Source organism: Ziziphus jujuba, chromosome 6 (genome assembly GCF_031755915.1).
Source record: "Ziziphus jujuba cultivar Dongzao chromosome 6, ASM3175591v1".
Lineage (NCBI taxonomy): Eukaryota > Viridiplantae > Streptophyta > Magnoliopsida > Rosales > Rhamnaceae > Ziziphus > Ziziphus jujuba.
This window is the reverse complement of record NC_083384.1, coordinates 3,256,489-3,400,667: the sequence shown is the minus strand read 5'-3', so window position 1 is coordinate 3,400,667 and position 144,179 is coordinate 3,256,489. Positions and strand designations below refer to the sequence as shown.

At 33.3% G+C, this 144,179-nt stretch overlaps 9 pseudogenes; 4 read left to right on the top strand and 5 right to left on the bottom strand.

Moving 5' to 3' along the window:
• Positions 1-19,454: 19,454 nt before the first annotated feature.
• On the bottom strand, positions 19,455-20,711 carry LOC125419349 (ATP synthase subunit beta, chloroplastic-like; annotated as a pseudogene).
• A 984-nt stretch (positions 20,712-21,695) lies between these two features.
• On the top strand, positions 21,696-22,826 carry LOC125419348 (ribulose bisphosphate carboxylase large chain-like; annotated as a pseudogene).
• A 162-nt stretch (positions 22,827-22,988) lies between these two features.
• LOC125419340 (acetyl-coenzyme A carboxylase carboxyl transferase subunit beta, chloroplastic-like) lies at positions 22,989-24,630 on the top strand (annotated as a pseudogene).
• A 25,083-nt stretch (positions 24,631-49,713) lies between these two features.
• On the bottom strand, positions 49,714-51,144 carry LOC132804083 (photosystem II CP43 reaction center protein-like; annotated as a pseudogene).
• A 13,570-nt stretch (positions 51,145-64,714) lies between these two features.
• On the bottom strand, positions 64,715-66,353 carry LOC132799306 (acetyl-coenzyme A carboxylase carboxyl transferase subunit beta, chloroplastic-like; annotated as a pseudogene).
• Positions 66,354-67,053: 700 nt separating this feature from the next.
• LOC125420210 (ribulose bisphosphate carboxylase large chain-like) lies at positions 67,054-67,684 on the bottom strand (annotated as a pseudogene).
• A 6,332-nt stretch (positions 67,685-74,016) lies between these two features.
• LOC132804244 (large ribosomal subunit protein uL2c-like) lies at positions 74,017-98,745 on the top strand (annotated as a pseudogene).
• Positions 98,746-104,381: 5,636 nt separating this feature from the next.
• Positions 104,382-104,781, bottom strand: LOC132804344 (ATP synthase epsilon chain, chloroplastic-like; annotated as a pseudogene).
• A 7,589-nt stretch (positions 104,782-112,370) lies between these two features.
• Positions 112,371-114,040, top strand: LOC132804343 (acetyl-coenzyme A carboxylase carboxyl transferase subunit beta, chloroplastic-like; annotated as a pseudogene).
• Positions 114,041-144,179: the final 30,139 nt, after the last annotated feature.

Sequence of the window (144,179 nt, the reverse complement as noted above, 5' to 3'; positions counted from 1 at the left end):
GATATTGATATAGTAATTAATGCTCAATTACTTGTGCTTCCACTTATTTATAGCTATATGTCACGTGCCTAACTCATGCTCAATATGCGACACTAGCACAAATTTTCTATACATATCTATATATATATGTAGATATGTAGTTTTGACAAACAACGAACAATTGAATTTTTTTTTTTTTGGTACGTACTAAAAAATATAATAACTAAGTTAGCAGATCCAAGGCATGGCCACTCACAATCTGTTCACATCTAGCCAAATTTTCAATAACATTAAACAACTTATAAAGTATAATGGGCAGCACCATGATTGGTTTGATGGCATTGGAAATGTTCCATACCCACCAAATGTTAGCATTGGAGAGCGACATTCATTTCTTCATCTCACCATGAATGAATCATTTGCACATTCACTAGGAGCTTTGTCTATGATGGCGTGAATGATAATGGAAGACCGATTCAATGGATTGTGGCATAGGACAATACAACCAATGTCCCAAAAAATCAAGTAACTAGATAATTGAGCTAGCTAGTGAATATATTTTATATTGAAGTTAATATTATACTGGTTTACTTCTCTATCTGTCTCTATATATATAATCATATATGCATGCATTTAGCATTTAGATTTTAGACACATGATCATATGAATATATTATGCTACTAGTTTTATCAAATTCAATATTAGTCATTTTAACCTAAAAGAAAAAAATAATACTAATAATTGTGAGAGATATATAATTGTATTTATACGTACTTATGATATTGAAATGTAGGTATACACTGAAGTTCGTGCACCAGCTAGCATTGAATGGAATGTGATAAAATAAAATCTGCCTCTCAATCGAAACACTAACAGCTATGATAGATACTTGGCCCATGTATCGATTACTGATGGCAATTTCCTTGAAATTTGTAATAAAAAAGAAGATAAGTCAAACACAGACATATCCATTGCATCCATTGCATCAACCTCATTCACTGCTACGATTGCTCAATCATCAAAGAAGCAACTTTAACTTTCTAAGTCAAGAGATTTCTCATATGGCAAGACTTGCAAGATTTCCATTGACAGAAAATGCCTTTAAGACATAAGTTGGCCTCTTTTAATGTTTTTGAATTTCGTTTAATATAGGAAGATGTTAATTAGCTTCCCTCTTGATCATAGCTTCCTTTTTTGCTTAAAACTGCACGTCTATAAATTCTCTTCATTTTATAAAGCTAACATACAAGAAATAATACACATGGTTGGTGACCTTCTTCATGGTATTAGAGCATTATTCGACACATAGCACTATTATGGAATCTCAAAATGAATTTTCTTCACAGCCAAATACTAGCACCAGAGCTTTCATTCCACAAGAACCCATCGTAACCGCTCAATCTTTTCACCAGTGCACTAAATTGATTTTAGTCAACTTGAATGCCTCAAACTTTCTCCTTTGGCATTCACAAATCATTCCATTAGTGAGAAGTCTTGGAATATATCATCATGTCATTAACGGTGAACCACCATATGAACTTTTACATGATGAAAAGGAATTCCTTACTATAAATCCAAACCATAATGCATGGATTAGTAATGATGGGTTGTTGACAACTGGGCTGCTTTGTATCATGTTTAATGAAATTCCAAGTTTGAATGTAGGTATCGATAGTGCATTTTTACTATAAAAATCCTTAGAAGACCAGTTGTTGCCATCAACAAAAGAACAAGAACATGTTCTTAAGGACAGACTTGCTTCACTTAAGAAAGAAGGTCTCTCAATGGATGAATACTTGAGAAAATTCAAACAAGTGTATGACAATCTTGCTACCAATACTGCTCCAGTTTCAAACGTAGATAAGGTATTTTCATTTGCTCGAGGGCTTGTCGTAATTATAAGGATTTTAGAGTTGCCATACTGGCATAACCACCTTGCATGTTGTTCAATTAGTCCATTTTTGCGTTACAAAGTCATAGCCACATGTTGCAAATTGAAGATGAAGAACATGACGATAATCAAACTTATTTTGGACTACATGGGCGTGGAAGAAGTTGTAGAGCTCGTGGTGGTGGCTATTTCAATTCAAAAGGAAAAGGCTTTACACTAGTAGGGAATTCCAATGAAACCAAGAAAATAGAAATCAAAACCAATGCTGAAGGAAATTTTGGACAAAATAGTAAAGGTAAAATTATTTGTCAAATATCACTACAAAAATTCTGGGCAATGACTATAAAAATCCTAGTGACAAAAGAAAATTTATCACTTTATATAGGCAATTAGTGACAAAAATTTTATTTGTCATGTTTAGTGATCGGGTCATTTAATTAGTGATAAATTCTTACTTTGTCACCTACTTTTGTAACTAATTGCCCTTTAAAGTTTGGAGACAAAATTGTTTTGAATAAATTTGATGTTAGTAGTGACAAAATTTTATATTTGTAACTAATTTAAAATATTAGGTATCACAGATAACTTTAGATACTACTGTGACAAATAAAAACCAGTCAGTTTATATAGGCGATTAATGAAAAAAATTTTCTTTGTCACATTTAATGATTGGATCATTTAATTAGTGATAAATTCTTAAATTGTCATCTACATTTGTAACTAATTGCCCTTTGAAGGCAATATTTTTTTGAATTTATTTGATGTTAATGGTGACAAATGTTTTACATTTGTAACTAATTTTACTAAGATAATGCTGACAAAGATATTGGATGTCATAGATAACTTTAGATACTACTATGACAAATGAAAACTTGTTAGTTTATATAAGTGATTAGTCGGAAAAATTCCCGTTATTACATTTAATGATTGGGTCATTTAATTAGTAATAAATTCTTACTTTGTCACCTATATTTGTAACTAATTGCTCTTTGGAGGGAAACTTTTTTTTTTTAATTTAGTTTATGACAATGGTGACAAATATTTTTTGTAACTAATTTAAATATAAATATAAAATAAAGGATACCTCTCTCGATGAAGCTTTCTTCTTCTCCAACTAGAAGCCTCGATGCTTTACAAAACCCATGTAGGCCGGACTTCCATTGGAAAAATCGCTCCAATCTTGATGCCAATTGACCACACCACCATCTCAGCCACCAAGCCCAGTCTACCAGTGACTAAACCACGGTGAGAATACTCTAAATGACTACCTGATGCATTGGGGAAGAGCTGAACACAAGCCATCACTATTTTAGTTTGATAACTGGAAATCAGTGGTTCTAAAATCTTAGGGCTTACATTTTCTACCATTATTGGACTATTGAGCTCAAATTGAAGCTTAGATTAGCTCGAAATTAGCTCATTTACAAAGTATGAAGGAATCCACTTTGACAGCAAATTTAAAGCAAAGTCTATGGTCACCGATAGCCATTGTTGAGCAAATAAAGCTCATAGACTTGTTACTCCCTTCACAAGCTTCACTTTGGTATAGAGTTTGTCCATTATTGTTTGTTATTTAAGATTTTGCCTTTTTGGAACTATGATTTTTCTTAGAATTAGAATGGAAGTTTCATTCAAGGATACTGCCAACTATATATGATAGTATTCAATGCATGATATTGTATGCTTTTGTTATTGGTTTTCTCCAAGCTCAATTCATTTCTTTACCATCACTATATATACATATGTTGTTAGTTCTAGATGTAATTGACCAGATGCAATTGAGTATGTTTAGCTCAATGATTCTGAGGAACATGGTGAAGAAACATCATTAAGGAAGAAGGTCAATTATATATGCTCTATGTATTTCATTCATTTTTTTATTATTATTATTTAGGATCTTTGGATTGCTGCTCTGAAAGATGGAGATGTACATTAGTTAGATGGTATAGGCAACAATCATGTTTGTGTTCCCTCCCTTAGAAATAGAGAGTGTTTTTCATCATTTTTTCCCTTTTAGTGTAAGCTTATTGTATTTGGTACACCTTGCATAGTATATATATATATATTCAAGCGCATATATAGTAATATGAGCTGTAACTTTCACACTTTATCATTAATAGCTAAATATAATTATTCCTTTGGAAAAGGTAAAGGACCAATGGAATGGGGTCAGATTGACCCACATCGAAGAAGAGGTGGGAATGCTTGGCTGGTAAAAGATTGCCAACTTATACGGACTTAAGAAGTCTTAAGCTTGTTCTTTTCTCCTTGCTAATTAAATTAGATTTCTATTGAATGATTCTTTTTTTTTTTTTTTAATAATATAGGATCCTTGGAGAATATATTGATGAACTGCATTGGAAGATGGAAATTGTAAAGATTTAATGGGTATAGGCAACCATCTTGTATATATATATGTTTTCGTTTATGTTTTTCTTTTAATGTAATCTTATTGTATTTGGTACACATTATATTAGTATTAGTTGGTGTTTAATGAATTTTGTAGTATAAGATAAACATTCAATAAAGCATTATTCTTTTATGTTAACTGCATTTCAGAGGTGTTATTTTATATCTGTAAATGATAATTAATGATATTATAATTAATTAGTAAGATCTCATAAAAAACAGTTTTTTCAAATAAAATTCGTAATTGATATATTATTTTTAGTTACAAAACTGTTGTCACCAAATAAAAAAGGTAGTTTCAGTGAAAAATTGAATAACTTAACCATGGTTTATGTCATATCATAACAAGTCAGTGATAAAAAGTTGTTTACTTATCATTGGAAAGGCTCAATGACAAATCAAATGTGTCACTGACGTTTTAAGTTACAAATTAGATGTGCCACTGATGGTTTAATTGATAAATAATATTTTTTCACCTAACTATATGTATTGTTATTGATGGATAAGTTTTTCCAATTCTTACAACTGTATTGGTAATAAAATGTGTACATACAATGACAAAAAGAGGAAGGTTAAATGACAAAAACCGATGTGATGGTAAAGCTCCCATCTATGTCAAAGATATTTGTTGTCATAATTACATGCTCTTTTGATGATAAATTACATAGTTTACCATTAAATTGCTTTGTGACTGGTCTATCACAGCAAACACAAGACAATCTAGTTTTGCCACCTAAATGTGATAAGGTGACAAAAATGGCCCTTACGTGACAAATTAGTTGTGTAGTTGTTGCCCAAATTTTTTGTAGTGTATGTGATAAACTTAATCATAGTGACATAGATTGCTAGCGTAGGTTTGATAATTCATATATCAAGGATAACATCCCAAAAGCGCTAGCAACACTCAACGTTGCAAACAACTCCAATCCACTTCTATGTAGATTCAGTGCCACTGCACACATGACAAATGACAATGGTAAAATAAGTAATTCTTATCCTGATAAAGGTAGTGATAGTATATATTTCGGCAAAGGGAATAGCCTTGCAATATCTCACATTGGTAATGCTAAACTAAAAACTAAAAATGGATGTTTAGAACTTCAAAATGTTCTTGTAGTTCCATAATTGAAAAAGATCCTGGTATCAATAGTCAACTAATAACAGATAATGATTGTATTTTTGAATTCTCATCCAATGGTTTTATGATAAAGGACTGCAATCAAAGAATCATAGCAATAGGGTATAAGAAGGGAAAGTTGTACGTTCTGAATGAAGGAAAGCATCATGCTTTAAGTGTAACAAAGCCCTCGATAGATCTTTGGCACCAGCGCTTAGGACATCCCAGTTTAAGGGCTTTAAAGAGTTTACATTTCAATAACATTATTGATGTTTTCAGCTGGATAAATAAGCTTAGTGTTATTGCTAGTTGTTAATTAGGGAAAAGCTGCAAACTTCCTTTTTCTTTATCTAATAAAATTTTATTGTTTCTTTTAGAAAAGATCCATTGTGATATTTCGGAGCCCCAATATTTTCCACATAAAAATACCATTTCTATGTTGCTTTCATTGATGATTATTCTAGGTACATTTGGTTATTTCCTTTGCGTAAAGAATTAGAATGTTTTGAATAGAAGAGAACCAATTTGACAGGTGAATTAAAATTCTTCAAAGTGATGGAGGAGGTAAGTTTATATCTTCAGCTTTCAAGGAACACTTAGGTAAGCATGGAATTGTTCATCAAATGTCATGTCCAGGAATCTCAGAACAAAATGGGGTTGCTGAAAGGAAACATAGGCATGTGGTGGAAATGGGTTTAACTATGATGCTCCATGCCAATGTACCCATGAAATTATGGGTGGAAGCTTTCTTAACTACAAACTTTTCTCATTAACAGATTACACTCATTTATTTTAAAATTTGAAACCCCATATTTTCTTCTACTTAAAAGGCATTAAGATATCAAAGTTTGGAATTATGCAATAAATAAATTTTCAAAGGAAACTCTTCCTTGCATCTTCATTGGATATAGCTCCTAACATAAAGGATTCTGCAATTTTCATCCAACAACCGATCGGGTCTGCATCAACAGGCATGTTGTTTTTGATGAACAACGTTTTCCATATGTATCTACCAATATTAACTCACAAAAACATCTTGACACTACTAGAAATGCATTGATAAATGACACAATTAATGTGTTGCACAAAATAAAGACCGATGTATTATGTGGCGTCGCCTAATGTCCTGCTGCTAAATCCATAAGACAACATGTGATGCATTAATAGTGCCGCCTTAGCTTAAAAAAAGGCCGATAATGTAAAACAATGTGTTGCTAAATGTTCAAAGAAAATGCAATGCTACCAAAATGAGTCACCTATTTGCATTTTTAGCGATGCATTTAAAAGAGTGTCAAATTTAGTAGATGACTTTTAATGATACATTTAACAAATGCATTAGATTTTATATTCGCCTTTTAGCGATGCTTTTAAAAAATGCGTTAGATTTGATGTTCCACTTTTAGCGACGGATTTCTATAAAGTGTCAGCCTTTATCTTGAACATGTAGCGACATTGTACGAAAGAGTCGCTAAAAGATGTCGCTATAAAATCTTTTAGCGACTGTTTTTTAAAGCGTTGCTAAATATATTTTTTTAAGGTGTCGCTAAAAAAGCCAATGAAAGGAGACTCTTCGGAAAATGTCGCTAAAGATGGAAAAATAATGTCGCCCAATATGTTAGGTGACATTGTTTTTTTAATGCGTGGCCCTTTTTTTTTTTAATTTGCTTATTTTTAATTTTGTGAAAATTGATTAAAATAGTAAAAATATTAAAATAATTAAAGTACAAAAAAACTAAAATTAGCTTCATCCAAAATAATTAGAATACAAAAATTTAAAATAAATATTTCCATAACAAAATAATTATCAAATAAGTTAAATATTATCTCACTGACATATTTTTACATAATTTTGTAAACTATTGTATATGCAAAAGAAAGTTCAATATTAATTAAACTTCCATGAATGTATACTCATCCAAATGGAAGTTGACGTCCTCTTGTTGACGATATTACACCCTCATACTGCATATGAAAAATTAAAAAAGCTATTAACACTTATGCGAAATAAATAAATATTAATTATTATTAAATATGTAATTTAGTAAATGAAAATTCAAAGAATATTACTATTGTTCTTAAGATTTGACAAGACACATTTCTCCTGATTAAAAGTGGAAAACTCATATTGAAGTGGATCAGAAAATTAATTAAATGAATAATAATAAATGTCATAAATATTTCTGAAAACATAAGTAATAAATCTATGTACCAATTTAGTTAGAAGATATTTTTTATCCATATCCCCTCACAGTGATTACTAACATAGCCACTCTCACATTCATTCTCATTATCAAATTCATTGACACTTGGCAACTGTATGACAAATGGATTGTGAGCCATCGTAGTATCTCCAAAAATATTTTCTTCAACAAAAGTACGATGTTGTGTTGAAGTTAAAACAACAGACCATCTCGAATCAAGTTGATCTTCAACATAAAATGCTTGTTGAACTTAGCAAAACAATGTCAAGTAATATCATAAACAAAATATATACAAAACCAAGATTAAGAAAATCCAACGAACCTAACTTGCGGTTAAAATGCAAAAAAAAAAAAAAAAAAAAAAAAAAAAAACCAACTCACTACATGTCTTCGCCAACCACAAAGAAAAAGGAAACTCACCTAAACAATGGAGACGAAGAAAGTAGAAACCCAGCTAACCACGAAGGCGACACAGAGAAACAAGGCTTCCAATGGCAACATAGGAAAATGAAAAATGAAACCCGAAATATCCCGCTGTTAAAATTTCTCTTAGATTGCTTCCAAATCTAATATCTATTACGTAGTGTACTTGATGTAGTTTTAGAAAAGAAAATGGATTCAAAGGTGCATGTGAAATTTTTAAAATATGGCAAAAATTTTAAGAAAATAGCAAAAAGGCGATCCTTTTGAAGATTCTTTTTTTTTTTTTATTAAGAGAACAGACGACACATTTACATCTTAAAGTGTCACCCATTCCATTAATGTCTTTATTTATTTATTTTAATTACTTTTTTACTTTTCATTTAAAAATAAATACTGAAAATATTTCTTATATATGTGAAACAAAATTACCAAAGTGAGAGTTTAGTTATTTTGTTTTCCAAGTACAGTTTACTGTAAAATCTTGTAAATTTCATTTAAAAAAAAAAGGGAATAAGCAATGCATTTACAACAGACAGCATCGCAATTATAACAGACAGCATCGCCTGTTTTAAGTTTTTTTTTTTTTTTTAGTTCCTTAATTTGGTGGAACAGGGGACGCATAAAAAGCAAAAAGAGTCGCTAGATACTTTTTATTTTTCCTTTTTTAATAGTTATTAATTTACTTTTGAAGTACAATTTATTTGCTTTTAAAAGTTGCAAGTATAAAAATGTGTTTTTTTTTTAAATTAAGAGAACAGGCGACGCATTTACAATTAAAAGTGTTGCCTTTTCTCTCAATTTCATTCTTTTTCTTTGATTAATTTTTTTATTTTTCATTTATAAATAAACACTAAAAATATTTCTTTAAAATGTGAAGCAAAATATCAAAGATTGCTATTTATTTTTTTTTGTTTTTCAAGTACACGTTTATTCTTTATAAAATTTGCATGTCTTCTAAAATTTTTATTTTTTTAATTGAAAGAATAGGTGACGCATTTTCTTTAAGAAGGGTCACCCATTCTAGAATTGTAGGATGAAGCGACGCATTATGGTCGAAAAGCATTGACTGTTCCATTTTTTTTATTTTCTTTATAATCTTGAAATAGTTTTTTAATTATTCATCTGTAAACATATTCATGTAGCAATCCGATTAACATAAATTCCATTGATCTAAAAATAGAAAACATTTTTGTCAATGCTCTTCTCAATTATTAACATATATGTGTATAGATGAGACACAAAATATCTCAAGACCTAATTTGAGATAGGGTACCGAATATAGAATTCTAATTCAACAAGCATTTATTGATCAATTTATCTACATAAGTATGTTAAAGGACCTTTACTTTCATGTATTCTAATTCAACAAGCTTACTTGTTTTTAAAAATTGAAAGTCTATTAAATTGCTTTTTTAAGAAATAAAAAACAAAAAAATTGAAGGAACAGGCGGTGCAATCCCATCCAAAAGCATCGCCTATTCCATGCTTTAATTTTTTTTTTATCTTTAATTAGTTTTTTTGATTACTCAACTATAAATTCAAAAAAAGAGCATATTTTCACAATTAAAAAACATTACTAAAAACAACTTTCAAATTAAAATAAAGTTAAAAATTGGTTCGGTGAAAAGGCGCCTTGTTTGTTAAAAAAGGGGTTGCCTATTGCTATATTTGGCGACCATTTTCTAAAAAAGCATCACCCATTTTATATTAAACATCCTCCAAAATTTGCAAGTCTCTTAAAGTAAATTGTATTTTTGTAGTTTAAAAGAATGCATCGCCTAAAACTATATTTGTTATTTATTGTTGCATTATTACATCCAAGTCATTTGGTCTGGTGGTGTGGTAATTCCTTAACAGTGTAAGAGGTTTTGGGTTCAATACTTGGCATGGCGCTATCTGATTTTATTTGTTTTATGGGTTTGTACACAAGTAAATAAAAAAATTAAAAGAAAGAAAAGGGGATGATGCATCGCCTTTCCCACTATTTAGCAACTTTTTATTAAAATAATGCGTCGCCTAAAACTATATTAGCTATTTCTTATTGCATTATTACATCAAAGTCATTTGGTCTGGTGGTGTGGTGAATTCTTGAGAGTGTAAGAGGTTCTTGGTTCAACTCCTGCATGGCCTTATCCGATTCTATTTTTTTTTATGGGTTTGTACACATTTAAATAAAAAATTTGAAAAAATATAATAAAATGAAAAAGCTACGTATTTGTTCAAAAATGTGTCATCTATTTCTTTATTTGGCAACTCTTTTTTAAAACAATATGTCGCCTAAAACTATATTAGCAATTTCTTATTGTATTTTTACATCTTTGTCATTTGGTTTTGGTGTGGTGATTCCTTAAGAGTTTAAGAGGTTCTAGGTTCAACTCTTGGCATTGCCCTATCTGATTTTTTTTTTATGGGTTTGTAAACGTGTAAAAAAGAAAAGGTTGAAAAAAGAAAGAAAGAAAAGGCGATGCATTTGTTGAAAAATGCATCGCGCTTTCGTCTATTTGACGATTCTTTTTTTTAAAAATGCATCGCCTAAAACTACATTAGCTATTTCATGTTGCATTATTACATCTAAGTGATTTGGTCTCGTGGTGTGGTGATTCTTTAAGAGTGTAAGAGGTTCTGAGTTCAATTCTTGGCATGGCCATATTCGATATATATATATATATATATTTTTAATGGGTTTGTACATATCTCAATCAAAAAAAAAAAAAATTAAAAAAAGAAACAAATGCGTTGCCTTTTCCTCTATTTGGTGACTCTTTTTCAAAATAGTGAATCGGCTAAAACTATATTAGCTATTTCTTGTTGTATTACTACATCAAAGTCATTCGGTATGCATCGCCTTTTCCTCTAATTGGCAACTATTTTTTAAAACAATGCATCGCCTAAGCTATATTAGCTATTTCTTATCATATTATTACAGTTAAGCGATTTGGTCTGGTGGTGTGGTGATTCCCTGAGAGTGTAAGAGGTTTTGGGTTTAATTCTTGGAATGGCCCTACCTTATTTTACTTTCTTAATGGATTTGTACATGCGTAAATAAAAAAAATTGAAAAAAAGAAGAAAAGGCGATGCATTTGTGCAATAAATGCATCGCCTAAAACAATATTACCTATTTCCTATTGCATTATTACATCCAAGTCATTTGATCTGGTGGTGTGGTGATTCCTTGAGAGTGTAAGAGGTTCCTGGCTCAATTCTTTGATGGCCTTATCTGATTTTATTTTTTTTATGGGTTTGTACACTGTAAATAAAAAACTTGAAAAAAAAAAAGAAAAGGCGAGGCATTTCATAAAAAATGTGTCATCTATTTCTTTATTTGGCAACTCTTTTTTCAAAAAAATGCATTGCCTAAAACTATATTAGCTATTTCTTATTGTATTTTAACATCCTAGTGATTTGGCCTCATGGTGTGGTGATTCTTTGAGAGTGTAAGAGTTTATAGGTTCAATTCTTGGCATGGCCATATCTGATATATATATATATATATTTTTAATGTGTTTGTACACGTGTTAATAAAAAAACATTTTAAAAAAAGAAACAGATGTGTTGCCTTTTCCTTTATTTGGTAACTCTTTTTTAAAACAATGCATTGCCTAAAACTATATTAGCTATTTATTGTTGTATTATTACATCTAAGTCATTTGGTATGCGTCGCCTTTTCCTCTACTTGTCGACTCTTTTTTAAAAGAATGCATTGCCTTATACTATATTAGCTATTTCTTGTTATATTATTATATCTAAGTCATTTGGTTTGGTGGTGTGGTGATTCCTTGAGAGTGTGAGGTTTTGGGTTTCATTCTTGGCATGTACCTATCTGATTTTATTTTTTTAATGGATTTGTACATGTGTAAATAAAAAAAAACAGAAACGGCGATGCATTTGTTGAAAAATGCATCGCCCTTTCCTCTAAATAGTATTTCTTTTCAACTTCAAATAATCTGTGAAAACATTTAAGCAATATAACTGGGGTGGTTGTTCAATTATTTTGTTTTTCATGTACAGTTTATTTCTATTTAAACTTGCAAATCTCTTAAATTGTATTTTTATTTTTTATTTTTAAAAGGGAATAGGCGGCGCAATTACTTTGTTTAGCATCACCTATTCTTTGTTTTTTAAAGGAACAGGCGATGCAACAACTTCTTTTCGTGTCGCCTGTTCGTTTTTCTTATTTCATTAAATAATTTTTTTTTCCAAGTACATATTATTTTCTGTTTAAACTTGCAAATCTCTTAAATAGTATTTTCATTTTTTTTTCTTTAAAAAGGATATTTTTTCAACTTCAAAATATTTAAGCAATATAACCAGCTTATTAATTTTCTTAACATTTTAAGTAATATTTTAAATGTTTATTTGAAGATGAACAATCACAAAAAAAAAAAAAAAAGACACATAAAACAGGCGATGCATTTTTAAGGTAATGCGTCGTTTGTTTTCTTTTGTAAAAAGAAAATGAAAAAAGAAAAAGACTTGCAAATGTATAAGCAAATAAACTTGACTTGAAAAACAAAGATATTAAACAACCACCTTAGTATTTTTCCTTCACATTTTTAAGAAATATCTTTAGTGTTTATTTGTTGATGAACAATAAAGAACTAATTAAAAAGCCAAAAAAAAATTATGATTGGAGGTACAGGCGACGCGGTTATATGTGAATGTGTTGCCTATTACCTTAATTTTAAAAAATTATTTTTAATAGACATGCAAATTTTAATAGCGAATATGCTGTACTTGAAACAAAAAAAATAATTTCGAGGCAATGTTTACCATTTTTTGATTTGCAATGTCCACTTAACTTATTTTTGCAATAATAACTAATTTGTTTGTTAAATTAAGGAGTTTCAAATTTTTTTTTTTTCATATAAAATATTAAGTGACGCATTTTCTATTATAAACGTCACCTATTTTCGTCTGTTTTTTTAGTATTCATATAATTAAAGTTTGTGATTATGTAAACGTAGATAAGTGGTTGGTTAATTATTTTGCATAAGTTGTGATCTAATTACTATTTTGTGGGTGATTTAATTAGAACTTTGAGATAATTCTTTGAGTGAAAAAAGTCAAGAGTGTGTGAGTGTAAAAGAGGGTAAAAGCCAAAACTAGTGTGAACACACGGTGTCAAGACCTTGATTGAGTGAAACACGTGAGGGAGTGATTTTTGGTGAGAATTTATTTTATTTTGCATTATTTATACTAACATGGCATTCAAGTTTAAGAAGAGGAGATCCACCACTAAGAATTAATGAAGAAGAATCCATCGGATTCCATGGTAATTCCCGAGCTACAGGGAGTGGTGGCCAAACGGACATGAGGGCTGTTTTGTAGCAACTACAACAGATGAATGCTCAATTTGACCACATAAATCAAAGGATTGATAGAATAGAAATATTTCATGGTGGGCCAAATTTGAGGCAAGAGTTCCATGGGGGTCGAGGTTGAGGTTGAGGAGGCCGTGGACGACCTAGAGAGCAGTTTGAAGAGGAAAATTTTGGAGATGATTTCAAAGAAGGAATGGATGCAGCGCTTGCTGTCCAAAAGTGGCTAGGCCATGGTAGGCATAGGAGAGAGGAGGTAGATGATGATCTTGGCAACATCAAGTTAAACATACCACCTTTTCATGGGAAAAAGTGACCTGGAGGCATAGCTGGAATGGGAGGAGTGAATGGAGATGATATTTTATTGTCCCAACTATTCGAAGGCCAAGAAAGTTAAATTGGCAGCAATGGAGCTTGGACATTATGCACTCCAATGGTGGACTAATGAGCAAAACACCCGAAGGAAAGTAGGTGACGAATTGATTACTACATGGCGACAAATGAAAGGAGCCATGAGGAAGCAATTTGTTCCATCACACTATCATAGGCTACTACATCAAAGTCTTCAATATTTATCTCAAGGAAGTATGTTCGTGGAGGATTATTACAAGGAGATGGAGATGCTTATGATGAGGTTAAGCATGAATGAAGATAGAGAAGCAAGAATGGCAAGGTTTCTTGGTGGATTGAATCGTGAGATAGCCAATCAACTAGAATTGCAACAATATGTGGAATTGGATGAGATGTTGCATGTGGCTATTAAATTAGAGAATCAATTCAACAGGAGGGGTGTAGGCTCATGGTTTGGAGGTGTTTCAAATAGCAGAAGATCAAATCCAAGTGGCTGGAGAAACAATCCTGCCTTTGAAAATAAGCCAAAGTCGAAAGTTGGAGAAGAAAGTTCAAATCGGCTGAAGAGAGAGGCTAGAACTGACTCTATCCAAGCACTGAAGAATGAGGTAAAATCTGATCCTAAACCTTCAAGATCTAGAGAAATTATTTGTTTTAAGTACCAGGGACAAGGAAACATCACTAGCCAATTCCCGAATAGATGGTTTTAAAGGGTAATAGTGAGCTAGAATCAGAAAGTGAAGAAAGTGAGTGTGAGACCAAACAAGGAGAGGAAGAACTTGAAGATGAAGCCGAGAAACTCCACCCAATGCCGAATTAAAATTGGTTTATAGGAGAGTACTTGCTGTATACAAGGATGAGGATCATGTTCAAAGGGAAAACATTTTCCACACCCGATGTAAAATCCAAGGTAAAATTTGTAGTATGATAATTGATAGTGGAAGTTGTACAAATGTAATTAGTAACATTGTGGTTGATAAATTAGGCTTAGCAACAATTAAACATCTTCAAACCTTATAGGTTACAATGGCTTAATGATAGTGGTGAGATGAAAGTGAATAAAAAAGCCAAGGTAAAATTTAGCATAGATAAGTATGTGGACGTTGTTTTGTGTGATGTTGTGCCTATACATGCTGGACATATTCTATTTGGCAGATCATGGCAATTTGATAAAGATGCTATTCATTATGGTCGAGAGAATTGTATTGTTTTTAGATTTAAAGGTAAGAAGGTCAAGCTAGAGCCATTGACTCCCAAGGAAGTGCATAGAGACCAATTACAAATACAGAAAAGGAGGAAGGCCAAAAAACTCAAGGACAAAGCTAGTATGGCACCAACGGCTCAACAACCATCCAAGAAGGTAACTCCGAGTTTGCTGTTCAAGGTAAGCATTCTAAAACAAAAATTGAATGGAAAAACCATGAGAAAGTCAAAAGCGGAGATGTTTGGAGATGTTTTTGCTGATGAAATTCCAAATGGATTACCACCTATTAGAGGGATTGAACATCAAATTGACTTTGTCCTAGGGCTGCCATACTAAATAGACCTACATATAGAAGTAATCCCGAAGAAACAAAGGAGCTACAAAGGTAGGTAAGTGAGTTACTTGATAAAGGGTACATTCGTGAGAGTGTGAGTCCATATGCTGTTTCTGTTTTATTAGTGCCTAAAAAAGATGGTTCTTAGAGAATATGTGTTGATTGTAGGGCTATAAATAATATTAGCATCAAATAAGACATCCAATTCCTAGATTAGACGACATGCTTGATGAATTGCTTAGTGCTTGGAAGTTTACTAAAATTAATCTTAGGAGTGGATACCATCAAATTAGGATGAAAGAAGGCGATGAATGGAAGATCGTATTTAAGACTAAATATAGGCTATATGAATGGTTAGTCATGCCTTTTGGATTAACTAAGGTACCTAGTACTTTCATGAGGCTTATGAATCATATTATGTGTTCATTTATTGGTAAATTTGTGGTTATGTACTTTGATGATATTTTAGTGTATAGCCAAACCTTAGATGAGAATGTAGAATATCTTAGGCAAGTTTTAAATATTCTTAGGAAAGAAAAGCTGTTTGCTAATACGAAAAAGTGTGACTTTTGCAAAATGAGCTTGTTTTTCTAGGATTTGTAGTAAGTGCTGCAGGAATAAAAGTTGATCAATCTAAAGTTCAAGTAATAAAGGAGTGGCCGACACCAACATCTATCATGCAAGTGAGGAGCTTTCATGGTTTGGCAAGTTTCCATCGAAGATTTGCCAAGGACTTTAGCACCATCGTATCACCTTTGAATGAAGTTGTAAAGAAGAATGTTGGCTTTAAATGGGGGGAAATACAAGAAAAATCTTTTAATTTGTTGAAAGAAAAATTATGTAATGCACCCTTACTAGTTTTACCAAATTTTTCTAAAACTTTTGAAATTGAGTGTGATGCATCAGGTGTAGGTATTAAAGCTATTTTAATGTAAGAAGGAAGGCCCATAGCCTACTTTAGTGAGAAATTAAATGGAATGTATGCTTTGGTAAGGGCTTTGGAAACATGGCAGCATTATCTCATGCGAAAAGAATTTGTGATTCATAGGGATCATGAATCTTTGAAGCATATTAAACATCAAGGGAAGCTCAATCGAAGGCATTCCAAGTGGATTGAATTTATTGAGACCTTTCCATATGTGATCTGTTACAAGAAAGGTAAAGGAAATGTGGTTACCGATGCATTATCCCGAAGGTATGTTCTCTTTTCAACTTTAGATGATGATTGCTTGGTTTCGAACAATTAAAGGAACTTTATGAGCATGATAATGACTTTGGAGAAATATTTAGATCCTGTTTGAAACATGGATTTAATAAATTTTACATATTTAAAGGATATTTGCTTAGGGAAAACAAACTTTGTGTGCCTAATTAGAGCATTAGGGAGTTACAGGTCGGGAAGGTCATGGGGGTGGTTTAATGGGTCATTTTGGTGTTTTTAAAACTTTATCCTTACTTTAAGAACATTTTTATTGGCCTAACATGAAGATGGATGTTGAGAAAATATGTGAAAGATGCTTGAAATGCTGAAAGACCAAGTCCACATTGAAACCGCATGGGTTGTGCCATCCTTTGCCGATTCTTTCTTATCCTTGGGTAGATTTGTCTATGGATTTTATTCTTGGTTTGCCTAGGTCAATGACATGTAAGGATTCAATTTTTTTTGTTGTGGATAGATTTTTTAAGATGACACATTTTATTATATGTAATAAAACTGACGATGCATCTAATGCCGCTAATTTATTTTTCAAAGAAATTGTGAGATTGCATGAAATGCCTAGAACTATTGTTTCAAATAGGGATGCTAAGTTCTTAAGTTGTTTTTGGAAAACTTTGTAGGCTAATTTAGGTACTAAGCTTTTATTTTCAACTACTTGTCATCCACAAACCAATGGACAAACCGAAGTAGTGAATATAACTTTGTCTTCATTGTTAAGAGCATGAATTAGAAGAAATTTGAGAACTTAGGAGGAACGTTTGCCACATGTTGAATTTGCTTATAATAGATCTTTGCATTCTGTGACTAAATTTACTCCTTTTGAAATTGTTTATGGGTTTAATCCTTTGACTCCATTAGATTTAACACATTTACCTTTAAGTGAATGTGCTAACTTAGATGGAAAACAAAAAGCTGATTTTGTGAAGCAGATTCATTAAAAGACTAAGGCAAAAATTGAGAGGAGGACTAAGTAATATGCAAGGAATGCTAATCAAGGCTGAAAAAAAGTTGTCTTTGAACTTGGAGATTGGGTTTGGTTGCACCTAAGAAAGGAGAGGTTTCCCGAGCAAAGGAAGTCCAGGCTTATGCCGCTTGGAGATGGACCTTTTCAAGTTTCAGAGCGAATAAATGACAATGCTTACAAACTTGATTTGTCGGGTGAATATAATGTTAGTGCTACATTTGTCTCCTTTTCATGTAGGAGATGATTTTGATTTGAAGGCAAATCCTTTTCAAGAGGAGGAGAATGATGCGAATCTGCCTGTGCCCACATAACTGACAACCCGCTGGGGTGCTGACCCGATACGGATAAAGACTGGGCTGATCACTAGGGCTCAAGAGGTTTAGGAAAAAACTTGCTGCCTTTTTCCAAGGAGTAATTCATACTTAAGAGGGCTTATCCATACCCGAATATCCAAGACCTGTTTTGAGCATACAAGGGGTGGAAGCTGATACGGACTTGGGTAACAGTTTTGGTGCATTTATGGAGTCTGAGCAGCATGAAATAGTTCCATGCTTCATGGATTCAATACATATGTCTAAGAGGTCATGGAATCAAATCAAGGTAGCTTCAAAGGCATCCAAAAAGGGGTTGTGCGCACAACTTGACAATTTGGCCGGTTTTGCTGTATGACCTGTTGGCTTTACTGTATTTTGCTGAGTTGGCTTTTTATCTTTCCTCCAAGCAAGGGCAACATGTGGGACTTCATGATGAAAGATTGGTCAAAGTAAAGTTAGTTAAAAAGATAGTATTTTAGTTTCCTAATTTGATTTCTACTTTTTGTTTTAGGAAATTACCTTTACTTTTGGTTTTTATTTATTTATTTGCTGGACAAATAAGTTTAGAAAAGTTACTAGTTTATTATTCTCATTGTAAATTAATTAATTCATAATTCAAAATAAATGAATTAATTAATTAAAATTAGTATAGAAAAGGAGAGAGAAAATTCGGCCATGCTAGTTTCCTAATCCTATTGGCCGGTTTTCCCTTTTATTTTTAGGGTTTTATTTTGTTTTCTTTTAGTCTATAAAAGGGCTTTTTTTTTTAGGAAGAGCACACCATTAATAATATTTAGAATTTATTTCGTGAGATTAAATTTCTCTTTGTTGTTTTGAGCACCTAAAACATCATTAGTGAATGAATGTTTTAGTTTGACTTATCAATAGGATATCCAGCATCTATTGTGGCATCTTCATTATACCAGGGTTTCTAATCACAGGTTGGTTAGGGGTCAAGGTGACCATTAGAACTTGAACATAACTAAATCCGAGCTATTATAATACGGGGTTTAGGCCCAGGTCATCCTAGGTTCGTATCAAATTTCTTGTCAAGATGAATATTACATGATCCAACATCATATCTCTTTGATTTGTTTGATTGGTATTGCTTATAAACAATATTCCATTTATAATCTATCGATATGATAGGTCACACTTTTTTCTCTTTGTGATGATAGATGACCTACTTAACTCAGTGGTTAGAGTATTGCTTTCATACGGCGGGAGTCATTGGTTCAAATCCAATGGTAGGTAGAACTTGTTTGATACCAGCATGAATAGTCCTTAATGCATTTTATACACCTTATTTTGCTTATTCGGACCCACCACCTAGTTATGATATCACATTGATAGCCTCTCATAATGTCCTAGCTCGTCTGAGAGTGAGATTTGCTTCAATTGTTAGTTTCTTGCCTTCAGCTTTACTCAAGTTAGCTTATGCTATTTCAACTGTTTGTTGAGCTTATTGTGGATCAATGTCACTGCCCGTCTCCTCATCATTTACTATAACAGTGATCTCATTGTTGCCTATTCTAGCAAAACCACCCATCAAAGCCAGCACTAACCATTGGTCATTAAGCCGTATTCTCAAAATATCGATATCTACAGTTGTAGCAATAAGCGCGTGGTTTGGCAATACGCCGATTTGTCGACTATTAGTAGATAAAATATTTCTTTCACTTTCAAATCTCAAATAATTCGTTTCGGGGTCAGTACACAAAGATTTAAGGTCATTTTTTCAATTTGCTCTCCATTTCTAAGTTCATAGCCTTTGCAGTAGCTTCATCGATATCACTTTCCAAATAAAAAGCCTGTTCAGGGAGACCATCTAATTCGCCATAAAGGATTAATTTAAATCCTCTAATTGTTTCTACTAGACCAACATATTTCCTAGATGAATCGTTAAATACTTTTCCTACGAAAAAGGGTTGTGATAGGAAACGCTCAATTTTTTATGCTCTTGCTATGGTTAAGCGATCTTCTTCGAATAATTCATCCAACCCAAGGATAACTATAATGTCCTGAAGTTCTTCGTAATGTTGTAAAGTTTGTTTAACTCTTTGCATAGTTTCGTAATGTTCTTCACCAACGATCCGACGTTGGAGCATAGTTGACATTGAATCTAAAGGATCTACTACTAGATAGATACCTTTGCAGCCAATCCTTTTAATAGCATGGTAGTAGCATCTAAATGTGCAAATGTTGTGGCTGGAGCAGGATCGGTCAAATTGTCCATGGGTACATAAACTGCTTGAATGGAAGTTATAGACCCCTCTTTGGTAGAAGTAATTCTTTCTTGTAAAGAACCCATTTCGGTACTAAGAGTGGGTTGATATCCCACAGCAGAGGGCATTATACCCAGCAAGGCTAATACTTCAGATCTCGCTTGGACAAAATGAAAGATATTGTCAATAAATAGAAGTATGTCTTGTTCATTAACATCTCAAAAATATTCTACCTAATTAGGGCAGTTAAACCAACTCCCATACGAGCTTTCGGTAGTTCATTCATTTAATTGTAGACTAGAGCTACTTTTGATTCTGAAATATTTTTTTCATTAATTACTCCGGATTCTTTCATTTCCATGTAAAGATCATTGCCTTCACGAGTACGTTCACCTACTCCGCCAAATACGAATATGCCCCCATGACCTTTGGCAATGTTGATCAATTCCATAATGAGTACTATTTTGCCCACTTTTGCTCCCTCGAATAGTCCTATTTTTCCTCCATGGCGATAAGGGGCTAAAAGATCTACTACTTTAATTCTTGTCTCAAAATTTGATAATTTTGTATCTAACTCTATAAAGGCAGGCACAGATCTATGAATAGGAGATGTTGTGCGAGTATCTATAGGACTAAATTATCAACAGGCTCCCCAAGCAAGTTGAAAATTCACCCTAGCGTCGCTCCACCAACTAGAACACTTAGAGGAGCTCTTGTGTCAATCACTTCCATTATTCTCGTTAGATCGTCTATAGCACTCATAGCTACTGCTCTAACTCGAATATTTCCTAATAATTACTGTACTTCACAAGTCACATTAATTTTTTGACCAATAATATCTTAGCCTTTAACTACTAGAGCATTGTAAATATTAGGCATCTTGCCCGGTGGAAAAGCTACATCCAATACTGGACCAATGATTTGAGCAATACGCCCCAGGTTGTTTTTTTCAACTATGGGAACCCCAAGACCAGAAGTAGTAGCATTGATTCTCATAATAAAATAAAAAGATGTCGAAATTTTTTGCGAAAATTATTGAAATAAAAAATAAATGTTCACTTGACTTTGTTGGGGCCTTCCAACCGATTGCAATCCAATTGTTTACTTATTCAATTTCAATGAGTGATTTTTCAAGTTCAACCAAAATCCATTTTCAAAATATCAAGTATATGAATAAAAATCTTCAGAAAGTCTTTCATTTGCCTATCATTATAGACAATATGAACCATATTATCTATGGAATTCGAGCCCGGACTCTATTCTATTTATGATTCCTTTTTTCTATCTCATCGGCCCTTGTTTCATGTCCTATTTCCTATTTTAGCATATTAATTTATGCCTAGCCTATTATTTATTATATTATTTGTTATATTAATATTATATTTCTTTTTTATACCTATACCCTTTATTTATATTCATGAATGAATTCTGCATACTTTTACATCTAGGATTTACATATACAACATATATTACTGTCAAGAGTGAATTTCTTAGATATTTCGATTAAAAAAAGATAAAAGATTAGAAACTTAGAAAAACAAATAGTGGGTTGCGCCATACATATGAAAGAGTATACAATAATGATGTATTTGGCGAATTAAATACCACAGTTTAATAATGAACCGTTCTGATTAGTTGATAAATTTGTGAAAGATTCTTATTGAAAGTTTCATTAACTCCTAATTCATGTCGAATAGACCTTCGTATTGCGAGAATTCTTAATTCATGAGTTGTAAGGAATGACTTATGTCACCATAAACAGAGACTAAAGCAAGTGTTGGATTCAAAGTCGGTGTTAAAGATTATAAATTGACTTATTACACTTCTGACTATGAAACCAAAGATATTGATATCTTGGCAGCATTTCAAGTAACTCCTTAACCTGGAGTTCCACTTAAGGAAGCAGGGGCTGCAGTAGCTACTGAATCTTCTATTGGTACATGGTCAACTCTATCGACTGACGGGCTTACTAGTCTTGATCGCTACAAAGGTTCATGCTACGGCCTTGAGCCTGCTGTTGGAGATGAAAATCAATATATTGCTTATGTAGCTTACCCCTTAGACCTTTTTGAAGAAGGTTCTATTACTAACATGTTTACTTCCGTTGTGGATAATATTTTTGGGTTCAAGGCCCTACGCACTCTACATTTGGAGGATTTGCCAATCCCTCCTTCTTATACTAAAAATTTCCAATGACCGCCTCATGGCATCTAGGTTGAAAAAGATAAATTGAATAAGTATGGCTGCCCCCTATTGGGATGTACTATTAAACCTAAATTGGGGTTATCTGCTAAGAATTATGGCAGAGCAGTTTATGAATGTCTTCGCGGTGGACTTGATTTTACCAAAGATGATGAGAAATTGAATTCCCAACCATTTATGCATTGGAGAACCGTTTCTTATTTTGTGTTGAAGCCATTTATAAAGCACAGGCTGAAACTGGTGAAAGCAAAGTGCATTACTTGAATGCTACTGCAGGCACATGAAAAGAAATGATTAAAATGATTGTATTTGCCAGAGAATTGGGAGTTCCTATTATAATGCACAATTACTTAACAGGGGGATTCACTGCAAATACTAGCTTGGCTCATTATTGCCGAGATAATGGTCTACTTCTTCACATCCACCGTGCAATGCATGCAGTTATTGATAGATGGAAAAATCATGGTATGCACTTTCATGTACTAGCTAAAGCATTATGTTTATTTGGTGGAGATCATATATATTCATGCTGGTACTATAGTAGGTAAACTTGAAGGGGAAAGAGACATCACTTTAGGCTTTGTTGATTTACTAGGTGATGATTTTATTTAAAAAGATCAAAGCTACGGTATTTATTTCATGCAAGATTGGGTCCTTCTACTAGGTGTTATTTGATTATAAATTCTAATCGGAATATTCAAATGATTTTTATCAAATGACTATTCATCTATCATATTTTCATGTAAATAGGGGCAAGAAAGCTCTATGGAAAAATGTCAGTTTGATTTGATGTTGTTTAGGAAGGGGTTAGAGTACAGGTGTGGGTTAAGTAAATCAATGGATAGTTTTGGTGGTCCTATTGAAAATGAAGATACCAGTGTAAATAAAGATCCGATTATAAATCATATGAATAAAAAAATCCCTAATGGGATTGAGAGTAATAATTATAGGTACAGTAATGTTGATCATTTAGTTGGTGTTAGGAGGTACATTTGAAATTTGTTATCTAATCAAAATTTTTTTCTTTCGGGATAGTAATAGGGACCATTACTCCATATATTTTGATATTGAAAATTGAATTTTTGAGACTGACACCGATCGTTCTTTTCTAAGTGCACCCAAAAATTCTTTGCATAGTTATCAAAATTCTAATTATCCAAATAGTGTATCTAAGAGTGACAATCCTCATTATTATTGTTACATGTATGATACTAAATGTAGTTTGAATAATCACATTACTAGTTGCATTGACAGTTATCTTCATTCTCAAATCAGTACTGATTGTTATATTTTAAGTAGTGTTGTAAATTCCAATGATAGTTACATTCGTAGCGAAAGCAATAAGAGTAGTAAAAGCGAGAGTTCCAGTATACGAACTAGTACAAATGATAATGCAAAAACTCTAAGAAAAAGAGAGTTCGAGAGAGCTCTAACTGAAATAAGAAAAAGAGAAAGGGATTTAGAGAGAGCTCTAACTCAACTAAAAGAAAACAAATTAAAATTAAATAAAATTTTAAGAGAAAACAAATTAAAGAAAGCTCTAGCTGAAATAAGAGAAGGAAAAAATGATTTAGCATTTTCTCTAAATCAAATACAAATAAGAAATAGAAAAAGTGATTTAGAGATAACTAAAAAATACAAATATTTGTGGGTGCAATGCAAAAATTGTTATGGATTAAATTATAAGAAATTTTTTAAATTTCAAATGAATATTTATGAACATTGTGGACTTCATTTGAACATGACTAGTTTAGATAGAATCAAAATTCGGTTGATCCAAGTGGTTAGAAGCCTTTGGATGAAGGCATGGTTTCTAGGGATCCCAAAAAGTTTCATTTGCGGGAGGAACCTTATAAAGATCGTATTGATTTTAATCAAAGAACGACAGGATTAACTTATGCTGTTCAAATAGGCATAGGTTGACTAAATGGTATTCCTGTAGCAATTGAGGTTATGGATTTTCAGTTTATGAGGGGTAGTATGGGATCGGTAGTGGGTGAGAAAATCACACGTTTGATCGAACATGCTACCAATAATTTTTTACCTCTTATTCTATTGTGTGCTTCACAAGGAGCACGTATGCAAGAAGGAAGTTTGAGGTTGATGCAAATGGCTAAAATATCCACTGCATTATATTATTATCAATCAAATAATAAGTTATTCTATGTGTCATTCCTTTCATCTCCTACTACGGGTGGGGTGACAGCTAGTTTTGGTATGTTTGGAGATATCATTATTGACGAACCAAATGCCTACGTTGCCTTTGCGGGTAAAAGAGTAATTGAACAAACATTGAATAAGACAGTACCCGAGGGTGCACAAGCGGCTAACTATTTATTCCATAAAGGCTCCAATCGTACCACGTAATCCTTTCAAAGGCATTCTGAGTGAGTTATTTCAGCTCCATGCTTTGTTTCTTTTGAATCAAAAAGTGAAATCAAAAATAAAATTAAGGAGAGACATATATCCTTATCCTTAATTTAATATTTAATAAATTATTTAATTTAATAAATTCAAAAATTTATTACTTGTTTTAAATATATTACTTGTTTTGTGGTAACCAAGTAGTTATTTAGTTTATAGGAAGTAAAGTCAAAATTCCAAGATTGGATTTTTCTTTGGTAACATAAGATTAAATTGGAAAAATAATTATGTGGATACTTTTTTTTATTGATAGCCCTGATTACTGATCAAGTCAGGAAATCTCTATCAAACAAAATAAAAAGTGCAAATTATGTTTCTTTCGTCCATGAAATTGGGCAAGGGGGTCTTGCATCTTTCTATATCCCTCACGAATCCCCAATTTTACTAAGGATATCTTTTGTCGAATCATATTATAATGAATTTTTTTGCGAAGGGAAAAACAAAAATGAAGAGATATAAAAATAAATAATGAACATAATAAAAAAGTGAATTATCATACATATATTGCACGTAGAAAGATGAATAAGCCCATTTATTTACTTATTTTATTTACATATTTACACTTTTGATTTACATTAATTATGCTGTATACATACTTAGTATATTCTAGTTTATTATATACTTTACAGGCTTATAATATTTATTTATTTATTTAATATATATTAAATATTTTTTTAATATGTATTAAATATATTAAAAATATATATATTAGTCTATAGACTCTTATATTATAGACTTCTTGTTATATCCTTATTTTTTTTATCTTTTGGAGTCTGTCAAATTTACATAGGTCAATCCACTAACCACCCTTATTTTTTGAGGAGTTAAAAAATACTATGATGGCTCCATTGCTTTATTATTTCGTCTGTTATTTAGCAATCTCACAGTTTCTTTTTCTTTTTTTCCAATACAAATAAATAAGAATTTTTTTTAACTTTTTTTTTTTTTCGTATTCTTCATAACATAAATATTGTTATCTTCGGTGTGAAAACAAAAAAGTTTGTGACGCTGAAATAGATCTTCTGATAGATAAGATAAAATTGGAGATACCCTTTCTTTATCTCATACTACTCTTTCGATAGATAATGTAAGTATTTTGAAAATCTTTTGTTTTTATATTGAATTTGAAGTGCCATGCTATTATTACTTAATACTTATATTTCCTATCGCACGAAGGCATGGTCTTCATTTTTTTCTCTCAAATCCAACAAAAAGCTCATTCGCACAAAGCATGAGGGAATGCTAGACGTTTGGTAATTTCTCCCCCGACTAGAATAAAAGATGCCATTGAAGCGGCTAATCCCATGCATACTGTCTATATATCTGGTTGAACAAATTGCTTAGTACCATAAATAGATACTCTGGATATTAGCCATCCGCCAGGAGAGTTTATGAACAAATACAGATATTTGGTATCGTCCTCTATACTGAGATATACCATAAGACTAATAAGTTGATTCGAGATCTCATTATCAACCGGTTGGCCTAAAAAAAGTGATCTTTCTCGATAAAGTCGGTTGATTGGGATAAAATTGTATCCCTTATGAACCGTACAGGCACCTTTTGATGCATACGGTTCAACACAAATTGCGAAAAAAAAAAAAGAATCAATGTGTAGATTCCAACTTTCTTTCTTTTTTTATATTCATAGCAGGCTCTTTTTAATTTGTAACAAAGAGGGGCTTTTTCTTTCATCTTTCAAGAAAGATGAAGTTTGGCCTGTTTTAATTTATATATAAATTAAAAGCCTATAAATAAATAAAAAAAATTCACTAAACTTATCGGACTAACTTCTCATTGATGCATTGTTTCATCGGGATCCAATCCAAATCACGATGTAATTCTCTTGCTCCTAAAAGGTCTTCTTCAACTTTTTTTAGGTTTAGGCTCTACTCCAAGTAAAGATCTGCCCGATTTGGATTTGCACATATAGGACAAATACCCCAATACCACATCCTTTTGCTACGACTACCTTTTTTTTTTTTTTTTAATTCCATGTCTCCCGCCAAATAGTAAATATTCAATGCATTCTTCACCTTACTCGATTGATTAACAATTTGAGATTATTATATATCATCATTATATATTATAAGTGGAAAATCTTTATAAATAGAATATGATATAAGTGGTAATCATGGATATATTACCCTCTTTTTTTTTTAAACGGAGCCTGTATATTAATATTATATTTAATTTTTTTGGTCTAACCAAGCCAACCATAAATTATAAATTATTATAATTAAGAATATTAATCTGTATACCCCGTTAAAAAATAGATTGAATTGTACTTCATTGTATTTTACGCTCCAATTTTTTAATGATTCAATCAACCTTTCTAGGGCGAAAGAGAGGATATCTCGATCGTGTAAGAGAACGGAGAAATACCATATGACCAAATATATATGACAAGTCGCACTACGCGTCAATCCACGATGCATCTTCCTCTCCAAAGTTTCAAAAAGGATCTTTTGGAACACCAATGAAATAAAAATTAATTACTATAGTTCACTTGATGTGCAAGAGTAACAATGTATTATTGTCTTCATAATATTGTTCTTTATCCTATTTTGTCCATAGATCTAATAAGTTTATAAAAAAGGAAGACAAAAATAATAAAGGAAAATTCTTTCAAATAGGTCCTTTGAATTATGGAAAAAAAAATATAAATGCAATCACTCATATAAAAGGTATCAACCTCTTACCATTGCGTATTGGTACTTATTGAGTGTAGAATAGGTATGCTTCCTTTTGTTCCTACAAACAAAATTGTTCCATTATTACTAAAAGAATAGAACAAATATTAATCCTTTCCCTGAGATAATCCACTCAAAAGGGAAGGTCTACAGTATAGTTTTTTTCGAGTGTAATAAAGTTACATAGTGTCTATTTTTTGTTGATAGAGGGGTATATCCATGGGTTTGCCTTGGTATCATGTTCATACTTTCATATTGAATGATCTCAATCGTTTCCTTACTGTCCATATAATGCATACAGCTCTGGTTGCTGGTTAGGTCGGTTCGATGGCTCCATACAAATTAGCAGTTTTTGATACCTCTAACCAGTTCTGGATCCAATGTGATGACAAGGGATGTTTGTGATGTGATTCTGCCCGAGCCCGCTCAACCGATAACCCGCTAGGGTGCTAACCCAACACGGATGAAGACTAAGCCAATCACAAGAGCTCAAATTAAGAGATCTAGGGACAACCTGGGAGCATTTATACAGGGGATAATCAATCTCAATAGAGCTTGTCCATACTTGAAGATACAAAGCCTATTCTAAGCATCCAAGCGGTGGAAGCCAACACGGACCCGGGTAGCAGTTTTGGTGCAAATATGGACAACGGGCAGCATGAAATGGTTCTAACTCCTTATGGATTCAATACATATGTCTAAGAGGATATGGAATCAAGTCAAGGAAGCTTCAAAGGCATTCAAAAAGGGTTTGTACGGACAGCTTCAAATTTGGCCTATTTTTTACTGTATTTTGTGCTGGCTTTACTGTATTTTGCTGAGTTGGCTTTTTCTTCCTCTTCCAAGCATGGGCGACATGTGGGACTTCATATTCAGCTTATTTGGCATCCTAAAAAGCATATTGAAGCTGATTTGGAGTTCAATTTGGTCAAAAATTGAACAAAGTCAACTTAGTCAAAAAGCTAGTATTATAGTTTCCTAATTTGATTCTACTTTTTGTTTTAGGAAATTACCATTAATTTTTAGTTTTTATTTATTTATTTTCTGGAACAATAAGTTTAGGAAAGTTATTATTTTATTATTTTCATTGTAAATTAATTAATTCCTAATTCAAAATAAAGGAAGTAATTAATCCAAATTAGATTAGGAAAGGAGTGAGAATTTCGGCCACCATAGGAAACTACTTTGTATGGCCAGTTTTCCCTTTGTTTTTAGGGTTTTATTTCATGGCTTTGTAGCCTATTTAAAGGCTTATTTTTCAATAAAAATACAACTTTGATTTGATTGAGAAAATACTTGTGAGATTAATTATCTCTTTGTTCTTTGAGAACACCTAAAACACCATTAGAGAATTGGTTGTTTTAGCTTGACTTATCAATAGGTTTTCCATCCTCTATTGTGGCGTCTACATTATACCAAGGTTTCTAACCATAGGTTGGTTAGGGGTTGAGGTCAATTCCATTAGAACTTGAACTTAATTAATATCTGGGCTAATATAATACAGGTTTAGGAGTAGGTCATCCTAGGTTCGTATCATTTGCTATCAGAGCTAAATTTTGTTTAGGTTTGATCTATCTTTATTTTCTTTATTTGTTTTTGTGTTATTCTACAATTTTAGAATTAGGTTAAGGTTGCATCCATCCCATACACGTTCTGCATCTTAAAAAAAAAAAAAATTATTCCTAGTTGAATTGGGATTTCCTAGTTTTATCCTATTTTTGTTTCCTAGTTTGTGCGTTGTTTTTCATCATTGTTCTTGTTAATTTTGGTTTTTGTTGATTTTTATTTGCTGTTTTAGTCTTAAATATTTGCATTCATATATTCAAAAAGAAAGAAAAAAAAGAAGAAGGGCTTGCAGCAACATATATAAAAAAAAAAAAAATTCACACAGTTTGAATTTTTGATTGGGAGGTCACGGGTTTGGCGTTTGTTTTGGAGTTGGAATTGCAATTTTGGTAATTATTGTTGCTACTGCAGTTTGTTTTTATGATTTGTGAGTGAAGAGAAAAAAAAAGAAAGAAAAGAAAAATATTTCGGTTTGTTGGAGTTTGATTTGTTGCTGGAAATTTCTTGTAACTGCTCCTTTGTTGATTATTTATTCCATATTTGGAGTTTCTGGAGAGTTATTTTTGCTGCTGGATATTTGATTTTGAGTGCTAAATTATTTAGATTAAAATTAGTTAAAGGATTTGATACAAAAACTTTAATTACAAAGAACAACAACCAACAACTTTTCTATATTTTTGTTCTCTTTGATTCTTGTTCGTATTTGAATTTCTTTTTCTAGAATTTTATTCTTGAACTCATAATCTATTACCATCTGGTTCAGTTCTTCAAAATTCCAAAGTTTTCTCATTAATTTGCTTTATTTTGTCTAGGAAAACCGAAAATAGGTATTTTCATTCCGTTCGGTATTTGTTTATTTTTGCTTACTGTTTTGTCGATAAGTTTAATTAAAACATACTATTGATCTAATTACTGTTTTGTGGGTGTTTTAATTTGAATTTTAAGATAATTCATTTAGTAGAAAAAGGCAAGAGTGTGTGAGCTTGAAAGAGGGTAAAAGCCAAAACTATTGTGCAAACACGAGTGTCGAGACCTTGTTTGAGTGAAACACGTGAGGGAGTGAATATTGTGAGGATTTATTTTATTTTTTGTAGTATTTTACTAGCATGGCAGATTCTAGAATAAGAAGAGGAGATCCACCCTTGAGGATCAATGAGGAAGAGTCCGTAGCATTCCATGGCGATGCCCGAGCTACTGTGAGTTGAGACCAAGTGGACATGAAAGCTGTTTTGGAGTCAATACAGCGGGTTAGTTCTCAAGTTGAGCATATGAATCAAAGAATGGGAAGGCCAGAAGCCTGAAAAGGAATGCCGAACACAAGAAATAGGCAAGAATTCCATGGAGGACGAGGCCGAGGACGAGGAGGTTGTGATAGACCGAGAGAGGAATTTGATGAGGAGCCATTTGGTGGAGACTTTGAGGAAGGTATGGACGAAACTTTTGCTGTCCAAGATAGAGCTGGCCATGGAAGATATAGGAGGGAAGATACAAATGATGGTTTCGGAAATATCAAGGTTAACATCCCACCTTTTATGGGTAAAAGTGATCCCGAAGCTTATTTGGAGTGGGAAGAAAAAATGGAGATGATTTTTTACTGCCATAACTGTTCGGAAGGTAAGAAGGTGAAGTTGGCAGCAATGGAGTTTGGACATTATGCACTCCAATGGTGGACCAATGAGAACAATACCTAAAGGAGAGTTGATGATGATTTAATCTCGACATGACGTCAAATGAAAGGAGCCATGAGGAAACGGTTTGTGCCATCCCATTACTATAGGTTGCTACATCAAAGGCTTCAATCTTTATCTCAAGGAGCTAGGTCCGTGGAGGATTATTACAAAGAGATGGAGATGCTCATGATGAGGTTAAACATGAATGATGATAGAGAAGTAACCATGGCAAGATTTCTTGGTGGTTTGAATCGTGAGATAGCCAACCAACTAGAATTGCAACAATATGTGGAATTGGAGGAGATGTTACATGTGGCTATTAAATTGGAGCATCAATTCAAGAGGAGGGGTGTAGGCTCACGGTTTGGAGGAGTTTCCAACAGCGGAATATCAATTCCAAGTGGCTGGAGAAACAATCCTACCTTTGAAGTAAGACAAAAACCGAAACTAGGAGAAGAAAGCTCCATTTGGCCAAGAAAGGAGTCCAAAGCCAAATCTGTCCAAGCACCTAAACATGAGGTAAAATATGATCCTAAACCTTCAAGATCAGGAGAAATAATTTGTTTTAAGTGCCAAGGATGAGGACACATCACTAGCCAATGCTCGAATAGAAGAATCATGGTGTTAAAGACCAATGGCAAGCTGAAATCGGAAAGTGAAGAAAGTGAGGATGAAGCCGAGCAAGAGGAAGAGTACTTAGAGGATGAGGCCGAAACTTTCAATGCATCCAATGCCAAATTAAACTTGGTGTCTAGAAGAGTACTTTCTGTATACAAGGATGAGGACCATGTTCAAAGAGAAAACATCTTCCACGCCCGATGTGAAATCCAAGGTAAAATTTGTAGTATGATTATCGATAATGGGAGTTGTACAAATGTAATTAGTAACATTGTGGTTGATAAATTAGGCTTAATAACGATTAAACATCCACAACCTTATAGAGTACAATGGCTTAATGATAGTGGTAAAATAAAAGTGAATAAACAAGCCAAGGTAAAATTTAGTATAGATAAATATGTGGATGTTGTATTGTGTGATGTTGTACTTATGCATGCTAGTCGTATTTTATTGGGAAGGCCATGGGGATTTGATAAGAATGCCATACACTATGGGAGAGAGAATGCCATTGTATTTAAATTTAATGGGAAGAAGGTCAAGCTGGAGCCATTAACTCCAAAGGAGGTATTTAGAGACCAACTTCAAATACAATAAAGGAGGGAAGCCGAGAAGCTCGAAGAGAAGGCTAGTACGGTACCAATGGTTACACCACCTACCCATGAGGTCAAGACCGAACTTGCTGTCCAAGCTAAGTATTCTAAACTCAAGGGAGAGGAGAAAGACAAAGACAAAACCAAAAGAGAGAAATTAAGAGAAAAAGCCGGAAGTGATGATAAAAAGAGTGTGTCCGAAAGAGAGAAAGGAAAAGAAAGGAAGGAAAGAAAAAGTAAAAATTTTAATTTGAGTTTTGGGGATGTTAATAAGGCTATCTTGGGTAAGAAACCATTGCTGGTTATGATTTATAAAGATGCAAATTAAAAAATGCTTTTGTTGTACAGAACTTTATCTGCATTGTTGAGAGCTTTACTTAGTGGAAATTTGAAATTTTGGAAAATATTGTTTGCTAACTTTAAAAAGTGTAATTTTTACCATAGGAGCATGTATTTCTAGATTTTGTTGTAATAGTGTTTGACCCAGTAGAATTGGTTTGGTTGCACTTACAAAAGGAACAGTTTCCTAAACAAAGAAAGTCAAAGCTCATGGACTTTTTCAAGTTTTGGAGCGCATTAACGAGAATACCTACAAACTTAATTTAATAGGTGAGTATAGTGGTAGTGCTGCATTTAATGTTGCTGATATAACTCCTTTTGCTGCAGGTGATGATCTTGATTTGAGGACAAATCCTTTTCAAGAGGAGGGGAATGATCTGATTCCGCCAGAGCCCGCTCAACTGATAACCTGCTGGGGAGTTAACCCGATACGGATGAAGACTAGGCCAATCACAAGAGCTCAAATTAAGTGATTTAAGGACAACCTGGGAGCATTTATACAGGGGGTAATCAATCTCAATAGAGCTTGGCCATACTTGAAGATACAAAGCCTATTCTAAGCATCCAAGTGGTGGAAGCCGATACGGACTCGGATAGCAGTTTTGGTGCAAATATGGACAACGGGCAGCATGAAATGGTTCTAACTCTTTATGGATTCAATACATATGTCTAAGAGGATTTGGAATCAAGTCAAGGTAGCTTCAAAGGCATTCCAAAAGGGGTTGTACGAACAGCTTCAAATTTGGCCTGTTTTGTACTGTATTTTGTGCTAGCTTTACTGTATTTTGCTAAGTTGGCTTTTTCTTCCTCTTCCAAGCATGGACGACATGTGGGACTTCATATTCAGCTTATTTGGCATCCTACAAAGCATATTGAAGCTGATTTGGAGCTCAATTTGGTAAAAATTTGGTCAAAGTCAACTTGGTCAAAAATCTAGTATTATAGCTTCGTAATTTGATTCTACTTTTTCTTTTAGGAAATTACCATTAATTTTTAGTTTCTCTTTATTTATTTTCTGGAACAATAAGTTTAGGAAAGTTATTATTTTATTATTTTCATTGTAAATTAATTAATTCCTAATTCAAAATAAAGGAATTAATTAATCCAAATTAGATTAGGAAAGGAGTGAGAATTTCGACTACCATAGGAAACTACTTTGTAAGGTCGGTTTTCCCTTTGTTTTTAGGGTTTTATTTTGTGGCTTTGTAGCCTATTTAAAGGATTATTTTTCAATAAGAATACAACTTTGATTTGATTGAGAAAATACTTGTGAGATTAATTATCTCTTTGTTCTTTGAGAACACCTAAAACACCATTAGAGAATTGGTTGTTTTAGCTTGACTTATCAATAGGTTTTTCATCCCCTATTGTGGCGTCTACATTATACCAAGGTTTCTAACCACAGGTTGGTTAGGGGTAATAAGATTCGGGCTAATATAATATGGGTTTAGGAGCAGGTCGTCCTAGGTTCGTATCAGTTTGTTATACTCTTCATGACTCGTTTAGGAATAGCCAATTCATGGGGCAGTTAGACTATCATTGGAAGGATTATAATGAATCTGGCACTTGGTGTATTGGGATCTAGAAATATTTTGTGATGAACATACAGGAAAACCCTCTTTGCATTTGCCCAAAATCTTTGGAATTCATTTATTTATTTCAGGGCTGGCTTGCTTTGGTTTTGGCGCATTTCATGTAACAGGATTGTATGGTCTGTGAATATGGGTATCCAATCCTTATGGACTAATCAGAATGGTATAATCTGTAAATCTGGTGCGGGGTGTGGAATGTTTTGATCCTTTTATTCTGGGAGGAATAGCCTCTTATCATATTGGAGTAGGGACCTTGGGCATATTGGTGGGTCTATTCCATCTTAGCGTCCGTCCGCCCCAACGTTTATACGAAGGATTACGTATGGGAAATATTGAAACCGTCCATTCTAGTAGTATCATTGCAGTCTTTTTTGTAGCTTTTGTGGTTGTTGGAACTATGTGGTATGGTTCGGCAACTACCTCGATTGAATTATTTGGTCCCACTCGTTGTCAATGGGATCAAGGATACTTTCAACAAGAAATATATTGACAAGTTGGTGCTGGGCTAGCCAAAAATCAAAGTTTATCCAAAGCTTAGTATAAAATTCCTAAAAAATTAGCTTTTTATGATTACATCGGCAATAAGCCAGCAAAAGATGGCTTATTCAAAGCGGGCTCAATGGACAATGGGGATGGAATTGCTGTTGGGTGGTTAGGACACCCTATTATTAGAGATAAAGAGGGTCGTGAACTTTTTGTACATCGTATGCCTACTTTTTCTGAAACATTTATGATTGTTCTATAGACAGAGACGAAATTGTTGTTGAGTCGATGCTCCTTTTAGAAAGGCATAATCGAAGTACAATGTCAAATAAGTAGGTGTAACTATTCAGTTCTATGGCAGCAAACTCAATGGAGTCAGTTATAGTGATCCTGGTACTATGAAAAAATATGCTAGACATGCTCAATTGGGTGAACTTTTTGAATTAGATGTTGCTACTTTGAATTCGACGGTGTTTTTTGTAGTAGTCAGAGGGGTTGGTCTACTTTTAGACATGCTTCGTTTGCTTTGCTTTTTTTCTTCGGACACATTTGGCATTATGTGGAATTGGAGGAGATGTTGAATGTGGCTATTAAATTAGAGCATCAATTAAAGAGGAGGGGTGTAGGGTCATGGTTTAGAGGAGTTCCAAACAGTGGAAGATCAATTCCAAGTGGCTGGAGAAACAATCTTACCTTTGAAAACAACCCAAAGCCAAAAATGGGAGAAGAAAGTTCAAGTCGGCCAAGGAGAGAGACTAGAATGGAATCTATCCAAGCACACAAAAGTGAAGGTAAATATGATCCTAATCCTTCTAAAACTCATGAAATTGTGTGTTTTAAGTGCCAATGCCTGAATAGGAGGATTATGGTGTTGAAAGGTAATGGAGAACTAGAATCCGAAAGTGAAGAAAGTGATGCTGAAACTGAAATTTAAGATCTAGAAGTCGGACATGATGAGCATGAGGAACCCAAAACACTCCAGCCTTCAAGGGATGTCTTAAGCTTGGTTGAAAGGAGGGTCATTACTATATACAAAGATGAGGAAGAAATTCAAAGAGAAAACATCTTTCACACTCGATGCGAAATTCAAAGTAACATATGTAGTATGATTATAGATAGTGGAAGTTGTGCAAATGTAATTAGTAGCATGGTAGTTGATAAATTAGGCCTAACAACTATTAAACATCTAGAACCATATAGATTACAATGGCTAAATGATAGTGCTGAGATAAAAGTAAATGAACAAGCCAAAGTAAAATTCAGCATTGATACATATGTGGATGTTGTATTGGGTAATGTTGTTCCTATGCATGTGGGTCATATTTTGTTGGGTAGGCCATGGCAATTTGATAAAGATGCTACTAATTTTGGTCGAGAGAATTGTATTGTTTTTAGATTCAAAGGCAAGAAGGTCAAGCTAGAGCCATTAACTCCAAAGGAAGTATATAGAGACCAATTACAAATCCAACAAAAGAGGGAGGCTGAAACATTCAAGGAGAAGGCTAGTGTGGCATTAACGGCTTCACCATCCATCCAAGAAGGTAAGTCCAAGCTTGCTGTCCAAGGTAAGCATTTTAAAACACAAATTGAGTGAAAAACCTTGAGAAGGCCGAAAGTGGGGTGAGAAGAATGGAGAAACTCGAGAGAAATGATGAGAAAACCGAGAGAGAGAAAGGAAAAGAAAGGAAAGAAAGAAAAAGTAAAAATTTTTATTTGAGTTTGGGGGATGTTAATAAGGCTATCTTGGGTAAGAAACCATTGCTGGTTATGAACTATATAGATGCTAAATTAAAAATGTTTTTGTTGTATAAAACTTTATCTTCATTATTAAAAGCTTTACATAGTGGAAATTTAAAAATTTGGGAGATATTATTTGCTAATATTAAAAAGTGTGATGAACTTGTATTTCTACTATTTGTTAAGATAGTGTTTGACCTAGGAGATTTGGTTTGACTGCACTTAAGAAACAAGAGGTTCCCCAAACAAAAAAAGTACTAGCCTATGTCTTATGTGGTTGGATCATTTCAAGTTTTGGAGCCGAACAACAAGAATGCCTTCAAGCTTGATTTACCGGGTGAGTATAACATGAGTGCTGCATTTAATGTTGCTGATTTAACTCCTTTTGCTGCAGGTGATGATCTTGATTTGAGGACAAATCCTTTTCAAAAGGAGGGGAATGATGTGATTTCGCTCGTGCCCGCTCAACCGATAACCTACTGGGGTGCTAACCTGACATGGATGAAGACCAGGCCAATCACAAAACCTCAAATTAAGAGATTTAAGGACAAACGGGGAGCATTTATATAGGGGTAATCAATTCTCAACAGAGCTTATCCATACTTGAAGATACAAAACCTATTCTAAGTATCTAAGTGGTGGAAGCCGATATGGACCCAAGTAGCAGTTTTGGTGCAAATATGGACAACAAGCAGCATGAAATTGTTCCAACTCTTTATGGATGCATGCATATGTCTAATAGGATATTGAATCAAGTCAAGGCAGCTTCAAAGGCATTCAAAAAGGGGTTGTACGGTCAGCTTCAAATTTGGCCTATTTTTTACTGTATTTTGTGCTGGTTTTACTGTATTTTGCTGAGTTGGCTTTTTCTTCCTCTTCCAAGCATGGGAACCGTGTGGGACTTCATATTCAGCTTATTTGGAATCCTAAAAAGCATATTGAAGCTGATTTGGAGCTCAATTTAGTTAAAGATTGGTCAAAGTCAACTTAGTCAAAAAGCTAGTATTATAGTTTCCTAATTTGATTCTACTTTTTGTTTTAGGAAATTACTATTACTTTTTAGTTTTTATTTATTTATTTTCTAGAAAAATAAGTTTAGGAAATTTATTATTTTATTATTTTCATTGTAAATTAATTAATTCCTAATTCAAAATAAAGGAATTAATTAATCCAAATTAGATTAGGAAAGGAGTGAGAATTTCGGCCACCATAGGAAACTACTTTGTATGGCCAGTTTTCCCTTTGTTTTTAGAGTTTTATTTTGTGACTTTGTAGCCTATTTAAAGGCTTATTTTTCAATAAGAAGGGAGTTTGAATTTTGTACAGAAAATTAATTGTGAGAGTGAATTCTCTTTGTTCTCTTTGAACACCTAAAACACCATTAGTGAATGAGTGTTTTAGTTTGACTTATCAATAGGACATCCATCACCTATTGTGGCATCTTCATTATATACCAAGGTTTCTAATCACAGGTTGGTTAGGAGTCAAGGTGACCATTAGAACTTGAACATAATTCGATTCGGGCTAATATAATACGGGTTTAGGAGTAGGTCATCCTAGGTTCGTGTCAATCTCACCCTTGAATCGGGCATGCTAGTATGAAAAATACATAAATAAAATATATTCTCACCAAACATCACTCCCTCACGTGTTTCACTCAATCAAGGTCTCGCCAGTCATGTTTTCACACTAGTTTCGGCTTTTACCCTCTTTTAATCTCACGCACTCTTGTCCTTTTCCACTCAAAGAATTAACTCAAAGTTCTAATTAAAACACTGACAAAAAAGCAATTAGATCAGAAGTATGTTTTAATTAAACTTACCAACAAAACAATAGCAAAAAGCAAGCAATGCTGATGAATTTAACAAATTCTACTTTTTGGCTTTCTAGGAAAATTAAAGCAAAATAATAAGAAAATTTTCAGAATTAGGAAGAACTGGACCAGATGGTAAGAGATTAAGGATTCAAGAATAAAATTTAGGAAATATAATTTCAAACTCAAACAAGAATCAAATCGACCAAAAATATAGAATAGTGTTGGTTGTTGTCTTTGTAATTCAAGTTCTGTATCAAATCCTTCAATTAATTTTAATCCAAATAATTTAAGCACCCAAAATTCAAATATCCAGCATCAAAATAATTCTCGAAAAACTCCAAATATTGAATAAATAATCAACAAATCAGCAGCTCCAACAAATTTCCAGCAACAAATTTCAACACCAAATTCAACAAATCGGAAAAAAAAAATTTCTAACTCGGCTTTTTCTTCTTCTTTTTTTTTTTTTAAAACTGAATATAAGACAACTGCAGTAGCAAGAATCAACACTTAAATTTCAATTCCAACACCAAATAATCACCAAACCCGTGACCACCAACAAAATAAAAATGTGCAATTTTTTTGTTTTCTTTATATGTTGCCGCAAACCCCTCTCTCTTTTTTTTTTTGGGGGAATATATGAATGCAAATATGTAAGACTAAAACAGCAAAGAAAAGTCAACAAAAATTAAAATTAACAAGAACAATAATGAAAGACAACCAACAAACTAAGAAACAAAAATACGGTAGAACAAGGAAAACCTAATTTTACTAGGAATGAAATTTATTTATTTTTTTTAATATGAAAAATGTGTATGATGATAGAAGGAACCTTAACCTAATGCTAAAATTATAGAATAACATGAAAAAAAAAACAAATAAAGATAGATCAAACTTTAACAAAAGGCGGCTTTAATACCAAATGATATGAACCTAGGATGACCTACTCTGAAACCCGTATTATCTTAGCCCGAATCTAATTATATTCAAGTTCTAATGGTCACATTTACCCCTAACCAACCTGTGATTAGAAACCTTGGTATATAATGACGATGCCACAATAGGTGATGGAAGTCCTATTGATAAGTCAAAACTAAAATACTCACTCTCTAATGGTGTTTTAGGGGTTTAAAAGAACAAAGAGAAATTCAATCTCACAAAATAAATTCTAAATATTATTAATGGTGTGTTCTTCCTCAAAAACAAGCCCTTACATAGGCTAAAGGAAACAAAATAAAAACCTAAAAACTAAAGAGAAAAACCGGCCATACATGTGGTTTCCTATAGTGGTCAAATTTCTCACTCATTTCCTAATCTAATTTTGATTAATTAATTCCTTTATTTTGAATTATTAATTAATTAATATACAATGAAAATATTAAAGTCATAACTTTCCAAACTTATTTTTCCAGCAAATAAATAAGTAAAACCCAAAAAGTAATGGTAATTTCCTAAAACAAAAAGTAGAATCAAATTAGGAAACTAAAATACTAGCTTTTTGACTAAGTTGACTTTGACCAATCTTTGACCAATTTGAACTCCAAATCAGCTTCAATATGCTTTTTAGGATGCCAAATAAGCTTATTCTGGAGTCCCACATGTTACCCTTTCCTGGAAGCAAGAGAAAAAGCCAACTCAGCAAAGTACAGTAAAGTCAGCAGAAAATACAGCAAAACCGGCCAATTCTTCATGTTATGCGTATAGCCCCTTTTTGGATGGGTTTGAATCTTCCTGAAATTGATTCCATATCCTCTTAAGCATATGCATTGAATCCATGAAGCATAGGAACAATTTCATGTTGCCCAGATCCCTTAAATGTACCGCAACCGCTTGTATGCTCAAAACAGGTCTTGGCTCTTTGGATATGGACAATGATGCGAACCCGCCCGAGCTCACACCACCGACAACTCACTGGGGTACTGATCCGATACAAATGAAGACTGGACCGATCACTAGGGCTCAAGCTAAGAGGTTTAAGGATAACCTTGCTGCCTTTATCCAGAGAGTAATTCATTCTCAAATGGGCTTGTCCATACCTGAGGATAAAATACCTGTTTTAAGTATCCAAGTGGTGGAGGCTGATACATCGGATACCCATACATCGGACATTTTATATCGGACACCCTTGTCTCAGACATCGGAGCCTTGCCTCAGACATCTGATCTCGGACTTCGGACATCGGATGCAACTTAGCTCGGACAGACATCATGATGTGATTCTGGCCGAGCCCGCTCCACTGATAACCTGCTGGGGTGCTGACTCGACACGGATGAAGACTATGCCAATCACAAAAGCTCAAATTAAGAGATTTAAGGACAACCTGGGAGTATTTATACAGGGGGCAATCAATCTCAATAGAGCTTGTCCATACTTGAAGATACAAGGCCTATTCTAAGCATCCAAGTGGTGGAAGCCGATACGGACTTGGATGACGGTTTTGGTACATTTTTGGAGTCCGGGAAGCATGGTTCCAATGCTTTATGGGTTCAATACATATGCCTAAGAGGTCATGGAATCAAGTTAAATCAGCCTCAAATGCAATCAAAAAGGGCTTGTACGGACAGCATCAACAATTTGGCCGAATTTGCTGTATTGCTTGCTGGCTTTACTGTATTTTACTGTATTAGCCTTTTCTTATTTTTCCAAGCATGGGCAACGTGTGGGCCTTCATATTCAGCTTATTTGGCATCTTAAAAAGAATCTAGAAGCTGATTTGTAGCTTAAAGAGGTCAAAGATTGATCAAAGTCAACTTGATAAAAAAGGCTTAGCTATCAATAAGAAAACAACTTTGATTTGATTAAGAAAATACTTGTGAGATTAATTATCTCTTTGTTCTTTGAGAACATCTAAAACACCATTAGAGAATTGGTTGTTTTAGCTCGACTTATCAATAGGTTTTCCATCCCCTATTGTGGCATCTACATTATACCAAGGTTTCTAACCACAGGTTGGTTAGGGGTTGAGGTCCATTCCATTAGAACTTGAACTTAATTGAGATCCGGGCTAATATAATATGAGTTTAGGAGCAGGTCGTCCTAGGTTCGTATCATTTGGTATCAGAGCTAAATTTTGTTCAGGTTTGATCTATCTTTATTTGCTTTATTTTTTTTTTGTGTTATTCTGCAATTTTAGCATTATGTCAAGGTTGTATCCATCCCATACACGTTTTGCCTCTTTAAAAAAAAAATAAAAAATATCATTCCTAGTTGAATTAGGTTTCCTAGTTTTATCATATTTTTGTTTCGTAGTTTGTTGGTTGTTTTTCATCATTGTTCTTGTTGATTTTGGTTTTTGTTGATATTTCTTTGCTGTTTTAGTCTTAAATATTTGCATTCATATATTCAAAAAAAAAAAAAAAAAAGAAGTTTGCGGCAACATTGAAAAAAAAAAAAAAAAACTGCACATTTGTGTTTATTTGGAGGTCACGGGTTTGGTGTTTGCTTTGGAATTGGAATTGCAATTTTGGTAATTATTCTTGCTACTGCAGTTGTTTATGTTCTGTGAGTGAAAAAAAAAAAGAACAGGTAAAGCCGAATAAAAAAATATATATATTTCGGTTTGTTGGAGTTTGATTTGTTTGCTGGAAATTTGTTGGAGCTGCTGGGTTTTTTGATTATTTTTTCAATATTTGAGTTGCTGGGAAATTATTTTTGCTGCTGAATATTTGGATTTTGGGTGCTTAAATTATTTGGATTAAAATCAGTTAAAGGATTTGATACAAAACTTGAATTAAAAAGAACAACAACCAACAACTATTCTATATTTTTGTTCAATTTGATTCTTCTTCGTAATTGATTTTCTTTTTCTGGAATTTTATTCTTGAACTCAAAATCTACTACCATCTGGTGCAGTTTTCAAAAATTCCAATGTTTTCCCATTATTTTGTGTTTTCTTGTCTAGAAAGCCAAAAAATTAGGATTTGTTGGATTCTTTCGGTATTGCCTACTTTTTGCTACTATTTTGTTGATAAGTTTAATTAAAACATACTAGTGATCTAATTGCTGTTTTGTGGATGTTTTAATTAGAACTTTGAGATAATTCATTAAGTGGAAAAAGGCAAGAGTGTTGAGCTTAAAAGAGGGTAAAAAGCCGAAACAAGTGTGTAAACACGTGTGTCGAGTTCTCATTTGAGTAAAACATGTAAGGGAGTGAAATTGTAAGGTCCTATTTTATTTCTATTGCATTATTAAACTAACATGACAGAATCAAGAATGAGGAGAGGAGATCCACCCTTGAGGATCAATGAGGAGGAGTCCGTAGCATTCCATGGTGATGCCCGAGCTGCCGGGAGTGGAGACCAAGTGGACATGAGAGCTGTTTTGGAGTCAATACAGCGGGTTAATGCTCAAGTTGAGCATGTGAATCAAAGAGTGGGAAGACTAGAAGCCTTATAAGGAATTCCGAATACAAGAAATAAGCAAGAATTCCATGGAGAGTGAGGCCGAGGACGAGGAGGTCGCGAGAGACCGAGAGAGGAATTTGATGAGGAGCCATTCGGTGGAGACTTTGAGGAAGGTATGGATGAAACTTCTGCTGTTCAAGATAGAGCTGGCCATGGAAGATATAGGAGGGAAGATACAGATGATGATTTGGAAAATATCAAGATCAACATCCCACCATTCATGGGAAAATTTGATCCCAAGGCGTATTTGGAGTGGGAAGAAAAGATGGAGATGATATTCGATTGCCATAATTATTCGGAGGGTGAAAAGGTGAAGTTGGCAGCAATGGAGTTTGGCCATTATTCACTCCAATGGTGGACGAATGAGCAAAACACCCGAAGGAGAGTTGGTGATGACTTGATCACTACATGGCGCCAAATGAAGGGAGCCATGAGGAAGCGGTTCATGCCATCACATTATCATAGGTTGCTGCATCAAAGGCTTTAATCCCTATCTCAAGGAAGTATGTCCATAGAGGATTACTACAAGGAGATGGAGATGCTTATGATGAGGTTAAACATGAATGAGGATAGAGAAGCAACCATGGCAAGATTTCTTGGCGGTTTGAATCGTGAGATAGCCAACCAACTAGATTTGCAACAATACTTGGAGTTGGAGGAGATGTTGCATGTTGCCATTAAGCGTGAGCACCAATTTAAGAGGAGGGGTGTAAGCTCATGGTTTAGAGGTGTTTCCAATAGTGGAAGGTCAAATTCTAGTAGCTGGAGGAACAATCCCATCTATGAAAGCAAGCCAAAGCCGAAAGCCAAAGAAGAAAGTTCAAATTGGCCAAGGAAGGAGACTAGAACCGAATCTGTCCAAGCACCAAAGAATGAGGTAAAATTAGACCTAAACCTTCTAGAACTCATGATTTTGTGTGTTTTAAGTGCTAGGGAGGAGGACACATGGCTAGCCAATGCCCGAATAGAAGAATCATGGTGTTAAGGGGCAATGACGAGCTAGAATCAGAAAGTGAAGAAAGTGAGGATGAAGCCAAGCAAGAGGAGGAGGACTTGGAGGATGAACCCGAAACCTTGGAAGCATCCAATGCTGAATTAAACTTGCTTTCTAGGAGAGTACTTGCTGCATACAAATATGAGGATGAAATTCAAAGAGAGAACATCTTCCACACCCGATGTGAAATTCAAGGTAAGATTTGTAGTATGATTATTGATAGTAGAAGTTGTACTAATGTAATAAGTAACCTTGTAGTTGATAAATTGGGCTTAAAAACAACAAAACATCCTGAACCATATAGATTACAATGGCTTAATGATAGTGGTGAGATGAAAGTAAACAAACAAGCCAAAGTAAAATTTAGTATCGGTAGATATGAGGATGTAGTCTTATGTGATATTGTACCCATGATTGCTGGACATATACTATTAGGTAGACCATGGCAATTTGATAAAGATGCTACTCATTTTGGTCGAGAAAATAGTATTATTTTCAGGTTTAAAGGTAAGAAGGTCAAGCTGGAACCATTATCTCCTAAAGAGGTTTACAAAGACCAATTACAAATGCAACAAAGGAGAGAAGACGAAAAGCTCAAGGAAAAAGCAAGTATGGCACCAATGGCTTCACCATCCTTTCAAGAAGGTAAGAATGAGGTTGCTGATCAATGTAAGGTTTCTAAGACTCATATTAAGTGGAAAGATCAAGGAAAAACCGAAATAGAGGGGAAAGAAAGTGGCAAACCCGAGAGCTTGGAGAAGGAAGGGAAATCCGAAGGTTTGCACCAATCTGAGAGAGAAAAAGAAAAAGAAAGAAAAGAAAGGTCAAGTAGAAACTTTTATTTGAGTTTAGGGGATATTAATAAGGCTATTGAGTGTAAGAAACCTTTGCTGGTCATGATTTATAAAGAAAATTATTTTAATGATCAAACTAACTTTGAAGAACTTGAATTGCCAAGTTCAATGATTTCTCTTTTGAAGGAATTTGGAGATGTCTTCCTAAATGAAATTCCAAGTGGACTACCATCCAATCAAGAGGGAAAAGGTGAGCTTGCTGTCCAAGGTAAGTCCTCTAATACTCAGGTTGTGTGGAAAAAATTTAATAAAACCAAGAGTGAGAAATTTGGTGCAAAAGCCGAGAGTGAGGAAGGTGAGATGACCGTGAGTGAGAAAGGAAAAGGAAGGCAAGAAAGGAAAAATATAAATTTTTATCTTAGCTTTGGTGATGTTAATAAAGTAATTATGAATAAGAAATCATTGCTAACCATGAATTTTAAAGATACTTATTTAAGGATGTCTTTATTGCATAGAAGTTTATCTGCATTGTTGAGAGCTTTACTTAGTGGGAATTTGAAAATTTAGGAAATATTGTTTGCTAACTTTAAAAATTGTAATTTTTACCATAATGAGCATGTATTTCTAGATTTTGTTGTAATAGTGTTTGACCCAGGAGAATTGGTTTGGTTGCACTTACGAAAGGAAAGGTTTCCTAAACATAGAAAGTCAAAGCTCATGCCGCCTATGGATGGACTTTTCCAAGTTTTGGAGCCGATTAACAAGAATGCCTACAAGCTTGATTTACCGGGTGAGTATAACATGAGTGCTGCATTTAATGTTGCTGATTTAACTCCTTTTTCTGCAGATGATGATCTTGATTTGAGGATAAATCCTTTTCAAGAGGAGGGGAATGATGTGATTCCTACCGAGCCCGATCCACCGATAACCCGTTGGGGTGCTGACTCGACACGGATGAAGACTAGGCCAATCATAAGAGCTCAAATTAAGAAATTTAAGGGCAACCTGGGAGTATTTATACAGAGGGTAATCAATCTCAACAGAGCATGTCCATACTTGAAGATACAAAGCCCATTCTAAGCATCCAAGTGGTGGAAGCCGATACGGACCAGGGTGACTGTTTTGGTACATTTTTGGAGTCCGGGAAACATGAAATGATTCCAATGCTTTATGGGTTCAATACATATGCCTAAGAGGTCATGGAATCAAGTTAAAGCAGCCTCAAATGCAATCAAAAAGGGCTTGTACGAACAGCCTCAACAATTTGGCCGAATTTGCTGTATTGCTTGCTGGCTTTACTGTATTTTACTGTATTAGCCTTTTCTTATTTTTCCAAGCATGGGCAACGTGTGGGACTTCATATTCAGCTTATTTGGCATCCTAAAAATCATATAGAAGCTGATTTGAAGCTCAAAGAGGTCAAAGATTGATCAAAGTCAACTTGATCAAAAAGGCTAGCATTTTTAGTTTCCTAATTTGTTTTTACTTTTTGTTTTAGGAAACTACCATTACTTTTTGGCTTTTATTTATTTATTTTCTGGAAAAATAACTTTAGGAAGGTTTTTATTTTATTCTTTCCATTGTAAATTAATTAATTCCTAATTTAATATAAATGAATTAATTAATCAAACTTAGATTAGGAAAGGAAGTATAGTTTCGGCCAACTAGGTTTCTTTATGTGTGGTGGCTGGTTTTCTTTATATTCTAGGGTTTTATTTCGTGGCTTTGTAGCCTATTTAAAGGCTTATTTTTCAAGATGAATACAACTTTGATTTGATTAAAAAAAGTACTTGTGAGATTAATTATCTCTTTGTTCTTGAGAACTCCTAAAACACCATTAGAGAATTGGTTGTTTTAGCTTGACTTATTAATAGGTTTTCCATCCCCTATTGTGGCATCTACATTATACCAAGGTTTCTAACCACAGGTTGGTTAGGGGTTGAGGTCCATTCAATTAGAACTTGAACTTAATTAAAGATTTGGGCTAATATAATACGGGTTTAGGAGCAGGTCGTCCTAAATTCGTATCACATAGCCTACTTTAGTGAAAAATTAAATGGAGCTGCCCTAAACTACCAGACTTATGACAAGGAGATTTATACTTTGGTGAGGGCTTTGGAGACGTGGCAACATTATCTCATGCCAAAGGAGTTTGTGATTCATACGGATCATGAGTCTTTGAAGCATATCAAAGGTCAAGGAAAGCTCAACCGAAGGCATGCCAAGTGGATTGAATTTATTGAAACCTTTCCCTATGTGATCCGCTACAAAAAAGGTAAAGAAAATCTGGTTGCCGATGCATTATCCCGAAGGTATGTACTTTATTCTACCTTAGATGCTAGATTGCTTAGATTTGAACAATTGAAAGAACTTTATAAGCATGATGGTGACTTTGGAGAAATTTTTAGAACCTGTTTGAAACATGGATTTAATAAAGTTTACATATTTGAGGGATATTTGTTTAAGGAAAACAAACTTTATGTGCTTAATGGGTCATTTGGTGTTTAAAAAACTTTATCCTTGCTGCAAGAACATTTTTATTGGCCTAACATGAGGAGAGATGTTGAGAGAATTTGTGAAAGATGTTTGAAGTGCTGAAAAACAAAATCAACATTGAAGCCGCATGGATTGTATAAGCCTTTGCCGATTCTTACCTATCCTTGGGTAGATTTGTCTATGGATTTTATTCTTGGGTTGCCTAGGTCAAGGACAGGTAAGGATTCAATATTTGTTGTAGTAGATACGTTTTCTAAGATGGTACATTTTATTGCATGTAACAAAACTGATGATGCATCCAATATTGCTAATTTATTTTTCAAGGAAATTGTGAGATTGCATGGAATGCCAAGAACTATTGTTTCGGATAGGGATGCTAAGTTCTTAAGCTATTTTTGGAAAACTTTATGGGCTAAATTAGGTACGAAGCTTTTATTTTCAACTACTTGTCATCCACAAACTGATGGACAAACTGAAGTAGTAAATAAAACCTTGTCTGCATTGTTGAGAGCATTAATTAGTAGAAATTTAAGAACTTGGGAAGAACGTCTGCCACATATTGAATTTGCATATAATAGATCTTTACATTCAGTAACTAAATTTACTCGGTTTGAAATTGTTTATGGTTTTAATCCTCTGACTCCATTAGATCTAACACCTTTACCGATACAAACCTAGGACGACCTACTCCTAAACCCGTATTATATTAGCCCGGATTTTTAATTAAGTTCAAGTTCTAATGGAATGGACTTCAACCCCTAACTAACCTATGGTTAGAAACCTTGGTATAACGTAGACGCCACAATAGGGGATGGAAAACCTATTGATAAGTCAAGCTAAAACAACCAATTCTCTAATGGTGTTTTAGGTGTTCTCAAAGAACAAAGAGATAATTAATCTCACAAGTATTTTTTTTAGTCAAATCAAAGTTCTATTCTTATTGAAAAATAAGCCTTTAAATAGGCTTTGAAAGAAACAAAATAAACCCTAAAAACCTTTGGAAAAACCGGCCACACACATAAGGAAACCTAGTTGGCCGCAACTATACTTCCTTTCCTAATCTAAGTTTGATTAGTTAATTCATTTATATTAAATTATCAATTAATTAATTTACAATAAAATAAAAACCTTCCTAAAGTTATTTGTCCAAAAAATAAATAAATAAAAACCCAAAAATAAATAAAGTCAGTCACAAATTAGGTAACGAGTTGACTTTGACATCTAAGCTGAATTATGTCTTCAACGGAGCTAACTTATGTCTGCCTGATGTCCGAGCAAACTTATGGCCTATCCGAGCTAACCGATGTCTGTCTGAGCTAACTTGTGTTTGGCTGAGCTAACTGATGTCTGTCTAAACTAAGTTGTGTCTGGCCGAGCTAACGGATGTCTGTCTGAGCTAGTTGTGCCTGGCCTAGCTAAGTTACATCTGATGTTCGAAGTCCGAGATCAGATGTCTGAGGCAAGACTCGTCTGAGATCAGATGTCCGAGACATGGGTGTCCGATATAAAATATCCGATGTATGGGTGTCCAATGTATCAGCCTCCACCACTTGAATACTTAAAACAGGTCTTTTATCTTCAGGTATGGACAAGCCCTTTTGAGAATGAATTACTTTCTGGATAAAGCCAGCAAGGTTGTCCTTAAACCTCTTAGCTTGAGCCCTAGTGATCAGTCCAGTCTTCATCTGTATCGGATCAGTACCCCAACGAGTTGTCGATGCTGCGAGCTTGGGTGGGTTTGCATCATTTACCTTTAAATGAGCGTGCTAATCTAGATGGAAAACAAAAAGCTGAATTTGTAAAGCAGATTTATGAGAAGGCACGAGCAAATATTGAGAGGAGGACCGAGCAATATGCAAAGGTGGCTAATCAAGGCCAAAAATCAAAGGTGTTTGAACCTGGAGATTGGGTGTGGCTGCATTTAAGGAAAGAAAGGTTTCTTGAACCAAGGAAATCCAAACTAATGCCGAGGGGCGATGGACCTTTTCAAGTTTTGGAGAGGATAAACGACAATGCCTACAAACTTGATTTACTGGGTGAGTATAGTGTTAGTGCCACCTTTAATGTTGCTAATATATCTCCGTTTGCTGCAGGTGATGACTTCGATTTGAGGACAATTCCTTTTCAAAAGGAGGGGAATGATACGAACCCACCCGAGTTCACACCACCGACAACTCGCTGGGTTACTGATCCGATACGGATTAAGACTGGACCGATCATTAGGGCTCAAGCTAAGAGGTTTAAGGATAACCTTGCTGCCTTTATCCAGAGAGTAATTCATTCTCAAAAGGGCTTGTCCATACTTGAGGATAAAAGGACTATTTTAAGTATCCAAGTGGTGGAGGCTGATCCATCGGATACCCATACATCGGACATTTTATATCGGACACCCTTGTCTCGGACATCAGAGCCTTACCTCGGACATCTGATCTCGGACTTCGGACATCGGATGCAACTTAGCTCGGACAGACATCAGTTAGCTCGGCCAGACATAACTTAGCTCGGACATACATCAGTTAGCTCGGCCAGACATAAGTTAGCTCGGACAGACAGCCATTAGCTCGGATAGGTCATAAGTTAGCTCGGACATCAGGCAGACATAAGTTAGCTCGGTTGACGACATAATTCAGCCTAGATGTCAAAGTCAACTCGTTACCTAATTTGTGATTGACTTTATTTCTTTTTGGGTTTTTATTTATTTCTTTTCTGGACAAATAACTTTAGGAAGGTTTTTATTTTATTATAAATTAATTAATTTCTAATTTAATATAAAGGAATTAATTAATCAAACTTAGATTAGGAAAGGAAGTATAGTTGCGGCCAACTAGGTTTCTTTATGTGTGGCCGGCTTTTCCTAGGGTTTTTAGGGTTTATTTTGAAGCCTATTTAAAGACTTATTTTTCAATTAGAATACAACTTTGATTTGATTGAGAAAATACTTGTGAGATTAATTATCTCTTTGTTCTTTGAGAACACCTAAAACACCATTAGAGAATTTGTTGTTTTAGCTTGACTTATCAATAGGTTTTCCATCCCCTATTGTGGCGTCTACATTATACCAAGGTTTCTAACCACAGGTTGGTTAGAGGTTGAGGTCCATTCCATTAGAACTTGAACTTAATTGAGATCCGGACTAATATAATATGGGTTTAAGAGCATGTTGTCCTAGGTTCGTATCAGACAAGCCCTCTTGAGAATCAATTACTCCCTAGATAAAGGTAGAAATTTTATCCCTAAACCTCTTAGCTTGAGCTTTAGTGATAAGCCTGGTCTTCATCCGTATCTGGTTAGCACTCTAGCGGGTTGTCGGTTGTGTGGGTTCGGGCGGATTCTCATCACTTCCTGTCTCAATTGAAAGGAGTCATGGAAAGAACAGGTTCAAAATCATGATCAATTCCTTTTTCACTTCCTGTAGCACTTGCATGATCCCTTCCCCGCATGCCATAAATGACCTACAAATAGGAAAAATCCTAGAATAAAACAAGAGGTAGCTAACCAATTTCTATAAGAGACATAATTGACTGCATTGATCTCGGTCGCTACACCCTCACGAAGTTTAAGTAATCTAAAGGAGCATGAGTCATATATTCTATAGAACATCATTCTTGCCAGGGCTGGATGTCCTTTTTCAGCCTACTCAAGTCCAAACCATTGAGGCCCCTTAGAGGTTCTAACCAGGAAGCAAGATCCCAGAAACGCATAGTTTCTCCTGCAAATATAACTTCCCCAGTCAGGGAGTGCATTAGAAATTTACCTAAACCGATAGGTCCTTGAGCAGATCCCACATTAGCCCTAAGACGTTGGTCTCTAACTAGAAAAGTAAATGCTTGAGCTTGAGAAGCTTCCGGTCCAGTAGGCCTGTAAAATTCACTAGGATAAGTGGTATTATTGAACCAGACAAGGCAACAAGCAATAAAACCAAAAACAGATAAAGCACCTAAACTATAAGACAAGTAAGCCTCTCCAGACCATACAAGTGCACGGCGAGCCCATGCAAAGGGTTTGGTTAAGATATGCCATATTCCACCAAGTATACAAATGGAACCTAACCATACATGCCCTCCAATTATATCTTCCAAATCGTCTAGACTAACAGTCCACCCTTCTCCCCTAAAAGGGGATTTTAGTAAATAACCAAATACAATACTTGGGCTAATAGCCAATATGGTAATTTTTCTTACATCTCCCCCCCCCCCTCCTCTCCCCTCGGAGCGTAGGTATCATAGACACCCCCAAAATAAAGAGCATTGAACACTAGAAAAAAAGCATCTATACAAAACAAGATTAAGTGAATCCCTAAAATTGTAATCATTTTATTTATATCTTTCCATACGTAACCGAAGAATGGAAAAGATTCTTCAAGAGTTTCAAGTCCCAAAAGTGCATGATAAATACTATAAAGCCCAATACTGTATAGGAAATTAAGTGAATTATCTAGATACAAAGTATGCAAAGGTCTCTAGAACTTCCTCCCCGAGACTTACCCCCCAACCTAGAGTAGCTAGGTGGGGAAGTAAAATTAATCCTTGTTCATACATCGGCTTCTTTAGTACGAAATGAGCCACTTCAAATAGGTTTACTGATCTGGTCCAGAATATGATTAATCCGACATGAGCTACATGAGCCCCGAGTAGTTTACTGAAGAAGTTGATAAGTCGAGCATTTCTAGCCCACCAAGCGAAACCGGTGGTTTCTGGGTCACAACCAGCTAAAGCTAAAGTTCCAATAAAGAGCATTTCCATGGGGTAGAACCTCCTCAGGGAATATAAGGTTTTCATGAGGTTGATCTTGAGTCGCAATCCAAGCATGAATACCTTCGTTTCAGAGAATAATTGTGGTGTAGAAAGTCTTAAATTCCATATCTTCCGCTTCATGGATTTCCTAAGAAATAAAGTCATAGGCACGTAGATTCAAGGCTAGACCAACTACTCCAAGAGTATTCATCCATAAATCGGTAATTGGTACAAATAACATAAAGAAATGTAACCAATGTTTATTCGAAAAACCAACCCCAAATATTCGGGACCAAAAGTGGTTAGCGGTGACCATTGAATAAGTTTCTTCAGCTTGAGTTGGGTTAAAAGCTGCACCATCACCATCTCCAAATAAAGTATTTTCTATGGTAGCACCATGAATAGCGCATAGCAGAGCAGCACCCAATACCTCAGCAACTCGCATCATATGAAATGGGTTCAATGTCCAGTTATGAAACCCTTGCAAAAAGAGGATGAATTGAAATATATCTGCTACACCAAGACTTGGTGCAAAGAACCAACCAGACTGACCTAGCGGATAAATCAAGAATACAAAAACAAAAACCGCAACTGGACGGGAGAATGCGATTTCATTATAAGCTCATAATTAAATAGATCGAGCCAGTTCAAATTATTATAACATGAAACCTATTAGTCTGAAAGTACCGTGAAGAGCAACAAAAGTCCATAGACCGCCTTATTGACACCAACGAGTAAAATCTCCTTGTGCTTCAGGGCTCCATAGTAACAAAAAAGAGTGTGCTAAACCATTAGCAGGAGTCGAACTACGGCGGTTAGGAAGTTGCAGCCTTCCAAATAGGAACTTACTAATCAATGGGTATACCATGAAGTTACAAAGGTTGTACCTGTAAACCAACCCCCTAAGGTGAAATAGACACAAAGAAAGGGCAATAGACTTGACTAACCAACAAAAACGAAATGGTCCCTCCATAACAAGTCATCCATAATATCAAATAAATCATTTTCGTCTTTGGTAAATTTACCAACGGCTATAGTCATAATGATCCTCCTATTCAACTACTTCAACCATTTTCGAGCACCTCGTAGCATTTTCAAGATGTTGGGGCTTTTATCATTTATGTATGATTTGATTTCTCATCCATTGTCCCTTCTTTCGAATAGGTTTTGAATATAAAAAAAAATTTATTGGTCTCTAATTCGACCTAGTAAAGTAAAATCCCTGATCTTAATTCGGTTATCCTTTCCTATTCTTCATAACCACCTGAGCCATGAATTTTCTTATGACTTATCAATTAAATAGAAGCATTTTTTATTTGATTTGAAAAGAAATGTTCAGGAAACAAGCGATCCCTTTTGTCGCTACCGATAGATCCCCAGATATATTCCTCTTGTTCAATCAACTAATCTTATTCTTGAATCCCATTGGGAAAATTAATAAAAATGAGAATTCGTATGTGTCTTAAACTACTACAGTATCATATATTTTATTACTTTCTATTTTACTCTTTCATTTTCTTTTAATAAACTTCCTAGTCTATTTATTTTATTCTATTATTTATATTTAATTAAATTAATAGGGTATTGAATTTATTAATAGGAGACTATAAATAAAAGCTCTTTCTTGCATCCATTTTCCATCTGATTATCAAACAAAAATATTGTATGTATCCACATGGATGGAAATATTTGTTACATGAAACCATGATCTGATAGATATCTATCTAAATATCTAAAATAAATACTTATAAATTATGAAATATATATAATAAAATAGAAAGTGATATTGTCTTGTGTGCTGGAATCAAAGAAAGGTGTTTTAAACCCCTCTTGTGTGTGTTGTACTTGGAATAAATCTTTCGCTGGAAAGCAAGGAAATGGAATGACATTCCAATACAACATCTAGAAACAAGAAGCTTTAATAGGAAATATCGACAGATTCCTATGTGGTCCAAAGAAATATGAAATGGGAAAAAAAAAAAAAAGAACCACTGTTCCAATTTTATCTCTAATCGAATTTTAATATCAAAATAGTGGATATAGTTATGATTCAATAGGTTAGGTCCACTTAATTTTTCTTTTGTTGATTTCTAATTGATTTGATTGGAATAATAGAATAAAGTAATAGGATTATTTGGAGATTCAAGTAGACAACTTAACATTATTCATGATAAACTTATCATTATAATATTTATAACAATATAATAAACATAATAACAAATGTTCAACTTTATAAGTACTAGAAATTACTACACTTCATTAGTATTTAATAGAATTTCAATGGAAAAATTAATTATATTACAATTACATTTTATGGTTTCTCGCTTTTGTATTACAAATGGCAATGATATCTCTATAAATATGAATACTGCCGTTGGAGTTTTATGAAAAAACCAAAGCCCCTTATCAGATTTGAACCGATGACTTACGCCTTATCATGGCGTTACTCTACCACTGAGTTAAAATGGCCCGTTTACTTCAACTCTTGAATAAACCGGTAGTTACTATGAGTAAGTATATCTTATAAGTTTATAGGCTATAATCTATGTGATGGATATATCTTCGATGCATAGTGGGTCATTTAGGAATGCTCAATTTGATTTACCGAGTGAGTAATGAATATACTAGTAAGTGTAGGTAAAAAAAGGTTTATTGATATTGTAATTGATAAATATCAATGCAATGAATTGTTTTTAGACCGGCCAACCCTAATTTCTTTCCATTATTTTCCATTGTAACGAAATTCAATTGATTGATACATGTACCTACCAATTCAACATAGCCCCGAAATATTTCATCAAAGCAATCGTTGATGAAGAAATTCGGCTTGTGCTCTGAACGGAAAAAATTTAGAGAAAAAACTTCAATAACTTATCGTTTTTTTTATTTGAATTTCCTATCTTAGTGTGAGGAAGAAGTATGCCAGCCTGATCTTAACAATGATTGAATCAATGAATGAAAGCGTAAGAATGGGGTTTAATTCCCCTTTTTGGCAGACCAATTGCTCACCGAAAAGTGCTATCCTTTGTATTGAGTCATACCATTCTCATTCCATTATATTGTATATTGACAATTTTAAAAAACTATTCATACTATGAGCATAGTATGATGGAGGTCGGGCAAGTATGCCCCCATCATCTAGTGGTTCAGGACATTTCTCTTTCAAAGAGGCAACAGGGATTCGACTTCCCCTAGGGGTAGGGTTTTATGAAAGGAAGTTGATCATGGATTATCAATAAGCATGAAATTGCTTCTTCTTGTCATGGGTTGATGCCCGAGCGGTTAATGGGGATGGACTATAAATTCATTGGCAATATGCCTACACTGGTTCAAATCTAGCTCAACCTAATAAATCACTGATCTGCCATGATATAATCCATTTGTTATTTTCCCGAAATGGTCGATCCCAATAGGAAAAAAGTAAATTTTTTTTATATATCTCTACCATTATTTAGTTACTCTATTTAACTTTTTTTCCCTACAAATTCATTTTTTCGTTGAAGTGTGGCAATTTTGCCACTTGATGGTGCATGCCACCAGCTAGCATGCACACCTTGGTATCACCTCCTTTCCTTTTATGAGTTTATATTTTTTGTATGTTTTTAATTGATGCAAGGTATATTTTGATAATGTTTTATGCTTAAGTTATGTATCCACAAGCATAGGCAAAACTATGCATAAAAGAGTAGGAATGTTATGGTTGAAATGCCTATGGTGCTGGATTCATAATTTCCAGCAATATAGGTCCACTGTTTATCTTATACCTCAGGTTACAAAAGGATTTTTGGTCTGAAATGTTGAGGGATGTCTACAGACATATATAGAAGACTACGGTTCAAATTTTAGGTCAAAATGACATGGGAAAGTTCATTTTCTATTCCAAACAGATTGCTGTGTCTGATGGGCCCAGTATGGAGATGATGGAGTTTTGGAGCTGTTTGGCCCATGATCCAGTTCCAGAACTTTCCTAGATCTTGTAACAATATTTATTGATGATCCAGGATGCTTCAAACCAAGTTTCATAAGCAGATAGAAAGGGGAACTAAGTAGGTGAAGCTAGTTTGGTTGTTTACCCAAACTAGTTAAACAATAGGAACTTAGTTCAAACCATGTACCACTTTTAACTATATTTGGAATAGACATGTTGCAGCTAGTTTTTACCTCTTTTGTGTATGAAAATTAGGTGTTGACCATTTTACTTTTTAAATTTCAAATACTTTACTCATTTTGTAAGCTCACATGCTTGGCATGTGTGAACTAGTTGTAATTTTAAGCTTATATTGTTAAATGAATGAGATAGCTATACATCTAAGCCTCGTTTTCAAAAACCAACATGGTCCCCTTCTTCTCATCTCTTCTTCAACACCTTAGAACACTCTAGGAACCCTAAAAACCAGAAAACACCATAACTAAAACCTAAAAACACAACTCACACACAACCATTCCCAAGAGCATCACCAAAAGCCTGCTTGTTGCTAACACTTCAAGCTAGCTTGCTCTTGGTCATAACCTTCTCACACCAACATTTTTCTAATGATCTAGATTCATATCAGGATCGGTAAATGTAAAAGCTAAGGACAAGAGTAAAATAAAGAAAACTGAACTTTTTCATTGAAAGATTGATTATCCAATTGATTTGGCAATAACAAAAAGATTATTAGTAATCGACGCCGCTTTTGCTCAAGCATATATCCATATGGATAGAATAGGTATACTGTACAATTCTAATTGAAAATATAAATCGAAAGGGTTTGAATGAAATCATTAAGAATAGGTATACTGTACAATTTATTTTATTATGTTATTTTCCTGGGATTGTAGTTCAATTGGTTAGAGCACTGCCCTGTCAAGGCGGAAGTTGCGGATTCGAGCTCCATCAGTCCCGACGGATCCAAATCCAATAAAATAACAAAAATACATCAATTTGTCTCTCCATTTTTCTATGAAAGGGAGTACAAATAACCGAATTTCATTCCCAACCGGATCCCTCTTTTTTTTTCATTTTGATTGTTTGTTTGGGTTTGGTTAAAATCAACAATAAGGTCAGTGTAAAGGCAGTTAGATTATAGTTCATCAGATGATTGTACAAGGAAGGCGGTAAGTTATGGAAAAAAAGAATGGAAAGGCATGATAAATCAAAATTTAAATTTGAAATTTAAATTAATTAAAAGGAATTTTTATTGGATTAGGAATCAACCTTCAAAGTCAGTATGGATAAAAGATCTTCCTATGTTATGCTATTCAATTCTTGATGATGAATCAATATGATAGCCCTGATATTGTTATTCATGATATTGATCCAATTCGATTACATCGAGACGTAATTCATATCATTGAATTTACAGACGAAGGATTTATCGTCTCTATGGGATTAAATCCCAGTTATTGCCAATTAAAGAAAAATCAAACGATGAAATTATGGAAGTAAATATTATTGCATTTATTGCTGCTGCCCTATTCATTCTAGGTCCTATTGCTTTTTTACTTATAATATATGTAAAAACAGTAAGTCAGAGCGATTAATTTGAATTAAACTTGACTTTTTAGTTCTTATCAATGATTGAAGAAAAGAAATAAAATGAAAAAGGTTCCAATTTTGCTATTAAATTAATGAAATGAACAAAATAGAATCAGCAGTATTCTATGAGAGACGATAGTATGGTAGAAAGAAAGATTCATATTTTTCTTTCTACCATACTATCTAGTATTGTCATTGTACTGTATAAAGTTCATTGTCTGAAGATACAGGTTAATTTAATATATCAATCTACATTATTATCTTCATATATATAGATATCAATTCCATATATAAATTACATAGTGTCGTGTCCCAATTCTATTTCTTCGTCTAGTTCTATTTAATTTGTGTTGATTCCAATTAATAATTGCAAGTAATCGAAAGACAATGTCCTACCATTTGTATTCCTTTCAAAATACAAACATGGGAATAATTGCAATATTTGTTTGATTGAAAGAGTTCATATATTATTCATAGAATCCATTACTCCACTAGAATTAAACACCGTTTCGAAATGAAGATGTTTTTTATTTCCATTTGAAAATGGAATTTTAATTTAAATAGTGAAATTAAAATAAAAAAAGGCTTTGTAGGTCAAAATTGATACAGTTTGGTTCTTAAATTCAATTAGTAGTACTTTTAGAGTCCACTTCTACCTCATACTACAAGTGAAAGGGAAAATGTAAATACTATCATTACAGCAGCCCAAGCGATTCTTACTGTATCCATGTGAATGATGTTCTCCGTCTCTAAAAAAAATGAAGGAATTATTCAATTATTGTTCACTAATAATAAAAAAATCACTGGTGCAGAGTCAAAGGGGGGGTTATGACCTAACAATGTTGATAAAACAATCCAATAAATCCAATTATAACGCGTTCTTATAATTATAAGATTTTTTGTATAATTGGAAAACATTAAGCACCAGCAAAATACGCAAGACAACCTTTTGACTGAAGTAGCAAAAGGTTGTTACTAACATGTGGCAATAATAAAACCTATTCTTTCTTTTGGTGCCCTTCATCTTATTTTTTATTAAATATAGATCACTATCTATCGCATACCCTCATTTCTTTCTTTCCCAGCTTTCCCATTTGATCTACGTCTCCGATTGGCTCTATGAAACAATCGAAGACATCTTATTACACGTTGTTGATTAAAGATTAAAGTAAAAATATTAGAGATTAAAGTAAGAATTTCTTTTTGTATTTTAAATAGAAATTATAAGTTCAATATAAGTAAAATATGGAAAAATATTTACATATTCTTTATATATTGAAAAAAATACATAAACAAATACATAATATATTCAAATAAAAATATATAATAAATACATATATAAATAAGTCAAAGCCAATTATCCATTCATTATAATTAATATTGAATGAATCCCGGAGTACTCAAAGACTTTCATGAGTATGTATACAAAGTATCTTCCGCCCTTTTCGCAACTAATAATTTCATTGGATCCACCGTCTCGCTATCCAATCTAATTCAAGACCCAGTCAATAGACATTGCATTAGTAGCGGAAGGGCTATCATATCAAGATTTACAAGTTCTTTTTCAATATTGTAATCTTTCCTTAAACCGTAGATGTAAGTATTTACAGCATTTTAAAGAACAAAAGAAAACCTCCGGATGCTTAGAATCAAGCAAGTATCAAGAGTCCTTTTCTTCTGCTTGCTTCGGTTGGAAAAAAATGGGTAAGTTTTATCAGCAAACCAAAATAAGGTATTTCGATCCTTTTGTTGATCAAGCGACACCCGTATTTAAATTGGGGAAAAAGGATTTGCAGTCCCCTGCCTTACCACTCAGCCATGCCGCCAAAGTGATACAAAATATATGAAAAAATTCCCTTCCCTTTTTTAGTGAAAAACCAAATGTGGATGTGGATTTTCAGTCACAAAAGTAAAAATTTAAGACAAATTTGAACAGTTAACTACTGACCATGAATTCATGAACAGTTCTTGAATTTGAATCGAAAATTTTATTTCCCTAATAATATAAGAAAATCCAAATTGATACATAACTAATCCTTTTTTTTCCACTAAAAGAAAAGTAGGCTTGTCAATTTCAATTATAACAGTAATTAGGGGTATATGTAAACCCCATAACATAAATTTTTTAAACAGATAAATCGGGTATCTTATATGTATATGATACCTATAGGGAAGGCAATTTTAGAAAATTTTGAGCAAATTATCATGCTTTGATTCAACTTTTACAATTTTTCAGCGAATAGATTGAATATTAAAAGTCAAAATTTTGATAGAGGATGACAGGTTCTTTCTGTCCCTAACAAAACAAGATAATAAAAAAAAGAAGGAAAGTGCAGATAGATAGCTCTATTTATATTTGCACATGTTTAATAAATATCAGCTTTTTTACACATTTCAATCCTATTCTACGAATTTGACTTAAAAAAAAAAAAAAGGTAAAAATCTCTCTCTTCTCTATGTATTCTTTTTTGAACAATTGAACCCACGAAAAAGTTAAGTGCTAGGAAAAAGAAAATCCTGAATACATTTATGGTATCCAATCGGATTGGAATACGGAATATCACAATAATGGTAGAAATTGGATCACCTTTTGGTTTGGTATTCTATACAAATTGTTTTGATATTCTAGACAAAACTCCATTCATTTGTATCTGTTGCAAATTACAATTTGAGTATCAAATTCTCGTTATCCCTCCTTCACATGTATTTCATATATTCCATATATTATATGGAGTTAGGTCAAATTTCATGTGATTCAGTAAATAGAATATCAATTCCATCATTGCTATATTGATCCACATGATTTGATGAAGATTGAGCAAATAATGGGATTTTTTTCCCTATAAACGAGAAATAAAAAAATGCTTAGGGATGGAACTGAGGAAATGTCTACAATACCTGGATTTAATAAGATACAATTTGAAGTGTTTTATAGATTCATTGATCGGGGCTTAGCAGAAGAATTTTATAAATTTCCAAAAATTGAAGATATAGATCAAGAAATTGAACTTCAATTATTTGTGGAAACATATCAATTGGTAGAACCGTTGATAAAAGAAAGGGATGCAGTATACGAATCACTCACCTATTCTTCTTAATTATATGTGTTCGCGAGATCAATTTGGAAAACTAGGATGGATATGCAAGAACAAACAATTTTTATTGCCAACACTCCTCTGATGAATTCCTTAGGAACTTCTAGAGTAAATGGCATTTACAGAATTATGATCAATCAGGTATTGCAAATCCCCATATCTAATGCCAGCCAGAATTGGACTATAACAGAATTTCGGTCTATACCGGCACCATAATATTAGATTGGGGAGGAAGATTAGAATTAGAGATTGATAGAAAAGCAAGGATATGGGCCGTGTGATTAGGAAACAAAAAATATTTATTCTAGTTCTATCACCAGCTATGGGTTTGGTCTAAGAGAAATTCTAGAGAATGTTTGTTACCTTGAAATTTTCTTATCTTTCTGGAATGATAAGGAGAAAAAAAATTAAGTTAAAATAAAATGCCATTTTGGAATTTTATGAACAATTTGCTTGTGTAAGCGGAGATCCGATATTTTCTAAATCCTTATGTAAGGAGTTACAAAAGAAATTCTTTTTCTAAATACTATTGTTTCATTCTATGACGTTGAAATCTAACAATATTGACATAATCATACCACTTCAATTTGGATTGAAAAAACAAAGAAATAAAGAAGAGGGGAGTAAACTCAAATAATTTTCTTCACAGTATACATATTACATAACATGATTGGCGACAAAAGTTGGATTCTTTTTAGAGCTTGGTGTGGATAAATCTTCGGATCTAGAAATTCATTTCAGAAAATTGAACCTTCTTAAACTGTTTATTTTTAAGAACCAAAAATATTTATGCCAAAATAACGAATGCCAAGAAGAGAAAAAGTCCTTGGACATGTAATGGATCTTGAAGTACTATTTCCCTATCCCCCTGACTAAATCCACCCACATTAGGATTGTTCATTACTGGTTGATCAAGTTTGATGGATTTTCCCTCTGAAACAAGAAGTTATGGTCTTGGAGGGATAATATCAACCATTTGACATCCATCCGATGCATCCACTATGGTGATTTCGTATCCCCCTTTTTCTGTTCATATGATTTTGCTCACTATACTCGACATTGTAGCATTATAAACATTATTGTTACTCTTGCTTCCGTCAGGATAAATCTAACCCCATACCCTGTTGCCGCCTACGTATATGGGATATTTTAAAAAGTGCACATCTTTCTTAGTAGCGGGGTCCAGACAAAGAATAGGAAAGGTGACTTCACTATATTTCCAACCAGGAACAAGACCTATCATAAGAATATTTTTTTTTTAGTGGGACGATTGCTCTGAAAAGATATACTGCCTATCTTTTATTTAATCTCGGGCAAAATATGATTGGAAGGGGCAAATTCAAACCCTTCAGGTAAAATAAGAACAGCCCCTATGTTCAAAGATCCTTTTTTACCATTAGCAAGAACTTGTTTTAGTTGCAAATCATAAGGAATTCAAACAACTACTTCAAATACAATATTAGGAAGTACCGCTTGTGGAACCTTGATATCCATGGGCTTATTGGCTAAATAGCAATTGGCACATACAATATGGCCAGTCACTTCTAGTGGATTTTCATAAACCTGCTATGCAAAATGGGATATGCATTTGAAATGGGTGCCCAAGTTATTATATATATCATGAGCAAGACGGAAATAGATCAAGTAATCGCTTCCTTTATCAAAGAAAAGGCATTTCTAGTTGGCATGGTTCAATCATTGATCCCGAAAATTTCTACAATAAAATTAGATAAGTCACTAGTACAGTTCCCTATCTATGATTTGCTATTTACTGAAATAATTTTACTGAAACATTAAAGGAAGCCCCTATATGGGTTGAAAGAATAAGTACAATTTTGAATGGGTTGCTTATGTACAGAGTAACAAGTATTATAATTGAATCGATCTATCATTTTTCAGTCATTCATTGAATGATAAATAACTAGAAGTGACGAAGATACACGATTTAAGTAACAAAAGATCCAATATTTAAAATGGTATCTAAAATTACTTGAAAAGTAGAGACAATACCTGATATAATTTGATCATTATGAGCAAATCCAAAATCTTTGTAGATAGAGCCAATCATTAGTTCCCAACCATGTGGCAAATGGAATCCTATACATAAATTAGTTAATAAAAGAATAAAAAACCCATGTATTGTGTCATTTAAGTTATATAGGAATTCTTGAACCCAAGAGTTAAGAATAACAAGTTCATCATTTCCTAGAATAGAATAACTGCTTGGACTAATGAAAGAGATTATATTTTGTTGAGAAATGAAAAATGTATCCATACGATTCTGATTGTGCATTTTGATCAATTGGATCGTTTCTTTGTAGATTCCATGGTGAGGCTTTGGTAAATGTGTTTCCGGGTATTCCTTTATCATTTCATCCAAGAGGGAGAGTTCTTCTAATTCTACGAATGTTTTTTAGAATACTATTTTCTTGAATACCACTCAAACAAATTTCGAAGTGTTTAGTATGCCACCAATTAGTAACCTAAGATTCCATACTTTTATTAAATCAGAGAGAGATCCACCAAGGCAAAAATACTATAAATGAAAGATATATAAGGGAAATTAATGCTTTCTTTTTTGCCATTTTTAATCTGGGAATTTTTAAATGAACTCACCTCATTTGTCGACTCAATACTGCTATTTCTATTTCTATCAAGCATTGGCTCTATTACATTAGAAGTTATAGAGCCCATGAATCTATTTCCTATTTTTTCTTTGTGATTCAGTACAGTGGTTAGTCCTTGAATTTAGAAAGAATATAGAAAAACAATACTGAAGTACAATAAACAATATTGCACTTCAAATTCTAAACAAAAAAAAAAAAAGCAATTTCGTTTTATGACTATTCCTTATTCATTTGCGTTTAGCTCGAATGAGCGTTCTGAAGAAACTTCAGTTAAGTTGTGCTATATAAAAAAGAGGATTCTTGAGTTTTCGTTTTTTCCCTCTTGCTAAGAAAGCTGTGATTCTTCGGTTCTTGTTTCAGAATACTTCAATTGGTACACGCAAGAAATAGGCCAATTTGGCAGCTTTTGCTTAATTTCTGGTAGAGTCAAATTCTCATTAGTACGAGTCAAGGGAATGGACCCTTAGCCTTCAATTTCCATGTAAAGGGCACGACAAGCATAAATACCCTCTTTAACTTCTATTCCAATGGACTGAATGTCTTTCATAAGGAATCGAAGGAAGATGCTGTAATTTTTTCCAAGAAATCCCCAATGAAAAGTACACACTATTCCTTCTTTTATATCAAATCAATCATAACCACTACCTACATTCCATGAAATTATGCACCACAAATAGGAACTAATAAAAAGACCTATGACTCCATAAAGAGACATCACGATCCCTTATGGGAAAAAATTATTTGCTGAGAGGGAACTAAAGATATAAAATGCCTACTAAAATAACTCGAAGTTGCAACCAATAAAAATCCTAATGAACCTAAAAAAAGGATAAAGCCCGAGTAGAAATTACTCATTTTTTGAGACCCCACTATAAGTTCTATCCATATACGGTTTGATCGCCAACTCATACTATACTAGATCTAGTTGCATTTTATTGGAATTGGGGAATAACCAAAAAAAAAATTTACTTTCATTTTTTTTGTTTCCGAAGTTACTTTCATTAAATAGCACTGTTATGATGTAAACTTTTAGGAGTAATTCATCAAATTGCCTAGATCTAAACTAAAATACGAACATCCCTTTCATATGTTATCTTGTAGATATCCACATACATATATCGACTTTACTTTTCCAAAATTCATCCTGATATCGATCCATTTGAAAATAGCTCTAATTCAGTTACTCATATATCATGTTTACACATTCACACTAGCTTATGCTCGGAAGAAGCCACACATTATACCATATTCTAATAAATAGATAACTATGCTATGATTCACATCAATCTTAAAAAAAAAAAAAAAAAAAAGATAAGATTTTTGGCTCATCATATTTAAATTTTTTATTTTTTTTTGGAACATGAAGACATAAAGAAACCATTGCAATTGCAGGAAAAACTAAGCCCACTAAAAGCACAAAAATAGAGGGTAAAGTGGTAAGAATTGTCATAGAATGGATACCTCGATTTAATATATTATTTGTACCTGTTATTTATTGTTATAAAGATATCTTATAATTCATATATTAATATTACTATTATACTGAGTATACCTAAGTGAGTACATACACTAATTAATATTAATTATTAATAAAGGGTATATAATGTATATATACTAAGATATAATAAAATAAGATAATAAAATAAGGATATAATGAGGATTCTATAATCTAAGAGTCTATAGATTGATATATATATTTTTAATATATTTAATATATATTAAAAAAATCTTTCATATATATTAAATAAATAAATAATTTATAAGTCTGTAAAGTATCTAATATATTAGAATATACTAAGTACGTACATAATATAATTAATGTAAATCAAAAGTGTAAATATGTAAAAAAAATAAGTAAATAAATGGGTTTATTCATCTTTCTGCATGCAATACATGTATGATAATTCACTTTTTTATTATGTTCATTTTTTATTTTTATTATTCTTCATTTTTGTTTTTCCCTTCGCAAAAATTTTCGTTATAATACGATCCGACAAAAGAGATCCTTAGTAAAATCAAGGATTCTTGAGGGATATAGAAAGATGCAGGACCCCCCGCCCAATTTTATGGACGAAAGAGACAGAATTCGCTCTTTTTATTTTGTTTGATAGAGATTTCTTGATGGGCTATCGATAAAAAAAAGTATCCGCATGATTCTTTTTCCAATTTAATCTTATGTGACCAAAGAAAAATCCATTCTTAGAATTTTGACTTTACTTCTTGTAAACTAAATAGCTACTCGATTACCACAAAACAAGTAATAAATTTAAAACAAGTAATAAATTTTTGAATTTATTAAATCTAATTATTTATTAAATATTAAATTAAGGATAAGGATATATGGCTCTCCTTAGTTTTATTTTTTATTTCATTTTTCGATTCAAAGGAAAGAAAGCATGGAGCTTAAATAACTCACTCAGAACGCCTTTTAAAGGATTACATGGTACGATTGGATCGAATAAGCCCGTACAGAATAAATATTCAGCTACTTGTGCACCCTTGGGTACTGTCTTATTCAATGTTTGTTCAATTACTCTTTTACCCGCAAATGCAACGTAAGCATTTGGTTCGGCAATAATGATATCTCCTAACATACCAAAACTAGTTGTCACCCCACCCGTACTAGGAGATGAAATGATTGATACATAGAATAAGTTATTATTTGATTGATAATAATATAAAGCAAAATATATTTTAGCCATTTGCATCAAGCTTAAAATTCCTTCTTGCATACATGCCCCTCCAGAAGCACACACTAGGATAAAAGGTAAAAATTTATTGGTAGCATGTTCGATCAAATGTGTGATTTTCTCACCCACTACCAATCCCATACTACCCCCCATAAACTGAAAATTTATAACCTCGATTGCTATAGGAATACCCTTTAGTTGACTTATGCCTGTTTGAATAGCATCAATTAATCCTATCATTCTTTGATTAAAATCAATATGATCTTTATAAGGTTCCTCCCGCAAATGAAATTTTATGGGATCCCTCGAGACCATGTCTTCATCCAGAGGCTTCCAACTTCCTGGATCAACCGAACTTTCGATTCTATTTGAACGAGTCATTTTCAAAGGACGTCCACAATGTTCACAAATATTCATTTGAAATTTAAATAATTTCTTATACTTTAATCCATAACAATTTTCGCATTGCACCCACAAATATTTGTATTTTTCAGTTATCTTTAAATCACTTTTTCTATCTCTTATTTGTATTTGATTTAGAGGAAATGCTAAACATTTTTTCTTTCTCTTATTTCACCTAGAGCTTTCTTTAATTTGTTTTCTTTTAGTTGAGTTAAAACTCTCTCTAAATCCCTTTTTCTTTTTCTTATTCAAGTTAGAGCTCTCTCGAACTCTTTTTTTCTTAGAGTTTTTACACTATCATCCGTACTATAAATGTAACTGTCATTGGAATTGACACCACTACTTAAAATATAACGATCAGTTCTGATTTGAGAACGAAGATAACTATCAATGCAACTAGTATTGTGATTATTCCAACCATATTTATTATCATACATGTAATGATAATAGTGAGGATCGTCACTCTTAAATACATTATTCAGATAACTAGAATTCTAATAACTATAAAAAGAACTTTTTGGTGCACTTAGAAAAGAACGATCGGTGTCGATCTCAAAAATTTGATTTTCAATATCAAAATGTATGGAGTAATGGTCTCTATTACTATCCCTAAAGAAAAAAGTTTGATCAGATATGACATTTTGAATGTACCTCCTGATGATGACTAAATGATCAACATTACTGTAACTATAATTGTTATTCTTAATCCCATTAGGAATTTTTTTATTCATATGATTTATAATCATATCTTTATTTACATTGGTATTTTCATTTTCAATAGGACCACCAAAATTATCCATTGATTTACTTAACCCACACCTGTATTCTAACCCTTTCTTAAACAACATCGAATCAAACTGACATTTTTCCATAGAGCTTTCTTGCCCCTATTTACATAAAAATACAATAAATGAATAGTCATTTGATAAAAATAATTTGAATATTCTGAATAGAATTTAGAATCAGAATAAGCATATAAATCCAATTGCTAGGATTATTAACTAGTAACAAGTAGATACTGAAAAGAAAAAAAAAAGTGATTATCCCTTGCGAGAATCTGGAGTATCTTTTCTTTATATGTGATAAAATAGGATGAAATCTTTTTTTCAATTCAAAATAATTGAAAAAGTTTTTTTTTTTTTATTATAAATAGCAAATAGCAGGTTCCTCCATGTTATGTCAAATTCACATTAAAAAAAGAAAAAAATTGTTTTCTTGTATGAATTGAAGAACCTTTTTTCATAAAGTCTCGCCTACTAATAAGTTTCTATTCCAACACAGAATGAAAAGGACAATATACAAGATGGGTAGAAGAAATTGTGATACTCGACTCGATCCATGATCCAAAACGGCAAGATATAATAAATTATATAATATAAAAAATAAAAAAAATACACCAATACTAAGGATCCATACGATTAATTGTGGATCCCACACAACAATAGAAATGTTTAAGTTGTTTCACCTTATATTTTGTATTTAAGATCTTGTATATCTAGATAGGTTTGTATCTATCAAAAATTGATAAAATCTTTGTATTCAACTCAATGCTTTTACTAAAATATTGGGCCAAGTTTAATTTCAATTACAATTAAGAGAATGAACACTAAGTAATTACTGGATTACAAAGGATCCATTGCTTTGAATTCAAATTTGATATCCTTCCATACTTCATAAGCAGCAGTTAGTTTAGGACTCCATTTATTAGCCTCATGGATAATTTCATTACCCTCATGAGCAAGATCACGTCCCTCATTACGAGCTTGTAGAAATGCTTCTAGAGCTACTTGATTAGCTACGACACCGGGCGCATTTCCCCAAGGGTGTCCTAAAGTTCCTCCACCAAATTGTAGTACAAAATGATCTCCAAAGATCTTGGTCAGAGTGGGCATATGCCAAACATGAATACCCCCTGAAGCCATAGGGATAACACATGAAATAAATACCACGGCTTCAATATTTTTCAAGAAAATCATTGTGTAGTAAATCAATAAAGGTTAAAGTGATGTCTCTTTCCCCTTCAAGTTTACATACTATAGTACCAGCGTGAATATGATCTCCACCACACAGATGTAACGCTTTAGCTAGTACACGAAAGTGCATACCAGGATTTTTCTGTCTATCAATAACTGCATGCATTGCATGGTGGATGTGAAGAAGTGGACCATTATTTCGGCAATAATGGTTTGAAAAAGTATCTAAAAATATCAAATTTAGATATTTGTATCCTATCGAAGTAAGGAACTGTGGCATATATGTTTGGAATATATTCCATTTTAAGAGAGTTAAAAAAGCACTATCTCATTGAAAGGTTCTATACATCCACCCTTTCTCAAGGCACTTCTTTAGACAAAGACCCTGCTTTTTCCTATTTTCGAATGGTAAATATTTCTCAGAACATGGAGTGTGAATCAAACCCTTGTTTGAATTGAAATTGAGATACTGATGCAAGTTCTTCTAATTTGAATCAGATAGATTCATATCTGAAAGTGGTTGACAATAAGTTCTTTCAAAACAGACTACTTGTCCCGCTGTTAGAAGTGTTCCAGAAATGTTTGGGATCGAGTAAATAGCTCTACAAATGAATGGATTGGATCGAATTGGAAAATGGAAAGATTTGTACAAGTTAATGGATTGAATCGAATTGGAAAGTGGAAAGATTTGTGCAAGTTATACGTTTCATCACCATTTTATAAAAAATCATTAGGTATGAATACGTTAGACACCTGTAACTGGTGAAATAGTATCTCTCTCTGAAAAAAACATATATATATATATATATTTTTTTTACCGTCACACAAAGAAAATATTTTGTTGCGAATAAACAAGATATTGAGGAATTGTCCATACATAAAATAATAATTATTAGTAGGGCCTTTTCCACATAAAAAAGGAATCCTTTGTTACAATAGAAGCAGACGTGATCGGGATTATTCAAGAATCGAAGTTGACTTGGTTTATAAAAAGAAGATATCAATGAATTTCTATGAAATGGTTTCACAGGATTCAGACCATTGTCTTGATCATGCGATATCATTGAGAAATAGGAATCCATGATATTAAAAGATTTCTTGTGATTATTTATAGTATGGAATGATCACTTTGGTATCTTATTGAACAAAAAAGGTGATATTGTTCCTCCATTGATCAAGAATTTTGCTTTTTGGGAAGTATCATGATCATCCAATAAGAAGGGTTTCCACTTGTTCAAATGAATGACTTGAAGACCCATTGATTATAACAACTGATTGCAGAGTTAGATCCTTCGGGCCTTTCAATTCATAGATGTAGATCTTGGACCTATGAATGGGGATACTTCTAAAATTCATGAAGAAAAAAGGAATTGAGTTAGAGAAAAAGATAAGAAACTTGGACAAAAAGAAAGGAAGTGACTTAGACAAATCTTTTTGGTCGATAACCTTAAACCAATCCATAAAATATAGATCAATACGTAATCGATCAAACACTACATGAAAATAAAAATGGTCCTTCTACTTATAAATGAAATGTTCCAAATGTTCCTGTAAATTCTTGCTCCCATTGGACCATTTGTATATATATGCATTAGGATCCTGATTCATGGATCTCTCGGTTCGGGAAACAAAAATAAAATGATTGAACCATTTCTTATGACTTTTTTTTCAAATTTGATAAATTTTGGTTGATTGTATATTTCATTATAGTTCTATGATTCAGTGTATCATTTCTTATTCGATCCCTTTGAATTCCATATTTGAAGTTGCGATCAGATCTATTCATTAAAAATAATCGATTGAATACATTTCTTATGTACCCATAGGTTCTATATTGGATTTGAATCAGATTTTGGATCAATCTCTATTGATTGACTGCCTCCATTGTGTTGTTGCTAGCAAATGCCACTATTTTTGGTTTTGTATCCTCCAAATCATTCCCATAGGAGGCCCGGACCCATTATTTTCTGATCCTTCTATAAAAAGATTCATTTTCTTCATAAAAAATAGGAGGTAGAACCAATAAAGATTTCTTTCTCGATTCATCTATGAAGTTGAATACCTCATTTAAGAATTGTTTTTGATCCAGTCTGTAGGAATCAATAGAAAAGGCAAATCCCTTACGATACACAAGATCTGGCTTGAATATCGATAGAGTGAATAGATCTGCCATTTCTTGAACTTCTGATTCAAAATCATGTTGTAATATGTATCCCCCCTATTTCGATCATGGAATAGATGAAATAAATCAAAAAATGGATTTTTGTTCAAGAGTGAAATCTTATTGGAACTATCCAATTCATTGTTCGGAACCATATCACATCCTGGATCTGATGAAATAGGATGAATTGAGATGGTATTTTGTAAATACGTAATTATCTTGAATATATTAACTATTTCTTTATTTTTTGATTGCCTAGAAAGGACAATAGAAACATCTTGATCTTTATTTAATAATTTTTTTATCTCTAGTGGACCTCTCAGTAGGATTAGAACCCAGATGAAGTTTTGACCATCAGTCAGAGAAAAAAAAAAACGAATGGATCTCCCAAGAAATTATTCGATTTCTTTTAGAAGTAGATGATTATTCGTCTGCTTCTCATGTTCCGTGAATACCCGGCACATTGAGGAGTATCTAGAAAGGCATTTAGGGAATCGATCTGATTCTATCTCTGTTTGTTTCATTTGAAGAAAAGAAGGATCCAAAAGAATCAATCTTTCTTTTAGTTGTTGTATCTCTCTTTGATTGAACAACGTGTGATATTCTGAATCCTCATTAATAACGGAATCAAAATATTCTTTGGATCAATCAGAAGAACCTTTCAATTGGCTAGAATCCGTTGCTTGAACAAAACTGGATCTTGTGGAATCATATTGAATATTTGACGATGCATTCCATACCTTGCTAAAAAACTGATCTTTGTTTACCAACCATTTATTGTCTAACCAAATTCAATCTTCTCTCTATATGTTCCTCAAACACTCTGATTCGTATGGATTCTTCCCCTAACTAAAGAAGAGATCTTGGCAGAATTGCCACATATGAAATTGAGCACAATTTTGCAAAGAAATAGCCCACTTGTTTCTTGAGAAGAGATGGGAAACATGCTCAATATCATTTGATTGAAGAGTTGACCCAACTCCTTGTTGTTTGAAGAAACCCTCATTTCAATTGGTATTTTTTCATGAAAAGCAAACATGAGATAACAAATCCAGTCTTTCACTAAGATTTCGAATAGCTGTCTCGAATTCAAGTTTAATATGTTTTGCCTCTTTCTCGAAGAAAGACGATCAAACAATTCCCAATCATGGTCCTTGTGGATCGGATCATCCATAGAATATACAAAAATAAACTCCAGATATTTGATATCTTTCTCTTTGAATGAGATCTAAATTCAGTGACAGCTTCATTAGATATCTTACAATTAGAATTCCTCTTTCTTCCACTCCAGTTCCTCAACCATCATGAACCCCAGTTAGATTCAGGCATAATACACGTTTTAGTTATTGGGAGAACCTAAGTACTCTCTTTCATATCTAGGAAACAGTTCTCAGATATCATTTTTCCTTTTAAAAGATATAGGAGTGAAACAATCAACCTATTGATATTGGAAGACCCAAAATATTCTTCCAATGTATCATTTCTGGGTCCAATGAAATTCACAGGTATAGGAATAAGCCCTGTCAAATTGAGATTTTTTCTTTCAACCATCTTTCGATTGTTAATACGATATATAACGACCGCTACTACAAATAATAATACACTCATAATCGTGAAATATCGATTGTTATTGAACCCCGTAAATGTGAAATGCATGAAAGTAAGAGACTCCAAATTTGGGAGTCCAAGACTTTTATAAAACGTTATTTATGGAGGAAAAAAATGTGAATGAAAGATCCCACTGAATTGAATTGGGTCCATGAATCTAAGAAATAGTGAGAATACTTGATCGTTCCCAATATCTCTCTTAATTCGAAAATCTAGGATTTGAATTGATGTCTTTTCATTGAGTCCTCCTAAATTGAATTGATTTATCCTTAAGATTTCATTTGAATTGGAATTTGGTTATTCACCATGTACGAGAATCCCCGTTAAGCATCCATTATTGAATGGTTAAAGCGCCCAACTCATAATTGGCAAATTCGTATGTTCAACTCCTACTGGATGCACATCAATGGGACCCTCCAATAAAATAAGTATATTGGAATTGGCTCTGTATCAATGGAATCTCATCATCCATACATAACGAATTGGTGTGGTATATTCATATCATAGCATATGAACAGTAAGAACTACCATTCTTATTGAGACTAGAACTCATAGGGAAGAAAATAGATTTATGGATGGAATCAAATATGCAGTATTTACAGACAAAAGTATTTGGTTATTGTTGAAAAATCAATATACTTCTAATGTCAAATTAGGATCAACTAAGACAGAAATAAAGCATTGGGTTGTGTTGCAGTTTGGTGTGGTTTTTGGTTCACTTGGATAAGAGTGTTGTATGCACAACCTTTAATTCAATTTTTGGTTTGATGTTTAGGTGATTTTTGTGTTTTTTTTTTTTTTTTTTTTGTATGTTGATATTTAGGATTGTTAGGGTTTTTGTTTTGAAGGAAGAAAAAGAAGATGAAGAGAAGATGTTAGAGTAGGCCACACAAAACTCCAACATCTATCAGAGCTTTGTTTGAACCATTGAGGGACCTTGTGATCTTTCTTTCTAGCCAATTTTCTTGTGATAGAACTCCCCATTTCATTTCTTTCATTTTTGGTTTGAAGTGGTAGAAAAATCTAGCTAGAAAACTCACTAAAAATCCAATCGAAGAGCCATTTTCTTTAAAAATCCGATTTTGTGTCATGGCTTCTCAAAGTTTTGTACCTCCCACTCCACCAAAATTTGAGGGCCAAAATTACTCCATTTGGAGCATAAAGATGAAAGCCTACCTACAAGACTTTGGACTTTAGGATGTGATGGAAGAAGGTTATGAAGTTGAGAGCAAATGCCACAAAAGCACAAAGACTTGCACATGAGACCGAGATTTCTTCCATTGAGGAATCAAAGAATCTTAATGAGATTACTTTGAGTGAGCTTATCAATACCCTCCAAGCAACCGAACAAAGAAGAGCCATAAGAAAGGAGGAGTCATTGGAAAGTGTTTTTATGTCTAGTCAAAGCAAAAAGAAGAATAAAAAGAACAACAACAAGAATAAAGGAGGAACTGGCTATGGAGGTTTCAACAACAACAACGACAATTCCAATAACAACAACAACGTAAGGCAACAACAAAACCGTGGGGGTTATCTACCATGCCCCCATTGCAAGAAGCATGGACATGCACCAAACAAGTGCTTTTGGAGACTGGATGAAACTTGTGACAAATGTGGGAAAAGAGGACATGTCGGCAAAGTATGCAAGCAACTAAAGCAACAAGAAAATGTTGTAAATGAGGAGGCCGAGACCTTATTTATGGCTACATGCCTTAAAGTTACAAGTAGTGGTTTTAGTTGGTTGGCAGACAGTGGTTGTTCACACCACATGACTTTTGAAGAAACCAACTTTATGGAGCTTGACCGATCCTACAAGACAAGGGTGAAGATTGGGAATGGAAGCTTCATGGATGTAGAAGGAAAATGTGACATCTCATTTAACACCAGTAAAGGTACAAAACTTACCCAAAATGTTCTATATGTGCCTTCATTATGTGAAAACTTGTTAAGTGTTGCACAATTGGTTGAAAATGGATATGTTTTGAACTTTGGTTGTGATGGTTGTTTGATATCGGATGCTTTTGGAAAGGAGGTGTTTAAAGTTTCCTTGAAAGATAACAGCTATAGGTTGATTTTACCAGATAGTGAAAAAGCTTTAAAAGGCAAATTTTAGTCCATTTCTCAACTTTAGCATAAAAGGCTTGGTCACTCTAGTTATGGTCCAATGAAGAATGCTAATGCTTTGGTGAATGATATGCCCTTAATTGATGATGTGAAAAATGTGTGTGAAGTTTGTCAACTTGAAAAGTCCATTAGGTTGCCATTTCCTAAAATTGATGCATGGAGAGCCAAGGAGAAGTTAGAACTTGTTCATTCGAATGTGTGTGGTCCCATGAGTGTGTCTTGCTTGAGTGGTCATAAATACTTTATCACCTTTATTGATGACTACTCTAGGATGTGTTGGATTTATTTTCTCATATAAGTCACAAGTTCCAGAAAAATTTATGGAATTCAATAAGTTGGTTAAAAATCAAAGTAGGTCCCATTTGAAATGCTTGAGGACCGACAATGGTAGTGAATATACTAGCCCAGCTCTTGAATATTTTTGCAAAGAAAATGGAATAATTCATCAATTTACTACACCATACACACCACAACAAAATGGTGTGTGTGAGAGGAAGAATAGGACATTAATGGAGATGGCTAGGTGTATGGTACATGAAAAGAAAATGCCAAAGAAATTTTGGGTCGAGCCTATCTATACTAGTTCCTACATTCAAAATTGATGCTTCACCAAATCCATTGAAGGCAAGAAACCTTATAAGTTGTGGATTGGAGAGAAATTATCTTTAGAGAATGTTCAAGTGTTTGCTAGTATGTGCTTTCTCCATGGTCACTCACACATGAGAAATAAGCTTGACAAAAAGGGTAATGTTGGTGTATTGGTGGGATATAGTGAGGTTACCAAAGGTTTTAGGGTCTATAACATAGAGACCAAAAAGCTTATGGTAACAAGAGGTGTGAAGATTGATGAGAATGGAAAATGGGATTGGAGTAAGGAGAAGCTATTGGTGAATGGGGATGAGCCATGGTTTGAAGAAGAAAATGAAGAAATAAATGTTCAAAACAACAATGATGAAGATGACAAAGATGAAGACACTGAAGAGGATGATGATCTATTCCATGAAATCATTGGAGCCGATTTGAAGGTTGGTAAGGTGTTAGAGGGAAGAGATCTTTGTCCGAGATTTATGAAAGGTGTAATGTTGCACTTGGTGACCCTATATGTGTGCAAGAGGCCTTGATGAAGAAAGAGTTTAAGGAAGTAATGGATATGGAAATGAAGATGACTGAGAAGAATGAGACATGGTCCTTTGTCACTAAATGGAAAAACAATAAAGAAATTGGTGTCAAATGGATCTTTAAAACTAAATTATGCGAATCCGTCCGAACCTGTACAACCGAAAACCGACTAGGGTGCCGATCCGTTATGGATGAAGGTGGGACCAATCCGTAGAGCACAAGCCAAGAAGTTCAAGGATAACCTTGCTATGCTTATTTAGAGGATAAATCATAATCAAGAAGGAATGTTCATGACCAAAGAACCAAGACCTGTTTTGCTGATACAAGCGCTGGAGACTGGTACGGACCCGGGTGACGGTTTTGGTACATTTTTGTAGTTCGGGAAGCATGAAATGGTTCCAATGCTTTATATTTTCAATACATATGCCTAAGAGGTCATGTAATCATGTTAAATCAGCCTCAAATGCAATCAAAAAGGGCTTGTACGGACAGCATCAATAATTTGGCCGAATTTGCTGTATTGCTTGCTGGCTTTACTGTATTAGCCTTTTCTTATTTTTCCAAGCATGGACAACGTGTGGGACTTCATATTCAGCTTATTTGGCATCCTACAAAGCATCTAGAAGCTAATTTTGAGCTCAAAGAGGTCAAAGATTGATCAAAGTCAACTTGATCAAAAAGGCTAGCATTTTTAGTTTCCTAATTTGTTTTTTACTTTTTGTTTTAGGAAAGTACCATTACTTTTTGTCTTTTATTTATTTATTTTCTGGACAAATAACTTTAGGAAGGTTTTTATTTTATTCTTTCAATTGTAAATTAATTAATTCTTAATTTAATATAAAGAAATTAATTAATCAAACTTAGATTAGGAAAGGAAGTATAGTTTCGGCCAACTAGGTTTCTTTATGTGTGGTGGCCGGTTTTCTTTATGTTCTAGGGTTTTTAAGTTGTCTATTCAAAGCCTATTTAAAGGCTTAGTTATCAGTAAGAATACAAAAGTCAAGAGAAATTATTTGTTTCAAGTGCCAAGGTAGAGGACATATAGCCAGCCAATGCCCGAATAGAAGGATAATGGTAATTAGGGTAATGGAGAGGTGGAATCCGAAAGTGAGGTTGAAATCGAACAAGAAGATGAAGGACTTGATGATGAGGCCGAACTGTTAAACACATCAAATGTTGAGCTAAATTTGGTCTCGAGGAGGGTACTTGCTGTTTACAAGGATGAAGAACAAATTCAACAGGAGAACATCTTCCACACTCATTGTGAAATACATGGTAAAATTTGTAGCATGATTGTAGATAGTGGGAGTTGTACTAATGTAATAAGTAACCTTACAGTTGATAAATTGGGCTTAAAAACAATAAAACATCCTGAACCATATAGATTACAATGGCTTAATGATAGTGGTGAGATGAAAGTAAACAAACAAGCCAAAGATAAATTTAATATAGGTAGATATGAGGATGTAGTTTTATGTGATATTGTACCCATGATTGCTGGACATATACTATTAGGTAGGCCATGGCAATTTGATAAAGATCCTACTCATTTTGGTCGAGGAAATAGTATTGTTTTCAGGTTTAAAGGGAAGAAGGTCAAGTTGGAACCATTATCTCCTAAAGACGTTTACAAAGACCAATTACAAAAGCAACAAAGGAGAGAAGCCAAAAAGCTCAAGGAAAAAGCAAGTATGGCACCAACGGCTTCACTATCCTTTTAAGAAGGTAAGAATGATATTTCTGATCAAGGTAAGGTTTCTAAGACTCATATTGAGTGGAAAGATCAAGGAAAAACCAAAAGAGAGGGGAAAGAAAGTGGCAAACCCGAGAGCTTGGAGAAGGAAGGGAAATCCGAAGGTTTGCGCCAATCCAATGGGGAAAAAGAAAAAGAAAGAAAAGAAAGGTCAAGTAGCAACTTTTATTTGAGTTTAGGGGATATTAATAATGTTATTGAGTGTAAGAAACCTTTGCTGGTCATGATTTATAAAGAAAATTATTTAAATGATCAAACTAACTTTGAAGAACTTGAATTGCCAAGTTTAATGATTTCTCCTTTGAAGGAATTTGGAGATGTCTTCCCAAATGAAATTCCAAGTGGACTACCACCTATTTGAGGGATAGAACATCAAATTGACTTTGTTCCAGGGGCTACCATACCAAATAGACCAGCTTATAGGAGCAATCCCAAAGAAACAAAACAGCTGTAAAAACAGGTAAGTGATTTACTTGACAAAGGTTATATTCGTGAGAGTTTAAGTCCATGTGCTGTACCTGTTTATTGGTGCCAAAAAAAGATGGTACATGGAGAATGTGTGTTGATTGTAGGGTTATAAATAACATTACCATCAAATATAGACATCCCATTCCTAGATTAGATGATATGCTTGATGAGTTGCATGGTGCTTGCATGTTTACAAAAATTGATCTTAGTAGTGGTTATCATCAAATTAGGATAAAAGAAGGTGATGAATGGAAAATCGCATTCAAAACTCCTTTTGGATTATCCAATGCACCTAGTAGTCTCATGAGACTTATGAATCATGTAATGCGTCCATTTATTGGTAAATTTGTGGTTGTTTATTTTGATGACATTCTAATATATAGCCGAAATTTGGATGACCATGTGAATCAACTTAGGCAAGTTTTGCAAGTTCTTAGAAAGGAAAGATTGTTTGCTAACATTGAAAAATGTGATTTTTGCAAAGATGAGCATGTATTTCTAGATTTTGTTATAATAGTGTTTGACCTAGGAGAATTGATTAGGTTGCACTTATGTAAGCAAAGATTTTCCAAACAAAGGAAGTCAAAACTCATGCCGAGGGGTGATGGACCTTTTCAAGTTTTGGAGAGGATAAATGGCAATGCCTACAAACTTGATTTACTGGGTGAGTATAATGTTAGTGCTACATTTAATGTTGCTGATTTACCTCCTTTTGCTGCTGGTGATGACTTCGATTTGAGGACAAATCATTTTCAAATGGAGGGGAATGATGCGAATCCGCCCGAACCTATACAACCGACAACCCGCTGGGGTGTCGATCCGTTACGGATGAAGGTGGGACCAATCACTAGAGCACAAGCCAAGAAGTTCAAGGATAACCTTACTGTACTTATTGAAAGGATAAATCATAATCAAGAAGGAATGATCATGACCAAAGAACCAAGACCTGTTTTGCTGATACAAGCACTGGAGACTAGTACGGACCCGGGTGACGATTTTGTTACATTTTTGGAGTCTGGGAAGTATAAAATGGTTCCAATGCTTTATGGGTTCAATACATATGCCTAAGAGGTCATGGAATCAAGTTAAAGCAGCCTCAAATGCAATTAAAAAGGGCTTGTATGGACAGCATCAATAATTTGGCCGAATTTGCTGTATTGCTTGCTAGCTTTACTGTATTGGCCTTTTATTATTTTTACAAGCATGGCAACGTGTGGTACTTCATATTCAGCTTATTTGGCATCCTACAAAGCATCTAGAAGCTGATTTGGAGCTCAAAGAGGTCAAAGATTGATCAAAGTCAACTTGATCAAAAAGGCTAGCATTTTTAGTTTCCTAATTTGTTTTTTACTTTTTATTTTGGGAAACTACCATTACTTTTTGGCTTTTATTTATTTATTTTCTGGACAAATAATTTTAGGAAGGTTTTTATTTTATTCTTTCAATTGTAAATTAATTAATTCATAATTTAATATAAAGGAATGAATTAATCAAACTTAGATTAGGAAAGGAAGTATAGTTTCGGCCAACTAGGTTTCTTTATGTGTGGTGGCTGGTTTTCTTTATGTTCTAGGGTTTTTAAGTTGTCTTTTCAAAGCCTATTTAAAGGCTTAGTTATCAATAAGAATATAACTTTGATTTGATTGAGAAAATACTTGTGAGATTAATTATCTCTTTGTTCTTTGAAAACACCTAAAACACCCTTGGAGAATTGGTTGTTTTAGCTTGACTTATCAATAGGTTTTCCATCCCCTATTGTGGCATCTACATTATACCAAGGTTTCTAACCATAGGTTGGTTAGGGGTTGAGGTCCATTCCATTAGAACTTGAACTTAATTGAGATCCGGGCTAATATAATACGGGTTTAGGAGCAGGTCGTCGTAGGTTCGTATCACTAAATACAATCTAGATTACACCATTTACAAACACAAGGCAAGGTTGGTCGTCAAAAGTTATGCACAACAAGCCGGAGCTGACTATGGGGAGATGTTTGCACCCATAGCAAGGATGGAAACCATTAGACTCATCCTTGCTCTTTCGACTGCCAAGCAATAGAGTGTGTTTCACTTCGATGTGAAATCGACATTCTCGAATGGTGTATTGCAAGAAGAAGTGTATGTGAAGCAATCCGAGTGTTATGTGATTGAGGACATGAAAATAAGGTTTGTGAGCTTCACAAAGCCTTATATGGTCTTAAGCAAGCACCTAGGGCTTGGTATGGAAGGATGGATGGCTACTTACTTTGACATGGCTTCTGGAGGAGCCAAAATGAATCCACTTTATATGTGAGGGTTGAAGGAAGTATGATAGTGGTTTCTTTGTATGTGGATGACTTGTTGGTCATCGGTGAGGACCCAAGGAATGTGGATAAGCTAAGGCATGAACTTGAGAAGGAGTTTGAGATGTCTAGCTTAGGTCTCATGAATTACTTCCTTGGTGTGGAAGTAATGCAATGCCAAAGAGGAATATTTATATCACAAGAAAAGTACATCAAGGATCTTTTGCAGAAATTTAATCTTGAAGAATGCAATCCAATGAGCACTCCAATGATCCAAGGAGAGAAGTACCAAAAGGAGGATGGCACACCAAAGGTAAATCCTAGTCTTTATCGATCCTTAATTGGTAGTTTGCTTTGTGTGTGCTCATCTAGATTGGATATTATGTATGCCGTGTATGTGCTTTCAAGATAGATGTAAGCACCCACCCAAACTCATCTTAAAAGTGCTAAAAGAGCTCTTAGGTATCTTAAGGGCACTAGTAATTATGGAGTTTGATATGAAGCAAAGGATGAGTTGAAGCTTGTTGGCTATTCGGATAGTGATTGGGCAGGCGGCATTGATGATATGAGGAGTACTTTGGGCTACTTGTTTTCACTTGAGAGTGGTCCTTTCTCATGAAATGCAAAGAAGCAAAGCACAACGGCTCAAAGTACCGTGGAAGCCGAATACATTGCTTGCTCATCTTGTGCAAAGCAATGTATTTGGTTAAGGAAGTTGATGGGAGATCTTGGTCATACTCAAGAAAGTCCAACCATCATCAAATGTGACAACACTTCAGCAATTTCAATAGCCAAGAACCAGGTACAACATGGAATAACAAAACATATTCTAGTGAAATATCATTTCATGAGGGAGTTTGGAGATCTTGGAGAAGTCTCTTTGGAGTATGTGAATTTGGGGTAGAACCTTGCAGATGTATTCACAAAGCCACTTGGAAAGACCAAATTTGAGGCATTAAGGACTACCCTTAATGTCTCTAGCAAGATTACCAGGGAAGAGTGTTGAAAATGTAGTAATTTTGCCACCTTGTGCAAACCAAAATCTACCGAGGTTTGCACCCTCTTTCTTTCTTTAAAAGAAATATTTTGTTGAATAACCTAATGCAATATTTATGTGTATGTTTTTTGTTCCTTTTAATATCTTTTTAAATGCCTAAATTTTATTGTATTTAATTTAGGAATTACCTCTTTGTTGGGTATTGATTTTATTTTGTAAAATGGCTATGTTTTGGAAACAGTGTTTCCAGCAACATAGGTCCATTTTTAGGGCTGGCATTCTCGAGCTTTGAGAATACAAATTCTTGTTGTACATAAAACATTTATTTTGGTCAGAATCATTAGCGAAAATAATCAAATGATTTTGGTGATACATTCGAGTATTAAACGTTTCACAATTAGTAAACTATATTTATTGTGATAACCTACATTTTCCAGCAAACCCGATCCATTTAAACCATGATAATGAGCAAATGCATAAATATACTCCCGAAAGATAAATGGGTATAGGAGATCGTGTTGCTAAGATCTATCTAGCTTCAAATATCTTTGAAATTCTTCCATTTGAAATTCCATTTGAACCGAAGATAATGGGTTTATTGGGTTATCAAATGATATATAGTACAATATAGTCAAAATAAGGTATTATAGTACGAAAAAAATAGATACCTCAGAAAAAGGTAAGACCATTGCTAGACTTTCTATCCTCTGTTTTTTCATCTAAGTGGTTTATGTTCAATCTAAGATAACAAGATGGTTAGAAATCTCTTATTTTTTCACTCCAATTGCTCTTTTGATTTAAAAAAAAAAAAAAACCATGGAGAATATCTAATAGGTAGGACTCATAAAAAATGGATAATCCATCATGGAAAAGCCTTTCCCACATCAAGCACTAATATATTTTTAACATCCACTTTGTTCAGGTAATCATTCGGACAATCATTCAAAAATGAAGACCAAAAGCACATTACTCTTTGTTTCCCTATAATTAGGGCCATAGTTGGGCTATGTCCATTTATTCACTCGACCTGACCTAAAATTGATTTTCCAATTTCTTTTTTTCTACCACAACAAGAATTCAAACAATTTAAACAAAGTTTTGGACATATACAGAAGGAATGAAATATTCTCAGAATTCTCCATTGATACAACATGCTACTTCTTCCATTCATTCCTTGCAGGATCAGTCGCTATCTTACAAACTCTACCAGTGGTATGGACGAATCCATTGCTTCATACAAATGTGTAAAAGATGCTAGCTGCACTTAAAAGCCGAGTACTCTACCATTGAGTTAGCAACCTGAATAAAATAATTGGAATGTGTAGATACAATCAGAATCCCAATAAAATAAATAAAGAGGTTGAATTGCACGGCGTAATCACAACATTGAATTTGAAATGGCAAAACAAATTGTATCATACAAAAAAAAACTTCTTGTATTACAAAAAATCCAATGAACCCATTCCTTGAATGAAATTGAATCTATGGCACAAAAAAGAAATAGATCCATTTATCCATGATTGAATTATATTTATTCGATACACTGTCGTCAATATGAGTATTTGAGAAAAGAATACAATGGAGAACTAGAAAAAAATGAAATATTATAAATTTAAATATAAAAAAATAAGGACTTGTGATGGATTAGCACTACATAGATAATCAACATATAGACAAATAAGGGACGCAGATGTAAGAAAAAAGTAATAAAAGAAAAAAAATAAAAAAAAGAAGTAGAAGAAAGCTCGAATTTAGTCAACCAATCAATCGAAGTAAAAGAAAAAATCTTAATCCCCATTTTTATTTGTTCATAGAAATCCAACTAACCCCCATTACCATTAATGGTAATACCCAGAATCAAATGTAGGAATAACAAGTTAAAAGAGAATAGCAGAAAAAAGACTATACAGAGCTCTTTACAAGTGATCTCCACCTTCTTTATTTATAAATTTCTTATATATTTCATTTTGATATATTTCATTAATTTTTCATTAATTGATTGTTGTTTGGTGATTAAGGGTAAGTTCCATAAAAGCCCCCGCTTTCTTTGAGATATCATGAATAGTTCCTCTAGGGTGAGCGCCTTTTTCAAGGAAATATAGAATAGAAGGAACATTTAAATAGGTATGATTCTTTATAAGGGTCATAAAAACCCATTTTCCAAATATCTCTTCCTTCTCTTCTGGATTGAAAATCAATTGTAAGAATTCGATAACTGGCTCATTGGGATAGATGAACAATTCCCCCCAAAAACGTATAAGAAGTTTTCTCCTCGTACGGCTTAAGAAAATTGGAAACTATATCTATGTATAGAATGATAAGGTCAAATATATCCATAAAATCATCAAATCAACTAGACTATGATTTAAATAGTTATTCTTTCCTCCACCAAAAATATTATTCATATTTACAATTTGCACCCTCATAACTCAAGTTGGATAACTCTCAAATAACTCAAGGAAACCTTTAAGTATTTCATTTATTGAGTGGTCCTTAACCCCCGATTGTCTGTCTTTTTTAGAATCTCTTTGATTTTGCACTCTGATTCAATTATTGGGACAATCGAAAATGGTACTTCCTTGTTCCAGGATCCTTTATCTTTGCCTTGAATCATTGGGTTTATACATTACTTCAGTGATTTTGAATCGTTTCAAAATGGCAGCAACATACCCTTTTTTTATGATGTCTTTCTATTAAAGAATCATGATTCTTGTGTAATACACTTTTGATTTGATTGAAAAAGTTTTACCAATTCCAAAAATTTGAGTTTTGAATTTGAAACTTGCTTGAATTGGATCCTTTCGATTTATATATGGAAAATATATTTACAAATATATGTACGAAGTTGTCCCAATTTATTGATTAATACTAACCCTAGATTGTTGCCTCTGAGAAATGAATCAATACTTTTTACTCAAGCTCCATCATGTACGATTTACATCACCCCCCCCCCCCCCCCCAAACAAAAAAAATGAGAGTTCTATTGAAACAGAAGAAACGATGTCGAGTCAAGAGCACTTTTATTCATCTATAATTCCTATATAATAAAAAATGGCGGATGTAAGAATCCACAACGGATCGTGTCCTTTAAGCTGCACGTTGCTTTCTACCAATCATTCTAAACAAAGTTTTACCATAAAATTCCTTTAGTTTGGAACTAGTATGTAATTGATTCAATTATGGAATCATGAATAGTCATTGGTTCGGTCGATACATAGTAATCTATACTTTTTATTTCTATATGAAAATATGAATGGCTAGCTTCTAATGAAGTCTCAGAACAAATTCAATTTAATCCCCAACACCCAATACATATATTTATTTTAACATATATTTTATTTATTTAATATAATAAAATATAAATAAAATATGACTACCACAAATAAAATAAAAAAATTTCTTTTTGAATCTGTACCTTCAAGTAACTTGATAGTGATAGGATAAATTTACCAATTTCACACTTCTTCAAGTACTACGAACTCATAAGAAATCATCAAAAAGATTTAAGTGATTGAAAATTTTCCGGACTCAAGATCATTACTTGAATAACATTTTAAAGCAAGGACTGCATTTTAGCATCCTAAGAGAAATCCATATTTGTATTAACCCATCAATGATTAAAAAACTAGATAGCTAAAAAATCCAATTTTTTTTTTTAGTGAACTAGTGGATAAAGACTGGCATAAGGTAAGGTTGCTGTTTTTTCATACTAATTTCTAAAAGTAGAATCGAAATAACAATAATATGGGACCCCTATACAGATAGACTAAAAAATTGTAACTGAAAGGAATTATAGATATTTTATGCTAAATATTTTAACATTTAGGGATCACAAATGGATCCAATTATATCTGCATGTTATTTGAACACGATTCAATTTATGAAAAATATATGATTCAAAGAAGAATTATTAATAATACTAATAAAATTTTTCCAATCCAATATTATACTCTTAAACAGAAAGGTGTTTTATTTTAAAAGGCAATCTTTTTTATGATAAATAGCACTATATATATATTATAATGCGATTATGGGTTGGGCATGCTCTAAGATGAAAGGATTCGAACCTCCGAATAGTGGGACCAAAACTTGTTGCCTTACCACTTGGCCACGCCCCATTTCTATTCGACCTTAATAAACACTAATATTGGTATTGGTTGTTCATTAACTTCAGTATAAATATCTATAAAATATATAGAATGTTGCTAGAATTTTAATATGTGTTGGTACAAAATTAAATTGAATTTATTGATCATTACATAGAATTCAATTAAGATATTGTATGAAAGTATGATTTATTCTATTCTCTTTTGATTTGAGAATTGAAGGATTTTTGATTGGGGGAGTTCAAATCAAAGAAGGTTTTTAGGGACTATCATATTTAGTTTTATTCATTTTCCCTTCTATCAATAACTCAACTTATTAATAACTCAATCAAAATAATACAATTATCTTCAATAACAAAATATTTGTTATGCTTAATATATTTAGTTTGAACTGGATCTGTCTTAATTCTGCCCTTTATCCAAATGGGTTTTTTGTCCCCAAATTACCAGAGGCCTATGCTTTTTTGAATCCAAACGTAGATGTTATGCCAGTAATAGCAGTGCTATTTTTTCTCTTAGCTTTTGTTTGGCAGGCTCCTGTAAGTTTTCGATGGGATCTTTAATAACATCCTAGCCAAATTCATGATTGATTCGAGGAAACAAAAAAAATTTCTAACATAAAGCTTGATAAGATTAGATAGGTTTTAGAGTACGGACTCTAAATTCCAATGTTGAAATTTTTGTATAGCTGCGAGAAATTTGGATCAACCCATTTCCTTATTATGACCTTTTTTTCCATTGAAAGGCCTTATTGGAGTACTCACATTGTCAAATTGTGGGTATGAAAGAAAATTTTTGGTAATGAAAAACTCCACCTACCCACTTATATTATAAATGTTACAAATGCATTTTTTTAAAATTTCATATTCTATTTCTAAAAAACACTTTATTTCTTGGTGTCAAAATACAAAATAAAAGGAGTAAGGTATGCGGTCTAAAATAAAATAGCGAATCTATTCTATTTTTTCCTAAAAAAGCATTTTGGAGACAATCTTTATCTTCAGATTCATATCTAATGACCTAGGGCGTAATCCTGGATGTGAAGAAAAAGAAAAAAAAAAAAAAACATTTTTCTTCCTTGATTTTAAAATGTTCTTAGCTTAGTAGGATTTTATCCATTCCACACTGAACTTGCAAGAAATTTCAAAGAAAAGGACAAGATATCGATGAAAATGAAAAGAGAGGGACTCGGACCCTCAGTACGAAAAACTCATACAACGGATTAGCAATCCGACGCTTTCGTCCACTCAGCCATCTCTCCCCTAATAGAAAGGAGGTAATTACTATGTTACATCACAAAAATAAGGCTTGAAAAAAGCCCTTTTTTTTCTTTTTTTTAATATATTTTTTATTATTTTATTATATATAATATGTGTATATATACAATAGTTTATATAATAAAATAATAAAAAAATAATAATATAGAATCAAATTCCATTTAGACTATTTAATTTAGACCATTTAGATAAAATAAAAGCATTTATATTATATAATTAAATTATATAAAATGTATATAAAACATATGCATATATGTTATATATAATTCTATATTATATAATTAGATTATATAAAATGTATATAAAACGTATGCATATATGTTATATATAATTCTATAATCATATAACATATATGTATAAAGAAAAGACTTGAAAGAGATATCAACAATCCAATCTTCACAATCTATAATAGTCCAATATATAAATCCAATATAAATGAAATAAACATAAAATAGTCTAATATAAATCAAATCTAAAAATGGAATCTATATTTGTTAATATGTTTAACATAGATTTTTTAGATTTTTTGAATAGATTTATATAATTAATAGATGTTTAATAGATATATTCTGTATTTTATATAATATATAAATAGAAAAACTAATATATAAATAGAAAAAAGAAATAGAAAAAAGAAAAAATAGGAATAATGAGAAAAAAAATATTTATTATTAATAATAAATTTAAAAAACCTCTTTGAGTTCATCCAAAAGGGCCCTTTATTTCCATGGCTTGGCCTGGTCGGTACCTAGCTGGGCCGGACCTCTTTTTTTTTTTTGTTTGCTGATATTTTACTGAAATAATAAATAAATAAAAATATGTATATTATAAAAAATGAAACTATGGATTCGTGCGCAATGCATTTTTTTCTGATCCTATCTTTTGATTAGGCCCGAATTTCGTGTTTGACAAAATGTTCACTAATATGCAATAATTGGATAGGAGCGGGTATATTTTAGTGATAAAAGTACGATTCGTTCTATGAACTCTCGAATAGTTAAGGAGTATGTCGGTTTGATTAATATTCCATTTTGAGCAAAAACTTTGTTTCTTAAAAGGATTAAATCCTTTACCTTTCAATGAAAAAATCGAGGAAGAATATAAATTCTCATGATTTGTATCCAAGAGTCAATTAGCAATTGAAAAATTGGATTATGAAATTACGAAACATAATTTTTTTTTTTAATTGGATCAATCAATATTTCCAATTGAATGAGTATGAGTAAAGGATCCATGGATAAAGATAGATAGGGTATTTCTAATCATAACTAAATCTTCAATTTGTCTATTTTGTATAGGGAAAATTGAAACAAAATAGCTAACTAAACAATAACGTTGGTTTACTAGAGACATCAAAAAATTGTTTTAGCTCGATGGAAACAAAATCCTTTTCCCAAGGATTCTTTCAAATAGAAGTAGAGAACAAAGTAACTAGAAAGATTATTATAAGGCTAATCTAGAAAGCGGGCCATTCTGAATGCATTCATACCAAAAAGCGGACATAGATGTTAAGGGTCAATTTTTTTTTTAATTTCAATTGATATCTGGAAATTTATTTATCTTCCATAAAGGAGCCTAATGAAACCAAAGTTTCATGTTCAATTTTGAATTAGAGACATTAACAATGATGAATCAATGTTGATTATAACCCTTAGCCTTCAAAGCTAACAATGCGGGTTTGATTCTGGCTACCTGCATGTGCTTACTTTCTCTACTCTCTATTCAATGTTTTTCAATATTTCTTTTTTATAGTCGAAACCTATAAATCTATATGTCTAATAGATATTTATATCTAATATGTATTTATATATTTTGATATGCATTAAAATATCAAATTTCTAATAAATATGTTTTATAGAAATATAAACAAAATGAATATAATTAATGTAGTGCGTAGTTGAATAGGTAATTCCCATAATTCTTTCACATATTCGTTTCGTCCGAATAATAAATGTGAAAAGAAAATAAATATAAAAAAATTGGAATGCAAAGTGTCCATTGTCTAATGGACAGGACAGAGGTCTTCTAAATCTTTGGTATAGGTTCAAATCCTATGAAACGCAATTTACTTCCATATATTTTTAGATTTCCATGCCAAGAAAGATCTTTTGAATAATTTGAATAAGAGGCGCTCTAATACACTTAGTACTTGTAATATAACTATAATCTAGTATATATATTATTTCCATATATTTAATATATATTGAATATTTAATGTATGTTAATATGTGTATATAATTATTATGTATTTAATATTAATATTATATTTAATATAGAAATGTAATATATTATTATTTCTATATTAGTATAGAAAATACTTATTACAAAAAAAATCTTTTATATTTTATAAATTTTTTATATTTTATTTTAACGTAATTTAAATACTTATACAATAGAAAAAGTATATAATTTATTTATTATTATTAAAATCAGTATTAAATTTTAAAATTAGTATTAAATTAAGATTTACTTAATATTGAATTACGATTGATAAAAATTAAAAATGATCAATTTATTTTCTTTATACTTGTTCTTGAAGTAGAAAATGTTCCAGCTGTTTCTGAATAGCATCTTTCAAAAAGGCTTTTGCCTCCTCGGTAAATGTCTTGGTAAAAGCTATGATTTCTTGGAACCAAGTTTTATTCATTTTTAAGTAAGTACGTAACTCAACGAGAAATTTCCTTACCGGCCCAATTTCTAATGAATCAAGAAAAGCATTGGTTCTAGTATAAATAGTCATTATCTATTCTTCCACCACAAGAGGGGCTGATTGAGATTGTTTGAGCAACTCATGTAATCGTTGACCTCTTGCCAATTGATTCTGAGTAGCTTTAATGAGTTAAGAAGCGAATTACGCAAAGGCTTCTAATTTTACGAATTGCACCAATTCCAATTTTGATTTTCTAGCTACTTGTTTCATGGCTTTAATTTGAGTTGCGGACCTTACTCTGGATACAAAAATACCCACATTAGTAGCAGGTATGATTCCGACATTGAATACATCGGCAGATAGAATATTTGTCCATCTATAATGGAAATTACATTAGTAGGAATATAAGTCGAAACATCTCCCGATCGAGTCTCAACTATTGGTAAAGCAGTCATTCTTCCTTCACCTAAAAGAGAACTTAATTTAGCAGCTCTTTCCAAAAGGTATGAATGAAATAAAAAACATCTCTCGAATAAGCTTGTCGGCCCGGTGGTCTGTGATGTGATTCCGCCCGAGCCCGCACAACCGACAACCCGCTGGGGTGCTGACTCGATACAGATGAAGTTTAAGGATGTTATTGCTGCTTTTATCTAGGGAATAATGCATACTCAAATGGGCTTGTCCATATCCGAAGAGCCAAGACCTATCCTAACCATACAAATGGTGGAAGCCGATACGGACCCGGGTAGCAGTTTTAGTGAAAATATGGACAACGGATAGCATGAAATGGTTCCAACTCTTTATGGAATCAATACATATGTCTAATAGGATATGGAATCAATTCAAGGCAGCTTCAAAGGCATTCAAAAAGGGGCTGTACGGACAGCTTCAAATTTGGCCTGTTTTTTACTGTATTTTGTGCTTGCTTTACTGTATTTTGTTGAGTTGGTTTTTTCTTCCTTGTCCAAGCATGGGAAACGTGTGGGACAGCATATTAAGCATATTTGGCATCCTAAAAAGCATATTGAAGCTGATTTGGAGCTCAATTTGGTCAAAGATTGGTCAAAGTCAACTTAGTCAAAAAGCTAGTGTTATAGTTTCCTAATTTGATTCTGCTTTTTGTTTTAGGAAATTACCATTACTTTTTAGTTTTTATTTATTTATTTTCTGGAACAATAAGTTTAGGAAAGTTATTATTTTATTATTTTCATTGTAAATTAATTAATTCTTAATTCAAAATAAAGGAATTAATTAATCCAAATTAGATTAGGAAAGGAGTGAGAATTTCGGCCACCATAGGAAACTACTTTGTATGGCCGATTTTCCCTTTGTTTTTGTTGGTTTTATTTCGTGGCTTTATAGCCTATGTAAAGGCCTATTTCTCAATAATAAGGAAGCTTGAATTTGATACAAAAAATTATTTGTGAGATTGAATTCTCTTTGTTCTTTGGAACACCTAAGACACCATTAGTGAATGAGTGTTTTAGTTTGACTTATCAATAGGGCTTCCATCACCTACTGTGGCGTCTTCATTATATACCAAGGTTTTCTAATCACAGGTTGGTTAGGGGTCAAGGTGACCATTAGAACTTGAACATAATTAAATCCGGGCTAATATAATACGGGTTTAGGAGCAGGTCATGCTAGGTTCGTATCATTAGATGTCCGATGTACGGGTGTCTAATGTAAAATGTCCGATGTATCAGCCTCCACCACTTGGATGCTTAAAACATGTCTTTTATCTTCAGGTATGGACAAGCCCTTTTGAGAATGAATTACTTCTTGGATAAAGGCAGCAATGTTGTCCTTAAACCTCTTAGCTTGAGCCCTAGTGTCGGTTGTGCGAGCTCGGGTGGATTCGTATCATTCCCCTCCTCTTGAAAAGGATTTTCCCTCAAATCAAAGTCATCACCTGCACCAAAAGGAGACAAATCAGCAACATTGGATGTAGCACCAATATTACACCACCTGGCAAATCAAGTTTGTAAGCATTGTGATTTATTCGCTCCAAAACTTGGAAAGGTTCATCTTCTCTTGGCACCAATTTTGATTTCTGCTATTCTGGAAACCTTTCCTTTCTTAGGTGCAACCAAACACAACTTGTTTTCAACCATGATTAGCATTTCTTGCATATTTCTTGGTCCTCCTCTCAATATTTGCCTTAGTTTTTTCATGAATCTGCTTAACAATGGAGACAAAGTTCTATTCCCTACTTTGGTTTGTCCATCAGTTTGTAGATGACAAGTAGTTGAAAATAAAAGCTTAGTACCTAACTTAGCCCACAAAATTTTCCAACAGTAACTTAAGAATTTAGCATCCCTATCCGAAACAATAGTCCTAGGCATTCCATGTAACCTCACAATTTTTTTGAAAAATAAATTAGCTACATTAGATGCATCATCAGTTTTATTACATGCAATAAAATGTGTCATCTTAGAAAATCTATTTACAATAACAAAAATTGAATCCTTACCTATCCTTGACCTAGGTAAACCAAGAATAAAATCCATAGACAAATCTACCCAAGGATGTGAAGGAATCAGCAAAGGTTGGTACAATCTGTGCGGCTTCAATGTGGACTTAGTCTTTCACCATTTCAAGCACCTTTCACATATTTTCTCAACATCTCTCTTCATGTCGGCCAATAAAAATGTTCTTGCAACAAGGATAAAGTTTTAAAAACACCAAAATGTCCCATTAAACCACCCCCATGACCTTCCCTAACTAATAACTCCATAATGCTACATAGGCATAAAAAGTTTGTTTTCCTTAAACAAATATCCCTTAAATATGTAATATTTATTAAATCCATGTTTGTAACAGGTTCTAAATATTTCTCCAAAGTCACTTTCATGCTCATAAAGTTCTTTTAATTGTTCAAAATCCAGCAATCTAGCATCTAAGGTAGAAAAGAGAACATACCTTCGGGATAATGCATCGACAACCACATTTTCCTTACCTTTCTTGTAGCAGATCACATATGGAAAAGTTTCAATAAATTCAGTCCACTTGGCATACCTTCAGTTGAGCGTTCCTTGGCCTTTAATGTGCTTCAAAGATACATGATCCATGTGAATCATGAATTCTATTGGCATGAGATAATGCTGCCATGTTTCTAAAGTCTTCACCAAATCATACATCTCCTTGTCTTATGTCGGGTAGTTTAATGTAGCTCCATTTAATTTCACACTAAAATGGGCTATCGGCCTTCCTTCTTGCATTAATACAACTCCAATACCTACACCTGAAGCATCACATTCAATTTCAAAAGTCTTAGAAAAATTTGGCAAAACTAATAAAGGTGCATTACATAATTTTTGTTTCAACAAATTAAAAGATTTTTCTTGTACTTCCCCCCATTTAAAGCCAACATTCTTCTTTACAACTTCATTCAAAAGTGCTGGGATTGTGCTAAAGTCCTTGACAAATCTCTGATAAAAACTTGCCAAACCATGAAAGCTCCTCACTTAGGTGATAGATGTTGGTGTTGGCCACTCCTTGATTGTTTGAACTTTAGATTGGTCAACTTTAATTCCTGCAGCATTTACTACAAATCCTAGGAAAACAAGCTCATCTTTGCAAAAGTCATACTTTTTCATGTTAGCAAACAACCTTTCTCTCCTAGGAACATTTAAAACTTGCCTAAGATGGTCTACATGTTCATCTAAGTTTCGGCTATACACTAAAATGTCATCAAAGTACACAACTACAAATTTGCCGATAAATGGACGCATAACGTGATTCACAAGCCTCATAAAAGTACTAGGTGCATTAGTTAAACCAAAAGGCATGACTAACCATTCATACAGCCCATCTTTAGTTTTAAATACAGTTTTCCATTCATCACCTTCTTTCATCCTAATTTGATGGTATCCACTCCTAAGATCAATTTTAGTGAACATGCACGCACCATGCAATTCATCAAGTATATCATCTAATCTAGGAATTGGATGTCTATATTTGATGGTGATATTATTTATAACCCTACAATCAATGCACATTCTCCAAGAACCATCTTTTTTAGGTACTAATAAAACAGGAACAGCACATGGACTTATACTCTGACGGATATAGCCTTTGTCAAGTAACTCACTTACCTGTTTTTGTAGCTCATTTGTTTCTATATGCAGGTCTATATAAAATAATTCTCACGAACAAAGAGAATTCATTCTCAAAATAATTTTCTATATAAAATTCAAGCTTGATTTCTCATTGAAAATAAGCCTTTAAATAGGCTTTGAATGAACAAAATAAAACCCTAAAAGGATTAGGAAATTTCGGCCAACATAGAATCCAATTACGAAATTGCCTAATTTCACATCCTTTCCTAATGTAATCTGGATTAATTAATTCCCTTATTTTGAAGTAGCAATTAATTAATTTGCAATGAAAATAATAAAATAATAACTTTCTTAACTTATTTTTCCAGCAAATAAATAAATAAAAACCCAAAAAGTCAAACGCAAATTCGAAAATGAGTTGACTAGTTTGACAAGTGAGATGACTTATGTCTGATGTCTGAGCTAACTTATGTCTATCTGATGTCCGAGCTAACTTATGTCTGATGTTCGAAGTTTGAAATCTTAGGTTAGATGTCCGATGTATGGGTGTCCGATATAAAATGTCTGATGTATGGGTGTCCGATGTACCAGCCTCCACCACTTGGATGATTAAAATATGTCTTTTATTTTCAGGTATGGACAAGCCCTTTTGAGAATGAATTACTTCCTGGATAAAGGCAGTAAGGTTGCCCTTAAACCTCTTAGCTTGAGCCCTAGTGATTGGCATAGTCTTCATCCATATCAGGTCAGTACCCCAGCGAGTTGTCGATTGTGCGAGCTCGGGCGGATTCGCATCCCACTCCCTTTCCAAAATAAGTCAATACACCAAAGACTACACTTAGATTTTTTGGATTTGTTGCTAAAATATCGGTATTAAACCCAAAACTCCCAGCGAATGGCCAATAACCCAAGAAAAGGATAGAATCGGTTACTTTTTTCATATGATCTCCACTTTCTTATTCTTATAGATAGACTAATTATCTATATTTTTTTATCCTATAATTTTTCTAAATTAAATAGTAATAAGGTAAAAGTTTAAACAAAGGGATTCGCAAATAAAAATGCTAATGCAACAACCAGCCCATAAATTGTTAAAGATTCCATAAAAGCCAAGCTAAGCAATAAAGTACCTCGTATTTTTTGCTCTGCTTCTGGCTGTCTAGCGATCCCCTGCACAGCTTGGCCCACGGCAGTACCTTGCCCAACCCTAGGTCCAATAGAAGCAAGCCCAACAGCCAATCCAGCAACAATAACAGAAGTGGCAGAAATCAATGGATTATGGTGGATTATGGCTTACTTATTCTATCACTAAGATTTATCCATTCAAAGTCACTAAAAACCATGAATTGGAATAATAATATTCTTGAAGCAATAGAACTGCTTCAATATTTTCCTATACATGTAATTTTTAATTTGTATGACTTTTGTTCGGCCAGTTCTTTCTTTTATATTTTTTTTTTCAGCACCATTCTTTGAATTCTTTGCTCTTTTTTGTGATTTAAATTCATTCAATATTCAAAAAATATTACAGTCAAAATGGAAGTACTTATATTGGAATCCTTATCTAAATAGTGGAATCCTTATCGAAATTCATAACATAATAGTAGGGCAAATTAAATATATCTTTAATTCATATACCTAGTTAATATTGAATATCACATATACATGTCTTTCCCCCATAACATAAACCAACTATTCGTATCTTAGATTCAGTCAGATTCTAGCATCACTCTTTGAAACATACATAAGAATTGTCTTATAACAATTAGATTACATACATCTAGTTCGACCCCCAATACTCCTCTAATCAACCCCATTTTATTTATCATTATCCCCCATGAGTACAATCAATTTAACTGAAAAATTCGTTAGTCATAATCATTGCATAGAAATATTAGGATTGAGTTTATCGAAGTTCATGTGATTTATTATTTATTAATTTTTTTGGGTCAATCGGTGAATTGAATGAACAAAACAATATCAATAGAAAGGGAGTATTCATTGTCGAGTGGTATAAATCGACCAGAAAAGAATTTGAGGAAAAAGATCTTTTAGATCTCTTTCCTTTTTTTTTTTTTTTTTTTTACAATTCCTTAACTTAATATTGTAACATTCTTTTTACTATTACTCTAGATCGTATATACTTTGTTCTTATTTCGATCTTATTTGTATATTTTTCTTCCTTAAGTTAAGTGGATTACTTTGAGACATATAGACATGCCTTCGGGCTAAGCTAAAAATAGACTATGTCGAAAACTAATCAATGATGACCTTCCATGGATTCGCCTATATAAGCTGCAACTAAGGTTGCAAAAATAAGAGCTTGAATGCCATTTGTAAATAATCCAAGGAACATGACAGGTACAGGAGCCACTAAAGGCACTAAAGAAACAAGAACAACAACTATTAATTCATCGACTAATATATTTTCGAAAAGTCGAAAATTAAGCGATAAGGATTTTGTGAAATCTTCTAAGATGTTAATGGCCAAAAGGATTAGGGTTGGTTGACTGTATTTAGCGAAATAACCTAATCCCTCTTTTGAAAGGCCCCCATAGAAATATGCTATTGACGTGAGTAAAGCTAAAGCAAAAATAGTGTTTATATCATTTGTGGCCACGGCTAACTCCCCATGAGGTAACTGTATGATTTTCCAGGATAAAAAAGCCCTTGACAAATTCGAAAACAAAAAGAAATAAAAACATAGTTCCAATAAATAGAACCCGGGGACCATATTCTTCTCCAATCCGCGTTTTGCTCACATCTTGAATGAATTCAAGGACGTATTAAAAGAAATTCTGACTATCAATTGGAATGGTTTGTGGATTATGAACAGCTATAATGGTTGAACCTAATAAGATAGCAAGTACGACCCAAGAAGTAGTAAGTACAAGAAGTTATAGATGTCTCCTACCAAGAATAGATTTGCTTCCTCTCATATCCCTAATAAATCCTTCAATCCTTCCTTTATCAGCTCATTAAATCCAGTTGACTCTTTGTCATACGTAACAAAGAACTAACCCATCTTTCACCTACGTTTCATAGAATGAGCAACTTAGGGAAAAATGAAGAAACAGAGAAAAGAAAAAGCACAGAGAGAAAATGGGAGAGGAAACACACCTGAGATGGAGCTTGAGAGAGATGCCAATCGAAGCAGTCAGAAGCAACGAATGGTCAGAGAGGTGAGGCAATCCAAAAGGGGCAGCACAACTCTTGGAGAGAGTTTTAGAAAGGAAATAGGGCCGGTGCAATTTTATCAACTAAAGGGTTTTATGGGGATCATCCATCCAAAAATGGTTATATCGGGATTGTAACCAAAAATACAAAAAATAAATAAATTGATCTATGGGTCTATACGGAGCGTTATCAAACCATCCACTGGTTTTAGCTTTTCACCTAAAAAGGATATATTTGCAATTTGGTTGTAAACATTTAATTTTTTATTCTTTTTAGAAATGTCAATTTTGATATTTTGTATGATAAATGCTTCAATATAAAATAATCATATAATAATGTTATTAGTTATGTATAAAGTATCAATTGTTAACTAAAATTATATGTGTGGATAGTGGTTAATATAACTACTTCACACAAATTTAATCAAGTATACAATTATTAAGAAACATCTATTTAAACAAGGTGGTTGAGTATACCATGATTCACACTTTGATTTTAATTTTTTTTTCTTATCATTTTACCCTAAACTCTATTGCCTACTATCACTAGTGCATAATGAATTTCATCCAAAAATATTGGAAAAATTGTCAAGTAAGTACAAACTAGAAGGGAGCAAAATGCAGCTTCATATAGGTTAGGGACTATATATGTAATCAAATCTAAAATAATTATAAAATCTGTTTTTTTTTTTTAAGTAAATATTTCTTTACAAAATGCAGCTTCATTGTGGATTATTTTATTAATATTATTATTAACACCATTTGTATCTATTTAATAGCCACTGACATGGTAGCTCAAACCATTAAATTACCAATTTCATGTTTCTTTTTATTACATTTAGTCAAGGTTCTCACTTCCCGCCAAAATGGAAAAGCATGTGGATGGTTTCCCGCACTTGCATTTACTCACCAAACATAGTTGGTCGCTGACGGCATTAAACTAAACCTATTATAAACTTTTTTTTTTATATTTTATTATTTTAAATTCTATTTAGTGACCAATATTTTCATCACAAATATAACATTTAACCACCCAAAATAATTTGGTCGTGGAATGCCTTATGCTAACATTATTTGCTATTTTTCCTTAAAAAAAAAAAATTAACTTATATTATTAGTGATTAATATATTGGTCCTTTATAAATACTTTTAGTGACCAACAGTGGTTGGTCGTTGAAACTTCATGTTCCTGCCAAAAAAAAAAGGTGGGAAAGCTTCCCACCCTGCCTTTTTAACTACCAAATAGTTTTTGGTCAGCGAAAATTTATATTTGTGACCAAATTTCTGGTCACCATAGCAGGTCAACCAAAATTCTACACGTTTCTCTTACTATCGTTTCTGCGACTAAATATCGGTCGTTGTTTTATTCATTCAGTGACCATTACTTTTTCGTCACTGACAGCATAGTCGCTAATTCCTTTTTTTTTTTAGTGACTCCAAATTTAGGAGTCCAAGAGTTTTATAAAACATTTTTTATGGAAAAAAATGTGAATCAAAGATCCCACTGAATTGAATTGGGTCCATGAATATAAGAAATAGTGAAAATTCTTGATCTCTCTCAATATCTCTTTTAATTCGAAAATCCAATATTTAAATTGATGTCTTTTCATTGAGTCCTCCTAAATTTCATTTATTTATCCTAAATATTTCATTTGAATTTGAATTTGGTTATTCACCATGTATGAGGATCCTCGCTAAGCATCCATGGTTGAATGGTTAAAGCACCCAACTTATAATTGGCAAATTCATAGGTTCAATTCCTACTAGATGCACGTCAATGGGACCCTCCAATAAAATAAGTCTATTGGAATTGGCTTTGTATCAATGGAATCTCATCATCCCTACGTAATGAATTGGTGTGGTATATTCATATCATAACATATGAACAGTAAGAACTAGCATTCTTATTGAGACTAGAACTAATAGGGAAGAAAATAGATTTATGGATGGAATCAAATAAGTAGTATTTACAGACAAAAGTATTTGGTCATTGTTGAAAAATCAATATACTTCTAATGTCGAATCAGGATCAACTAGGACAAAAATAAAGCATTGGGTCGAACTATTTTTTGGTGTCAAGGTAGTAGCTATGAATAGTTATCTACTCCCAGGAAAGGGTAGAATAATGGGACCTATTATGGGACATACAATGCATTACAGACGTATGATCATTATGCCTCAACAGGGTTATTGTATTCCACCTGTTAGAAAGAAAAGAACTTCAATCAAAATACTTAATAGCATCACGATACATTTATACAAAACTTTTACCCTGAACACATGCAAAGGAACCGTAGACAGTCAGGTGAAATTCAATCCACGAAATAATTTGATCTATGGGCAGCATCGTTGTGGTAAAGGTCGTAATGCTAGAGGAATCATTACCGCAGTGCATAGAGGGGGAGGTCATAACCGTCTATACTGTAAAATCAATCTTGCACAGAATGAAAAAGAATATATGATAGAATCGTAACTCTAGAATATGATCCTAATCGAAATGCATACATTTGTCTCATACACTATGGGGATGGTGAGAAAAAATATATTTTACATCCTAGAGGGGATATAATTGGAGATACCATTGTTTCTGGTACAGAAGTTCCTATAAAAATGGAAAATGCCCTACCTTTGAGTGCGGTTTGAACTATCGAATTACGTAATTGGAAGTAACCATTTAGGTTTATGATGAAACCTAGAAATCGATCATTGATCCAACTTGAATACCTCTATAAGATAGACCTCAATAAAAAAACTAAAGAGTAACGGCATCAGGTGATTGAGTTCAGTAGTTCCTCATATAAAATTATTGACTTTAGAGATATAGTAATATGGAGAAGACAAAATTGTTTCAAGCACCGACGGAACCAAAAGCGCCCTTTGTTTCAAAGAGATGAGGATGGGTTATTCACATTTCAATTGATGGTCAGAGGCAAATTGAAAGCTAAGGAGTGATAATTCTAAGGATTCCCAGGGGTAAAAATAGATATGTCTCCTACGTTACCCGTAATATGTGGAAGTATCAATGTAATTTCATAGAGTCATTCGGTCTGAATGCTACATGAAGAACATAAGCCCGATGAAGAAACAGGAAGACCTAGGATGTAGAAGATCATAACATGAGTGATTCAACAGATTTTGATTCCTATATATCCACTCATGTGGTACTTCATTATATGATATATATAAGAATTATACGATATATATATAAGATCCATTTGTATAGATATCATCATCCACATCCAGAAAGCCGTATGCTTTGGAAGAAGTTTGTACAATTTAGGAAGGAGTTTTGATTGATCAAAAAGAAGAATCTACTTCAACCGATATGCCCTTAGCTACAGCCATACATAACATAGATATCACACTTGGAAAGGGTGGACAATTAGCTAGAGCAGAAGGTGCTATAGCGAAACTGATTGCAAAAGAGGGGAAATCAACTACATTAAAATTACTTTATGGGGAGGTCTGTTTGATATCCAAAAACTGCTCAGTAACAGTCAAACAAGTGGGGAATGTTGGGGTGAACCATAAAATAGTTAATACCTATAGTATATTTAGTTAATATATATAGCATATATAGTTAATTATTTTAATATTTTTAATATATTTTTTGCTTTTAATTTAAATATATATATGGGCAAATGATGGGAATTGAACCGACGCACGGTGGATTCACAATCCACTACCTTGATCAACTTGGCTACATTTGCCCCTATTACAAATTACAAACTTACAAATTATAAACAAATAGGTCAATTTACACCATTTATCATTTTTTTTTTGTTCTTCAAACTAAAAGAAGAAAAAATGGAATTGAAACCTTTAAATTTAAATGTAAAATAAAAAATTGCAAAAAGGATATTGAAAATAAAAATTTCTACATAAAAACAGTATGGGTATGTTAAAGTAAAGATAAAGTAAACAAAAAAATTTAAGTAAAAAAAAACCTCCTAAAGGAGCAATACCAAACTTCAAAAACTCCTAAAGGAGCAATACCAAACTTCTTGCTAGAACAAGAAATTGATTATTGCTCCTTTATGTTCAATAATTCAATATACACTAATACCAAAGTCTTATCCATTTATAGACGGAGCTTCGACCGCAGCTAGATCTAGAGGGAAGTTATGAGTGTTACGTTCATGCATAACTTCCATACCCAAGTTAGCACGGTTGATAATATCAGCCCATGTATTAATTACACAACCTTGACTATCAACTATAGATTAGTTGAAATTGAAACCATTTAAGTTAAAGCCATAGTGCTAATACCTAAAATAGTGAACCAAATACCTGCTACAGGCGGATGGAGTAGATAATTTACTTCATATAGTTAGAAAATAAAGAAAAGGTAAAAATCGCTTCCCAAACCATTCTTGCATTTTTCATTGCACATGGCATTCCTTATGTATACATCTAAAATCCAGCTCCTTCCCTAGACAAGCCTCTAAGAAAGTTGAATATTCAGTTGATTAACCCTTACTCTTACTACATGAAAATTTCATAATAGATGACTAAATAAATTTTTTGTTATCTTTTCAGCATTTATGGATAATTTCCATTTCCATGGTTGAATAGCTAATCATTCATGATTGACCAAATCATTGATGCAAACAATATCCAAATACCAAATTCACCCTTTATATAACCTTCAAAAAGTCGAATAAATTATTGGAAAAATCAAAGAAAGAACCCCTTCTTGCTGCATAAAGGACTCTTCCAATAATTCCAAACCTAGTCTTCATACAGTACTTTTGTGTTTACGAGCCAAAGTTTTAAGACAAAAAAGTCAAAGTATATATTTTATTCGATACAAACCTTTTTTAGGATCCACTGAAATAATGAGAAAGATCTCTACATATATGGGGAAATCGGTCGATAATCTCAAAATCTGACGAATCGGCCTAGGTCCACTTACTAAAAGGATGTCTTAGTGTGTTACAAATTTTCATTTTAGCCAATGATCGGATCATTGGGCTAATTAGAACTAATTTATCAAGCTTCTTTATAGCATTATGCATTATAAATGAATTTTCCAGCATTTGACTCCGTACCACTGAAAGATGATAGCGTAAAAAGTCGAAAGAATGGTTAGCTAATTGGTTTATATAGCTCATTCCTGATTGGGCCCACATGTAAAAATGACATGGCCATAAAAGGACAAGAAAATATTTCCATTTATTCATTACAAGAGGTGTATCTTTTGAAACCAAAATTGATTTTCCTTGATATCTAACATAATGCATGAAAGGCTCCATGAAGAACCATAGGACCACCGGAAAATCATTAGAAAAGACTTCTCGTGGAGGATGTTTTATTTTTCCATAGAAATAAATTCGCTAAAAAAATACCCCAAAAAATGTTAATTGTAAATGAGAAGATCAATTACAGAGAAAAATTAAGATGGATTCATATTCATAAACAGCAGAATTATATAGAAACAAGAAAAATCTTGAATTACTTTTCAAAAAAAAAAAAAAATAGTTTTTTTTTTTTGGAGTAATAAAACTATTCCAATTATAATACTCGTGAAGAAAAAGCTGTAATAAATGCCTAGAAGGGGCATCTTTTGCCCAGTAGCGAAGGGTTTAAATTAAGATTTCCAGATGAATGGGTTAGGATATTCAGACATCTGATACATAATTTAAACGGTTCTGAGATCTATCTAGTTTGAAATATCTTTGAAATTCTTCCATTTGAAATTTGATTTGAACTGGAGATAAGGGGTCTATTGGGTTATCAAATGATACATAGTACGATACAGTCAAAACAAGGTATCATAGTAAGAAAAAAATAGATACCTCAGAAAAAGGTAAGACCATCGGCAGGCGCTCTATCCTCTATTTTTTCATCTAACTGGTTTATGTTCAGTCTAAGATAACAAGATGGTTAGAAATCCTTTATCTTTGCAATCCAATCACTTTTTTTATTTTGAAAAAATAAATAAATAAATAAAAACTGTTTATCAATATACTGCCTTCTTCTACACATTTATCTCCACCTCATAATGGAGAATACCTAATAGGTAGGACTCATAAAAAATGGATAATCCCTCATGGAAAAGCCTTCCCGCATTAAGAACTACTATATTTTTAAAATCCAATTAGTTAGGGTAATCATTCAGATAATCATTCAAAAATGAAGACCAAAAGCTCATTACTCTTTGTTTCCCTATAATTGGGGCCATAGTTGGTCTCAATCCATTTATTCACTCGATCCGACCTGAAATTGATTTTCCAATTTCTTTTTCCTGCCACACCAAGAATTCAAACAATTTAATATTCTCAGAATTCTCCATTGATATGACTTGCTACTTTTTCCATTCATTCCTTGCAGGATCAGTCACGATCTTACAAACTCTACCGGTTGTATGGACGAATCCATTACTTCATACAAATGTGTTAAAGATGCTAGCCGCACTTAAAAGCCGAATACTCTACCATTGAGTTAGCAAACTGAATAGAAGAATTAAAATGTGTAGATACAATCAGAATACCAATAAAATAAATAAAGAGGTTGAATTGCATGACGTAATTGAATTTGAAATGGCAAAACAAATTGTATCATACAAAAAAAAAAAAAAGCTTGTATTACAGAAAATCCAATGAACGCATTCCTTGAATGAAATCAAATCTATGGCACGAAGAAAAGTAGATCCATTTATCCATATTCGAATTATATTTATTTGATACACTATTGACAATATGAGTATTTGTGAAAACAATACAATGGAGAACTAGAAAAAAATAAAATGTTATAAATTCATTTTAAAAAAATAAGGACTTTTGTTGGATTGGCACTACATTACTAATTGACATATAGACAAATAAGGTATAAAGATGCAAGAAAAATGTAATAACGAAACAAAAACAAAGAAGTAGAAAAAAGCTCAGATTTAGTCAATCAATCAATATAAGTAAAAGAAAAAAGCTTAATCCCCCTTTTTATTTGTTCATATCCTCTTAGACATATGTATTGAATCCATAAAGAGTTGGAACCATTTCATGCTATCGTTGTCCATATTTGCACCAAAACTGCTACCCGGGTCATGCTTCATAATTGGAAAAATGAGCACCATGGAAATACATACCACTCAGCCAAAGAAAAATGATGGAAAGTTGGCTGAAATGGGCACTAAATACCTTTCGAGAGATCTCCTCCAAATCATTGGTATGGCTATCTAAATCATGAGCATCAATGTGTAGGTTCTAGATCCAAGTGGTAGTATTTGGTCCTTTAGCTATTGTTCTTGAGAAATGACCTGGTCTGGCCCATTCCTCGAAAGAAGTTTTTATGGGATCCCTATCTACCAAAATTTTAACTTCTAGTTCTGACGAACGAATAATCATTGAGTCCTCCTCTTTCCAGACAACATATAAAAAGAGACCCGCCAATAGCTATGTAATTAGTGAACCTATGAGAGATGTTTAGACTTAGTTTTTTATCTTCTATCTCCCATCTATCTATTTTCTTTAGTTATTCACTAGAGCAATTATGATTTGGAAGTCGATCCAGGGTAAGTGTTTGGATCTATTATGACATAGCCGGGGGGCACTTAACAGACCTTTTTAATCTTATAAATTTTTTTTTAGGGGGCTTTAAATTGACACAATTCTTTTTTGTGCAACCTAATGTATTCATATCTCAATTAGAAATTCCTAAATGAAAACACTTTATGTCTTACATAGAATATATTACTATTACTCTATTCCAAACCGTGTGAACAGCCTTTAGTCATTATTAAGAGACATACTAGTATTTCTATTTAGTCATTCGAAGGTCTCTTTTACTTTTATTAGTTGTTATTATTAACAGCAGAAAAGACATATATTTTTCTGACTTATCTGTATATCGTTTATCCCTACGAAATAACAGATGAAATAGAACGATCTTAAAAGGAGAAGGGATATAATGAAATTTTTTGATTGGTTCTTCTGAGAGAAATGATCCATTTTATTTGACTGATAGAGACAACAAACAATTCATAAAAAATTCATTATAACAAAAAAAAAATGAAAAAAAAAATAGTGTTCTTATTCGAAACACCTTGTGATCTTCAACCAATTTTGCACTTCAATATAATTACCAAGAGTAAGCTCTATAGCCTATTTCCAATACTCGACAGCTTAGTCAAACCAAGCCGCTGCAATTCCAAAATCTCCTTGTTGAATGGCCTGTTCTCCCCAGTTGGAATAGATGGGTAAATTCCTTCCCTTAAAACTGCACTTGAGAGTTTCCGACCTCATATGGCTCACCAGTCAAATTCTTTTAGTATCTCATTTTTTTAATCTACCATATATAATTGAATAAGATTTCTAATGGAACTATCCCATTTTTTTCTGTCGAGTTAGCCAAAAGAGGTTATGAGTTTGAAACTTTAATTTTGCCTAATGATTTAATCAATTTTATCTTTTCTCCCACCTTCATAAAGCATAAGTATTTTTGCTATCATTACAATTTTCTAAAAGGCAACTATCTTAGTTTCATATGTAAATTTATATAGAATCTTTGAAAAAGACTTTCTTCATAACAAGGAAAAGACTTACTATTGTTAGGATCTGATGCTACACCGCTGCTCAATACCTTAGGGGATCAACTCTATTACATAAGTGGATTCCTAACTTTTATCGCAGATCATGACATAAGTAAGCAGTTGTTATTGTATCAGCCCAAAATCTCATGAATTGATCTTTACGACCCTTATCCATAGAATAAAGTATCTAGGCATACCAATTTAGTCATATTTCCACTTCCATGAAATGCATTTCTTTACTACAGCTAATAAAAATCGTTGTTTTGGACGATACATATGTAGAAAGCCTATTTTTTTTTAGTATTTATTAACAGATTTGCTCTTTCTTTCCCTTTCTATAATAGGAATAACACTTGATATTATTAGAAATGCCCAAAAAATATCATATTCGTCAAGTAGAAACATAAATGTGGAAAATATATCGGATTAATTTATTCGAATTGGAATTAATTGCCAAGTCATCTATGCGTATTTCTACTCATGCTCTTTTATTGATTTTGTATCTTTTTCATCCTACCCTATTTATCTATTTAATTTCAAATTAAATATTTGTTTGTTTCACTAGAAGTTGATTCTACTTGATTTTATTTTATTCTTATTCAATTTCAATCGGTAGAAGCAAATTCCGTTTATACACCTTATTTTGCTTATTCAGACCCACCACCTAGTTACAATATCACATTGATAGCCTCTACTTGTGTCCTAGCTCGTCCGAGAGCGAGATTTGCTTCAATTGTTTGTCTCTTGCTTTTAGCTTTACTCAAGTAAGCTTCCACTATTTCAAGAGTTTGTTGTGCTTCTTGTGGTTCAATGTCACTACCCTTCTTCGCATCATTTGCTAAAACAGTGATCTCATTATTGCCTATTCTAGCAAAACCACCCATCAAAGCCATCATTAACCATTGGTTGTTAAGGCATATTCTCAAAATACCAATATCTACAGCTATGGCAATAGGCGCATGGTTTGGTAATACACGATTTGTCCACTATTAGTAGATAAAATATTTCTTTCACTTCCGAATCCCAAACAATTCGTCTCGAGGTCAGTACACAAAGATTTAAGGTCATTTCTTCAATTTGCTCTCCATTTCTAAGTTCATAGCCTTCGCAGTAGCTTCATCGATGTTACCTTCAAAATAAAAAGCCTGTTTAGGGAGACCATCTAATTTGCCAGAAACGATCAATTTAAATCCTCTAACTGTGTCTGCTAGACCACATATTTCCTTAGTGAATCGGTAAATACTTCTGCTATGAAAAAGGGTTGTGATAGGAAACGCTCAATTTTTCATGCTCTTGCTATGGTTAAGTGATCTTCTCCGAATAATTTGTCCAACCCAAGGATAGCTATATTGTCCTGAAGTTCTTTATAACATTGTGAAGTTTGTTTAACTCTTTGCACAGTTTCATAATGTTCTTCACCAACGATTCGAGGTTGGAGCATAGTTGACATTGAACCTAAAGGACCTACTGCTGGATAGATACCTTTGGTAGCCAATCCTATTGATAGTATGGTAGTAGCATCTAAATGTGCAAATGTTATGGTCGGAGCGAGATCAATAAAATCGTCCATGGGTATATAAACTGCTTGAATAGAAGTTATGGACCCTTCTTTGGTAAAAGTAATTCTTTCTTTAAAAAGCCCATTTCGGTACTAAGAGTGGGTTGATATCCCACAGTGGAGGGCATTCTACCCAACAAGGCCGATACTTTAGATCCCACTTGGACAAAATGAAAGATATTGTCAATAAATAGAAGTACGTCTTGTTCATTAACATCTCGAAAATATTCTGCCATAGTTAGGGTCGTTAAACCAACTCTCATACGTGCTTCCGGTGGTTCATTCATCTGACCATAGACTAGAGCTACTTTTGATTTTGAAATATTTTTTTCATTTATTACTCGAGATTCTTTCATTTCTATGTAAAGATCATTGCGTTCATTAGTATGTTCACCTACTCCACTAAATGCAGATACACCCCCATGAGCTTTGACAATATTGTTGATCAATTCCATAATGAATACTGTTTTGCCCACTCCCACTCCCCCGAATAGTCCTATTTTTGGTCCATGATGATAGGGGGCTAAAAGATGTACTACTTTAATTCTTGTTTCAAAAATTGATAATTTTGCATCTAACTATATAAAGGCAGGCACAGATCTATGAATAGGAGATGTTATGAGAGTACCTACAAGACCTAAATTATCAATGGGCTCTCCAAGCACGTCGAAAATTCATCTTAGCATCGCTCCACCGACTAGAACACTTAGAGGAGCTCCTGTGTCAATCACTTCCATTCCTCTCGTTAGACCATCTATAGCACTCATAGCTACCACTCTAACTCGATTATTTCCTAATAATTGCTGTACTTCACAAGTCACATTAATTTTTTGACCAACAGTATCTTGGCCCTTAACTACTAGAGCGTTGTAAATATTAGGCATCTTGCCCAATGGAAAAGCTACATCCAATACCGGACTAATGATTTGAGCAATATGCCTTAGGTTTTTTTTTTTTTTCAAGCATGGGAACCCCAAGACCAAAAGTAGTAGGATTGATTAATGAAAGATGTCCAAATTTTTTGCGAAAATTATTGAAATAAAAAATAAATGTTTGATAATAAGTTAAGTTAATTGGTTAATTCAATATTTCAATAAGAAATCAAAAATGGGTGCTAGCACTCGACTTTTTTGGGGCCGTCCAACCGAATGCAATCTAATTATTTACTTATTCAATTTCAATGAGTGAATTTTCAAGTACAACCAAAATCCATTTTCAAAATATCAATTAGATGAATAAAAATCTTGAGAAAGTCTTTCATATGCCTATCATTATAGACAATACAAACCATATCATCTATGGAATTCTAACCCGAACTCTATTCTATTTATGATTCCTTTTTTCTATCTCATCGGCCCTTATTTCATGTCCTATTTCCTATTTCAGCATATTGATTTATGCCTAGCCTGTTATTTATTATATTAATATTATTTTTCTTTTTTATACCTATACCCTTTCTTTCTATTCATGAATGAATTCTGCATATTTTTACATCTAGGATTTATATATACCACATATATTATTGTCGAAAGCAAATTTCTTAGATATTTCAATTTAAAAAAAGGTAAGAGATTAGAAGCTTTGAAAAAAAAAGAGTGGGTTGCGCCATACATATGAAAGAGTATACAATAATGATGTATTTGGCAAATCAAATACCATGATCTAATAATGAACTGTTTTAATTAGTTGATAATTTTGTGAAAGATGCCTATGAAAAGTTTCATTAACTCTTAATTCATGTTGAGTAGACCTTGGTATTGCGAGAATTCTTAATTCATGAGTTGTAGGGAGGGACTTATGTCACCACAAACAAAGACTAAAGCAAGTTTTGGATTCAAAGCCGGTCTTAAAGATTATAAATTGACTTATTACACTCCTGGCTATAAAACCAAAGATACTGATATCTTGGCAGCGTTTCGAGTAACTCCTCAACCTAGAGTTCTGCCTGAGGAAGCAAAGGTTGTGGTAACTACTGAATCTTCTACTGTTACATGGTCAACTGTATGGACTGACAGGCTTACTAGTCTTGATCGTTACAAATGATATGAACCTAGGATGACTTGCTCCCAAACCCCGTATTTTATTAGCCCATATCTAATTATGTTCAAGTTCTAATGGTCACCTTGACCCCTAACCAACCAGTGATTAGAAACCTTGGTATATAATGAAGATGCAACAATAGGTGATGGAAGTTCTATTGATAAGTCAAAACTAAAACACTCACTCTCTAATGGTGTTTTAGGTGTTCAAAAGAACAAAGAGAAATTCAATCTCACAAAATAAATTCTGAATATTATTAATGGTGTGTTCTTCCTAAAAAACAATCCCTTTTATAGGCTAAGAGAAAACAAAATTTTGCATCACTCGCGGCTTTTTCTCTAAGTTTCTCACTCTCGGATTTATTAAATTTTTTCCACTCAACCTGGGTTTTAGAGTAATTACCTTGGACAGCAAGCTCAACTTTTGCCTCTTGAATGGATGGTGGAACCGTTGGTGCCATACTAGCCTTCTCTTTGAGCTTTTTGGCCTCCCTCCTTTGTTGTATTTGTAATTGATCTCTATACACCTCTTTAGCAGTTAATGGTTCCAGCTTGACCTTCTTACCTCTAAATCTAAAAACAATACAATTCTCTCGATCATAATAAGTAGCATCTTTATCAAATTGCCATGGTCTACCTAATAAAATATGTCCGGCATGCATAGGCACAACATCACATAAAACAACATCCACATATTTATCTATGCTAAATTTTATCTTGGCTTGTTTATTTACTTTCATCTCACCACTATCATTAAGCCATTGTAATCTATAAGGTTTGGGATGTTCAATAGTTTTTAAGCCTAATTTATCAACTACCATGCTACTAATTACATTTGCACAACTTTCACTATCTATAATCATACTACATATGTTACCTTGAATTTTGCATCGGGTGTGGAAGATGTTTTCTCTTTGAATTTGACCATCATCTTTGTATACAGTAAGGACCCTCCTTGCAACTAAGCTCAAGTCAGCCCTTGAAGGTTGGAGTGTTTCGGATTGCTCATGCTCATCCCCTCCAAGTTCTTCATCATCCAATTCGGCCTCTCCTTTACTTTCCTCACTTTCGGATTCTAATTGACCATTACCTTTCAGCACCATGATCCTCCTATTCGAGCATTGATTGGCAATGTGTCCTCATCCTTGGCACTTAAAACATACAATTTCTCTAAATCTTGAAGGTTTAGTATTAGATTTTACCTCATTCTTTGGTGCTTGGACAGATTCAGCTTTGGACTCCCTTTTTGACCGATTTGAACTTTCTTCTCCAACTTTCAACTTTGGCTTGTTTTCATAGGTAGGATTGTTTCTCCAGCCACTTGGAATTGATCTTACACTGTTTGTAACTCCTCCAAACCATGAGCTTACACCCCTCTTCTTGAATTGATGCTCTAATTTAATAGCCATAAGCAACACTTCCTTTAATTCCACATATTGTTGCAATTATAGTTGATTGGCTATTTCACGATTCAAACCACCAAGAAACCTTGCCATGGTTGCTTCTCTATCTTCATTCATACTTAACCTCATCATAAGCATCTCCATCTCCTTGTAACAATACTCCATGGAGCTAGTTCCTTGAGATAAAGATTGAAGTCCTTGATGCAGCAACCTATGATAGTGTGATGGTACAAACCACTTCCTCATGACTCCTTTCATTTATCTCCATGTAGTGATCAAATCATCACCAACTCTCCTTTGGGCATTTTGCTCATTGGTCCAACATTGAAGTGCATAATGACCAAATTCCATTGCTACCAATTTCACCTTCTTAGCCTCTGAATAGTTGTGGCAATCGAAGATCATCTCCATACACTTTTCACATTCCTAGTAAGCGTCCGGGTCACTTTTCCCCATGAAAGGTGGTATGTTTACCTTGATGTTGCCAAGATCATCATCTACCTCCTCTCTCATATGCCTCCCATGGCCTAGCCTCTCTTGGACATCAAGTGTTTCAGCCATTCCTTCCTCGAAATCATCTTAAAAATTTTCCTCTTCAAACTCCTCTATAGGTCGTCCATGGCCTCCTCGACCTCCATGGAACTCTTGCCTCAAATTCGGTCCACATGAGATGTTTCTATTCTCTCCATCCTTTGATTTATGTGGTCAAATTGAGCATTCATCCGCTGAAATTGTTCCAAGACAGCCTTCATGTCCATTTGCTTACCACTCCCATAGCTCAGGCATCACCATGGTGGATTCTTCTTCATTAATTCTTAGTGGTGGATCTCCTCTCCTCAACTTTGAATTTGCCATGTTAGTATAAATAATGCAAAATAAAATAACTTCTCACCAAAAATCACTCCCTCACATCTTGACACTCTTCACACTAGTTTCGGCTTTTACCCTCTTTTAAGCTCATACACTCTTGCCTTCTTCCACTTAATGAATTATCTCAAAGTTCTAACTAAAACACCCACAAAAAGGAATTAGATCACAAGTATGTTTTAATTAAATTTACCAACAAAAGAGTAGCAAAAAGTAAGCAATACCGAATGAATTAACGAAATCTAGTTTTCAACGTTTCTTGGCAAAATAAGGCAAATTAACAATAAAATTTTGGAATCAATAAGAACTGGGCTAGATGGTAAGAGATTAAAGATTCAAGAATAAAAAGTTAGAAAAAGAATTTCAAACACGGACAAGAATCGATTCAAACAAAATTAAAGAATTGTGTCGGTTGTTGTTCTTGTAATCCAAGTTTTATATCAAATCCTTTAACTAATTTTAATCCAAATAATTTAAGCACCCAAAATTCAAATATCCAGAAACAAAAATAATTCTCCAGCAACTCCAAATATTTAATAAATAATCAATAAAATAGCAGCTCCAATAATTTCCCGCAAACAATCAAGTCCAACAAACCGAGAATTTTTTTTTTTTATTCGGCTTTTCTTTTTCCTTTTTTTTTTTCTTTTTTTTTTTACTCACATAACATAAAACAACTGCAGTAGCAAGAATCAACACCAAAATTACAAATCCAACACCAAATAATCACCAAACCCGTGACCTCCCAAACAAAATACAAATTGTGCAGTTTTTTGTTTTATTTATTTTTTATTTTTTGAATATATGAATGCAAATGTTTAAGACTAAAACAGCAAAGAAAAATCAACAAAAACCAAATTAACAAGAACAATGATGAAAAACAACCAACAAACTAGGAAGTAAAAATACAATAAAACTAGGAAATCCTAATTCAACTAGGAATGAATTTTTTTTCTTTAAAATATGCAGAATGTGTATGATGATAGAAGCAATCTTAACCTAATGCTAAAATTGTAGATTAACACAAAAACAAATAAACCAAATAAAGATAGATCAAATCTTAACAAAATTTGGCTCTGATACCAAATGATACGAACCTAGAACGACCTGCTCCCAAACCCGTATTATATTAGCCCAGATCTAATTATGTTCAAGTTCTAATGGTCACCTTGACCCCTAACCAACCTGTGATTAGAAACCTTGGTATATAATGAAGATGCCACAATCGGTAATGGAAGTCTTATTGATAAGTTAAAACCAGAACACTCACTCTTTAATGGTGTTTTAGGTGTTCAAAAGAACAAAGAGAAATTCAATCTCACAAAATAAATTCTGAATATTATTAATGGTGTGTTCTTCCTAAAAAATAATCCCTTTTATAGGCTATGAGAAAACAAAATAAACCTAATTACAATAGGTAAAACCGGCCATGCAATGAAGATTCCTAATATGGCCGAAAGTCTCCTCCTTTCCTAATCTAATTTTGATTAATTAATTCCTTTATTTTGAATTAGGAATAAATTAATTTACAATGAAAATAATAAAATAATAACTTTCCTAAGTTGATTTGTCCAAAAAATAAATAAACAGAAACCAAATAAAAAACTAATCTCCTAAAACAAAAAGTCAAAATCAAATTAGGAAACTAGTTGACTAGTTTGACTACTAAGGTATCTTTGACCAATCTCCATCTTGTTTGGGCTCCAAATCAGCTTCAATATGCCATTTAGGATGCCAAATATGATTAATAATGATTGCCACACGTTCCCTTTGATTGGAATAAGTCAAACAAGAAGAAATGTCAAAGTCAGCAGCTAAACAGCACATTTTTGGCCAAATTGAGATGCTGTCCGTACAAGTCCTTTTTAGATGCTTTTGATTCTACCTTGGATGGATTCCATGTCCTCTTAATTATATTCATTGATTTCATGAAGTGTTGGAACTATTCCTTGCTGCCCAGAGTACAAGTTTGCACGAAAATAGCTTCCCGGGTCTGTATTGGCCTCCACCACTTGGATGCTTAAAACAGACTTTTTATCTTCGGGTATGGACAAGCTCTTTTAAGAATTAACTACTCCCTATATAAATTCTCCTAGGTTGTCCTTAAACCTTTTGGCTTAAGCTCTATTGATCGGCCCAGCCTTCATCCATATCGGGTCGGCACCCCAACGGGTTGTCGGTTGTGCGGGCACGAACAAATTCGCATCAACAAAGGTCGATGCTACGGCCTTGAGCCCGTTGTTGGAGAAGAAAATCAATATATTGCTTATGTAGCTTACCTCTTAGACCTTTCTGAAGAAGATTTTGTTACTAACATGTTTACTTCCGTTGTGGGTAATTTACCAAATAATTGGGAGTTCTTATTATAATGCACGATTACTTGACAGGGGGATTCACTGCAAATTTAGCTTAGCTCATTATTGCCGAGATAATGGTCTACTTCTTCACCTCCACCGTGCAATGCATGCAATTATTGATAGATGGAAAAATCATGGTATGCACTTGCGTGTAATAGCTAAAGCATTATGTCTGTTTGGTGGAGATCATATTCACGTTGGTACTGTAGTAGGTAAACTTGAATGGGAAAGAGACATCACTTTGGGCTTTGTTGATTTACTAGGCGATGATTTTATTGAAAAATATTGAAGCCGTGGTATTTATTTTATGCAAGATTGGGTCTCTCTACCAGGTGTTATCTGATTCTAAATTATTATCGAAATGTTCAAATGATTTTTATCAAATGACTATTCATTTATTGTATTTTCATGTAAATAGGGGCAAGAAAGCTCTATGGAAAAATGTCAGTTCGATTCGATGTTATTTAGTAGGGGGTTAGAATACTAGTGTTGGTTAAGTAAATCAATGGATAGTTTTGGTGGTCCTATTGAAAATGAAAATACCAGTGTAAATAAAGATCTGATTATAAATCATATGAAAAAAAAAATTCCCTAATGGGATTGAGAGTAACAATCATAGTTACAGTAATATTGATCATTTAGTTGGTGTCAAGAGGTACATTTGAAATTTCATATCTAATCAAACTTTTTTCTTTAGGGATAGAAATAGGGACCATTACTCCATATATTTTGATATTGAAAATAAAAATTTTGAGACTGACACCAATCGTTCTTTTCTAAGTGCACCAAAAAGTTCTTTTTCCAGTTATCAGAATTCTAGTTATCTGACTAATGTATCTAAGATTGACGATCCTCACTATTATCGTTACATGTATGATACTGAATATAGTTGGAATAATCACATTACTAGTTGCATTGATAGTTATCTTCGTTCTTAAATCAGTATTGATCGTTATATTTTAAGTAGTGGTGTCAATTCCAATGAAAGTTACATTTATAGTTACATTCATGGGGAAAGTGATAAGAGTAGTAAAAGCGAGAGTTCCAGCATACGAACCAATACGGATAATAGTGCAAAAACTCTAAGAAAAAGAGAGTTGGAGAGAGCTCTAACTGAAATAAGAAAAAGAAAAGGGGATTTAGAGACAGCTCTAACTCAACTAAAAGAAAACAAATTAAAATTAAATAAAATTTTAAAAGAAACAAATTAAAGAAAGCTCTAGCTAAAATAAGAGAAAGAAAAAATGATTTAGCATTTTCTCTAAATCAAATAAGAAAAAATGATTTAGCATTTTCTCTAAATCAAATACAAATAAGAGATAGAAAAAGTGATTTAAAGATAACTAAAAAATACAAATATTTATGGGTGCAATGCAAAAATTGTTAGGGATTAAATTAAAGAAAATTTTTAAATTTCAAATGAATATTTGTGAACATTGTGGACGTCATTTGAAAATGACTAGTGCAGATGAAGACATTGTGGACGAAAGTTCAGTTGATCCAGGTACTTGGGAGCCTCTGGATGAAGACATGGTCTCAAGGGATCCCATAAAATTTCATTCGTGAGAGGAACATTATAAAGATCGTATTGATTTTAATCAAAGAACGACAGGATTAACTGATGCTGTTCAAACAAGCATAGGATGATTCGATGGTATTCCTGTAGCAACCGGGGTTATGGATTTTCAGTTTATGGGGGGTAGTATGGGATCTGTAGTGGGTGAGAAAATCACACGTTTGATTGAACATGCTACCAATAAATTTTTACCTCTTATTCTAGTGTGTGCTTCTGGAAGAGCACGTATGCAAGAAGGAAGTTTGAGCTTGATGCAAATGGCTAAAATATCTTCTGCTTTATATTATTATCAATCAAATAATAAGTTATTCTATGTATCAATCTTTTCATCTCTTACTATGGGTGGGGTGACAACTAGTTTTGGTATGTTGGGAGATATCATTATTGCTGAACCAAATGCCTATGTAGCATTTGCGGGTAAAGGAGTAATTGAACAAACATTGAATAAGGCAGTACCCGAGGGTGAATAAGCGGCTGAATATTTATTCCATAAGGGCTTATTCGATCCAATCGTACCACGTAATCCTTTAAAAGGCATTCTAAGTGAGTTATTTCAGCTCCATGCTTTCTTTCCTTTGAATCAAAAAGTGAAATCAAAAATAAAATTAAGGAGAGCCATATATCCTTATCCTTAATTTTATCCTTAATTTTATATCTAATAAATTATATATCCTTATCCTTAATTTAATATTTAATAAATTATTAAATTTATACATTAAAAAATTTATTACTTGTTTTGTGGTAACCAAGTAATTATTCAGTTTATAGGAAGCAAAGTCAAAATTCCATGAATGGATTTTTCTTTGGTAACATAAGATTAAATTGGAAAAAGAATCATGCGGATATTTTTTTTTTAATCGATAGCCCTGATTACTAATCAGGTTAGGAAATCTCTATCAAACAAAATAAAAAGAGCGAATTATGTCTCCTTGGTCCATGAAATTGGGTGAAGGGGTCCTGGATCTTTCTATGTCCCTCAAGAATTCCTGATTTTACTAAGAATCTCTTTTGTCGAATCGTATTATAACAAATTTTTCCGCGAAGGGAAAAACAAAAATGAAGAATAATGAACATAATAAAAAAGTGAATTATCATACATATATTGCTTGTAGAAAGATGAATAAGCCCATTTATTTACTTATTTTATTTACATATTTGCACTTTTGATTTAAATTAATTATATTACATACGTACTTAGTATATTCTAGTCTATTATATACTTTACAGACTTATAATATCTTCTTTTTTTATTTAATATATATTAAATATTTATTTAATATATATTAAATATTTATTTAATATATATTAAATATATATATATATATTATATATATTAGTCTATAAACTCTTATATTATAGACTCCTTATTATATCCTTATTTTATTATCTTATTTAATTATTTCTTAGTATATATACATTATATACCCTTTATTAATAATTAATATTAATTAGTGTATATACTCATTTAGGTATCCTTAGTATAATAGTATAATTATTATATGAATTATAAGATATCTTTCTAACAGGTTAAAAGATTAATATAATAATAAATAACAGGTACAAATCAAATATTAAATTGGGGTACCCATTCTATGACAATTTTTAATACCTTGCCCTCTATTTTTGTGCCTTTAGTGGGCATAGTTTTTCCGGCAATTGCAATGGTTTCCTTATCTCTTCATGTTAAAAAAAAAAAACAATTTTTTTTTTTAAATACGATGGGGCAAAATCTTATCTAATTTTTTTTTTCAAGACTTACGTGAATCATAGCACGGATATCTATTTACTAGAATATGGTATAACGTGTGGGTTCTTCCGAGTATAAGCTCATATGAATGTGTAAACATGATATATAAGTAACTGAATTAGAGCTATTTTCAAATGGATCGATATCGGGATGAATTTCTAAAATGTAAAGTTAATATATGTATGTGGATATCTATAAGATATCATACGAAAGGGATGTTCGTATTTTAGTTTAGATCTAGGCACTTCGATGAATTACTCCTAAAAGTTCACATCGTAGCAGTTGATGCGTTACTTTGGAAACAAAAAAATGAAAGTAAATTGTTTTTTGGTTATTCCCCAATTCCAATAAAATGCAACTAGATCTAGTATAGTATGAGCTGGCGATCAGACCGTATATGGATAGAACTTATAGCGGAGTCTCGAAAAATGAGTAATTTCTGCTGGGCATTTATCCTTTTTTTAGGTTCATTAGGATTTTTATTGGTTAGAACTTCCTGTTATTTTGGAAGGAATTTTATAGCTTTAGTTCCCTCTCAGCAAATAATTTTTTTTCCACAAGGGATCGTGATGGCTTTCTATGGAATCGCTGGTCTTTTTATTAGTTCCTATTTATGGTGCACAATTTCGTGGAATGTAGATAGTGGTTATGATCGATTCGATATAAAAGAAGGAATAGTGTGTATTTTTCGTTGGCGATTTCCTGGAAAAAATCATCGTATCTTCCTCTGATTCCTTATGAAAGACATTCAGTCCATTAGAATAGAAGTTAAAGAGGGCACTTATGCTCGTCGTGCCCTTTATATGGAAATCAGAGGCAAGGGGTCCATTCCCTTGACTCGTACTGATGAGAATTTGACTTTATGAAAAATTGAGCAAAAAACCGCTGAATTGGCCTATTTCTTGTGTGTACCAATCGAAGTATTTTGAAACAAGAACTGAAGAATGACAGCTTTCTTAGCAAGAGGGAAAAAAAGAAAACTCAAGAATCCGCTTTTTTATATAGCACAACATAACTGAAGTTTCTTTAGAACGCTCATTCGAGCCAAACGCAAATGAACAAGGAACAATCATAAAACAAAATTGCTTTTTTTTTTTTTTTCCAGAATTTGAAGTGTACTCTTTCTTATTGTATTTTGGTTTGGTTTTTTTGTATTTGTTCTAAATTCAAGAACTAACCACTTTACTGAATCACAAATAAAAAGTAGTAAATAGATTCACGGGCTCTATAACTTTTAATGTAATAGAATCGATGCTTAATAGAAATAGAAATAGTAGTATTGAGTCGACAAATGAGGCGAGTTCATTTAAAAATTCCCAGGTGAAAAAATGTCAAAAAAGAAAGCATTCATTTCCTTTATATATCTTTCATTTATAGTATTTTTGCCTTGGTGGATCTCTCTCTCATTTAATAAAAGTATGGAATCTTGGGTTACTAGTTGGTGGCATGCTAGACACTCCGAAATTTTTTTGAATGATATTCAAGAAAAAAGTATTCTAAAAAATTCATAGAATTAGAAGAACACTCCCTCTTGGACGAAATGATAAAGGAATACCCAGAAACACATTTACCAAAGCCTCACTGCGGAATCTACAAAGAAACGATCCAGTTGATCAAAATGCACAATGAGAATCGTATGAATACATTTTTTCATTTGTCGACAAATATCATCTCTTTACTTATTGTAAGCGGTTATTCTATTCTAGGTAATGATGAACTTGTTATTCTTAACTCTTGGGTTCAAGAATTCCTATATAACTTAAGCGACACAATAAAAGCATTTTCTATTATTTTATTAACTGATTTATGTATAGGATTCCTTTTGCCACACGGTTGGGAACTAATGATTGGCTCTATCTGCAAAGATTTTGGATTTGCTCATAATGTTCAAATTATATCAGGTCTTGTTTCTACTTTTCCAGTCATTTTAGATAGCATTTTTAAATATTGGATCTTTTGTTATTTAAATCGTGTATCTCCGTCATTTGTAGTCATTTATCATTCAATGAATGACTAAAAAATGATAGATCAATTCAATTATAATGCTTGTTACTTTGTACATAAGCAACCCACTCAAAATTGTACTTATTCTTTCTACCCATATGGGAGCTTCCTCTAACGTTCCACTAAAATTATTTCAGTAAATAGCAGAATCATAGATAGGGATTTGTACTAGTGACTTATCTAATTTAATTGTAGAAAATTTCGGGATCAATGATTGGACCATGTAAACTAGAAATACCTTTTCTTGGATAAAGGAAGGGATTACTCGATCTATTTATGTCTTGCTCTTGACATATATAATAACTTGGGCACCCATTTCCAATACATATCCCATTTTTGCACAGGAGGTTTATGAAAATCCACGAAAAGCGACCGGCGGTAATGTATGTGTCAATTGCCATTACCAATAAGCCCATGGACATCCAGGTTCCATAAGCGGTACTTCCTGATATTATATTTGAAGCAGTTGTTCGAATTCCTTATGATCTACAATTGAAACAAGTTCTTGCTAATGGTAAAAAATGAGCTTGGAATGTAGGGGCTATTCTTATTTTACCTGAGGGGTTTGAATTAGCCCCTCCAGATCGTATTTCGCTCGAGATTAAAGAAAAGATAGGTAATCTATCTTTTCAAAGATATCATCCCACTAAAAAAAATATTCTTGTGATAGGTCCTGTTCCCAGTCAGAAATATAGTGAAATCACCTTTCCTATTCTTTCCTTGAACCCCACTACTAAAAAAGATGTGCACTTCTTAAAATATCCCATATACATAGGCGGCAATAGGGGACAGGGTCTGATTTATCCCAACGGAACCAAGAGTAACAATAATGTTTATAATGCTGCAACATCGGGTATAGTAAGCAAAATCATACAAAAATAAAAAGGGGGATACAAAATAACCATAATGGAAACATAGGATGGACGTCAAGTGGTTGATATTATCCCTCTAGGACCAGAACTTCTTGTTTTAGAGGGAGAATCTATCAAACTTATCAACCAGTAACAAACAATCCTAATGTGGGTGGATTTGGTAAGGGGAATGGGGAAATAGTACTTCAAGATCCATTATGTGTCCAAGGACTTTTGCTCTTCTTGGCATCTGTTAGTTTGGCATAAATATTTTTTGTTCTTAAAAAGAAACAGTTTGAGAAGATTCAATTTTCCGAAATGAATTTCTAGATCCAAAGAATATTCCACACCAAGCTCTAAAAAGAATCCAACTTTTGTTGCCAATTATGTTATGTAATTATGGATGATAAAAAAAGTTCTAAAAAGCTTCTTGTTTTTTTTTATATTTTTTCTACTAGAGTTCGGGAATTGAATTACTTGGACCACACTTCTAGTATGTATACTGTGAAGGAGACTATTTGAGTTTACTCCTCTCTTCTTTATTTCTTTGTTTTTTCAATCCAAATTGAAGCGTATGATTATGCAATTTGGTCAAATTTCAATGTCATAGAATGAATCAATAGTTTTCTATTTGATTGGATACTAAAAATTAAGAGATAAATAAGCGTAGAATAGAAACCAAAGTACAAAAGAAATGAGAGGAACATAAGTAGTGATAGTGGACAAACAAAAAATATAGGAAATTTTAGTGAGCAAATAGAACTTCTTCAATGAACTTAGAAAACATATTACAAATATATATATATATAATTGTGGTTGTGTCATCCAAAAAGAGAAAAGAGAGGGAGCCCGTTGTGATTTTTGAAAGTATCGTCGGATACTATCGAGGAACAGATGTTCTTAATCAAGTAATGAAGTGAGTTTTCCAAAAACATCATAAAAAAATGAAACAGAGTTTTTGAAACATCAGAAAAAGTGATCCATTTTTTTTATCATTTACACGAATAAACTGTTATGATTATTCAGAACTCAACGGGCCTACCCCCTTTTTCTTTTTCTGATTTGAGGGGGCATCGTTGAGTTCTTACGTTTTCATGTCATGTCTACAACTCGGTTCATTTGATTACTAAAAGGATGAACCTAATCTAGAATACGAACCATAAAAGAAGATACCAACTAAACCGATCACAAGAATACTAGTTACAGTACCTATTAGCCAAAGAGGAATCCTTCCGGTAGTATTGGCCCTTTTTCCTACTTTCCTCCACATTTCATCAGGGGGTCATGCTAGAGACATAAACAGCCATAGATAATTATAAGATTATATCCTTCTGAATGAGATAAGAGAATTCCTACTATACTTGTACTATTATCTTTTCTTCTTTTGATTGAAGAAATAATTGGAAAATAAAACAGCAAGTACAAAAATGAGTAATAACCCCCTGTAGAGACTAGTACGATTCAATTCAACATTTTGCTCATTAGGGTTTGATTGTGTCGTAGCTGTATGATCCAGATTATATTTATCATTGGATGAACTGCATTGTTGATATTGGCCCCAAAAAAGAAACGGTAGGTATAGCTAGTTCGTGAATAGCTAACCATCGCACTTTAAAAATTGGATAGGTCCTATCTATAGTCATTGGGGCCTCCTAAAAAGATTTACTAAATTCATCAAGTTGTTCCAAATGATCAAAATGGCCAGTTATTAATGGAATTCCTTGTCGGCTCTCTGTAAAATACTCGTTTGGATGAGGGCTTCTAAATACATCGTAAGCTAAACCGGTGCTGACGAATAGCTAACCCGTAATGAATAGGGAATGTATAGTAATGGTGTGAATGACCCAGTATCGAATATTAGTAATAATATCAGCAAAAGAACGTTCTCCTATGCTTCTAGACATGTTAAGCTTCGTATATTCTTGTACAGTCAAAGGGGTACCGATTCCCCAAAAGTTGAAATCAGTAAATTTCCATGTAAAATTGAATTTTTTTCTTTGTGAGATCGTCAATATTGCACCAAGGGTGTCCTTAGAGTATACGAATCAGTATAGCGATCCTTCTTCCGACAGAGCAATGAAATTTCACAATCCCTATCGAAATGAAGTGTTAGATAATTTCTTTCTTCTTTTCTAGTTGCTTGTCCATGTAGAATTATGTACTATTCAATAAAAAATACCTCAAATTCCTGCAGTACCCGTAGTAGTACTTGTAATATAAGGGTTTTCTCTATTATTGGCTTTGGGCTCGAAAATGAGGATCAGGTAAAATGTGAATCTGATGGTTTCTTGATTTCCAATAATTTATGAAGGAGATTATCATATTCTCAAGACTCAATTAGATGTTCCATTTAAAAAAAATACTTTTTTGGTTTGAGAAAATGTATTTTTTGGAATTTTTTTTTTCATTTTAAGGAATTGGTTAGTCATCTAGTAACAAGTAACAATAGTAGATAATATTTAATGAAAGAACAAAGAAAAAAATAAAAAAAAAATACTCATGATATACATATTGATGCTGTGTTAGACCCAAAAGAAAGGGTCGTTCTTGATCTAATTACAAGGACGGGGCTATGTAATATGGAAAGACAAAATGTAAAACCCCATTTTGAGTGATCTGATTATACAAGACTTTTTTTCTTTTCATTCGAGAGATTATGTGAATGAACTGCTACTGAATCTAATAAGTTCAATTTCAATTTAAAGTAAATATAAGTAAAAGGAATTTTTATTATAAGATAAGGTCACTTATCATTCTAAAAAAATAATGGATTCGTCAATACAACAAAAAATATTAAACTATAAATTATTTTCTCATTTTTTTTTTCCATAGTCATTCAAAGAAAGTTTCATTTTTTGAATGAAGTTCTAAACAAAGTTTATTACTTTAATATTAATAATATTAATAATATTTAGAATAATAATTAATATTCTATATCTATATACTATGGATATATATTGGTTATTAGTATTCTAATTACTATTCTATTAGTTACTAGTTTACTTGACTCAAGAGTTGCTTAAGGAATCTGTTGATTCTAACTTTCAGGAGGGGTAGATGTCCCAGATGATGAATTGATTTCTTACCTATGTTACTCTATTTTTGTCAATACCATCTATAATTATAATAACTACTGAATCAAAAACTTTCAATTGAATTTATCCTTTCAATTGGTATTTCTGCTTATCCTCGTATCTTTCAAAAATGGAAACTTAGGAAGTGCTTTACAAACACATGTATAAAAAAAATCATATTGTATTTAAATTTATCCTCTTCATGCTTACTATAACTAGTTATTTTGGTTTTCTAATAGCAGCTTTGACTATAACCTCAGCTCTATTTATCGGTCTAAACAAGATACAACTTATTTGAAATTAATTGCATGAACCATTCCTTAAAAAAACCCTTCTGTGGTAGTTCATATATTTTATAGTTCCTTACCCGGTCAATTTCCAATTCTTGGTCATTGAGATTCATGGGTAATACGGATTAATATTTAAGGATAGAATAGATATATTACCTTTCCTTTTCTCCATTCAAAGAAATTGAAATGTTGAAGTTTTTCTATTTGGAATTGTCTTAGGTCTAATTCCTATTAATTTGGCTGGATTATTCATAACTGCATATTTACGATATAGACATGGTGATCAATTGGACATTTCATTAATGAACATCTTTTTTTTTTTAATTAACCTCCTACTTTCTTTTTCTATAATTTATAGGAGGTCAAATTAAGATTGATGTTCAACTATTTCAGTGTAATTTTCAACCGAACAAATAACAAGAATGGAATCACACTCTGTATGATACGAACCTAGGACGACCTGCTCCTAAACCCGTATTATATTAGCCCGGATCTCAATTAAGTTCAAGTTCTAATGGAATGGACCTCAACCCCTAACCAACCTGTGGTTAGAAACCTTGGTATAATGTAGATGCCACAATAGGGGATGGAAAACCTATTGATAAGTCAAGCTAAAACAACCAATTCTCTAATGGTGTTTTAGGTGTTCTCAAAGAACAAAGAGATAATTAATCTCACAAGTATTTTCTTAATCAAATCAAAGTTAATTCTTATTGAAAAATAAGCCTTTAAATAGGATTTCAAAGAAACAAAATAAACCCTTAAAACCTTAGGTAAAACCGGCCACACACATAAAGAAACCTAGTTGGCTGAAACTATACTTCCTTTCCTATTTTAAGTTTGATTAATTAATTCCTTTATATTAAATTAGGAATTAATTAATTTACAATGGAAAGAATAAAATAAAAACCTTCCTAAATTTATTTGTCCAGAAAATAAATAAATAAAAGCCAAAAAGTAATGGTAGTTTCCTAAAACAAAAAGTAAAAACAAATTAGGAAACTAAAAATGCTAGCCTTTTGATCAAGTTGACTTTGATCAATCTTTGACCTCTTTGAGCTTCAAATCAGCTTCTAGATTCTTTTTAGGATGCCAAATAAGCTGAATATGAAGTCCCACACGTGGCCCATGCTTGGAAAAATAAGAAAAGGCTAATACAGTAAAATACAGTAAAGCTAGCAAGCAATACAGCAAATTCGGCCAAATTGTTGATGCTGTCCCTACAAGCCCTTTTTGATTGCATTTGAGGCTGATTTAACTTGATTCCATGACCTCTTAGGCATATGTATTGAACGCATAAAGCATTGGAACCATTTCATGCTTCTCGGACTCCAAAAATGTACCAAAACCGTCACCCGGGTCCGTGTCGGCTTCCACCACTTGGATGCTTAGAATAGGCTTTGTATCTTCAAGTATGGAAAGCTCTGTTGAGATTGATTACCCCCTGTATAAATACTCCCAGGTTGTCCTTAAATCTCTTAATTTGAGCTCTTGTGATTGGCCTAGTCTTCATCTGTGTCGAGTCAGCACCCCAGCGGGTTATCGGTTGAGCGGGCTCGGGCGGAATCACATCACTGTAGGATTTAAACCTATGACATCGCATTTTGGAGACCCATGTTCTACTGAACTACACTAAGCTTTATTATCACAAAAATAATTTTGTGACCCAATTTGTCTTGCATGTATATACTATCATAAAAAATATAATAAAATTAAAGATTGATTTTGTATATCCAATTTTAATCAATTTCAATTGATCCCTCGTTACTGCCTATAAGACATAGGTAGGGATGATAGGATTTGAACCCGTGACATTTTGTACCCAAAACAAATGTGCTACCAAGCTGCGTTACATCCCTTTCAATTGGCTTACAGTGTCATTGTAGAGAATCTCTATCTTGTTTTCCACATCTTTATTTCTTCCTTTAATATACACAAACTATCTTGCTATTTCTTCTTTTTTGTCTAATATATCATATACCATATAATAATAAAAGACTTATATTATATACACATTAAATAAAGATAAAACCCGCCATAAAGTAAAAAAAAATATATATATATATATATATATTTTGGGAATTCTCAGGTAGAAGTAAAAGGGGATTTATTTTTTTGTTTTAAGAAAAGGAATATCGACTATCTACTATACTAAATCGTTGTACATTTCAAGTCAAGTTGTACATTTCAATTTGAATTAGGGATTCTACGTACAAATAGAAGTGGTCAGTCGTTAACTACATATACACATCGGGTCATATATGTATTACCATTATATCATACATTTTAGAATAAAATTACAATAACAAATAAAGAAGGAGGATTTTCAATGCGAGATCTAAAAACATACCTCTCTGTGGCACCGGTAGTAAGTACTCTATGGTTCAGATCTTTAGCGAGTTTATTGATAGAGATCAATCATTTATTTCCGGATGCGTTGATATTTCCTTTTTTTTTCATTCTAGCTAGTGAGATTTTGGGGGGGGGGGGGGGGGTGTGAAGAAGATTAGAGATACAATCAACTATCTGTGACTAATCCCTTTTTTTCTCTTCTTCTTTTTTTTTTAATAAATGGAAATGTGATGGCTATAGCAACAATATCATACAAGATACCTAAATGAAATACTGTACAGCGATTTGTATTTGTTATAAACTGTAAATTAAATATAGTTACAAATCATTATATTTCTTATTATTATTATAGTGATTATTGATTGATTTAAATTGAAAGGAAATCTTTCATAATTTTATTTCGAGTTAGCAACTTCTATTTCATTTTTTTTGGTTCCTTTCTTCTTCCCTTCGAATCAGAAAATAGAAAAATGGAGTCAGTCAAAAACCCAAAGGAGGTTCATGGCCAAAAGTAAAGATGTACGAGTAACGGTTATTTTGGAATGTACCACTTGTGTTCGAAATTGTGTTAATAAAAAGTCAATGGGCATTTTTAGATATATTACTCAAAAGAATCGACATAATACACCCAGTCGATTGGAATTGAGAAAATTTTGTACCTTTTGTTACAAACATATGATTCACAGTGAAATAAAGCAATAGATCGAACCGATTGCCTCTGTGTTTGCCTTCCAATCCAAGGAACGTGAAAAACGACGTAATATAGATAACATAACCATTTCTATAACATATATTAAATATAAACAAATCCTATTTATTAATTAATTCTAAATCATTTTTGATCATTTTTGTTTTAATCCGATCAAAATAGGAGTAGGATTTTCGGGATAAAGAATAAACAAACCATGGATAAATCAAAGCGATTCTTTCTCAATTTCAAGCGATCTTTTCGTAGGTGTTTGCCCCTGATCCAATTAGGGGATTGAATTGATTATCAAAACAAGGGTTTAATTAGTCTATTTATTAGTGAACAGGGAAAAATATTATCTAGACGGGTGAATAAATTGACTTTAAAACAACAACAATTAATTACCGTTGATATAAAACAAACTCTTATTTTATCTTCGTTACCTTTTCATAATAATGAGAAACAATTCAAAAGAAGTGAGTCGACCACTCAAACTGCTGGTCTGAGAACTAAAAATAAATAACTCTTCAATTGAATCAAAATATAATTCCAATCCGAATGCAAAATGAGAATTTACTTTTTGTTCAAAAACTCTGAGAATCCAGGTTTGATTATCATGTCGTAAGAAAAAAACTAATTGGGAAAGAAGAATAAATCTTTTTTTTATTGAACGTGTTTGTTCATTTTGATAACTTTCTCATAGGATGATATTTTATCATACTAATTTCTACTCTACCTTCTCGGAGTTCATTCTCCAAGGAACTCCCTTTAAAAAATTCCAGTGAATTCCTTCCAATCACATAATTGTTTATAAATGGATTTCTTGTCGAACAAGAAACTCGAGCGAGATCCATTTATATACAACAATGAGCCTCCCAATATGCGAGATCCATTTATATACAACAATGAGCCTCCTAATATTGAGAGGCTAATAACTTCAACTAATCTCTATGCTCCTCGAATGGATCTCTTAGTTGCTAAAAGGGTTACCTAAAAGCAGTATATAAGGGGTACCTAATAAAACTTACAAGTAAACCCGATATAAAGATGGCAACTAGGGTTGCTGTTTCCATTATTATATAGTTTCAAGATCATAATGGGTCTATGATAAGATCATTTATTTACAACGGAATGGTATACAAAGTCAACAGATCTCAATGAATATGAAATACGATTTATGGCTATATAAACCATTGAGAATAGTTATAGATCTGGTCCAAGACGAACTGCTATAGGTAGTTTATTGAAACCATTGAATTCAGAATACGGTAAAGTAGCTCCTGGGTGGGGAACTACTCCTTTGATGGGTATAGCAATGGCCCTTTTTGCGGTATTCCTATCTTATTTTGGAGATTTATAATTCTTCCATTTTACTGGATGGAATTGGAATGAATTAGATTCACAAGAACTAGTGACTGGCTTTTCAATACAAAGTGAAGTATTTAGGTGTCTGATTTTTATCCCATTCTATTTCGGTAGTTCGATTGTGAAATTTCTTTCTTTCTATATTTCCGGAATATGAGTGGGTGACTTATTATAATTGATCCTATGGATAGTATAGAGAGTGCATCTGTCATCTTGATATAGATGGTTTTACTTCGTCGGATATTCATTCTAGTATCTGAAGCACAGAATATAGGAAATAGATTCCAAAGTATTATTAGCACTATGATTCATCCTTAATATTTAGACCACATGTCCGGACTTCCATTTTTTTTTTTTCAAAGAGTTAGATTTAGAAGTTATAAATCGAAATATTTTTATTTTTTCAAACTCTTATTTACACTTATTTTGATCAAAGAACAAGGGTGTGGTTGGATTTTTATTCATTCTAGTTATTCATTGAATAAGTGATAATCCAACAGTTCTTAATGAATTTTCGGAATTAGTTTATAAAGAAAGAGTTTTATTGAATCATCATGGTTCTAGTATGAATCTGGGGTTTTAACCGATTCATAGCCTCTTAACAAGAGAATTCCTACCAATATCGATAATAACGAAAACAGTAGTTAAAGGCGCATTACACATAATAAGAAAAACTATCAAATAGGTAAAAAGAAGATTTAAGAGGCCTATAACCATCACCATAGAGACAAATGAGCTGACTTGATATTTTGGCATTATAACCACAAGGAAGAACTTTCAGATTTTTATTCTTTTGTATCTTCAGAAATGATTGAATCAGTGGATTAAGAAGTTTCGAACTTAACTTTCTATCACACATATCCAATAGAACTAGTATTTTGGTGTTTCTGTTTGAGCTGTATGAGATGAAATTCTCATATATGGTTCTTGGGGGGGTCCGCTCCGTTTACCTATCCCAATAAAATCTATGATTGGTTAGAAGAACATCCTAAGATTCAGACAATTGCAGATGATATAACTAGTAAATATGTTCCTGCTCATGATAACGTTTTTTATTGTCTAGGCGAAATTACATTTACTTGTTTTTTAGTACAAGTAGCTATTGGAACCATGACTTTTTATTACCGTCCGACTGTTATAGAGGCTTTTGCTTCTGTTCAGTATATAATGATTGAAGCTAACTTTGGTTGGTTAATCCGATTAGTTCATCGATGGTCAGCCAGTATGATGATCCTAATGATGATCTTGCATGTATTTCGTGTGTATCTCACCGGCGGCTTTGAAAAACCTCATGAATTGACTTAGGTTACAAGTGTGGTTTTGGGTGTATTGACCGCATTTTTTGGTGTAACTGGTTATTCCTTACCACGGAACCAAATTGGATATTGGGCAGTAAAAATTGTAACAGGTGTGCTAGAAGCCATTCTTGTAATAGGATCGCCCTTGGTAGAGTTATTACGTTCCATTTTTGTATTACCTCTTCTTACTGCCGTATTCATGTTAATGCACTTCCTAATGATACGTAAGCAAGGGATTTCTGGCCCTTTATGATATAATGTAATGTAATTTATAATGTAAATAATATAAAAAATATATTATATCATAGCTACTTTTAATCAATCATTTATCAATTTGGGTAGGACAAATAGTATTTCATTGCTACAAATATGTCCTATTGAGACAAATAAGACATGTGTTTGGATATTTCTCTTCAACTCCGCAAAAATGTAATAATGTATTATTTTTATTTTTTTGACACTCATAGTTGAAGTGAATTTTCTGAAGATAAAATGGATTATGGGAGTGTGTGACTTGAACTATTGATTGGGCCGTGCAGAATATATGCTCTTATCTGCCACATTTGAATTCACCACTAAAATAAAAAAATGTGTCTTTGTTCCACCATACAGAGGTATAGGCTGATTCTTTGAAGAGAATCTTTTCTATGATTAGACTCGATCATGTCGTGTATGAATAGGCTCCGTGAGATCCAATAGAAAGAATAAGTGAAGTGATGTGACATAATCTCGGAGTATGTTCTATATATTTCACTTACTTAATAGTATGGAAATGTATTCATTTTCTTTGTATTGACTCGATTTATTATACTATCGGAGTGAAACAGGGGATCTAAAGAAGAATAAGAAGAATAAAGGCTAAACTAGATTAGTAACAAGTAAATTCTTTGTATGTATAAAGTTTTGATATTCTTGGGGAAAAAGTCCAATTGCAAGGCCTGAGACAGCCCAGAAAGCATTTGATCATGATTTGTAAGTGATACGAACCTAGGACGACCTGCTGCTAAACCCGTATTATATTAGCCCGGATCTCAATTAAGTTCAAGTTCTAATTGAATGGACCTCAACCCCTAACCAACCTATGGTTAGAAACCTTGGTATAATGTAGACGCCACAATAGGGGATGGAAAACCTATTGATAAGTCAAGCTAAAACAACCAATTCTCTAATGGTGTTTTAGGTGTTCTCAAAGAACAAAGAGATAATTAATCTCACAAGTATTTTCTCAATCAAATCAAAGTTTTTTTATTATTGAAAAAATAAGCCTTTAAATAGGCTTTGAAAGAAATAAAATAAACCCTAGAAACCCTAGGAAAAACCGGCCACACAATGAAGAAGTCTACCTTGGCCGAATCTTTCCTTTTCCTAAACTAATTTGGATTAATTAATTCCTTTATTTTGAATTAGGAATTAATTAATTTACAATGAAAATAATAAAATAAAAACTTTCCCTAAACTTATTTGTCCAGAAAATAAATAATTAAAAACTAAAAAGTAATGGTAGTTTCCTAAAAACAAAAAGTAGAATAAAATTAGGAAACTATAATACTAGCTTTTTGACTAAATTGACTTTGACCAATCTTTGACTAAATTGAGCTCCAAATCAGCTTCAATATGCTTTGTAGGATTCCAAATAAGCTTATTGTGAAGTTCCTCACGTTGCCCTTGCTTGGAAGTATGAGAAAAGGCTAATACAGTAAAGCCAGCAAGGAATACAGCAAAACCGACCTTTCCTTCTCCTTGTGCGCAAACCACCTTGTTGGTCGGTTTTGAAACTGATTTGGCTGGTTTCTATGACTCATCCTCCATATGAATTGAACCCATAAGGATGGGGTTCCAATTCATACAACCCGGCCTCCTTATTATCACCAAAAACGTCACCCGACCTTGTTTTGGCTTCTATGCTTGTATGAGTAAAACAGGCATTGGTTCTTTAGATGTGGCCAACCCCTCTTGAATATGACTTATTCCTTGTATGAAGACAGCAAGATTGTCCTTGAACTTCTTGGCTTGGGCCCTAGTGATCGGTCCCACCTTCATTTGTATTGGGTCAGCACCCCAGCGGGTTGTCGGTCGAGCAGTCTCGGGTGGATTCGCATCAGTAAGCTTACTTGGGTATCAAGCATTTAACTATAAGAACTTAATTCCTTACAATGGATGGTTGTTGAAACTCCAAAAAAGGAAATTTGGTAAATTTATTCTTACTCTTACATAGAGTCATTCATACAGGTGTGGATACCATATAAATTTTTTTTTTTTTAATATGGATCTATTTGGTTCATTTGATTTGTGCTCAAGTCTGATGATGAAAAATTATCATGTCCGGTTCTTTTGGGGGAAGGATCTAGAATAATTCACCTATCCTAATAACAAAAACACTTAACTTGAACGATCCTATATTCAGAGCTAAGTTGGCTAAGGGGATGGGCCATAATTATTACGGAGAGCCGGCATGGCCCAACGATCTTTTATATATTTTTCCAGTAGTAATTTTAGGTCCTATTGCATGTAACATAGGTTTAGCGGTTCTATAACCATCAATGGTTGGCAAACCCGTGGATCCATTTGCAACTCCTTTGGAGATATTGCCTGAATGGTATTTCTTTCCTGTATTTCAAATTCTTCATATAGTGCCCAATAAATTATTGGGCATTCTTTTAATGGTTTCCTTACCCACAGGGTTATTAACAGTATCCATTTTGGAGAATGTTAATAAATTCCAAAAACATTTCATCGTCCAGTAGCGACAACCATGTTTTTGATTGGTACTATAGTAGCCATTTGGTTGGGTATTGGAGCAATGTTACCTATTGAAAAATCCCTAACTTTAGGTCTTTTTAAAATTGATTCAATTGTGAAATAAAAAAAAAAAAAAAAAACACAATATGTGTATCTAGGGAATAGTCGCTTCAAAGTGAATTCTCCTTAGATACATTTATTTATTCAATTCAATTTTGGATCTATTCTGACTGTATGGAATGTGCTAAAGATTTAAAACTCATTTTTATCTTCTTCTTTTTAAAAAAAAAAGAAATAATCCATTAAAATTTATGCAAAATGCTTTTCTATTTCTAGGATGTCCAATATAAGTTTTATATCTTCTATGCGAAAATGTTTCATTTTCGTAAGGTCTTCTTCACTGTTATTAAAAGGTCTAATAATGTATGTATATTGGAAATTTTAAGGCAATTGTAGACCCTGGGGTGTGCAATTCTAAATGGTCAATAAAAATAGGTTTCAATGTTATTTCGTTTTGATTTTTACGTGGTTTAGCCTATCCATCAATAAAAGTAAAAAAGGGTAAAGTAACTTTGTGTTGGTTTTTTTTCTAAATTGAAATTTTCTTCTTCTGCATGTAAAAAGGGAATAAATAAATGAATCAAATTTTAGGAAGCCTCATGAAGTGCTTCTTTAGGAGTTAAACTTCCATTTGTCCATATTTCGAGAAAACGTATCTCTAGTTTTTCATTCCCATTTGCATAAGAATGAATACTATGATTGGCATTTTAAACAGGCATGAATACAACATCTATAGGATAAATTCCATCTTGAAAGTTATTTGCATTTTTATATGATAGCCGCAAAGCCTTTCGAGTTGTAATTCAATATACAAATTAATTGATTCCGTTAGTTTCGCTATAGGCTGTATATTATCAACGATTTCCACCGACGATGGTAAGATGATGTCTTGAGTAGGTATATATCGGGGACCTTTAACACAAATAGACGCATCATGAGTTCCATAAAGATTACTTCTCAATACAATTTCTTTCAAATTCATTAAAATTTCATGTGCAGATTGTTGAATACCCACTATGGTAGAATATTCATATGGTATTTTATCAAATTTTGTGCATGTGATACATGTTCCTTCTATTTTTCCAAGCAAAGCTCTTCACATCGCAATGCCTATTGTATCAGCTTGGCCTTTCTTAACTAGAGCCAGAATAAAGCATCCATAGTAAAGATGCTTACTATCCACTCATGATTCAACACACTTCCATTGCAGTGTCTGAGTATATACTGTTACCTTTTCAGTAACCATAGTAATATTATTTGATCAGTTCATTGAATTATTTATCTCTCTTAAAATATCTTCAATGTTTATTTTTATACACATCTTTTTTTAGGAGGTCTACAGCCATTATGTGGCATTGGGGTTACATCTCGTATGAAACTTAATAGTATACCACTTCTATGAATAGCTTTTGATGCTGCATCTCTTCCGAGACCGAGGCCTTTTATGATAACTTCTGCCTATTGCATACCTTGATCCACTACTGTCCGAATAGCATTTCCCACTGCGGTTTAAGCTGCAAATGGCATCCCTCGTCTTGTACCCTTGAATCCACAAGCACCAGCGGAAGACCCGACCCCTTACATCTATAATAGTCACAATAGTATTGTTAAAACTTGTTTGAACATGAATAACTCCCTTTGGTATTCTACACACATTTTTACATGAACCAATGCATCTATTCTTTCATGAACCAATTTTTGGTATAAGTTTTGACATATTTTATCATATCATAAATATAAGTCAGAGATATATGGATTTATCCATTTCATGTCAAAACGGATCCTTTATTTTTATTTTTGTATTTGTACAATGGTTCCTTTTGATTTATAGAGTCCTTTTTTGTTTAGAAAGATTATAGTTGTCTTTGTTTATGTCTCGGGTTGGAACAAATAACTATAATTCATCCCCGCCTATGGATCAATCGACATTTTTCATAAATTTTATGCATAGAGGCTCTTATTTTCATATTTGTCATTCCTTAATTAATTTTAACTTTCTTTATTGGAAGAAAATAAGTTGCTTGAAATTTTTAACTTTAAATTATATACCCCAAAAATGAATGTTGAAATTGAAAAAACCATTTGATCATTGGATTCTTTTTTTGGAGTCTATAAATTATACTTCCGCTGGTTGAATCATAATGACCTGCTTCACTTTTGCTTCGATTTTCTTGTTGTATACGTATAAAAAAACTACTTATAATCATTCCTGAACATAATCTAGAATCATATTTTCATTATCTAAACAAATTCAGACTATACCATTGGGTAGTCATGCAGTAATTCAACCTTCATGAATCCTTTTTTCCTTTCATTTTAGGTTAAACTCCTTGAGGTATCAACTAATACGGGAGGGGTGATATTAGAAAACCGCCCTCTCTCTTTTCTTTTTTTTTCTTTCACAAATATGAAAGTTTCACATATAATTTGCATATCAAAAGGATTACCATATATAACATAAAAGTTCTCCACCAATTCCGTCTAGTCGAGCCTCTTTGACTGTCATTATACCCCAAGAAGCAGAAAGAATTACAATCCCCATTTCGCCTAAAATTCTAGGAATTCATTGATAGTTAGAATATATTCGTAGACTGGGTCGACTGATCCATTTTAAATTTGAAACAGCTTTATATGGTCCTTTCCTATTCCTTCTATGTCGTAGGGTTAAAACCAAAAAATCTTTGTTGTTTTCTTAATGTTTCCGCATGTTTTCAATAAAATCTTCAAGTAAAAGGATTTTAAAAATGTTTTCAATAACGTTAGTAGATGGCATTCAAATTGTTCTTTTTTTATTCATATCAGTATTTTGTATAGAGGTTATTATGTCAGCAATAATGTCTTTATTCATGATAAACTCATATTATTATTATACTCGAATTTTGATACAATAAACATGCTCTTTTTACGTTTTTCTTTATTTTTTAATATGAATTCTTAAGCATATACATGAGGCACAACCAATATACTACTAATAATAAATCTCAATTTACTAAATAATCTTAATATATTTCAGTTAAATACTCAGTTAAATATTATAATTATATTAATTATATTAATTATGTTATAATTAATTATATTAATTATGTTATGGTCTCTTCTTATAATACTTTGGGTGTTAATGAAACTATTTTAGTGAAATTTAATTGTCCTAATTCCTGAGCGATCGAAAAAAAAAATCGAGTTCCTTTTGGATTTCCTTCTTGATCAATAACAATCGTAGCATTGTCATCATGTCGTATGATCATATCGTTCTCACGTTTGAGTTCTTTACAAGTATGTACAATTACAGCTCTGATCACTTCTGATCATTCTAAAGGTGTATTTGGTACTGCTTCCTTGATTACAGCAACAATAACGTCACCAATATGAGCATATCGTCGATTACTAGCTCCTATGATTCAAATACTCATTAATTCTCGGGCTCCACTGTTATCCACTACATTCAAATGGCTTGGGGTTGAATCAATTTTATATTTGTTTTTTCAATTAACATAAAGAGCAAAGTAAAAAAAAAATATATATGTTGTTTGTTCAAAACAAAAAAGGAAACCTGCAATTGTTTTTTTTTTTTTTTTCATCCAAAAAACCTTTTCTTTTGGTTCTACGTTCCTGTACCAAAATAATGAATTGAGTTCGTATGCCACTAGTGAAATAGCCCTTTTGGCTATATTTTCTGCTACTCTGCCCATTTCATAAAGTATTCTATCGAGTTTGAAGACCACTACCCAATATTGGGAGATCCTTTCCTCGAACCCATATGGGTTTCTGTAGGTCTTATTGTAATTGGTTTGTCTGGAAATATACGTACCCATACTTCCCACCATGGTGGACATTTCGTGTCATTGCTTGTCGATTGGCTTCAATTTCTCGAAATGTGATCCAAGCAGGTTCAAGCACTTAAAGAGCATATCTACCAAAGCAAATACGATTACCTCGATAAGATATTCCTTTAATTCTTCCTCTATGATGTTTATGAAATCTGGTTCTTTTGGGGTTATAGTTGATGGTTGTTTATTAATTCCATCTCTACTACAGAACTGGACATGAGCGTTTCTTCCCATCCAGCTCCTCGCGACTGAAATGATTAAAAAATAATATCTATATATTTATATTTATGTATTTAATGAATAATATATTGAAAAAATATTTTGATTCATGAGATTTTTTGAAATTTCATCTAATCTATTAGAAATTTTTATATCTTGTTTTGATATATAACCAAACATGGGTTTGATTTATAGAGAATTTTTATTTAGAGATACATTTAGAGATAATAGTATAGATAAAGTCATTTTGTTATTAGGTTATAATGAATCTTTATTTAGTTTTGCTTTTTATTGTCATGTCAGATCGGCTAAAATTTAGAAATCCAATAAAATCAAAATTTTCACGGCAAATATTTACTCTTCCTGTCAGGACCCGTCCAGAATTCCTCCTCCGGAACCCTAGACAGCCCTGATCCCAGGGAAATACCACCGAACCTTCCAACGGAAAATCCGGCAGCACCTCCCCTAAGGGATTTACTTACCACAAATTTACCTGCACTGAAAACACACTTAAAAAATATCCCCTTATTCCTCCCACAAACTACAAATTGGTTCCACAAATTTCAGCACTTCAAAACAAAAATACAGTAATCCAGTGCATAATAAATACAACAAGAATGAAAGAAATAATACAACTGCAATAAAGAAGAACAGGGTACTTCACGAAGTAAAACAGCGATGAAGATCAAGTGCGCTCCGAATGAACACCGACAACCTGGAACCTAGAGGAACGGAATTTAAGAGTGTGAGATGCTAATCATCTCAGTGAGCGACCCTACTACTATACCATATAATATCACAGTAATAAGTATAAATAATAATTATTTGGAAATAATAATTTCTCTCAAAACCCTTACAATTCTCTCAGTTGGAAAGGTTCCCCTTTTAAAACATTTTCACAAAACCCTTTATTCATATTCCCCGAAAACCAAGACATCAAATAAATATCCGAACAGTAATAATTATATTTTTAATTCCAATACAGTTTCCAAACATTTTATTTTTAAAACACAGTTCTGAAAATCATTTGATGCACCCACTATATACCAGTGGCGCCAGAGTGCCCAGCGTCCCGAGGTACTGCCAGACAGGAGGTTATAGAGAGAAACCGGCATACGGTCGCATGGCGTCCCACAGCGCCGCTGCTAACCTGGTGTCTCGGCCAAAGGGGGGGTGGCCACCCTCTCCGATGGCATCCACAGGACACCCTCATAATATCACCTGCGCGCTAATCATATCCGTGTGCACAATATCCATATCACATATACCATATCACATAATCAGAACACCAGTACGTGCACGGTGCATCTAAAAATCATAAAATCCATAAATTTAAATCATAAAACAAATTTCACATTTTTCATAAGCATAGCGGGCATAATCCATCCGCTTGAACCGGGAATTTTCCCACAATTTCTTTGTAATCAATGCCATAAATTCCATGATTTTCAAATCCACCAACCTTCAAATCCATCAATTCAAATATCCACATTTTCCCAATAGCATAAATAATGCTCAAAATATCATAATCAAATATCATAATATTTCATGGGCATATTTTATAAAAATTGAAATCACCAACATAACCAAATATTTTCCTTGAAATATTTGAAATTCAAATCGTGCCCAATTTACCATTAAAACCATACCAATTTCAAAATCCTCAAAACCATAAAATAATTTCACAAGGCATAAGTTTGTAAAATGCGCATTTTCTTAAATCCAATAAATTCATAAATAATCCCACAATAAATCCAATAAATATTGGGCATATAAAAATTAAATTCCAAATATTTAAATCACACATAATATATTCACCAATTAAATTCCCAAAATTAATTTGAAGGTGGGTCACTCACCTGGAGCACGCAATTAACCCACGATCCACTACGGGATCAATTCTACGACTCACCGGTGCTCCTAGAACAAAATTCACAGACAGTCAAATAAATTAATATTTTATTCGGGTAAATAATACCCGGTACCTGGGGGTAACACAAACGTTATCTAGAATTTACGAGTTATATACCGAATCGAAGCTCGCGTGATGAGGATCACGGATTCGGTCTTACTTTCCGGTGATCGGACCCGACGGGGTCGGAATTTTATCGGGAAGCTTTCCGGGTTTCGGCTCCGCAATTCTCCCAAACCGTCGCGAATTGGCGGAAATGGAAGTCGGATTTGGGTTCAGGAGGTCGAACACTGCGGACTGGAGCTGGCCGGAATTTTCGGGTACTCGCCGGAATAGTATTTTCCGGCGGGCCGCCGAGGTCACCGGCAACCGTCGCCGGCGGCGCGTGCGTGCGGTGGCCGTTCGCTGTGAAATTTTGTAGATTTGTAGATCGTGAGGAGAGCAATCCAACGGGACCGACGATGAGCAAAACGGAGGTCGGACGGCGGAGAAATCACCGTTTGAAGATTTCCGACCCCTCGCCGGAAAACGCTCCGATCCCGGCGCGTCGGTGGTCCAATGGCCGTGATTTTTGGTGGGTAGGCCGGACTTGAGGAGAGGATCAAGGCTGTCAGGCGCGTGTGGTCGGAAAATGGCCGGAACAGTGCTGATTCGCGGTGGCCGGCGGTGAAGGGGGAAAAATCGCCGCCAAACTTCGGACGTCCGATCCGGGCGCGTCCGGCGGCCGTTCGCCGTGAAATTTGGAGGTTTTGCCGGAAATGAGGTGGGCAATCTGGCTGGCCGGCGCGTGTACAGTAACTAGGCCGGAAAACGTGAAAATGACCGGCGGCCGGTGACTCTCTCTCTCTCTCTCTCCTCTCTCTCTTTCTCTCTTCCCCGAGTGTTTTAACAAATAAAAACACTGTGTGACACTGTTCATGCCACGTGGACCAATCAGAAGCTGACACGTGGCATTTCACTGTTCACCGACCCAAAAACATTAAAATAATACGGTATCCGGTAAACTTCAAATGTCCATAACGTTTTAACCGGATGTCCGTTTTGAGCGTGCCGCTAGTCTGTGAACTCGTATCGACGAGCACTTCACAACCATGCACGAGTCAAAGCTCAATTCCCTATAAACAAAAAGTCAACTCCGACACCCCTTGGACAGTTTGGTCCGCAACTTGTTTCGTCCATAACTTTCAAACCGTAGCTCCGTTTTCGACGTGCTACCAGTCTACGAACTCGTGGCATCGTGCACTTCGCCACGGTACCCTAGTCAACTCAAAATCCTCACCGAGTCAAAAAGTCAACTTTTGACCCCCTTCGGTCAACGTGCACGGATTCCGGTGCGATTTGGGACGGGGTGTTACACTTCCAATATTCAGTTGTAGGATTAGTCTCTGACATGACCTTTCAGAATAAATGAATTGGTTTCTGGTTCGTTCCACCATTCTACCCAATGAATCATTAAGATTTGTTTTCAATATAATCTTATGTATTCATAGGTTCTATCATTCCCATTGCTTCTCGATTAATGGTTGAGTTTGACTTCTACAATGAAGCCATTAACGAAATTTGATTTATTATCAACTCAATCCTCTCAGTATTTATTGGTTCGGGGCTGTTGATTCTTTTTCTATGAATAGACCTTACATATTGGAATAATATATCATTGATATTTTTTTTTTCGCTGTTTCTCTCATTCTTCCATTTATCTGCATATTTTTTTCTTTACAACTCAGACTTAGATTAGTTTCTTCTCTTTTGTTGTTTGTTTATGCAAAAAAGATTTCAGTTGCTATGTTGATATAACCAATATATCATATCTCGACTGGCTTTTTATATCTAGATAATGCGAAACGATGAGTTGGTTATTAGATCTATATTAGTTCTATATTTATATTAGTTCTATAATAGTTATTAGTTCATAACTATGGGCTGGTACTTCTTTATTTTTTTTGAACCCTAATCCTAAAAAATCCAATGAGTCACACACTAAGCATAGCAATTATATCAAATGATTAACCGAATTTTTATTCAACCTTATAGAATTGTTCACTTTTATTTTGAGTTAAGAGAAAAAGAATGAAAGAATTTATCATTTTTTGTTCTATTACTGGATGGATATAATAGAACTAAAGATAAGTCAAGTAAAGGCCTATTATTCCTCTTCTATAAATATCCAAATTTTGATGCCTATACCCCATAAATAGTTCAAACTGTATAGGAATAGTAATCAATTTTCGCTTTAATGGTTTGCAGAGGAACCATTCCTTCTCTGATCCATTCGACACATGCAAGTTCTTTTCTGTCGATACGCCCTACAATTTGTACTTTAATTCCTTTTGTACCCGCCTACTCAGTTAATTAAATAGCTTTTTTTATTGCTTTCTGAAATGAAACTCTATTTTTTAATTGTCCGGCTATAAAAATCAATTTAGATTTTTCCCAATCTTGGATTATTTATTCGTTGCACAAAAAAACTTTTTGAATTCTTCGTAGAAAGAGATTTTGCTAACAAAAAATCTTTCAATGCTGCTGAATATCCTTTCCTTTTCCAAATATTTTTTCGAATGCGTTTTTTTGATATAGAGGTGCACTTTTTGGAATTGCCATCAAAAAATTCTAATAGGTTATTCATTACAGGGTTGGATGTCAAAGACATCTATTGTTCAAACCAATTGTTCTTTACTATTAATTATAGTTATCGATCTATTTATTTTATAGATTGTACTTCCTTTATAAAAATATGGATCTAGAAAAATCGCATAAAATATTACAAGCAACATAAACAATATGGTGGTTTTTAAAAATTAAATACAAAATTTTTTTATTTGTTTTTTTTTTATATTCCATACAATTTAATACAACATCTGGAAGAAAGATTTGTATTTATTTTATTGGTACTCTTATATCATCATTCAAATTGATATCTTCTATATCTCTAGAATCTACTATGCAATAGAACTAGAATTGATTGGAGTTGTTATGAGAAAAAAACAAATACAGAAAAAACTTGTGCCTTTCTATCTTTGTCTAGTTTTTTTTTTTTTTTTTTCGACATCCGAAATTTTATACATGGACTAAAATACATCAAAATGTTTAATAACCAACCTATCTTTATTAAAAAAAAAAAAACTTTAGTAATTTGTTTCTATTAATTATTCATTTTATTTAATTGGTCAAACTCGATAAATGAGTAAATCTAATTAAATTTTAAAAATTAGAATGAGACTAGTAGTTAATCTGCGAAAAGATTCAGGATAGATGATTTTATAAAAGCTATTTTAGGAATTCTTTCTTTAAATTTTATGTAAAGTTACGTGTTGGAGTCATAGTTTCTTTATCATAACCTTTCCAACAAATGTCTTTTATCAAAATTGAAGACAATCAATTGGTTCAAATTCGTTACTAATTCTGAATAATCAAACTAAAAGTAAAATAAATAAATTTTATTTTATGAGCTAAATTAGGGTTATTCGTGCTTCATATCACAATAAAAAAACTAATTTTGGTGAATTTTTTTATCCTTGTTCTATATATAAATAAATTATTGTAATACGTAATAGTAATAAAAATTTAAATTTTCATTTTTTGTATCTCATAAAATTTGACTTAATAATTTAATTAAAAAAAACGTATTTCTTTTTCACTAGCAACCTGGTCATATCGTTTGACCAACTCTAACCTCTTCATTTGAAATATTTGAGGTAGCTGAGAAAGATTCAGCATAATTAAAGCTAGAAAATTCTATTTCAGTTTTGTATATCTTAATTATTATTTTTTTAATTAACTGGCCCTTTTCAAAGGAAGTAAAACCCGTGAATTAGAAACAATTAATTAAGATAAAAAGATTATTTTTTATGGAATATAATATCAATATTCATGGATCATACATTTCATTCCCCTTCCAACTCCTATGTTTAGAACCTACCCTTGGGAGGGGAACAACAATTGGAAACGGCTACTATTACCCCATAGGCTGAGGAGCAAAAGGAGGAATCTGCATGAGGAGGGGCTTGCTGATACGAACCTACGACGACCTGCTCCTAAACCCGTATTATATTAGCCTGGATCTTAATTAAGTTCAAGTTCTAATGGAATGGACCTCAACCCCTAACCAACCTATGGTTAGAAACCTTGGTATAATGTAGACGCCACAATAGGGGATGGAAAACCTATTGATAAGTCAAGCTAAAACAACCAATTCTCTAATGGTGTTTTAGGTGTTCTCAAAGAACAAAGAGATAATTAATCTCACAAGTAGTTTCTCAATCAAATCAAAGTTGTATTCTTATTGAAAAATAAGCCTTTAAGTAGGCTACAAAGCCAAAAATAAAACCCTAGAACATAAAGAAAACCGGCCACCACACATAAAGAAACCTAGTTGGCTAAAACTATACTTCCTTTCCTAATCTAAGTTTGATTAATTAATTCCTTTATATTAAATTAGCAATTAATTAATTTACCATGGAAAGAATAAAATAAAAACCTTCCTAAAGTTATTTGTCCAGAAAATAAATAAATAAAAGCCAAAAAGTAATGGTAGTTTCCTAAAACAAAAAGTAAAAACAAATTAGGAAACTAAAAATGCTAGCCTTATGATCAAGTTGACTTTGATCAATCTTTGACCTCTTTGAGCATCAAGTTAGCTTCTAGATGCTTTTTAGGATGCCAAATAAGCTGAATATGAAGTCCCACATGTTGCCCATGCTTGGAAAAATAAGAAAAGGCTAAGACAGTAAAATACAGTAAAGCTAGCAAGCAATACAGCAAATTTGGCCAAATTGTTGATGCTGTCCGTACAAGCCCTTTTTGATTGTATTTGAGGCTGATTTAACTTGATTCCATGACCTCTTAGGCATATGTATTGAACCCATAAATCAATGGAACCATTTCATGCTTCCCGGACTCCAAAAATGTACCAAAATAGTCACCCGGGTCCGCACCAATCTCCAGCGCTTGTATCAACAAAACAGGTCTTGGTTCTTTGGTCATGATCATTCCTTCTTGATTATGATTTATCCTTTGAATAAGCACAGCAAGATTATCCTTGAACTTCTTGGCTTGTGCTCTAGTGGTTGGTCCCACCTTCATCCGTAACGGATCGGCATCCCAGCGGGTTATCAATTGAGCGGGCTCGGGCGGAATCACATCACTTGCATCTGATTAGCTAGTTGGTGAGGCAATAGCTTACTAAGGCGATGATCAGTAGCTGGTCCAACAGGATGATCAGCCATACTGGGACTGAGACACGGCCCAAACTCCTATGGAGGCAACAATGGGGAATTTTCTGCAATGGAGGAGAGCCTGACAGAACAATGCCGCATGGAGATAGGAGGCCTACGGGTCATAAACTTATTTTCCCAGAGAAGAAATAATGATGGTATCTGGGGAATAAGCACCTACTGACTTTGTGCCAGCAGCCGCTGTAATACAAAGGATGCAAGCATTATCCGAAATGATCGGACGAAAAGGATTTGTAAGTGGCTTTGTAAGTCCGCCGTCAAATCCTAAGGCTCAACCCTAGATAGGCGGTGGAAAATTCCAAGCTAGATTATGGTAGGGGCAGAGGGAATTTCGGGTGGAGCGGTGAAATGAGTACAGGTAAAAAAGAACACCAACAGTGAAAGCACTCTGTTGGGCCAACACTGACACTGAGAGATGAAAGCTAGGGGAAAGAATGGGATTAGATACCATCGTAGTCCTAGCCGTAAATGATGGGTACTGGGCGCTGTGGGTATTGACCCATGTAGTGCTGTAGCTAACGCATTAAGTATCCTACCTGGGGAGTACATTCACAATAATGAAACTTAAAGGAATTGATGGGGCCCCGCATAAGCGGTGGAGCATGTGGTTTAATTCGATGCAAAGCAAAGAACCTTACTAGGGCTTGACATGCCATGAATCCTCTTGAAAGAGAGGGATGCCTTCGGGAAAGTGGAGACATGTGGTGTATGGCTGTCTGCAGCTCGTGCTGTAAGGTGTTAGGTTAAGTCTTGCTACGAGTATAACCCTCGTGTTTAGTTGCCACCATTGAGTTTGGAACCCTGAGCAGATTGTCGGTGATAAGCCGGAGGAAGGTGAGGATGATGTCAAGTCATCGCGTCCTTTATGCCCTGGGCGACGCACGTGCTACAATGACCAAGACAAAGGGTCGTGATCCCGCGAGGGTGAGCTAACTTTGAAACCCATCCCTAGTTCAGATTGTAGGCTGCAACTCATCTTCATGAAGCCGAAATCGCTAGTAATCACCAGTTAGCTATACGGTGGTGAATTCGTTCCTGGCCCTTGTACACACCGCCCATCGCACTATAGGAGCTGGCCATGTTTCGAAGTCATTACCTTAACCGCAAGGAGGGGGATACCGAAGGCAGGGCTAGTGACTAGAGTAAAGTTGTAACAAGGTAGACGTACCAGAAGGTGCGGCTGGATCACCTCCTTTTCAGGGAGAGCTAATACTTGTTGGGTATTTTGGTTTGACACTACTGCATACCCAAAAAGAAGTGAGCTACATTTGAGTGAAACTTGGAGATGGAAGTCTTCTTTTGTTTCTCAACGGTGAAGTAAGACTAAGCTTATGAGCTTATTATCCTCGGTCAGAACAAGTTGATAGGATCCCCTTTTTTAGGTCCCTATGTCCCTCCCGTGTGGCGACATGGGGGCATAAAAAAGGAAAGAAAGGGATGGGGTTTCTTTCACTTTTAGCGTTGAAGGCCCACATGATGGGCTATTAGCTCAGTGGTAAAGCATGCCCTTGATAATTGCATCGTTGTGCTTGGGCTGTGAAGGCTCTCAGCCACATGGATAGTTCAATGTGCTTATCATCACCTGAGCCTAAGATATGGATCATCCAAGGCACATTAGCATGGCGTACTTCTCCTGTTCGAACTGGGGTTTGAAATCAATCTTTTCCTCAGGAGGATAGATGGAAATTTAGGTGAGATCCAATGTAGATCCAACTTTCTATTCACTCGTGGGATCCGAGTGGTCCGAGAAGGACTACCACGGCTCCTCTCTTCTTAAGAATCCATACATCCCTTATCAGTATATGGACAGCTATCTCTCGAGCACAAGTTTAGGTTTGGCCTCAATGGGAAAATAAAATGGAACACCTAACAACGTATCTTCATAAACCTAGAACTACAAGATCACCCTTTTCATTTCGGGGTGGTGGAGGGAGCATACCATTCAAGCCTTTTTTTCATGCTTTTTCCGAAGGTCTGGAGAAAGCTGCAATAGATTTTCCAAATCCTCCCTTCCTGAAAGAAGGAACGTGAATTTTTTTTTTCCTTTCCATATGGACCAGGAGATTGGAGCTAGCTATAAGAAGAATGCTTGGCTGATAAATAACTCACTTCTTGGTTTTCGACCTCCTCAATCATTACGAACGCCCCCGATCAGTGCAATGGGATGTGTCTATTTATCTATCTCTTGACTCAAAATGGGAGCAGGTTTGAAAAAGGATCTTAGAGTGTCTAGGGTTGGGCCAGGAAGGTCTCTTAGTGCCATCTTTTTTCTACGTGGGAGCTATAAATATTTTAATCATATTTGCTGTGATGTTCATGAATGGTTTGGAATATTACAAAGATTTTAATCTTTGGACCATTAGGGATAGGGTTACTTTGCTTGTTTGTACAAGTATTTTGGTTTTAATTATGAGTACTATTATGGATACATCACGATACGGGATTATTTGGACTACAAGAAAAAACCAGAATAGAGAACAAGATTTGATAAGTAATAGTCAACAAAATGGAATTCATTTATCAATAGATTTTTTTCTTCCTTTTGAATTCATTTCAATAATTGTTTTAGCCGCTTTGATAGGTGCAATCGCTGTGGCATGCCAGTAATAAATTGTAAATCTATAGAATTAGCAATAGCAATCCAAATGAAACTTCAGTCTATGTTATCACATTTATTTCTCTTCAATTCTAATTAAAGATTGTTTATGTTGAAAATATAAATTCTTTTATTAGATCTATTACCAATCTATTTATTTGTTCCGTACCTTTTAGATTCTAGTCAATTAAATCCATTAAATTGTTGTTCATATTATATTGAAATAAATCAAAATTTAATTGATAAGGAGTTGGTCAATGATGCTCGAACATGTACTTGTTTTGAGTGCCTACTTATTTTCTATTGGTATCTATGGATTGATCACAAGCTGCAATATGGTTAGGGCCCTTATGTGTCTTGAACTTATACTGAATGCGGTTAATATAAATTTGTAGCATTTTCTAATTTTT